Source organism: Erinaceus europaeus, chromosome 15 (assembly GCF_950295315.1).
Source record: "Erinaceus europaeus chromosome 15, mEriEur2.1, whole genome shotgun sequence".
NCBI lineage: Eukaryota > Metazoa > Chordata > Mammalia > Eulipotyphla > Erinaceidae > Erinaceus > Erinaceus europaeus.
This window is the reverse complement of record NC_080176.1, coordinates 6,844,246-6,987,473: the sequence shown is the minus strand read 5'-3', so window position 1 is coordinate 6,987,473 and position 143,228 is coordinate 6,844,246. Positions and strand designations below refer to the sequence as shown.

At 49.9% G+C, this 143,228-nt stretch overlaps 2 protein-coding genes across 6 annotated transcripts in view; both read right to left on the bottom strand.

Moving 5' to 3' along the window:
• GSG1L (GSG1 like) overlaps positions 1–46,851 on the bottom strand; it is a 106,486-nt gene extending 59,635 nt beyond the window's left edge. Inside the window, exons 1-2 of one of the 3 annotated variants that reach the window (XM_060172745.1) lie at positions 46,530–46,613; positions 29,566–29,624 (exon numbers count right to left, since the gene is read on the bottom strand). Coding sequence is in view for 1 of the 3 variants with exons in the window: in XM_060172743.1 (XP_060028726.1) it covers positions 46,530–46,842 (313 nt within the window). In the remaining 2 variants the exon portion in view is untranslated. Of the gene's footprint in view, positions 1–10,232; positions 10,279–29,565; positions 29,625–46,529 lie in introns of those variants that run through there. The other 2 variants (XM_060172743.1, XM_060172744.1) reach the window with 2 other exon arrangements.
• Positions 46,852–61,278: 14,427 nt separating this feature from the next.
• Positions 61,279–142,314, bottom strand: XPO6 (exportin 6). Of its 3 annotated transcripts, none has more exons than XM_060172737.1 (24): positions 141,736–142,314; positions 121,344–121,434; positions 117,697–117,809; positions 116,430–116,627; positions 112,472–112,631; positions 109,944–110,021; positions 105,192–105,645; positions 101,759–101,885; positions 100,412–100,521; positions 93,210–93,318; positions 91,011–91,103; positions 89,848–89,917; positions 85,056–85,215; positions 83,469–83,561; positions 80,031–80,175; positions 76,988–77,134; positions 75,653–75,842; positions 70,285–70,440; positions 69,439–69,553; positions 69,098–69,269; positions 66,172–66,333; positions 63,671–63,769; positions 63,340–63,567; positions 61,279–61,794 (listed from the first exon to the last, which is right to left on the bottom strand). In XM_060172737.1, the coding sequence occupies exons 1-24, from the start codon at positions 141,736–141,738 to the stop codon at positions 61,693–61,695; spliced, it is 3,375 nt and encodes a 1,124-aa protein (XP_060028720.1). In that variant the 5' UTR covers positions 141,739–142,314; the 3' UTR covers positions 61,279–61,692. The 3 variants fall into 3 exon arrangements, with proteins under 3 accessions (XP_060028720.1, XP_060028718.1, XP_060028719.1); XM_060172735.1 differs by having other exon boundaries at positions 63,340–63,570; positions 141,736–142,313; XM_060172736.1 differs by having other exon boundaries at positions 63,340–63,570; positions 91,011–91,100; positions 141,736–142,313.
• Positions 142,315–143,228: the final 914 nt, after the last annotated feature.

Genomic DNA, 143,228 nt, shown 5'->3' with positions numbered 1-143,228 from the left:
CCCCACCTGCAGGGGAGTCGCTTCACAGGTGGTGAAGCAGATCTGCAGGTGTCTATCTTTCTCTCCCCCCTCTGTCTTCCCCACCCTCTCCGTTTCTCTCTGTCCTATCCAACAACGAACAATATCAACAATGGCAATAATAATGACCACAACGAGGCTACAACAAGGGCAACAAAAGGGGGAAAAATGGCCTCCAGGAGCGGTGGATTCATGGTGCAGGCACCGAGCCCAGCAATAACCCTGGAGGAAAAAAAATTATTTTCAATTTCCATACTTGTGATTGGACTGCTCTACACCTCCCTGGTTCAGCTATGGTGGGTAGCAGTTTTCTAAAACATTTATTCATTTCTTATAGATTAATATATTGACATATAGTTATTCCTGGTAGTCTCTTGTGGTGCTTTATATTTCTATAATGTCTGATGTCATTTCTCCCCTCCCTTATTTCTGATTCTGTTTATTAGAGTCTTCTCTCCTCTTTTCTCTGTCAGTCTAACTAGACTTTTATCACCATTGTTGATCATTTTGGAGAACCACCTCTCAGTTTCACTGACTTTTCGGATGGTCTTTCTGGTTTCTGCTTCACTTTTGCTTTGATTTTTTTTTAAATTTATTTATTTTCCCTTTTGTTGCCCTTGTTTTTTTATTGTTGTTGTAGTTATTATTGTTGCTGTTATTGATGTTGTCGTTGTTGGATAGGACAGAGAGAAATGGAGAGAGGAGGGGAAGACAGAGAGGGGGAGAGAAAGATAGACACCTGCAGACCTGTTTCACTGCCTGTGAAGTGATTCCCCTGCAGGTGGGGAGCCAGGGGCTCGAACCAGGATCCTGACGCCGGTCCTTGTGCTTTGTGCCACGTGTGCTTAGCCTGCTGCGCTACCGCCTGACTCCCTTTTGCTTTGATTTTTATTACTTCCTTTCTTCTAACTTTTGTTTAGTCTTCCTTTTTCTCTTTTTCTGCTAGGACTTCAGTTGGGCTTCATGCCTTCTTTCTTTCTCTAGATAGAGAAGGACAGAGAGATGAGAGACCCCACAGCACCGCTGCCCCTCCTTGCGAAGCGTCGTCCCCTGTGCAGATACTCACTGCCACTTGGGTGGCTGGGGGCTCAAACCCGAGTCCTCACACATGGCACTGTGTGCACTCTGCCAAGTAAGCTACCTCCCAGTTGGTCCCTGTTTATTCTTTATCCAGTTACTTTAGATATGAAGTTTAATTGTTTGAGACTTTTCTCATTTCTTGATGTCGGCCTGTACCGTTATTAACCTCGGCTAAGCACCACTTTTACGGCTTCCCATAGGGTCTCATATCGTGGTATCTCCATTTTCACTTGTCTTCAAGTATTTCTTAATTTCTGCTTTAATATCATCCTTGATCCGATGGTTATTGAAAAGTATACTTCTCAATCTCCGTGCGGTTGAGGTTTCCCCCAGTTCTCTTCTTGCAGCTTATTTCAAGGTCTAGAGCGCTATGACTGGGAAAATACTTGGTATGGTTTCAATCTTCACAAGTTATTGACAATTGTTTTGCATTCTGCCAGATGGTCTATCCTTGAGACCATTCCACATGCACTTGAGAAAAAAAAAAATGGAGATTCTGCTATTTAGGGTGGAATGTTCTGAAGATGCTATAAAAGCCCGTCTGGTCTAGTTCATCATTTAAGACTATTTTCTCCTTACGTGTTCTCTGGCTGGCCTTTCTGGCTGGTCACAAGTGGGTGTTAGAGTCCCCTGCAATTGCTGTCGGGATCACTCCTTAGTGTATTAATTGTTGCACTGTGCATTTGGGTGTATACATTCACCGTGGTCTAGTTTCTCGTTGTACTGAGCCCTTACAATGCTGGGCCCTATACCCTGTAACGTATTAACCTGAAAATCTCTTTTATCTGCTATAAGGATGACAGTATCTGTCTTTTTTGGTTTTTTTTTTTTCAAAGGATGACAGTATCTGTCTTTTTTTGGTTTTTTTTTTTCAATACATTTTATTTTAATAATGGAGACATGGAAAGAGAGAGTGAGCAGGAGACAGAGAGGCCCCAGGGCACTGCTCACTTCTAATGATGGTTCTGGGAACTGGACCCAGGAACTCAACACCTCAGGCAGGAGAGTCTTTTCTGCAGAACCACTATGCCATGTCCCCAGCCCAACCGTCTCTGTCTCTGTAAGGTTTCCCCTTGACTGTAAGAGTGTTTTCCAGCCTTTTACTTCCGGTCTCTGTTTTATCTCTGGAGTTGAGTGACCAGTAGGCAACAGGAAATCAGCTATTTTTATTCATTTGGCTGCTCTATACCTTTTCATTGAAGAATCTAGACCATTAGAATTTAGGGTTTATTGAAATATAAGTCTCTGTTGCTGTTTTATTGCTTGGCTGGGGTTGTGTACTTTGTGTTTGTTCTTAAGTTTTTCTCTTATTCTCTTCACTTGTGCTGGGGTTGTCCTTTCCAATGTCTCAAGCATTTCTCCCACCCCCAATAAAAGGGAAGGAAGGAAGGAAGGAAGGAAGGAAGGAAGGAAGGAAGGAAGGAAGGAAGGAAGAAGGAAGGAAGGAGTCACACAGAGTACAGAGGCTGCAGCATCACAGAAAGTTGTGAGCAGTGCTCCCACAAACAATGGTGAACCGGTGCAGGCAGGGGGTCTCAGATCCCTCAAAGAGGGAAGGGGTGAGCAGAAAGGGGGTGTCTCCTCTCTCCAGAGATAAAACAGGGGCTGCAAGGGCAGGGCCAGGCTACCACATGCAGATTCTCAGCTGCCACGAGGCTTGGAATCCCAAGCTCAGTGGTGCCTGGCAGGCCCAGGCCTGCCCTCCTGCTGCCAACCACTTCCCCACTTCTTGTCCCGTCTGAACCACTCTCAGCCCTCGGTGACCACCCAGTTCACCATGAAGCTTGCCAACTGCCTGCCCACCAAGAGGTGACACCCAGGGCCCAGGACACAGTCACACTCTGCCAGGAGCACTCCTACCCCATCAGTAGCTGCTGTTCCCATCTCCACAAGAGTGCAGAGGCACCAGGAGGTCCCCATCACAACAGCTGCCTGCGTCCCACAGAAAAGACTAAGGTTCAAACCCGCCGCCGCCCCTCACCCTGAGGCCAGGACAGTGCCTTTCCAAAGTCTTGCTCTATCACCGATGTGTTCAGGACGGTCCCCAGCCGGGCCAGCTGGTCTACACATCTCCGGAATCACATTTCTAAGAGTTTCTTTCCGGGAAGCCTGTCTTGCTCTCAAGCAGTGACCCACACAGGGCGCCCCTGTCCACCCCCCGCCCAGTCACTCCACACCATCCCCCCATGGCCAGCACCATGAGGTCATCCTGAAACCAAGCCCAGGAGTATCTACGGGGCCGGGGGGAGGGCACCCTTGCTCAGAGAGGAACGATGGGGCCCCTCAGGCAGTGCTCTGGGGCTGCCAATGGGGACAGACACATAAGCCAAGACCCTGGCCTGTCCTCATGGCTGGCCCCTCTGACTCTGGGGCCCCTCCCCAAGGGCAGAGGGGGGATAGGTGCCCACAGAAGCTGCCGAAACATGCCAGCAGAAGCTGCCCGAGAGGCAGCAGCCTGTCAGTGTATCCGAGAGTGGCCCTGGTCCAGGGCCCAGAGACAGAGCTTCCAGGAATCTGTCCCAGACACCCTCCCATCTCCCGCAGGCCTGCTCTTGGGTGGAGGGACCCCGGGGAGGCAGGTGCACCCGGGTCATGGGGAACAGACAGGGTGGCTCCCTGGCAGAGAGCAGGTGCTCTGACCTTACGCGTTGCCAAGTTCAAAGCCCAGCTCTTCCATCTGCTGACTTGAGGGCGGGGCGGGGGGGGGGTCAGGGATGCTGGATTGGCTGGGTCGTTGCTTTGTTGTTTCATGAGGGGTGGTGGCTGAGTGTCCTGGGGTTGCTGGGCGACTAGACACCAGCGAGAATCAAAAGTGATGTTTCCAGTCAGAGCTCCATCAGGTGACACCTGTGAAGGGGCTGGCCTCACAGGTTGACACCCCACCCCACCCCCACCCCCACCCTCATGGGGCTGCTCTTCTGGCAGAGGGAGGTGTAGGGGGCCTGAGCCCAGACCCCTTCTCCATGTGCTCCCAGTGGGCAGAAATGCGGCTCTGCCTCCCAGGTCTGTGCAAAGGGCTGGGGGCTCAGCTCTGACAGTGACAGCCCTTCCAGGCTCCTTCCCCTCCCCAAGTTAGAAATGCTCCCCCACCAAGGGGAGCCTGGAAGGCTTCCAGGGCTTGTGCACTGTCACGTGTGCACTCCAAAACCACTGCTTTCGGGGGGGGGGGACAGATGCCCTCCTAAAACACCCCACCTGTGGCAGGGACACCGGCAGCCACCACGATGCTCAGCCCAGGGTCCCCAGAGAGCTGGCTCAGAGATGCAGAGCCCTAGGTGCCCAAAGTCTGAGCAGGTGCCGTGTGTCTTCTCCAGGGACTATGCTCTCAGCGTCAGGGAGCAGCGTCCCGTTTCCCTGCAAACATGGCCGGCGAACGGCCAGGCAGGAGCTCACACACAGGGCTGCCCACACTCAAGGAAGCAGGTGGCCTGGGACAGAGTCAGTAGAGCCAGCGAGAAGCTACTCTTGCTCCAGGCTGGTGGCGGCGCCTTGGCAAGTGTTTCCTTGGAATTCTCCGGAGGCCTCTGCCAGTTCAACTGACAGGGCAGCAGATGGCACACACTTATCTGCTGATGATATTTTGATTTATTTATCTCATGCAGATGGTGCCGTGCCTTGATTTCTGGCAGGAGTCCCGACTGTGGGTCAGTTTTCTGAGAACCGTTTCTCTGAGTGGATGGCAGACCAGGGGATGATGCCCTGCCTGGCACGGGGAATGTGCCATCATGGCCCTGGACTGGGTGCTGTGGGCGCAGGAGAGGGAAGCTCATTGGGTGGGAGGCCTGCATGGCAACTGAGAACCCCAGCGCCGTGGTCTCGCCCCCTCTGTCTCTCTGACTGAATGCGAAGCACCACCTGCAGTGGTGAGACTGGCATGTGTGAGGCTCTGTGTCCTCCTGAACTATCATCATCACAAGGGGCCGGGCAGTGGTGCGCCCGGTAGAGCACACACGTCCCCATGCTCAAGGACCTGGGTACGAGCCCCTGATCCCCACCTGAAGGGGGCACATCATAAGTGGTGAAGCAGTGCTGCGTGTGGCTCTCAGTCTCTCTCCCACACCCTCCTCTCTCAATTTCTCTGTGTCCTATCAAATAATTTTTTTTAAAAAAGGAGGAAAAAAAGAAGCCACAGTAGTACCAGCAGCAAGCCCCAGCAACAAGTCTGGTGGCACTCAATAAATAAATAACTAAAAATCATCCCAGTAAAGCCAGGAAAGGGTGGCTCTAAAAGGCGTTGTAGCTGGAAGAGCCTAGATACTTCCTTACCATCAGCCCCGTCTCGGGCCTGGCTGCTGGCCGGGCCTGTAAAGCGCACACACCACGATGAGCAAGGCTCTAGGTTCAAGCCCCCAGCCACCATGTGGGTCGCCTGCCTGAGAGCAGTGGAGCAGTGCTGTGGCATCTCTCCCTCTCCACCTCTCGCCCTCCTTCTCTCTCTTACCCTCTGTCTAGAGAAAAGGTTTCCAGGAGTGGTGGTGGGGTCATGCCGGGCTCACCCAGTGAGACCATTGTGGGGGGAAACGGACAGCGCACCCATTTTGCCCTGCACGTGACCCAGGCTCGAGGCAGCCCCCTGTCACACTGTGGGGAGAGTTGGTGCTGTGGTGTCTTTCCCTCTCTCACTTGTCTCTTTCTCTGTTTTTCTATCAAAGGGGGGGGGGTGGGAAGCAGTGAAACTCCAGTAACCAAAAACTTAAAAAATTAAAGGACCAGCATGATGGGATAACAAGTCGTGCGTTCAAGTCCCAGCCCCGTGTCTTAGAAGCTCTGTGAGTCTTGGGCTGGATTCTCTCCCCAGCTCGGGCCACAGAAGAGAGCTATGCCATAGGGCCCGCCTGTCCTCGGTGTCACACACACACACACACACACACACACACACACACACACACACACACACACACAGGACCGAGCTATCCCCAGAGCCATCCACTGACGTTGCGTTTCTTTGTCCCTGCAGCTGGAGCCAAGACATGGATGTGACCATACAGGGAGACAGCTGGTGTGTGACAGGAACTCAGCAAGTGTTCACAATTACTATCGTCAACTTTTCAAGGGAGCCTGATAAGTAAAGGAGAGTGCGATATATATATTTTTTAACGATGGCCCATATGCTGCGTGAGGTTAAAGCAAAGGCAAGCCGTTTCTCCCCATAGCTCGGCCTCCTTCTGTCTTCTCTGATGGCCCCAGGGGCTTGTGGTGAGTGATTTGATCTCACTCCCAGAAAGCATGCTCTCAAGGTGAAGTGGTTCTGGCTAGGGGCCAGAGCCCGCCACCCAGGCCCAAGGAGGGGTCGCCGGTCACGTGTGCACTCTGCCAGTTGTGCCACTGCCCAGCCCCCCAAAACCACTGCTTTTTTTGGGGGGGACAGATGCCCTCCTAAAAGGCCCCACCTGTGGCAGGAACACCAGCAGCCACCAAGATGCTCAGCCCAGGGTCCCCAGAGAGCTGGCTCAGAGATGCAGAGCCCTAGGTGCCCAAAGTCTGGGCAGGTGCCGTGTATCTTCGCCAGGGCCGGTGCTCTCAGCGTCAGGGAGCAGAGAGGAGGCGTCCTTCCCAGGGTGTTGAGACCCAAGGCCTCTGCCTCTGGACCAGAAGGAGGTGTGTGAGGACCCGGTGCATACAGAACATGGCCATAGCTGACACACCTCCAACCCCTCCCCAAAGTCACAAAGGTGACTTCCCCACCCAGGGCCAAATGAGTGGCCCAGGAAAAGGGAGATTAGAACCCCTGTCTCACACATACTCACATGAGTGGGCCCCTCTGGTCTTGGGTGGCATTGCTAAGCTGGTGAAAAATAAAATAAAATAAAAAGCCTCTTCCCCCGCCCACTGCCTCAGCCTCTACCCTGGTCTCCCTGCCTCCCCACCTCCTCACCTCAGCCCTGGGCTTTGACAGAGCTCAGAACTAAATTCTGCTCAGGAACCCCACCTCATTCATCACGCCTTCAAGCCCTTATCAGGAAATGCATAATCTCTGGGATCTCACAACTTCACCTCTTGAAAATCATCTTACAGACAGACTCCACATGTGAGAAAACAAACACACACACACACCAAGTCAGGGCTGAGTGATGGCGTACCCAGTAGAGCACACATGTTACAATGTGCAAGGACCTGGGTTCGAGCCTCCAGTCCCCACTTGTAGGGAGGAAGCTTCATGAGTGGTGAAGCAGTGTTGCAAGTGTCTCTCTGTCTCTCTTCCTATCTATTTCTCTGTTTCTATCCAATAAATAAATTTGTTTGTAAAAAAAAAAAAGTCAGCATAACTCAAAGCAGCTTTACTCTAATAGTGAAGGACTAGAAATAATGAAATTTCCATGGATTAAGTAAGAAATATGCACTCGATCTGTGGAGAATTCATACCCAATCAAACAAGCAAGACAGCTCCCTCTTCCTCTCTCGGAATATGAACACAGAATATTAATATTCATTAGTATTAACATAGACTGTCACCCCTGCATGAAAATGGGGTGCAAAGCTAAAGCTGCAGACTCCCCACTCGCACAGAATCAATCTAAGCAAGTCTACCTGCTCCTTCATCTGTGAGTCTGGTCTCCTGACATCTTCTATGTGACACTGTTCATTCTTTACTGCTGCCATGACAAATGACCACAAACTTAACGGCTTAGATGCTATCCCAGAATTCCATCTTTTTAATTAACTGATGTATTTCTTTCACAAGAGAGACCGGATCACCTTTCACGGGGTATGTGGTGATGTGAATGGAAACTAGGGTCTCGGTTTGCAAGGCAGGTACCTACACACACACACACACACACACACACACACACACACACACACACACACACCCTTGTGATACGTCCTAATTTATTATTCTACAAGCCAGAATTCCAACATGGATCCCCTAAGAGGCTTGAAGGAAGACGGCACTTCCTGCCTTCAACTCCTCAAGGCCACCTCTTGTGCATCTTCCTCTGTCTGCAAAGTCAGCCAGACATGGCGCCCTCTCCAGTAATTACTGGAGTACCCCACTTTTCAAAAAAAAAAAAAAGACATCTATTTATTTCATGAGATACCGAGAGAGAGAGACAGAGGGGGGGGAGAGAGGGAGAGAGAGAGTGAGAGGATACCCAACAGGACCACACAGTTCTGGTTTATTTGAATCCTAGTCACTAGACCACCAGGGAACACTTGTTCTGGAATAGTTGGTGGCAGAAATGAAACCTGGGCTGGGACCTCATGCTTGCAAGTCCTGTGCTCTACCACTGAGATCTCTTCCCGTCTGCTTCTCCGTGTTGTTTGCTGCTGTTGTTGTCACCTGGGGCCTCAGCACTCCAAGCTGACTTTTTCAGATAGAAAGACATGGAGAGGGGGTCACGTGGCGGTGCACTGGGTTAAGCTCACATAAGACTAAGTGCAACGACCCACACCGGATCCCGGTTCGAGTCCCCGGCTCTCCACCTGCAAGGGGATCACTTCACGAGTGGTGAAGCCGGTCTGCAGGTGTCTATCTTTCTCTCCCCCTCTGTCTTCCCCTCCTCTCTCCATTTCTCTCTGTCCTATTCAATAAATGGAAAATATGGCCACCAGGAGCAGTGTATTCGCAGTGCTAGCACTGAGCCCCAGTGATAACCCTGGAGGTAAAAGAAGAAAGAAAGAAATGGAGACAAAGGAAAAGAGATCACTGCGCCAAAGACCCCTCCAGTGTGACGGTGGCTGAGCTCAAACCTGGGTCGCGTCACTACACAGCAGGTGTGCTGTCCAGGTGAGCTATCTTGTGGGTCCCTGTCCCTCACTTTCTAGGACCCATGATCATACATAGTTTTTAGAGACAGAGAGACTGAGGCAGAGAAAGGGAGTGAAAGCAGCTACAGCACCAAAGCTTCCTTCAGTGTGGTGGGGGGTGGGCTTGAACACAGGTCAAACACATAGGAAAGCAGTGCACTAGCCAAGTCAACTATTTCACCAGCCCTACAAATGCATTTTTATTATTAATAATTTGCAGGGGGGAAGGGAATAGAGGCACAGAGAAACTGAGAGGTGAGGGAGAGATGGAGAGACAGAGAAACAGATATCCACAGAACTGCTTCGCCACCCTGTAGGTGGGGACAGGGGGCTTGAACCTGGGTCCTTGTGTACTGCTATATGGTGCACCACTGCCCGGCCCCAAGACTCATGATTATATTGGACCCACCTGGAAAATTTAGGATCAGCCAGAGCTGAGCAGTGCTCTGGTTAAATAATAATAATAATATAAATTAAATTAAATTAAAAAGAAAATTCAGGATAAACCCATGTTCTCAATTGATTTGTATCTGGAAGAAGTCCCTTTTGCCAATTAAGGCAGTGGATACACACACACACACACACACACACACACACACACACACACCAGGTTGAGGGGATTGTGACATGGACACCAGAGGGGTGAGGGACTATTGACCGACTCCATCTCGGTCAAAATGGGCCTCTGGGAGTCGGGTGGTAGCAGGTTAAGCGCACGTGGTGCAAAGCGCAAGGACCAGTGTAAGGATCCGGGTTCGAGTCCCCGGCTCCCCACCTGCAGGGGAGTCGCTTCACAGGCGGTGAAGCAGGTCTGCAGGTGTCTGTCTTTCTCTCCCCCTCTCTGTCTTCCCCTCCTCTCTCCATTTCTCTCTGTCCTATCCAACAACGATGACATCATCAACAACAACAATAACTACAACAATAAAACAACAAGGGCAACAAAAGGGAATAAATCAATAAAAATAAATAGTAATCAAATAAAATCAAGATGGGCCTCTGCCACCACAGCACCTGTCCCATCTCATCAAACACCAGAGCTCGCCCTGCTGAAGCACTCCCTCCACCTGAAACGCCTCTCTCCCCTGCCTGATGCCTCCTCAAGAGCTTCCAGGCCCACCTCAAAAGCTTCCTCGACCACGAAGTCCTCCTCCCTGCCTCCCCCTAAACAGTGACAACAGCCCGCGCTCTGCGAAGTCGCCCTCGGTGCGACACCGTCCGCTTGGCCATCTGGATTCTTCCTGTCGGCACGTGAGCGGGGTGAGTGGCTGACTCCTTCCTCCCCGACCGCGGCGTGCGCCCTAGCGTGTGTGACCCCAAACACCATGCACGTGCCGGTTGTTCGGGAGCTCGGTCGATAGTTTGCCAAGTCAATACATTACGACGCCTACCTCATCTTGATGCCACACGCTCCAGACGCCAGAAGCTCTGCCTCCCTCCTCGGATTTCTCCCAGTAATTCTCAAAGAAAGACGGTGCTTTGCTTAGTCCATGTGCCGCTACCTTCGCTCTGGGCCTGGAGACCAGCCGCGGGTACAGGTGCAGACCCCCCCCCACCGCACCCCCGCAGCCGCCATGTGTCACACGCTACTTCCCAGCTGCCCCTCCGGTCCCGGCGTTTACACAGGCATGGGGTGGGGGGGCCCAGGCCCCTGCCAGGCGCCCACAGAATCACAAAATCACAGACCACAAAGTATGGCGGCGCCCACCTGTCCGGGAGGGGCCGACGAGACCTCCACTCGCATCCTATTGGCTGCCGCAGCCACGTGACCGAGCGCATCGCAAAGGAAGCCGGGAAAAACAGAGGATTGTGGGTACAGCGAAGCATGGCGGCTGCGTCGTGACTACAGTCTTCCTCTTCTCGCGGTTGAAAAAAAGAAAAATGAGGGTTTGACTGGAGATCCAAACGCAGAGTCTTGTGGTGTGAGAGGAAACCAGTTCAGCTCTGGCGTGCTCGCTCGCTCTCGCTCAGCTGTGTGGACTCAGCCTTCCCCCTCTCGCTCCTGAATCCACACCATCTCATGTCACCCTGGGAAGCGACAGTCCCCACCATGGCGAATCCAGCTGCAGGCACCCGGGTGCTGGCTGAGGGGTCTCTCACCGCTACTTGCTAAGCCCTGCCAGCCTCACTGTTTATTCAAAAGCCTCCAAATGATAACACGAGACATATGCTTGATTTTCCCCTCCAGACTCTTGCGAGAGGGGAAACTTTTTTTTTAATTTTTTTAAGCACGCATCAGATGAAGCTTGAACAAAACCAATAACTCTTTCGGGACGAGCAGCTCCCTAAGCTTCCCACGGACGCTCGCCAAGTGTCATTTCTGGGGTTTACTCGGCAGTTGTTTACTGTCTGGAAAGAAATATTGGCCTTTCCTATAGGCGCTTCTCTCTTCTTCTCTGTAGCCTTCCCACCTCTGTCCTTGTAGCTTAAAATCGTGAGCAAAGGATAGCCTCCCCCCTCGGTTGCTTTGCCCAGCTTCGATCCCAGACCCAGCATCCTCCCTCCAAACCCATCACTCTGGCCCTGCTACTTCTGTCTTCCTGCATCAGCACCTTCACCTCGAGGCTGAGACAACCGCAATTACAAGTCAATTCCCAATTATTCAGGCTGATTATTCAGGGAGCAAATCGTTCATTCGGGCTTCTTGCTTCCCCCTCTCCGTGGGCCTGGCACTTCTCATTAGCACCTCCTGCAGCAGGCAGGAAAAGAAAAGAAAGTTTGCAAGCTCCCATCCGTCAGGACTGCTTGCTGGCCCGTCATCTCCCTTTAGTGGGGAGGCGGCTGCCAAGCTGGACTCATCTGCTCACGATGCCTCCTCTCCCCCAGATAATTCGAGGTCCACAATCATTTTTCCAGACAGGAGAGGGAAGTCTGCAATATCCCAGATCTTCCCTCCCAGAGCAGACCCCCAGCGGCCTGTGACGTGTGCACCCTTGACAGATACATGTGTGCTTGTGTGAGTCTGTGTGCACGAGACACCGGTGTTGTCAGCACCAGCATGCAGCTTGCTGGAAGAGGCTGTCTCTTTACAGCAGGAAATGTGTCTGATGGAAAATAGAACAGCCTCATGTAGAAATAGTCTCCTTAGCCAGATAACCCCAGAAGGTTTTGTTTTGTTTTGTTTCTAGACAGAAGGTCCTTCCTAGTCTTGGGCAATCAGAACCATGGTCCCCTTCCTGCTTCCTGGAAGACTGTTAGAAAAATGGGGACTCTCTTGGACTCACAAAAAGCATGCCTAGGACCCAGGCCTATGAGAGCAGACACTGACCTGGGAGACAGTGCTCCTCAGTCCCAACATATGAGTCCTCTCTGCTGCACTTACTGCCTCTGCACAGCCCAGTTTCCACTTGGAAACATAGGGGTTGTGATCCCCTAGGGCCAAGTAGCCAACAGGGCCCTCACAGGAAGAATGAGACAGGTCCTGGAACTCTCCAGCAAGCCCAGGCTGAGCTCTAGGGAATCCAGTTCTCTCTCTCGTATTACATGTTTGAAAAACAAATCTTCATTAAGCAACAATGCATCAGGCACTGTTCGGAGTGCTGAGGATCCAGTGGTGAACAAGACAGAAAGTTTTCATTCCAGCAGGGGAGACAAGCAGTAAACAAGTAAACCCACAGCGGTGTGTGCTCTAAACAAAACAGGGTGCTGTGATGGCATAATGTGTGGGCTGGGTCTCTCTGTTTGGGCAAGCAGGGCCTGTCAGCTCTGCTGAGAGAACATTCCAGCAGCAGCCAGAAGGCAGCCATGTGGATGCAGGTGGAGAGCTCCAGAGAGAAGCTGCTCCCTCCCCAGTACAAAGGCCCTGGGGCAAGAATGCACTTGGCTGAAGAAGCAGCCAAAAGGCTAGAAACTCTGGAGGGAGCTCAGGAGGGGGAAGAGGAGTGTGCAGGGTCATGCTTACTTGGTTGGAGCAAGCTGAGCTGCGAGGCTGGGGCTCCAGGAAGTCACTGGAGGGACCCAAGTAGAAGAGCACAGTCATCTGATTTGCATTTTAAAAGCTCTAGCTGGAGGCTGTGTGATTGCAAAGGAGAACCCACTCACAGTTTAAGCCTAGAAGCTTGTGAGTATAGGAAACTGGGCTATCTCGCTGAACCCAGACAGCAGAGAAAGGGAGCTTCATTCTGGCTGTCTTAGTTTTAGGGTCCTTCTCTCAAGCCCTCCTAAGTCTGCTTCAGGCTCTCTTCAGCCTGCTTCAAGTCAAGCTGTCTGCCCCTTGCTCTGTAGTCATATTCTACAGAGCCTGACTTAATGCTCAGAGTCCTCAGATTTCCCAGGAGAGGGAAGCTGACTGGTTCAGCTCAGGTCAGGTGTCCAACCCAGTAACCAATCAGCACATCCAGGGAATGGTCATCTACAGAGGGAAATATGGCTGCCAGCAATGGCCACAGTTATGACTGAGGAAATTCCCAGAGGAAGAGCAGGCTGCACAGACGACCCCCCCAAAGTGCCCACTGCTCACTATGCCCCATGATCTCCACTGATTCCCTCCATCCTTATCCCCCATCTCAGTCCCCCAACACTACGGGAGATTCTGACTGGACAGGCCCCAAAGTTACTTGGAACTTAGGATATGGGGAGCATTCACTGGGAACACCAGAAGCAGGGGCAACAAAAAGGATAGGCCAGATCCTAAAGACTGCGACTGGGGTATTGTGAACAGAAGGCTGCTCTAACGGCCCTGAAACCAGGAAAATAAGACAACATGGAAGCGGACGGCCACTTGGCCAGAAGCGTCTGTGCACACAACAGGCTCAAGAAGTAAGGAGACAGCCCACGGGGACAGACATGATAGAGGGCAGGGATTGGGCTTTGGAGCTTGGGGGCCTCCTCAGAAGCCCACGTTCCTTAATGTCCGTCAGTCAGCACCCCAGCACTGCCACCTCAGGGGCCCACACAGAGCCTGTGACAACACCCTGGGGACTTGGGGCATGTATGGGCCTCCACTCCTGTCGGCAGTGCAATCAGAGGGGGTGCTGGGAGAGGGAAAGAGAGGACTCCTCTCTCAGTCAGCAAGGCCAGAAGGAGGCGAGGTGGGAAAGAAGAAGGGTGGGCTAAGACGGGGGGGCAAGAGTGAGTGAGAGATCAGGACCGGTAAAGGCAGGGGCAGAGACTGGGAACGAGAGATGGCCACAGAAACAAGGTGAAAAGCACTTTGAGAGCCCAAGAGGGAGAAGTACCAGGCGCCCCCTCAACTAATAGAAAGAACTTGAAGCACAAGGACTGGTATAAGGATCCCGATTCCAGCCTCGGCTCCCCACCTGCAGGGGAGTCGCTTCACAGGCAGTGAAGCAGGTCTGCAGATGTCTGTCTTTCTCTCCCCCTCACTGTCTTCCCCTCCTCTCTCCATTTCTCTCTGTCCTATCCAACAACGAACGACATCAACAACAACAATAATAGCCACAACAAGGTTACAACAACAAGGGCAACAAAAGGGGAAGAAGAAAAATAAAGAGCTCGAACTAACTAACTGGGTGACTCAAACGCCAGAGCCGTGGGTATCACTCATGGTTCTGGAGGCTGGGACTCCAAGGTCACAATGTGAGTGAGCATTGGGGACTCCTTATGCTGAGACAGTGAAGCTGTGTCATTTGGGGGCCACTATGTGTGATGTGTTCTAACAGTGGAAGAGAAGCAAGACTTCCTACAGGCACCCAGCAGAGGGACATCTGGTCAACCCAATTCTGCTGCTGGAGACCAAAGGGCATCAGGCCTCCCCTAATGATGGGACCAGACACACTGCTCTTTGGAATTATCCCAGCTTCTGAAAATAGAGAGCAAAAGACAAGGGGCACCATGCCCGGGACTGGCCAGTCCTGACCTAACTCGAGGGGGATACCCTCTGGCCGGTGTCCCCTCCTGCTCAGGACCTCTGAGAGTTCTGCCAAGTCCACCCTCCTCCCCACCTTGGCAGCCTGTGCCCAGAGTTCCCCTACAGCTACTCCAAACTACTCACAGCTCCTGAGCTCCAAGGTTGCCACCTCTCCCAAGCAGCCATCCACACCCAGGACTGAGTCAGTCCCACCCCCATGCCCTCCCACCACCCTGAAGCTCGCTCGCTGCTGCCAGTTATAGCACACTTGGCACGTGGTGTGTTCACTGCGCCAGGCTGCCTGTGCTGGGGTTCTGCGGGCGGACAGATTCCGTCAGGCCCCACCCTTGCTTGCTTGCTGTGTTATCTCAGGCCAGTTACTCAACCTCTCTGGGCCCCAATGTCCTCCCCTGTGAGCTGCTGATCAGTGTTCACAGCAGATGATGAGCCAGGCAGGACTGAGTCCTGAGCAAACACACACCTGCCAGCAGGGCACCTGCACGGCTGCCAGGAATGGTGTGAAGTAAACCAGAAAGGCCAGGAGGGAGGGTCTCAGCAGGCAGGGTACATTCCTGGCATGTGGGGGGGAGGAGCACTGGATTCAATCCCCAGTACTGAATATGAATGACAGAGCAGTGCTCTGGTCTCCGTCTATCTCTGTCTCTCTCTCACTCACTCTTTCTGCCTCTCTGTCTCTGTTTCTCTCATACACACATTGGATCCATTTTTTTAGTGACTCCAGGGGACCAGGAACTGGCTTGCCCTGTCTGGAGCACACACTTCACCAGGCTCCAAGGCTTGAGTCCACGGCCATCTTGGGAACACCTGCAGAAGGGAAGCTTTATAAGAGGCAGTGCTGTGGGTGCTTCTCTCTCCCTCTCCCTCTCCCTCTCTTTGCTGTTTTAATAAACAATACCAATAATAATAACAATGAAAAGAGTCCAACATGCAAGCACAAAGTCCCAGCAAAAACCCTGGTGGCAGCAACAACACAAATTACTTCAATACATAAAGCTTAAAAAGGAAAAGAGAAGATGTGATGGATCTGGGGGACCCACCTAGTCTCGGGGGAGAGGGAATGACCAGTCCCAGCTTCCTTGAGGAGGTGACTTACGTGGAGAGAGAAGTGGCAGCATGTGGCTTCAGGGAGGGCTGGCGTTTCCAGAAGAAAGAGCAGCACCAGGCTGAGAGCAGGGGCCCCAGGGAGGGCGTGGGCCTTGCCCGGCATGCAGCTCAAGTTCAGACCCTGGCACCACATGGCAGTTGCTATGGTACAGGGGAAACTCTGGTGCCACGGTGTCTGTCTGTCTACCATCTATTTAACCTGTCATGTAGCTTCTAACTAGTATCTATCACCTATCTGTCTTTTAAGCCTTTCTTCTGGGCAGGGGGGAGACAGTTATAATGGTTCTGTGAAAGATTTTTCTTCCTGAGGCTCTAAAGTCCCAGGTTTAATTCTCAGCACCACCATAAGCCAGAGCTGTGGAGTGCTCTGGTTAAAAATATAATAATAAGGGAGTCGGGCAGTAGCGCAGTGGATTAAGCGCAAGGATTGACATAAGGATCCCGGCTCGAGTCCCCGGCTCCCCACCTGCAGGGGAGTTGCTTTACAGGTGGTGAAGCAGGTCTGCAGGTGTCTTTCTGTCTCTGTCTCTCAGTTTCTCTCTGTGATATCAAATAAAACAGAAAGGAAAAAAATTGGGAAAAATGGCCGACAGGAGTAGTAGATTCATAGTGCTGGCACCAAGCCCTAGTGATAACCCTGTGGCAATAAAAATAAAGTTCATAATAATAATACATAAAACACTGTTCATGCCACTCTTCTAAAAATAATTAATCTACCTTGTGCAGCTATTTGCCTTCTAAATCCATATTCTAAAGCTATCATCTGTCTTCTAAATCTATCCACTTATCTTTTAAATCTATATTCTAAATCTATCACCTATCCATCTTTTTTTTTTTGCCTCCAGGGTTATTGCTGGGGCTCAGTTCCTGCACTATGAATCCACTACTCCTGGAGGCTATTTTTCCCTTTTGCTGTCCTTGTTGTTTATTGTTGTTATTATTATTGTTGTTGTCATTATTGTTGGATAGGACAGAGAGAAATGGAGGAGGGGAAGACAGAGAAGGGGAGAGAAAGACAGACACCTGCAGACCTGCTTCACTACTCCTGAAGTGACCCCCCTGCAGGTAGGGAGCTGGGGGCTCAAACCGGGATCCTTACGCTGGTCCTTGTGCTTCGTGCCATGTGCACTTAACCTGCTGCACTACCACCCGGCCCCCACCTATCCGTCTTCTAAGGCAGCCTCTCTATCATAAATAAGTAAGTAAATAAATAAATAAATAAATAAATAAATAAAATAACCTGGGAATGGTGAAATCACACATGTGAGACTCTGGCTGAAGACACACACACAGGAACACGAACATACAAAGGCTTTGAGGCAGGAAGAGAAGCCCCCTTTCTCAGGACCCCAGAGGGCCTTAGGCCACGATGTCCTAGGACATAATGGCCGTGTCCTTGGCCCCAGAGTAGGACTCAGCACGTGGGCCCTGTCAGCAGAGACCTGTCCCCACCTTCCCCTCAGTGACTAACTCCACCACCACGCACTGACTGGGCATCTGCCAAGCCGTGTCCATATGCCAGGCGCTGCGTGGGAAAGGAGGGAGGTGCACAGTCCTGGATCCTGCTCTCACAGCCTCTCCACCCTGCCCCCTCCCCCTGGGGACCAGGCAACACCCTACATGCACCCCACATGCCAGGTTTGCCATGGAGGCTAGCTGGCATCCACACTCGTTCCAACTCCCCCTTGCCCTAACAGTTGATATATGAAGACAAAACAACGGGATAAGGAGGACAGAGAGAGATGAGAGCCTGCACGACAGCTCATCTGGGTAGTGCACCTGCTTTGGGAACGGCCCCCAGTAGAAGCCAGAGCCCTCCAGAACCTGCATGGGGGGGGGGGCTGCGTGTGCCCGTTTTATTAGGATGCTTCCAGACATTGCCGGTGCTCTGCCTCACTCCTCAGCCGACTGCCCTAACTCTGTCTTTCTCACCAGCTTTGTTCTTGTTGCTGCCCGAACTGTGCACGCGACGGGTCTCTATAAAGGTGGCTGCGGACACGCCTGGAACTTTCCTCACCCACTGCACTGCTCCACAGCAGAGAAAGTAAGTGCTGCTGAGGGGACTGAACCTGGGACTGGGGAGCCTTGGGTATGGAAGTCTCTTTGCATAATCGTTACACTGTCTCCCCCACCTCTTCTTGGCCTTAGGAAAGTGGTAGTGTTTGCCTCCTGGTGCCGTGTGGAGGGTTAAATGAGACATGGCCGCCAAGTGCAGTTGTTCATGTTGTGCACAAAACCACTCACCCAAGACCAGGAGCCGGGCCCCAGTCCCCAGGAGCCTCCCCACCCAGGACACACCTTGAACAGCAGGTGCTTAATGAATAGGCCTGCTGCCATCTTGGCCCTGCGGTTGCCCATCTGAGGGCTCAGCCCACCCTGGGCCCAGACTGTGACAATCACTGCTTCCCAGACCCAAGAGGAGGTCCCACACGACGTTGTGTGAGGACTGAGCAGAAGGAGCCATGGTTCCCAGCGATCATGTGGGGACCCCCACTCCCCGCCCACTTCCACCTGCAAGAACAGATGAGATAGGAGCTTTGCACATAGTCAGACTGGAATTCCTGCATGATTTACAACATTTGCTCCAAGAAGTGGCAGCCGTGGGGACAGGCACCCCACTTTCCAAGCTTGCTTCCCTGTTTGTGCACCCCACAAACAACCTCTGGCTGTGCCTGTGCTGTTTGTTTTCCCTGCCTGAAATGCTCTCTCCTTTTTCATTCTCTCCCATAAACCTGGTCCCATCTCAACAGCCACCTTCTTCAGGAAGCCTTCCTTGGTTTCCCAGACTCCATGGTCCCCTGTCCCAGACTGGAAAGGGCTGGCTGTATTTTAATCACTCCTACCACTGGCTTTCTGGAGGTCAGAAAGAGAAAAAAAAAAAAAAAAAAAGATGGGCAAATGAAATAGAGGCTGAAGTTTTGCCTAGGACCTCAAGAAAGGAGTGGGGACCCCCTCCCAACCCTTTCATAATTAGGGGGTTCGAGGTCTAAAGTCAGGAAGCAGTGTGTCAGGACAGGTGAGGGCTGACAGGAGGGCACGATGCATCTGTCATTCTGACGGCCCTGGGGATGGCACCGGGCATCAAATGTGACCACAGCCGAGAGAGAGAAAAGCCAGGGTCGGCGCTGCAGGAAGCTAATGAGCTGGTGAGGCCGTGGGCACCACAAAGGGAGGAATCTCGAGGGCTCTCCAGTCTCGCCAGCTGGCCCGCACTGCCTCCCGCACTTCTCTGCCGGCTCAGTTTTAAAGAAGCCACCCAGACAGACGCACGCTCAGCCCAGGGCCACCCTCCCCCCACCCCTCCCATGTGCAGCCAAGCCCAGTGCTCAGGAAGGAGCTAGGGCCGGGGGCCGGGGCTGGGCCAGCACCCCAGAATGCCCACTGCTCCCTGCCAACCAGGCAGCACAGGCTCCAGGCTCAATACCACACGGCAGTACCCACAGCAGTACCAAGGGGTCCATGGATGATGGAGTGGGGCTTTGGTCTCTCTCTCTCTCTCTCTCTCTCTCAGTGCAGACTAGGTGGCAAGGGATATTTCACCTAGTATGGCACATGCCTTGCCACACACATGGCCTGGGTCTGAACCCTTGAACCTTGGCACCACAAGGAAGTACCACAGTGTTAGAGAAAGCTCTGGTATTATGGGAGTACAGTTTCTCTCTCTCTGTGTGTGTGTGTGTGTGTGTGTGTGTGTGTGTGTGTGTGTGTGTAGTTGAAAGAAACAAAGAAACAAAGAAACAAAGAAAGAGAGAAATAAAGAAAGAAGGAAAAAGTGAACATTTTTGCCTGGAACAGTGAAATCACACATGCTCTAGGCCCTGGCACTATAAAAATAAATAAGTTAAAATATAAAGAGCAGGTCTAGGCGTAACTCAGTGATATCACACATGTATAAGGTGCTGAATTTCCTCCCCAAGCACTGCAGCAGAGACAGAGGGAAGTGCCAGGAAGACAGCATAATGGCTCTGCAAAAGGCTTTCATGCTAGAGGCACTGTAGATCCCAGGTTCAAACCCCAGCACCATCGGCCAGTGCTGAGCAGTGCTCTGGTTAAAATAAAAAGGAGAAAGAGGAGGAGGGAAAGAGAGATGGTCAGGGAAATATCACCATGGGAGCACACAGAATTTGCACACTCGTGGTCTGGGAGGTGGTGCAGTAGATAAAGCATTGGATTCTCAAGCATGAGGTCCTGAGTTCAATCCCCAGCAGCACATGTACCAGGTTGATGTCTGGTTCTTTCTCTCTCCTCCTATCTTTCTCATTAATAAATAAATCTTTTTTTAAAAAAAAAAAGAATTTGCATGCTCAAAGTCCCAGGTTCGAGCCTTAGCACCGCTAAGAGCCGGGGGGGGGGGGGGAGGGAGGAAAGAGAAATTAGGAGGAGAATCCCTCTGAAATGTCATTTCTTTGACTCTGACCTGAGTTTGCCCTTCACTGGCGTTGGGAGCTACCACCCCTCATCACGTGGCCTCAATGGAACTCAAAGCAGGAGGCAGATAGCAGGGGGAGGCTGTGACAGGATGTATGGGGCAGACTCCAATGCAAAAGCGTCCTGAAACCTCAGTAGCTTCAAACACCAAACCCCTTCTGAGGCTGTGGGGACCAAATGCTGAGCCCTCATTCCGGGCACATGAGGGCCAGTCTTGGCTGCCTGGGGACCAGGCCAAAAGAGAGGCAGCCACAAGTCCGTTCTGTTTGTGGTTTTGAAATTCTGTCCACAGTCATAATAAGAATCCTATGAATGAGAGATAGCGATCCTTGTGTGCCCGAGAATTTAAATCCCAGGCAGTTTTGCTTCAGAGCCCAAGCTTTTAACTCACCAAGAAATAAAACGATTCCTTTTTTTTTTTTTTTTTATTTTATTTATTTATTCCCTTTTGTTGCCCTTGTTGTTTTATTGTGGTAGTTATTATTGTTGTTGTCGTTGTTGTATAGGAAAGAGAGAAATGGAGAGAGGAGGGGAAGACAGAGAGGAGGAGAGAAAGACAGACACCTGCAGATCTGCTTCACCGCCTGTGAAGCAACTCCCCTGCAGGTGGGGAGCCGGGGTTCGAACCGGGATCCTTATGCTGGTCCTTGTGCTTTGCGCCACCTGCGCTTAACCCGCTGCGCTACAGCCCGACTCCCCCCTTTTTTTTTTTTTAACGCACCTCCTGTCTTCCTATTAGTACCAGGGAGAAAGTTTCAGCTAAGCGCTTATTTGCCCAATGCATGTGCACAGACAGAGCCAGCCCCGGGCTCAGAGCCAACCACACCACCCTGAGGGAATCTGACAAGCCCTGGGTTAGCCTCTGCGCTCCAGACCCCAGGCAGGAGCAGGCATTCCCTCTCTCTGGAGGGGCTGTGGCAGAAAGACTGCAATTGAAAGAGGGCTTGGGGACCAGCAGCCTTCAGTGGCACCTCAGATGAAACCAGTGGAAAGACAGACTGGAGCTGCAGGAGGCACCTGACCTCAGAGCCTAGGAGCAGGAGCCCAAGGCCTGAGTCTGAGTAGCTTCCCCGTCACACCCAGGGCGACAGTCCTGGCCAGTTCCCTGCACTCTCTGGGCCTCAGTTTCCTCACCTGAGAATGAGGGCTTGCAATGACCCTCTGGAGTGGTCCTAGGAGCAAGCACTGTGGCCAGAACTGAACATGAAAGGATGCCATACTGAGTCTGGAGTGTCTAAGCAAGTGTTAAATGCAGGCATCATCAACACAAAGCAGACAGCCAGGCACAAAGCGAGGCAGGTTACTTGGGCATTTCTAAGCCCCATGTGGGTCTGTGGCTGTCTCCTCTCACTGCCTGCTGCCTGCTTCTTCAAGGCCAGGGCCTTCGGTCTATCTGGAGAGCCCACCGGTGCCTGACAGCAGAGGCACCTGAAAATATTTGTGCTGTGGGTGGGTGGGTGGGTCAGGAGTGGTGGGTGCACGGATGGCTAGGTGTGTGGATGGATGGATGTATGGCTGGTGATGGATAAACAGATTGTGGACGGATGAATGGTGGTGGTGGTGGAATGATGGATGGATTAAGGATTCATGGTTGATAGATACACAGCAAACGGATGAAAGGCGGGCAGATGAGTGGGTGACAGTGGGTTCACGGGTGATGAATTGATGGGTGGTGGATTAATGGCTGATGGGTGTGTAACGGCCGCACCTAAATGTGGGTCAGAATCTTACTCGGGCTCCAGGTCCACAACTACTGCAAAGCTCTCAAACAACGAGGACTGCCAGAGCCGAGCAGTGTTCTGGCAGCAAACAAAAACAAAAGAATAAAAGCATGTCTTGGAAAAAAGTAAACAAAACATGTCCTGGGAATTCTTGAGCTTTGCTGAGAATTCTAGCCCCACTGGAAAGGAAAGTGACCAGAGCCCAGGTGGTGGCATACCTGGTAGCGCACACTTGTTACTGTGCACCGGGTTCGAGCCCCTGGTCCCCACCTGCTGGACAGGTGGGGGGCGGGGGAGCTTCACAAACAGTGGAGCAGGGCTGCAGGTGTCTCCTTGTCTCTCTCCCTTTATATTTCCTCCTCCTCCTCAGTTTCCGACTCTACCCAATAAATTGAAAAGGGAGGAAGGTGAAAAGAACCCAGAAGTGAAACAAATTGGGACTGATATGCAAAGGCAGCTGGGAGTCATTGCAGCAAGATCAGCTGGGGCCGGGCTCTTGGGCATTCGGGGATCCAGGGGAGAGAAGAGCCTGCCCTACCTCTTGACCAGAAGGTTCCTCTCCAGTGAGCAGCCCTGATGTTTAGGGCAGAAGTAACTGGAGGCATGTGGACGTGGTGGAATTTTTTTCTCCCCCCTTAATTCAGGTATCTGTCAGACTTTGATTCTCCTTGGAGACAAGGAAGGCTCCTGGAGCCAGCGAGAAAAGTCCTTGGAATCCAAACACAAACAACCACACAGTGTCTTCTGCAAAGTCACTGCCGGCCAGGTCTGCCTGGGAAAATTAGAAGATTACAGACTCAGTCGCAGCAATGAATGTTAACGCCAGGAGCTGGTGGGCCAGGGCCAGAGGGCTGGAGCCTCATGCTCTCCGGGTGATGTCACAGCTCTGGTCCCTCTGGGATAGTTGACATCTTCCCTCCACCACCACCCCCACCCTCGCCCCTTCCTCCCAGTCCCACAGCCTCCTGTCTGTTCGGTGTTGCCTCTTGATTCTCACAAGGTCACAGGCTTAATAAGGCCAGGTGGGCACTCCAGAGCTCTCCTCTCACGTTAAATCACCAGACAAGAACGAAAGCCCCTGCAGCCGACGTCCCCATCTTGGGAAGGGACAGAGTCATTTATTCAGGACAGGAATCGATGAGCTGTCCTCAGTGCACCTCCCCCACCCCACATCCAGTTCATCAGTAAGACTGACTTCTGAATCCATTCACCTCTCTTTAACAGCCCCCCAGGCCAGGCCAGGCCAGGCCAGGCCACCAGAACCAATCACTCCTTCATTCTCTCAGAACTGTCTCTTTACCATTCACAGTGCTCTTCTGTTAAAACCAAATCCTCCTGCCTGAGAAGGCCCTGACGGAGCCCCTCGGAGTGTTTGAAATCAAGTCCAGGGGCTGTGCGGTGATGCACCGGTGCAGTTCCCACGGCCCCATGTGCAGGGAGCTAGGTTCAAACGCCCATCCCCACTTGCGGGGGGTGGGGAGCCTCATGAGGAGGCAGAAGAGGAGAAAGAAAAGGGAAGAAGATGGGGCCAAGTCGTGGCACACCTGGTTGAGCGCACATGTTACAGTGTGCAAAGACCCAGGTTCGAGCCCCCAGTCCCCACCTGCAGGGGGAAAGCTTCACAAGTGGTCAAGCAGGGCTGCAGGTGTGTCTCTGTGTCTCTCAACCTCTCTGTCCCTCCCTTCCATCTTGATTTCAGATTGTCTGTAACCAATAAAAAAAGAAAAAATTAAAAAAAAAAAAAGAAAAGGGAAGGTGACAAGAAACACATGGAAAGGAGAGATAAACACTTGGGAAATTGCCATAAAAAACTAATTTCCGAGCCCCAGACTCCAACACCTGCAGGGGAGTTGCTTCACAGGTGGTGAAGCAGGTCTGCAGGTGTCTGTCTTTCTCTCGAGACCCTCTTTGTCTCCCCTCCTCTCTCATTTTTCTCTGTCTTATCCAACAACAACAGCAATGACAACAATAATAATAATTGCCAACAACTAGGGTAACAACAAGGGCAACAAAATGGGAAAAATGGCCTCCAGGAACAGTGGATTCGAGGTGCAGACACCGAGCCCCAGCAATAACCCTGGAAGCAAAAAAAAAAAAAAAAACTAATTTCACCAATACCGACAACAAAGCCATTCTATTCTAGAAGAGAAATCATTAGTTTTCAACTCTCAGAAACCAAAATATGAGCTGGACAGCCAGCACACCAGCATAGCTCAGGAAGGAGTGCTCTGTGAACAGGAAGGAGTAGTATGAAGCCCTCAATAAGGATCATTACTAAGACTGCGAAGCAGCGCGGTGTTTCTGGCAGTAATTAACAGGAAGCGGATGATCCAGGAGCCTGTTCGGAGGGGGAACTGCGCAGCAGAAGGTGGAAAAGTACCAGAGGGAGAAGCTTGACTGCGTTGCCTTCTCTACCATGGGAGGCAGCAGACTGTCAGAGCCCAGCACATCCCAGCACGGAGGGCCCGAGGCTCATGGGGTGCCCACACAGAACAGGGCTGGAGGAGGGCAACAAGGGCAGCTGAGAGGCCTCCAGGAGGACCCTGGGAGATGCCAGTGGGGGGATACCAGTGGGGGGAGCTGGGGTTCACTCAGGGCTGGCTGGCTCTTCCAGTGCACTAGAACTCAGCCTGCCCCTACCTCACCCTCAGCCAGGCAGCCCCCAGAGTCTCCTAAGGGGAGGGCAGAATCACCCCACCATGAGCCTCCCCAATGGGGCAGATGACTCCTCCGGCTGCACAGTGAGAGTAGGCCTCACATGGGGGGAGGGGGTCCCCCAACACTATCAGCCATAGTGTGTGTTCAGGATACGAGTGTTCTATGGCTTCTGATGGTACCTCGCTAGTTAAAAATAAAATGGGTAGGGCCAGGCAGTAGTGCACCGGTTAAGCACACATAGTGCGAAGCGCAAGGTCTAGCACAAAGATCTCGGTTCGAGTCCCGGCTCTGCACCTGCAGCGAGGGGCAGGGGGTCGCTTTATAAGCGGTGAAGCAGGTCTGCAGGTGTCTATCTTTCTCTCCCCCTCTCTGTCTTCCCCACCCTCTCAATTTCTCTTTGTTCTATCCAGCAACAACAGCAGCAACAATAATAATAACAGCAACAATAACAACAATGGAAAAAAGATGGCTGCCAGGTCAGTGGATAACCCTGGAGGCAAAAGAAAAAAAAAGGGTGAGGAGCCTGCTCGAGTGGGGACCCCAGACACTGGCTCCCTGGCAGCAGCACTGTCAGCTCAACACCTCACAGAACCTGGACTCCCTAGGCAGAGCCTCCATGGGCCATATCTGAGTCATAAGATGCGTGACACCAAGAGCATGGCCGTATCTCTAATTGGGCTCTGTGCATTTTCAGACCAGTTCAGATAACATCTTGTTCTGGGCTGGGTAGACAGCAGAATGGTTATGTAAGAAGGCGTTCATGCCTGAGGCTACAATGTCCAGGTTCAATCCCCAGCACCATCAGCCAGAGTTGAGCAGTGTTCTGGTATAATGATGATGATGATGATAATAATAATAATAATAATAAATACATTTCTTCAACATCTTATTCAATCTTTTCCAGTCAGCTCCAGAATTCAAGAGTTCCTCATCCAGCCCTTCACTTACAAATGAGAAGTCCGGGGAGTCGGGTGGTAGTGCAGCGGGTTAAGCGTACATGGCGCGAAGCACAAGGACCGGCTTAAGGATTCTGGTTCGAGCCCCCCAGCTCCCCACCTGCAGGGGAGTCGCTTCACAAGTGGTGAAGCAGGTCTGCAGGTGTCTATCTTTCTCTCCCCCTCTCTGTCTTCCCCTCCTCTCTCCATTTCTCTCTGTCCTATCCAACAACAACTACAGCAATAAAGCAACAAGGGCAACAAAAGGGAATAAATAAATAAATAAATAAATAAATAAATAAATAAATACAAGTGAGAAGTCCAAGCTCCCTCTGCCCAGGGGAAAAGCAAGCCACATGTTGTCATGGGTTGTTGGTGTGTGTGTGTGTGTGTGTGTGTGTGTGTGTGTGTGTGTGTGTGTGTATGTATGAGAATTGAGGTGGAGGGTGTGACCAGACCACACTCCCTCAGGAAAGAAAACGTTCATGTGCGTGAGGCAAATTCTGGTCAGCAAGCTCAGTCCTGTGACCATACGCTGAGCATCTGGGTGGGCTCCTGTGCTTGGAATTAGCCTGAGAGTGAGGCTGGAGTGGGTGGTTTAGAGGAATTTAAAATTAAAAGCAGGTTAGAAAAAAAAAGTGATTCTGCCTCCATATCCACCCACGTCCCAACTCCCCCACCCCCCCCATCACCTGTGGGTACCAAGGACTAGGGTGACAGCATCTCTAGGTGGGTGCCCTGAAGAATCTACGTGGCCAGGACAGACGCCCACCCCCCACGCAGGCACAGGTGCCCAGACCCACATCCAGAGACACAGGGCAGCTGGTGGGAAAATGTCCCATCCTGTCATCTGTCACTCTTAGGGGACAGTCTTCCACATCATCAGCAGGGGTCCTCAATACGCACGGGTGACCAGCTGAGAACTGAACACTGATCGGTCACCCTCCCTATCCTGTCTCAGGGCTCCCCACACTCCCCTTTTCCCCACCAGGACTTCTAAAACCCCCTCTCCCAAAGAAAATGCCCCCATATACAACCTCATGTCCTCCCTTCCAGAGTCAGTTTCCTCAAAACTCCAAACAGTGTGGCCTGGTCTGGACTTCCTGAACTTCTTCCTATTTTATTTTATTTTATTTTATTTTATTTTATTATTTTATTTACCATCAGAGTTTTTTCTAGGGCTCAGTGCCTGTATCACGAATCCACTGCTCATGGTGGCCATTTTTTATTCTTTTGACAGGACATAGAGAAATTCAAAGGGGAGAGGGAGACAAAGAGGGAGAAAGAGAGAAAGAGAGAGAGAAAGAAAGGGAGGGAAGTATGGATGGAGGAAGGAAGAAAAAAGACACCTGTAGCACTGCATCAGCATTTGTGAAGCTTACCCCCTACAGGTGGGGACTAGGGGCTTGAACCAGGTCCTTGCACACGATAACAAGTGCCCTCAACCAGGTATGCCACCCCCCACCCCCTGAACTTCCTTTTTGTGAAGTTCTCTCCAGCACTGCCTCCCTCTGGCAATGCCTCTGGGGGACTGGAGGACAAATCAGGGTCTTTTTCCCTTCCAGCAGTCTGTGAAACAACTCCCAGGGGCCCCAGACTTTTCCATTCTTAATCTCCCCCTGGCTTAAAATGCTTCTCTCCACACAGTAACACCCCTGCCTCACCGCTGACTGCACTTCCCTACTGCACACAAGAGTCTATTCTCCCTGGGAGACTGGGCACCCCACAAGGGCAAAAGTTCCCTTTGCATCTTCCTTAATTCTTAGACAACCCCCACAAGCCAATAATGATGGATACTTCACAGCTTCAGTTTCCCTACAGATGAGGACATCATTGATGTCCTCTTGATAGAGGCCACCCAGAACTGAACCCAAATGCCTTTGGTGGGGGGGGGGCTCTGCTGTTGCAGAGAACAGAGGTACCATGACCCCTTCCTTTCACACCGTCTAGAATGTTTCTGCAGATGGAACCCAAGGTCACGTTTTGAGTCTTGACGGCCACTGACTGATTCAAAGTGGCACAGTACTAGCCGGAATGACCATTATAATGCTAACAGCAAAATCCACGGGCGTCTGTTCCTAGGTGTAAGGCTCTGGTCTCGTATCAAAGTCAGTTAACCAGGCCCTTGCCAAGTCTCTCACCACAGTGGGCCCCAAGCTTCCAGCCTGGCAGAGTTCACTTACTTTTAACAGATATGTGGCTAGGACTGGCACCTCCCTCAAAACATGTGTAAGCATTCGTACATTCATTTACTAGTCTTTTTTTTTTTTTTTTTGCCTCCAGGGTTATCACTGGGGCTTGGTGCCAGCACTACAAATCCACAGCTCCTGGTGGCCATTTTTTCCATTTTGTTGAATAGAACAGAGTGAAACTGAGAGAGGAGGGGAAGACAGAGAGGGAGAGAGAACGATAGACACCTGCAGACCTGCTTCTCCGCTTGTGAAGCATCCCCGCTGCAGGTGGGAAGTAGGGGCTCGAACCCGGATCCTCGCATGGGTCCTTGCGCATCGTACTATGTGTGCTCCGTACTAGGTACGTCACCACCCAGCCCTCCCATATTCATTTACAAGTTATGACAACAACCGTGCAAGGGCTACTCTGACAGTTGGCAGAGTCTCCCCCACTGGAGGTGGTGTCTGGGCAGGGAAATGATATCTCTTCCCTTTTTGCAGGCTGGGAAGCAGAGGCTCTGAGAGTTGGGGGTGATTTGTCCATAGTCAGACCTTTAGGAAAGTGTAGTGGCAGGATTTGAACCTACAACCCTGGCATACAGACTCCACAATACAGACATTCATCTCTAAGCCCCCTCCACGCACACACGAGCAAACTCTCCTATTCCCCTCAGAAGTATGTGAGATTCACAGAGGGGTTCAGCACTACACACACACACACACACACACACACACACACACACACACACACACACGCCTCTTCCCTTCTGCCCAAGCCAGAAGGAGTCGATCGGGGTAGAGGGAAGAGGGGCTGTGTGTATGGCATGTGTGCAGGAGCTCAAGTCGGCTGGGTGGAAGGAAAGGAAAGTCTGTCGCCATGGTTACGCAGAACCTGAACAAAACATCACACACAGCTCTGTAGCCTTGAGTGTCTCCGGCTCTGTTCTGTGGCCACAGCCGCCTGGGAAGGCCGCCTGCCCGCCCGCCCGCCTGCCAGCCTCCCCGCCCTCCCAGAGCCTTCCTCTTCCCCTGTTCCCATTATTAAAACTGGCACTTGATAGCGGCTAAATGTTTTCTAATTATTTACCGGTTCACCTTCACAGCACCCCGTGAGATAATGATCCTGCTGTGCATTTCAGTAAGGTTCTGCCCGCCTCCAAAAACTCAAATTGAGTTCCCCAGATTATCTCATTGATCTTCCCACTTAAGGCTCTAGCAGATCCGCAGAAAGCAGCCAGGGGCATCTGTATACACCAGTGAGGATGTGGGGCCCAGAGGGGCAGGCAGCTGCCTGGGACTTTACTGCAGGTCAGGGTGTGACAGACACCTGCACCTGGTGTGCTCAGTCCCCCAGAACACGGAGGGGAAAGGTTTCATCTGACCGCCCGTTCTGGCTGTTGGTAATGGCTACAGGCCAGCTGTGTGAAGCAGGATTCTGAGGCTGCCTCTGATGGCAAAGTGTGCAACCAGCCACAAGACCCTGGCTTCGAACCCTGGCACCACCTGGGAGCACTGAAGTATCAGGGCGGAGTCCCATGCATGGTGGAGCAGTGCTGTGGTGTCTCTCTTTCTCTAGTTCTATGTATTTAAACAAAGAGACTGAAAAGGTCGGCCCTGAAGCAGTAGGGCTGCTTCTGTGCACGGCCCTGGGCCTCCATTAAAAGAGAAACAAGTCACGTGGTCAACTGAGGTCATGGCCATGGTCAACTGAGGTCATGGCCACGGGGGTGCGCGGGGTGGGGTGGCAGTGCAGACACCCGTGTTCCTATTCCTGGTGCCAGTCAGGGGGTCCCCACTGCATTCAGATTCTCAACCAGGAGTGCCCCCCCACCCCCCCAGTCAGGGGACACTTGACCTGGGGCCATCTAGACTGTCACCTGGATTGTCCTCACTGGGGTGGTGCAGCTGGAGTTCAGTCTGTAGAGATCATGGATGCCTAAAAAAACAATACAACGGGGAGTCGGGCGGTGGCGTAGCGGGTTAAGCGCACCTGGTGCAAAGCGCAAGGACCAGCATAAGGATCCCGGTTCCAGCCCCTGGCTCCCCACCTGCAGAGGAGTCGCTGAACAAGCAGTGAAGCAGGTCAGCAGGTGTCTATCTTTCTCTCCTTGTCTGTCTGTCTTCCCCTCCTCTCTCCATTTCTCTCTGTCCTATCCAAGAATGATGACATCAACAACAATAATAATAACTACCATAACAATGGAAACAACAAGGGCAACAAAAAGGTAATAAATAAATAAAAACAAAAAACAATAATGTACAGGACAGCCCCCACAAAAAACAAACAAACAAAAGAACATCTGGTACAAAATGCCCACAGTGCCAAGGCTGAGAACCCCTACACAGAGAACGTTCTCTCACACATACACTGTCACACACACAGTCTCACACTTATAAGCACTCACATGTACATACACACATATTCACACTTACACATACATCCACGCAGACACAACACAAACACTCTCACACAAACCCGTCTGGATATCTTGTCCTCAGCCCTCGGAAGATCAGAAATCAACGTGAGAATCTAATCTTGAATGTGCCACACAGTAAAATTCCTGATACACACAAAACCCCTCCCTCCTCATTTTTGTCCGTCTCAGTCAGTGACAACACCCACCAACTTCTCAGGCCAAGAGTCCGGGGTCCCCCTTGATTCCCCTCCTTCCCCAGCTACATCATCAAGTCTTACTTCCCAGACCCGATACACTTCCCCCATGCCCACCACCACTGTCAGTTTGCCACCTCACAGGGACCACAACACCCAGCACGGCCCAGCCAAACTTTCCTTTCTCTCCCCTGCTCCTCAGCACCTTAGAACTGCCCCACCACTCCCCACTTCTGAGCCTCACAGAAAGCTTCCTCTTTGAGACAGTCGCATAGAGGCTCAGCTGCCCCACCCCACCCCAATAAAAGCCTAATCTGAGGCATATAATACACACTCAAAAAGTTTATTATCAGTAAGCAAACAGAATGTCAAGGAGACACGCTTTTCCAGCAGCCTGGGAAAGGGACCTTTGAGCTGGGCTCAGCTCCTTCCATGAGATGTGGTCAGCCCCACAGCCCCCCAGAATCAGAACCTTCCATCCTCCGGACTCCAAGGCAGGTGAGGAGACATGCAAGTAGCTCCTGGGGGTCCTTCCAACACCCCAGGGAGGGCAGAGCCTATCGGCTGCCAGTTTGGATCTAACCACAATCTCAACTCACTTATCCTTGGCTCTCTTATCCCACTCTCCCTCCTCTCAGTCAGTGCTTCTTCTCACAGAGTGGGCCAGGCTTCCAGGTTAAACCTCACTGGTAGCCAACAGCTGTCCTCTAAAACATGCCAGCCCAGGAGGGAATCTCCCTGAGTCAGCTCTTCCTGGGAGGCTGGTGACACCACAGGGTCTGGAAGAGGCAGCCCCCACCCTCTGCAGCACAGAGCCTCTTTGTGAGACCTGGCCCCCCTCCCCGTCTCCCCCCCTCACCTAACTGCCATCTGTCTGGTGTCTGTGATTCCTGGTGAGGAACTCTGTGGAAGATCAAAAGCATGTTGCGGAATGAGATCAAGTCAAACTGGGCAAAGATGAGGAGAAAGACAGGAGTATGAGTTGTGCTCCAGGGGACAGCAGAGTCCACACCCAGCACTGCTCTAAGGAGCTAGAGGGGGAGCGAGAGACAACACACCTGGAAGAGTGCACACCCTGCTGGTGTGAGGCCCTGGCTTTGAGCCTCAGCACCACATGGGAGCAGCAGAAATGCCACCAGGAGAGGTTATCTCTCCTCTCTCTAAGAAATTAAGAATAGAAAATGGGGGGGGGGGTGGCTGGTGGTGACTCACCTGCAAGGACCCAGCAGGGGAGAAGTTTCACAAGCAGTGAAGCAGGGCTACAGATGTCTCTGTCTCTTTCCCTCTCTACCTCCCCCTCCCCTCTCAATTTTTCTCTGTCCTATCAAATAAAGAAGAAAAAAGAAAAGACTAAGGGGGCAGTGGATTCATAGTTCCTGCACCAAGTCCCAGTGTTCTAATGCTGGTGGCAATAAAAATAGAAAGGAAGGAAAGAAGGGAGAGAAAGGGTGAAAGGAAGGAAGGGAGGGAGGCAGGGAGGGAGGAAGGGAGAAAATTGGGCCTGGAAGATAGCTCAGGCCTATCTTGTGTAAGCATGGCTCTGGGCTCACCCATCAGGGCTGCCCCCCAAGTAAAGAAATGAACAAACTAGAGGGCATCTGCCCAGCCTGGAGGTGATTCCTTTTTTCATAGTCAAGCCAGCAAGTGTTGAGAGAGGCAGATTTTAACTCGAGCGAGCAGAGGCACAAAATGTAAAGAAATCCTGGGGATTGAGGAGGGACTCTGAAATCGATTTAGAAATTGATAGAAATGCCAGCCACTGGGGCCAGGCGGTGGCGCACCTGGCTAAGCGCACACATTACAGTGCTAAAGGGCTTTGGTTCAAGCTCCTGGTCCCCACCTGCAGGGGGAGAATGGCACAAGTGCTGAGGCAGGGCTCCAGGTGTCTCTCTGTCTTTTTCCCTATCTCCCCTGCTCCTAAAGTTCTCTGTCTCTAGCCAATAATAAATGAAAGATTTTGTAAAAGGAAGAAAAAAGAAACCCAAATCTAAAAAAAAAAAAAAAAAAAAGCCAACTATTAAAACAGTGTCCTGTGAGTGAGGTGGGTCAAACAGCAGCCAGGCATGGAGAGTGCTAAGCCTTCCCTGCCCAGGGGTGGGGAAACCATCAATGTGGGATTTTGGGGGACAATTTTAAGCTAACAAGAGGAACGTGTTGTGTCCTCAAGATAGACGATAAACACGCGTCTTTGGAATGTGCCTCTTACAGGAAGGACAGACTGACTTGGGGAAAACACTGGCTTGTGCCCTTAGAACCCAGGCTCCAAGCCAGGGATGGAACCTTCACAGAGGGGAACCCCCCCCCCCCAGCCCACTCAAGGCCAAGTGGAATCAAGGGAGAGAACGGGGACAACTTAGGAACCAAAGCCACGAGTGCAGAGTCAAAATGCACATCTGAAAGCAGCCAAGAGCCAACTCCACCGTCCCGAAAATTGAATCAACAATGCAGAATGTTTGCGACATGAAGCTGAACAACTTAAATCACCGCCAAGGAGGGGACGTGCTGCTATCAACCAGGGACATAAGGAGGCAGCAGACTTGGGCCTGAGAAGCATCTTCCTTCCTGAAACTGCAGCCATGGCTCTACTTGTCTCACCCACAGGAGTCCAAACTGACTCAGGCTGGAGTGCAGGGAGAGAGGGAAGAGGGGCAGAGCCTGTGGGACCTAGGCTAGTGACTTCTCACCTTCCTTCTGTGTGTGTGTGTGTGTGTCTGTGTGTGTGTGTCTGTGTGTGTGTGTGTGTTTCTTGTTTCCCTCCAGAGTTATCGCTGCTCCTGGTGGCCAGTTTTTCCATTTTTATTAGATAGGACAGAGAGAAATTGAGAGAAGAGGGGGAGATGGAGGAGGAGAGAGAAAGACAGATACCTGCAGACCTGCTTTCGCTGCTTGTGAAGCATGCCCCCTGCAGGTGGGGATCTGGGGGCTCCAACCAGGATCCTTGCACTTCGTACTGTGTGGGTTTAGCCAGGTGTGCCACTGCCTGGCCACCTCTTCTCACTTTCTCTAAGGGAGAAAAGTAGAAGGGACTTGGGCTCAGCATCCTGACTTGTGAACACCTGCAAAGGGCTCTCCCCCCTCACCTACCTCCTAGATCAGAGAGACAGAGAGATGGCTTCCCTAATCACAGCTCCTGGAGAGAACACACAGCAGCTTCCACCAAGGGCTTCAGAATCAGAGAGGAGGCAAGGAGCCTTGAGATGTCCTTGGCGTGGAACTGACATAAAGTTGACATGAAATTGACAGATTGCTGGCTCTCTGGGTGCAAAGGTCAGAGAAAAAGAAAAGAAAAAGAGAAAAACCTCCCAGGATGCCCACACCTTTATGAGTCTTGCCTCCAAAAGCCCCACCAGGTCCTCACAGTGACTATAAGGAAGAAAAAAAAAAAAAAGAAAGAAAAAAAAAAGACCACCCTCAGGGACTGTTCAGGAAGGCAGAGGTGGAAAAGGAACCAACTTGGATTTCGCCAGAGCAGTGTGAGTGTAACAAGGACTGGTCCCCAGGGGGTACTAGTTAGCCAGAACCTGGCCTGCTGGCTGGAACAGAGTCCATTAGAGGGGAGGCACAGCCCCTCCGCCAGGACCAGGATTGGAAGTGGGGGCCCCAGGATTGAAAGAACCCCCCTTAACTATTAAGAGTGGGAGTGTGGTGAGATGGGGGAGTGACCCCATATTTGCTAGCACCCAGCACTGAGAAAGTAAAGTCTGAAATCAGTTTCTCTCTCTCTCTCTCTCTTTTTTTTTTTGCCTCCAGGTTTATGGCTGGTACTCAGTGCCACACTATGAATCCACTGCTCCTGGCGACTATTTTTTCTACAATTTTTTTATAGGATAGGACAGAGAGAAATTAAGAGAGGAAGGAAGATAGAGAGGGAGAGAGACATCTGCAGACCTGCTTCGCCGCTTGTGAAGTGACCCCCTTATAGGTGGGGAGCTGGGTCTCGAACCCGGATCCTTGTGCTTAGTACTTAACCAGGTGTGCCACTGCCGGACCCTTATTTCTTTTTCCATTTGGTAACATCCCCTCACCCTTTGCCTGAATTCTGCTCTGATTCTTTCTTCCCCCATTATCCTAACAAGGAAGCTCATTCTTGGACCAAATGACATTTTTTTCTTAATTGGTTGGGTGCCTCTTACAATCCACTTAGGAAGACTTGACTGTTCCACCCTTCCATTCACCCAGGATCTTCTTCTCTAGGAATATCATCTTTTTTTTTTTTTTCCTCCAGGGTTATTGCTGGGGCTCAGTGCTAGCACTATGAATCCACTGCTCCTGGAGGCTATTTTTCCCATTTTGTTGCCATTGTTGTGGTTGTTATTGTTGTTATAGCTGTTGTTGTTGTTGGAAAGAACAAAGAGAAATCGAGAGAGAGGAGGGAAAGACAGGAGAAGAGAAGACAGACACCTGCAGACCTGCTTTACCACTTGTGAGGCGACCCCTCCTGCAGGTGGGGAGCAGGGGCTCGAACTGGGATCCTTACCCCAGTCCTTGCACTTTGCGCCATGTGCGCTTGACCTGCTGCACTACCGCCTAGCCCCCGGAATATCATCTCTTTATGGAATTGTCTTCTGTCCTCAGTGCCCAAGCTTTTCACTGTCCTAGATATATAGAGATCTGTATTCTCCAAAGGTCACAGATAGCTATTCTTGGATAAAGTGGGTAAACCAGCACTGAGAAGTAGCTGAGGAGAAAGCCCCCCCCCACCCGCAAAGCCCCATCCTGTCGGGGCTCCCCCACCCCCAGCCCAGTGCCCACTCCATCCCCCGCCACCCTCTCTCTCTCCCAGGCCCTCACTCCAGGCCTCCACTCAGTTCTCTGTGCTATCTCCTCTGTGCCAGAGGCCATAGCCTCTCTCACAGTCCCAGTCTCACTCATCAAATTGGGGGGGGGGGCGTGTTTGCGGCCTTGTGTCTTGCACAGTCACATATCCATCCCACCCCCCCCCCAAAGCAACCTTTGTGGAAATAAGACGGGGGGGGGGGGATTAACCGAGGGAGTTGGAATCAGCACCACCGTAGCCAATTAAGTGAGGTGGCAACGACTATTAGAGAAATGAGTTAAGAAGCTGAAATCCAGAGTGACTGGCCTGCTCGTTTGGCCCATAAGATGCCCTGTGTGCATGTGGTTACTACAGACATGAAAGGCCAGCTGGTAAAACAAAAAACAAAAAAAACAAAACAGAATTAGCACCAGTATGTTAATTTCTGAAAGCACTAGCAAAGGAAAGAGAAACAAAGCCTAAAGCATCTCGCGAGAAATTACAAATGTCCACAGAGAAAAGGAAAGAACTGCAAACCTTCCACAGAAAGAGGGAAGTCAATTTCAGTGTGTTTATGATGGAAATCAGTGTTAGAGGGGCTGGGTATCGGTACAGCTGGTTGAGTGCACATGTTACCATATGCAAGGACCAGGGTTCAAGCCCTCAGTCTCCACCTGCAGGAGAGAAGCTTCATAAGCAGTGAAACAGGGCTGTAGGTGTGCCTCTCTTTCTCTTTCCCTCTCTAACTCGTCCTCCCCCTCTCAGTTTCTCTCTGTCTTATCAAATAAAAAAAGAATTTTAGAAAAGAAAGAAATGTTATTGGCTGAGACCTGCATGTTGGACCAACAGAATCCAGCTCCACTGCCCCTTCTAGGTATTTGTTCGCAGAAAGGCACTGGGAAGGTTAATCAAATGACTGGGCCACGGCGCATCAGGAACAGACACAAAGAGAAGCAGAGCTGGCAATAGGAAAACAGAAAAAAAAATAAAACTCAGAGCAGAAAGCATTCACCAGGGGGAAAACAGTCATTTTATCTTGACAAAAGATAAAATCCACAATTCCGCAATGAAAATATAACTGTCACAAATTTTGCTTGTGATGAATAACACAGAATCAGGCTTTAGAAAAGCAAAAAAAAAAAAAAAAAGAAAGAAAGAAAAAGAAAAAAGAAAAAAACAGCTCTCAGAACACAAGTCAAAGTGGAAAGAATTCTCTTGAACAGAAAGACTTTGACCAACCTCTTCCAGTTTGGGAGAAACCCAGAAAGCAATGGTAAGAAATAACAAGACATCCTAGAGTAATACATCCAAGAAGCAGCTTTACCCTACGTGCAGGGACTGTATCTGCCTTTCTGAAGAAAATATTTACAAAGAAGAGGAAGAGGAAGAGGCGGAGGAGGAGGAGAGAAGGAGAAGGCAGGGAGGAGGTAGAAATTCACAGACAGCCTCTATCATCCAGTAAAACTAAAAAGATAATAACACAATTTAAGCAAATTAGACAAGGCACTGGGAATTTTTTTTCCGGCACTCTACTGAACTATTCTTGGATCCATGCAGAAACAAAACCAAAATTTCAGGACCAAGAGACACGAAACAGTAACATCAGAATTTTTACGACCTGTTTGGAAAAACATTGCTGTGCTTTGAAAGTCATCTGACTGGACCCAACTGGTGCTCAAAGATAGACTCTAGCACTAAAGGCATCCTGCATCCTTTTTTTTCTCTTTTACTACATTGGAAACAAAGTTTTTAACTCAAATGTTTCAAATGCTAATAAGACAAGGCTCAAAAACTAAGTCAAAGGAAGACTGCACTAGGGAAAGATAGAAACAGGCTGGGGGTATGGATCCACCTGCCAACATCCATGTCCAGCAGAGAAGCAATTACAGAAGCCCAAACTCCCACCTTCTATACCCCAAAAAGAATTCTAGTCCATACTCCCAAAGGTGTAAATGATAGGGGAGGATGACCAGAGCGCTCTGAACCCCAGTTCCACCAGGACCCAAAGCGTCTGCTACCAGGAATCTTGTTTTTATGCCATCACTGAAAGGGAAGTGAATCTAGAAAACACCAGAGGAAGCCAGGCACTGTTTCTCTTATCTGAGAGAGAAGAGGGGAAAAATGAAAGGACACTCAGGAGTAGTAGGAGTGTAGGAGTGTAGGAGTGACTCAGAAAGGAAGAGAAGGTAGGACCATAGGAAAAAATGGGCAAGTGTGTGTGTGTGTGCGTGTGCGTGCAGATAGTGACAAATATAAAGCCAATCGAAAACTGTGACCTTGGGAGAACGACCACAGTTTCCAATGGAAGGAATAGAGACACAGAACTCTGGTGGTGGGAATGGCGTGGGATCATGCCCTGAGTATCTTATAGTCTTGTAAATCAATATTAAGCCACTAATAAAAAAATTATAAAAAAATAAGAAAGAAGATGCAGTTGTCTTAGCAAATATAAACTAAGTTGATAAAGACAATATGAGGGATATTTTAAATGAGGGGACAAAACTGACAAACCTTATTGTGCTATGAAAGAAAATAGAAGAAAGGAAGAAATTTTTATAAATATTCCTCATAGGTAATACACACAATAAACTTTAAAAAAAAAAAAAACAGGTTAAACTGGGTGGTGGAAGAGAGAGAGCTTGGGTGGGGGGGGTGTCAGTTTTCAGGAGGAGGCCCAGAGATGATATCACCCTAAAAGGACAGGCTATTTATTAAGTGGGAAAGTTCTACCATGAGTAATGCAATGCAAAGGCCCTGGGGCAGAAGAAACCAGGGAGTGTTCAGTGGGGTGGGTGGTTGGGATGTGTTTTTAGGGCGAGCCAGGGAGCCAGGGGATAACTCACCTGGTGGAGTATGTGCCTTCCCTTGTGTGAGGCTCTGGGCTTAGGGGAAGAGAGAGGAGGAGGCAGGGAGAAGGGAGAAAAAGGAGAGGAGAGACAGGGGAGGAGAAAGCAGGAAGGTCAGGAGGGTGAGGGGGAAGAGGAGGAGAGGGAGTAGAGGAGAAGGGAGGAGAAGGGAGAAGGAGGAAGGAAGAGAGAGCAGGGGAGGAGGAGAGGGCTTTCCCCAGCTGCCCTCTGCAAGGGCGGGGGGGGGGGGGGGGGGGGGCAGGCCTCCTCCCCAGGATTCTGTGGCCTGTTGGGAACAGCAGAGGAAGGGCCATATGTGCCTTCCCACCTCCGGCTATTTCAGGCTCTGCTGCTCCAGCCCCCAAAACTCATTCTGTGTGTGTGTGTGTGTGTGTGTGTGTGTGTGTGTGTGTCCCTGTCTCTGCATCTCTCTCTCCCTGTCTGTCACTCCGTTCCCTACCTGCCTCTTCACTCCTCTCACACTCCCTGCCTGGAAGATGTGGCCAGGTCCCCACAGCCCCTCTGCATCGAGCTGGTTCACCGAGAGCAGCACACACCTTACCATGCTCAGAGACTGGGGTTCGAGTCCCAAGGACACCACATGGGACAGCCTGTACGCAGGAAGCTTCATGAGCGGTAGAGCACTGCTGTGGTGTCTCTCTGCTAGGAGCTCCTCTCTGTCTCCCGCTCTCTCTTTTCACACTTGGTAATGGGTGTGCTGGATACCATTAATTGGGTCACTTGTCAAGTTTTAACAATCGGGGCCGGGTGGTGGCACACCTGGTTGAGCGCACATGTTACAATGAGCAGAGACCCGGGTCGAGTCCCCATTCCCCACCTGCAGGGGGAAGCTTGACGAGGGGTGAAGCAGGGCTGCGGGGGTCTCTCGGTCTCTCTCTCTCTCCCTCTCCATCTCCCCCTTCCTTCTCGATTTCTGGCTATCTCTATCCAATAAATAAATAAATAAATAAATAAATAATTTTTTTGAAGTTTTAACAATCAATATACTTCCTTGGGTTGAGGAGGCAGGTCTTAGAGCATGTCTGAGGCCCTAAAACTCAGGTTTGATCCCTGGCCCTGCCATAAGTCAGAGCTGAGCTGTGCTCTGCTCTCAGTCTCATATTCATTCCCTCTCCAATAAAAAATTAATAAAATGGGGGGACCAGATGGTGGCACACCTGGTTCAATGCATGTATTGCTATGCTCAAGGACCCAAGTTCAAGTCCCCAGTCCCCACCTATAGCAGCAAAGCTTCACAAATGATGAATCAGAGCTGCAGTTCTCTCCTTCTTTCCCCCTCTCCCCTCAATTTTCCTCTCTGTTCTATCAAAATAAATAAAATTTTAAAAATTAAAAAATCAAATAAATAATAAATAAATAAATGCTTTTCCAAGAGAGCAATTTCACATCACACTCTAGAATTTTCGGCAGGCTCTAGCTCTAATCACACCTTCACATGTATGAGGCCCTGGCTTCAAGTTCAGACATTCCCAACAAAAAAGGACTGACGGGAGTCAGGTGGTAGCACAGCGGGTTAAGCCCAGGTGGCACAAAGCACAAGGACCGGCGTCAGGATCCCGGTTCAAGCCCCTGGCTCCCCACCTGCAGGGGGGTCGCTTCACAGGCGGAGAAGCAGGTCTGCAGGTGTCTCTCTTTCTCTCCCCCTCTCTGTCTTCCCCTCCTCTCTCCATTTCTCTCTGTCCTATCCAACAACAACAACATCAACAACAATAACTACAACAACAATAAAAAACAACAAGGGCAACGAAAGGGAAAATATATTTTTAAAAAATGACTGACAAGTAAATACTCAGAAGGTTCACATTTCCTTTTACTTCTTTCTTCTTTTCTTTCTTTTGGTTGTTGTTGCCACCTCTTTTTTTTTTAGGTAGAAGGTGAGAGATGGAGAGAGATAAAGAGGGAGAGAGATGAAGAGAGACATCACAGCACTGCTCCACCATTAAAGAAGTTTCCCCGGCAGGGGTTCCCCATGCGGTGACCAGGGGTTTGAACCTGGGTCCTCAAGCTTGGCAAAATGTGTGCTCAGCCTGGACTGTGGGCAGCAGCGTTCTGCTAATATACCCCCTATTCCTCCAAATACACCCCCTTATTCCTGCTTGACCTGAATCCTCTGAGCCACTTAGGACCAGCACTGGCCTCATCACCCAGCTGAACCTCTTGTGGGGGTGGGCAGAGAGGAAGGGGAGAAGGGAAGAGAGAAAGCCCAGGGATTTTGGGGGGGTTGCCCTATCCATGGGGGCATCTGCCAGGGGGCGAGCTGTGAGTGCAGAGTGAGAAACGCAGGGTTGTCTGCTTGCTTTAACCTCAGCCCAGAAAACCGAGGCTCAGAGAGGGCAAGTGCCCATCCAAAACCACACTTCAGGTGCCAAGGGGGCTGCAGCCTGTGCTGTCGACTCTCAGAGTCAGAGCCAGAGCCCTCAGGTGCTCTCAGCATAAAGCCCTGCTAATAGTGTCCCAGTCCCTCCCAGAGATCTAGCAGCCTCCTCCAGGAAGTCCTCAGGCTTGTAGCATGGTATAAGGAAGCAAGAGGAAGAATTTTTCTATAGAAACTAAAGGGAGGTACCAGATGGTGGCACACGTGGTTAAGTGCATGTGTTACAAGGTGCTATGACCTGGGTTTGAGGCCCTAGTCCCCACCAGCAGAGGGAAAGCTTTGCAAGTGGTGAAGCAGGGCTGCAGGTGTCTCTCTGTCTCTCTCTTTATCATCCCCTCCCCTCTTGATTTCTGGCTGTTTCTATGCATTAAATAAAAGATAATTTTAAAAATTAAAAAGAGAGAGAAGTGGGGGTAGATAGTATAGTGGTTATGCAAAGAGACTCTCATGCCTGAGGCTCCAAAATCCCAGGTTAAATCCCCCGCACCACCATAAGCCAGAGCCGAGCAGTGCTCTAGTGAAAAAAAAAAAAGAAAGAAAGAAAAGAAAGAAAGAAGGAAAGAGAGAAAGAAAGAAAGAGAGAAAGAAAGAAAGGAAGATAGAAAGGAACTGTGAGGGTGCAAAATATAGGGGATAGGAGATGTCACTGCCTCCTGACCAGACCGTTCTTCTTCTAGCGTTTGCCCTTCTTCCGTAGCCAGTTAATGGCTTTGAAAGTGACTGGGATCCATGTGGATTCAGTCGGCTAGGAAGGATCGTCAGTTGCCCCAATGAATGGGGACTCACGGGATGCACCTCGGGAAGGTCGATCCAATCCATCCCTGACCTTTGAGAACCAGAAACAAAGGACAAAAGCCACACCGACAAGCACAAATGCCCCACAGTGTCAGCTGAGCACCTCAGGGTGTGAATGCTGCAGGTTCACTCGGCCCTGGGTCCCCAGGAACTGGCATAACACTTAAAACCTATGACACTGAGGACATCCCGAGCCTCAAAAGCCACACAGGAAAAGGGTGGGGGTGGGGGCGGGGGGAGGGGGCGTGTTATCTTGAATTAGGTTTCCAGAGACAGCTCAGCACTGACTTAAGGAAGTTTCCAGGAAGCCAGAAACAGCTCTTCTCCCAACTGTGAGAAAGCTCTCCAGGAAGAGCAAGGGCCAGTGCAAAGGCCTCAGGGCAGAGTGTATGAGGCACCCCACCCCATCTCGAGCAACAGAGGGAGGACAGCAGCTTTGACCTTAGGTGAGAGGACTCTGGACAGAGGGAGCAGACCTGAGGGTCACTCTTTGTGGAGGTAGAAGGACAGTTGCAGAAGCAGGGGACAAATGTCCTCAGGGGAGGGGGAAGTGGCCTCCAGGGCTACAGCATGGAGGGGACCAGCTGTCACACATCAGCAGAGGTCCAGAATCTTTGAAACTGTTCACTGACTCCTCGAACCCAGGATAGGGGGCTCACTGCTCTAATCCCTTGTTCCTCAGAACTGAGGCTGTTGCTAAAACTACCCTGAAATGGAAGAAAGGAAAGAAGACAGGGAGGGAGTGGGGGGAAGAAAGGGCAGGGGTGCAGTGCAGTACCAGTGTACCAGACTTGCATGCCTGAGGCCCCAGGTTCAATCCCTGACACCAGAGCTGAACCCTCCTAGGCTTCCCCACCACCACCCTAGAAGCTTCCCTGTGCTTCTCCAAGGTGGACAGGCGGCAAAGAGGCTGGTCCTGGGGGTCTCGGGGAGAGGGGAGGGAGGGCTCGAACGAGCTCGTGCCGGTTGTTGGGTTCTTTCTCCTCTTTGAGTGAAGAATAAATTTTTAAAAATGGTCTCAGCACCCAGAAGGAAGGTTGTCATGGCAACAAAAGTTTGAGGCCAGGTACTTCCTGGCACCCTTTCAGGACCGGGTGGTGGATGGGGCAGGAGCTGGGCAGTGTGGGACTAGAGGGGGCAACCAGCCAAGCTGGCTCCTGGCTCCCTAATTTCTCACCAGCACTGACAGGCTGATAACTGTTTTCCAAGCTCCCAGGGAAGAAAATTGTGATTTTTCTGGGAAGGATGATTTCTAGCCAACAGTGATGGAGAAAAAAGAGAAAATGAGAAGGGGGCACTATTTTACCCAACACATTAACTCAACCATCCAGGTTTCCATAGCAGACTCGGGGTGAGGGTATCACTTTGAGCCCCCCAGATCACCCCGCATTCCAGTCTCCAACTGCAACCACTCTTTTTTTATCATTTCACCCTGATTCCTTTCTGCCCCCTGAAGTCAACTGCACACCCTCCGCAACCCCTCAGGGAAGCTGTGAGATAAATAAATAAATAAATAAATAAATAGCCATCTGTGAACCTCAGATTCCTCATCTGGAAAGAGAGGACACCAGAAACCCCCACCTCCAGGCTACTGTCCAGGATTTCACAAAAGCCAGCAAGTGAAAAGTTTGAACACTGTCTGTCTGGTGCACGGTGAAGGTTCAAACCATGGAAACTAGCCTTGTTTTCCAGTGGTGTTCAATGAATGATTTTTCAATATTTACTCTATTTATGAGAGACCAGAATATTGCTCAACTCTGGCACACAAGGAGGAGGGGATGAGCCCCAGGGAATTGAACCCCGGGCCCTCAGGTATAAAAGACTTGCACTCTGGTGTGCTGAGCTAGGTTCCCAGGCGCTAACTTTGTGTTTCATGCTCAGGCTTGGCATCCTGTGAGGAGCATCTTGGGCAAGACCAAGAGATCTGGGTGGTGACCTTGAGGGCAAAGTCAACTGGTGTGACGCTCCTTCAGGGGACAGCAAGGGCAGGGCCTCTCTGCTGCCTGGGAGGCACTGACGGAAGTTTTTGCCACCAGGGTTATTGCTGGGACTCGGTGCCTGCTCCACTCCACCGCTCCCGGCAGCTAATTCCTCCTTTCCTTTCCTTCCTCCTCCTCCTTCCCCCCCAACTCCAACTCCGATTCCTCCTTCTCCTCTACCTTCACCTCCTCCCTCTTCTTCCATAGAGGTGAGAGAAAGACAGAGAGAAGGAGAGACACCTGCAGCCCTACTCTACAGCTCAAGAAGCTTTCCCTCTGCAGGTGGGGACCAGGGGTTTGAACCCAGGTCCTCATGCAAGGTGATGTGTGAGGGAGTCTGTGGGACAGGTTAGGGCTTGGCTGAGTAGAGCCCGTGAGTGTTTGCCAAGACACCTTTTGAGGTGCAGTGTCTTCAGTTCTGTCCCTGAGTAAAAGGTCGGGGCCAGAGTACACCCCAGAAGTGAGTCTTCTGGGGTGAAGCGAGTCGGGGCGACCCTTGGTTCAATACCCTAAGACAGTGAAGAGCAGCCAGGAACATTGTGAGAGCATTCCCAGAACTCAAAGGGGTGCAGCACCCCCAGAACACCTCTTGGCACCCTCCCAAGACTTCACCTAGCATCTCTCTTGCACAGACTTGCTGAAGGCCTACAATGCGGGCCACTACCCAAAAGCTGGGCATGGTGACATCCTGCGGACACAGGAGACAGTAAGCCAGCGACAATGGCAGACTGTGCCAGATGTGACTGGTAGTGAGAGTGAACAGCAGAGACCCACCCCAGTGGGGTGCAGAGGACAGGGTGAGGGGGTGGAGCAGAGGAGCTGCCCAGTGCAGGGGACATTGGTGAGGGAGCAGCCCTCTGGGCTAACTGGTCGACTCCAACTTACAGCAAGTCAGACAAGAGCTCATTGGGGCAAAAGAGCAGAGTCTCCCTATTTCTGCGCAGCAGCTCCACTCCACTCCTGAGGGGAGCCTGGCACCCCGGAGCCGGAGCCGCCCTAACCTTGGCAAAGGGTCACTGCGCCCAAGGGGGCCCCACGCCTAGACTCGGGGTGTCATTATCTAGGAAATAGGGGGTGGCGCAGACCAGCCACCGCATCTGTCAGGACCCCTCTGAACTTGGTGGGAGCCTCACCGCCAGCCAGCCTGGGGGCCCTCAAGGGGGAGGGCCCCCTCAGGAAGCAGTCTGTTCTTTCTCATACCCCCCCCCCATTCTGATGGGAGCCTTCCAGAGTTGTCCCACTGCCCCACCTGCCTCTGGGGTGTGGAAGGACCAGGACAGGCCACTCCCCATTGGTTCCGACTTTCTGGCACAACTAGGGGCGCTTCAGCACAGGTCGAGGAAGGGGGGTGACCCCTTCTGCAAAGGCACAGATGGTAGCCACTGGCCCTGCACACACACACACACACACACATTCACTCACACATATTCACTCACACAGGCTTAACACACTCACACACACACATCCACACACATTCACTTTCTCATACACTCACACACACATTCAAACACACACACAGTCTCAAACATAGACACAGGTCACACACTACACACACACACACACAGTCTCACACACACTTACACACAGTCTCACACACTCATCCATCACACAGTCACACACACACACACACACACACAGTCTCAAACATAAGACACAGGTCACACACTACACACACTTACACACAGTCTCACACACTCGTCCCTCACACAGTCACATACTACACACACTTACACAGTCTCACATACTCATCCCTCACACAGTCACACACACACTTACACACAGTCACACACACTCATCCCCTCACACAGTCACACACACACACAGTCTCACACACTCATTCCTCACACAGTTACACACACACTTACACACAGTCACACACACACTTACACACAGTCTCACACACTCATCCCTCACACAGTCACACACACACAGTTTCACACACTCATCCCCTCACACAGTCACACACACACACACAGTCTCACACACTCATTCCTCACACAGTTACACACACACTTACACACAGTCACACACACACTTACACACAGTCTCACACACTCATCCCTCACACAGTCACACACACACTTACACACAGTCTCACACACTCATTCCCTCACACAGTCACACACACAGCACACAGCACACAAAGACACTCAGGCACACGCATTCTCAGGCACACACACACCTTCATTCACACACACACAGTCTCACACACATCTCTTACACACACTCACACAAATGAACACACAAACACTCTCAGTCACACACACACACATACAGTCCCACATGCACAAACATGCAGTCTCACATGCACAGTAGCATACACTGTCACACATATACACACATTCACACACAGACACTCAGTCTCACGCACAAACTCTCTCATACACATACACACACAGTCACACACAGTCTCATACACAGACACAATCACTCTCAGTCACATACACATTCAGTCACATACACACAGTCTCAGAGACACAAACATTCATACACATTCACAGTCACACAGTTTCACACACAGACACACTCATATACACAGTCACACACTAACTCTCACACTGTCTCACACACACACACACACACACACTCAGCCACACTCACAGCCACACAGTCTCACACAGAGACACACTCATACACACACTCAGTCACACACTAAGTCTCACACACTATCACAGTCACATACACAGTCTCACACACACTCATACACACTCACAGTCACACAGTCTCACACAGAGACACTCATACACACACTCAGTCACACACTAAGTCTCACACTATCACACACACACAGCCACATATACAGTCTCACACACAGCACATGCACATACACACTCAGTCTTACAGAGACACACACATTCATACACACAGTCACACAATTAGTCTCACACACTCAGACACACATACACACTCAGTCACATACACAGTCTCACACACAGACACACACTCAGACACACTCACAGTCACAGTTTCACACACAGAACACTCAGACACACACACACACACTCAGACACACACACTCACACACTCAGACACACACTCAGACACACACTCAGACACACTCAGACACACACTCAGACACACACTCAAACACACACACACACACACACACACACACACACACACACACACACACACACACACACACACACACACACACACACACACACGGGATGCAGACAGGAGGAGGTGCCCAGAATCCCTGCAAAGAAGGGGGGCGGGCTGGCAGCGGCAGCGGCGGCGAATAAGAGTTGGGGGCTGGGGGGCGCGCCTCCAGGGCGGGAGCGGCGGGCGCGGGGCGGGGACCGGGCTGCGGGAGCCCCCGGCGTCCAGTCCCAAGCGCCCCCCAGGCCGGCGGGACAACCGCGGGGCGGCCGCGGGGGGCGCTCTCCCCCTCCCGTCCCATCCCGTCCCCTCCCTGCCTCCCTCCCTCCCTCCCGGCGCGGCGCGGCCCTCGCTCACCCGGGCGGCCGAGCAGCTCCTCGCACGAGAACCAGATGCCGGCGTGGAAGCGGCGCAGCAGGAAGCGCTCGTCGCCCGCCTCCCAGCTGTAGCGCGCGGGGCCCGGCGGCCCGGGGGCGGCGGGGGCGGCCGAGCCGTTGGCCGAGGCGTTGGCGCCCGCGGGAGGGCAGCCTGCGGGGCCGCAGCCCGGCCTGGCCACCCGCTGCGTGCCCTGGCACCAGTGCGTGGTGAGGAAGGCGGTGGTGGCGAAGAGCAGCGCCAGCAGGTTCAGGGCCACGGCCAGGAGCGCCCGGCCGCGCCGGCTCGTCTTCATGCCGCCCGGGGCCGCCCCGCAACTTCCCGGCGCCGCTCAGCGGCCGCTGCCCGCCGCGCCCCGGGGCCCGGGTGCCTGCGAGGGGCGGGGGGCGGGCGGGTGCATGGCCCCGGCAGGGCGCGGGGCGCGGGGCGCGGGGCGCGGGGACCTGGGAGCGGGGAGCCGGGAGCGGGGAGCCGGGAGCGGGGAGGCGGGAGCCGGGAGCGGGGAGCGGGGAGCCGGGAGCGGGGAGGCGGGAACCGGGAGCGGGGAGCCGGGAGCGGGGAGCCGGGAGCGGGGAGCGGGGAGCCGGGAGCGGGGAGCGGGAGCCGGGAGCGGGGAGCCGGGAGCCGGGGAGCCGGGAGCGGGAAGCGGGGAGCCGGGAGCGGGGAGCCGGGAGCGGGGAGCCGGGAGCGGGGAGCCGGGAGCGGGGAGCGGGGAGCGGGGAGGCGGGAGCGGGACACGGGGCGCAGGCAGCTGGGAGCGGGGCGCAGGGAGCAGGGAGCAAGGAACGGGGTGCCAGGAGCCAGGAGCTGTCGCGGGGAACGAGGAGCGGGTTGCGGGAGCAGCAGCGGGAGCGGCTCCTGCACCCCGAGCGCGAGCGCGAGTGGCGCCCGGAGAGGCTCCTGGCAGCGGCGCAGGACGCGCGCCCTCCGCGGGGAGACACCTGCAGGCGGCCCGCGACACTGAGCCGCGCTCGCCCGCCCGCCCGCCCGCGCGCACGGGGAGAGGGGGCGCCCCTAGCCGGGCGCGGGCGGGGCACCCAAAAGCAGGGCCGCCCCGGAAAGAGCCCCGGCGCCACCGGAGCCCGGGTCCGAGAGCACCGCCAGGCTGGGTGCACTGGGACAGACAGACAGCCAAGGGCGTGCGGAGGGAGGGTGAGAAGAAGGGAGTTTAGGAGGGGCCGCAAGCAGCCCGCCAGGAAGGGGCAGCCAACCCCAGGCTCGGGGAGGCCGTGCCAGCTGCAAGTGAGGGCGCAGCATTCCGGGGCGCAGCATTCCGGGGGGGGGGGGGTTCCAGGAGGGACAGTGACCTGCAGGACGATGCGCGCGCGCGCACACACACACATACACACGATGAGGAGGGAGTTACAGGAGAGTGCCACCCCCTCAAGGGCCCAGAGACAGAGTTGGCTGGCCACAGCCAGAGATCCAGCTCCTGGCAAAGGCACCCCACGCTGAGCTGGCACCCCACCAAGAATGATGGCCAAGGAGTATGAAAGGCACATGCTCTTTTGGGGGGCGATCCAAGGGGACTCAGTCTATACAAACCCATAAGGAACCCCAGCCCCCCTCATCCCCGGTCACATGTGGAATTACAGGAAAGGTGACCCGAAAGTGTACCACTCAGGAGTGCTGCAGCCTACCTCACCCCCAGCAGTGAGACCTGAGAGGCCCCATGTCAGCACAAAGCTGTTGCAAACAGCAGAGGTCCCCCCCCCCCAGGCCCCTGAATCGTTAAGGTTGGGCTGAGGACAGAGTGGTCAGGGATATTTTTCCAGCTTTGGAGCCCGTTGAGTCCTGTACCTGTGTAAGGCCATGGCTCCCAGCAGGTGCTCCATAGATGCTGGCCACCACTGTTCGGGTGAGACGAACCAGGATCAGGTGTCCAAACTAGGCCAAACATTCCCAAGAGCCCTTACACAGATTGGGGATGACTCCACTGGGGGTGCCCCCTCACCCCCACTTCCCTCCCTGAGATGATCCTGTTCTGTGAGTCTCTGAGTCCCTCCCCACCCACCCTGCATGCTTGCACAGCACGGGGGGGGGGGGGAGGCAATTAATGGCGTCTGATTGCAGGAGCTCATTTGAATTCTGCCCAAACGGCTCCAGCAGGCCCCAGCCTTCGGGCTGGCGGGATCCAAGGTTACAAGGTGACCGGAACTGGGGCCCATGTCCCTGGTCCAACCACCCTGGGAAGGGGATCCCCAGGCAGCCGTGGTGGCTGACATGGTGCAGGCAATGGCTGGCAGAGGAGATTGATTGATTGCAGCCAAACCATGACAAGGAACCCAGGGACCCTTGTGAGCAGGCATGTAGCATCCAGCGGGGGGGTGGGGGGGTGGGGGTGTCTAGAAGTGTGTGGGCACCAAAAGCCAAGGCCACCCCCACCCCCACCCCCAGGGCTCCCCTCTTTCGGGAAGCACAAAGAACAGAACAGAGGGCAAAAAAAAAAAAAAAGAAATCGTCTAAGACACTCTTCCATTCCCAGAGAGACTGTTAGCTGCGGGGCTCTGGGAGAGAACATGAGTGTCAAGGAGTAGCTACCATGTACAGGGACCTGGGTTCAAGTCCCTGGTCCTCACCTGCAAGGGGGAAGCTTCATGCGTGGTGGAGCAGTGCTGCAGGTGTCTTTCCCCTTCTTGCTGTCTCTCTCTGCCTCTCACCCTCTATCCAAAATAAAGAAACAAGCAGCCACTGGGAGCAGTGGAATCGTGCAATCACCCAGCACCAGTGATAAAACTCCTGGTGGCAAATAAAAAAGAAGGGGGGTGCAGAGGGAGGTGTGAGTTTTAAGGTGTCCAGGTGTTAAAGCCGAGGAGCAAAATAAAAGGGAGGGGGTGACAGACATGAGAAAGGTTGTGATTTCAAGTCATCAGGGCTTCAAGGGCACCTCAAAGTGACGGTGGCATTAGAACAAAGACTCAAAGAAGGTAGGAGGAAGCCAAAGGCTGGAGGAAGAGGGAACTGCCCTGCAAAGGCACTGGGGCAGCGGGAGAGCTGAGAGAGCACTGTGATGGAGAAGAGAAAGGGCACAGATTGGGGGCATGTGCAGGGTGTGACAGGACCGGCGCATAGGGTCCCGTTAAAGTGACGCAGTAGGATTTTTGCTAGAAAAAAACTAAGCTGAGCAAGAACAGAGCCCAAGGTCAGGGTTGAGTTGAGATTTGATCAAGGAGGGAGGTTTCCTTGTGGTAGAATGTGTCGAGGTTAGGAATTTGGGTCCTGAGGGGTCAGGAGGTGGCACACCCAGTTGAGCACACATGTTACCATGTGCAGGGACCTGGGTTCAAGCCCCTGCTTCCCACCTGGAGGGGTGAGGCTTCATGAGCAGTAAAGTAGGGCTGCAGATGTCTCTCTTCCTCTCTCCCTCTCTATCTTTCTCAATTTCTCATTGTCCTAGCAAATAAGTAAATAAGTAAATTTAAAAAGAAAGAAATGAAGGTCCCAACCAGCATAATGGTTATGCAAAGAGACTCTCATGCCTGAGGTTCTAAAGTCCCAGGTTCAGTCTCTTGCACCACCATAAGCTAGAGCTAAGCCGTGCTTTGGTAAAAAAAAAAAAAAAAAAAAAGTCCCTATTCCCTCCTCCTCTGAGGTCCGTGTCACAGGCCGAGGTCTAGGGAGTCTCTGCTGTCCCCCTACCCCACTGGCTGCATGTTGGGGTCTGCGCCCTCCACCAACACCACACCACAGGCTGAGGACCCCCCCCCCCAAGGCCACCCCCAGGTAGCCTGCTGGCCAAGCTTGGCCTGTTGGCACATTTTGTTTACCCAGGACCTGAGCTATTCTCCTCAGGATGCTTAATTTTCATTAATAACCATGAGATTCCCCATTAAAAAAAAAATCGAAACTTCCAGCTTCTCTTGCAAGGTCACAAATGCCAACTGCCATGGGCCTGCAAGCTTTGCTGGGTCCCTGGCAAAGGTTCTTGTTCTGAGGAGACGAGGGACCACTGTTGCTCTGGGTCTTTTTATCTTCAGGGAGGCCTGTCTGGGGCTCCTGAGGACACCGCAGTTTGAGAACTGGAGTGAAGACACAGTGAGCTTCATGATCAAGCCAGGGTCTACTTGGAGGTGGGGCTGTGGGGGCACAGGGGACCCAGCACACTATCTAGACATGCAGACGGACATTGTGCACTGTTTCACGTGCAAATTCACCAAAATAATTTTTTTTTTTGCCTCCAGGGTTGTTGCTGGGGCTCAGTGCCTGCACCATGAGTCCACTGCTCCTGGAGGCCATTTCCCCTTCTTTTGTTGCCCTTGTTGTTGTAGCCTTGTTGTGGTTATTATTGTTACTGTTGATGTCAGTCGTTGTTGGACAGAACAGAGAGAAATGGAGAGAGGAGGGAAGACAGAGGGGGAGAGAAGCGACTCCCCTGCAGGTGGGGAGCCGGGGGCTTGAACGGGGGTCCTTATGCCTGTCCTTGCGCTTTGTACCACATGTGCTTAACCCGCTGTGCTACCACCCGACCCACTCCAAAATAAAAAGTTAAAAATAGTGGTCCAGGAGATGGTGCAGTGGATAAAGCATTGGACTCTCAAGTGTGAGATCCTGAGTTCCATCCCTGGCAGCACATGTACCAGAGTGATGTCTGGCTCTTTCTCTCCTCCTATCTTTCTCATGAAGAAATAAATAAAATATTTTTTAAAAACTTAAAAATTCTGCTATTCGGAGGCATTTAGCTGTTGACTTCTGTAGGTTCACAGTTTACAGGGAGTCTCCTGAGTTTCCTGTAGGCCTCCTAAATCCACTCCCTCCCCCCAATTCCTAATCTCTGGGGGCCCACCCCTCCTTTAATGAGAGTCCGGGATTAGCCAACTTCCAATTAGCAGGAAGCAGTGCAGTCATGCCCGCATCCCCGCGGAGATGCCCTGGGGGCTCAGGGGCATCAGGGTGCAGGTGCCTTACATATGCTTCCCAGGCTGCTGTCTCCAGACCAGCACCCCCAAACCAGGAGGGACCCAAAAGCCGGAGTCCCAGGGACAGGCCCTAGAGAGGGAAGCAACTCCATCTAGACTGAGCCAGTCTTTCTGTGCCCAGCGTTTGGTGGACAAGACTGGCCAACAGGAGAGCCAGACCTCACGCCATTTGAGCTGGGTGGTGTCGGCAGCTGTGAGCAGGTGCTGTGACTTGAGACTGGAGCGTCCAGATTTGAACCCTGACTCTGCCACCTCTGGGCCACAGCTATCCCTTGCCGATAAGAGCTGAGCACCCTCACAACGGGAGAAGTTTCCCTCCAGTATCTTCCACCCCCATCGCTCTCCACCCTCTGGGGTCAGCTGCCTCCAGATAAGGAAACTGAAGCAGCTCCCTGCCCAGGGGGTGAGAGTGGGATAATCCTTGTCAGTAATGGGAGCCAGCAGTGGCTATGGAACACGAGTCTAACACTCTCAGGGCTGTGTAGCTGGAGGTCCCCAGGGTTCCTGGGAGGCTCCTGTCGTGGCTGTGCCAGGCACGAGGTCACCAGAAGGAACCCCAAACTTTTCACCTGCTGTGTTCACAGAGAACAAGACCCAGCACACAGCACTCTGGGAAAGCCACTCAATAGTTCTGCTAGAACCACAGTGTGTGGAAGCCAGGCAACTTGGCCTCTCTCTGACTTCAGGGCAGGGGGAGCGGGCCAGGCCTGGGGTCAACGAGTGGAGACACCAGAGCTTTGGCACCAGCAGTTTCAAACCCTCTGGGGTGACAGGTCAGGCATAGTCTTGCTGGGCTGAATGCTTGTGAGTTGTGAGGAGAAAGTTATTGTGAACATCAGCTCAGAGGAGATAGAAACTTGTGGAATTCTGCTGCTGTCACCTGGAAAAGCTTGGGAAGAGGCAGGGCACAGGTCCCAGTCCAGGGCCCCACAGGGCCCCACTCATCGTGGCTTTGCGTGAATCACATCCAGACTGACACCCTGGGGGCTCTAAACCAGTTCAACTCTGGTCCTGAGGAGAGACTAGGAGGAAGATGAGAGGAACAGGTTTTTAAAGTGTCTCTGGGCTGTTTTAGTTTTCCAAGCTGCTGTTTGCTTCTATCTGCTGCCCTCTAGAGGCTGAGAGAGGGACTTCAGGCTGCGCTTTCCTGGCAGAGGGAGGAAAACCCCCATTTCAACCTATAGCACAGACCTGGGAGAGGGGCTGGGACCCCACCAAGTGACAAGAGCAGAGGTCTCCTACTAAGTATAAACATCTGTAAATTACATGATTGAGGGGCTGGGCTGTGGTGCACCTGGTAGAATGCACATGGTACTATGTACAAGGACTCAGGTTCAAGGCCCCAGTTCCCACCTGGGGTGGGGGTGGGGGTAGCAGGCAGCTCCTCGAGTGGTGAAGCAAATATCAGTATATTGGTCCAGTAGAAGGATTCACCTGTTTTGCCATGTGAGCGACCCAGGTATGAGCCTGGTCCCTGCCACGCTGGAGGAAACTTTGCTGCTGCTCTTTCTCAGTCTCTCTCTTCTCTCTCTTTCTCTCTCCAGTATATATTCTGTCCATATATTAAAGTCTAGAGTGGTGACAGCAAGTAAATATCCACATATCTAAATATATTCTCTTAAGGTATTAATACCAACGCTCATATTTTAGACCCACTTAAAAAACAGGGAACTGTGGTCCGGGAGGTGGCGCAGTGGTAAAGCTCTGGACTTGCAAGCATGAGGTCCCGAGTTTGATCCCCGGCACACATGTGCCAGAGTGATGTCTGGTTCTTTCTCTCTCCTCCTATCTTTCTCATAAATAAAATCTTTGACCATTTTGGTGAAGTGTAACTAATAAAGGTCTTCCATGGTCCTGGAGGTGGCACAGTAGATAAAGCACAGGACTTTATCCACCTTATCAAGCATGATGTCTGGCCCTCTCTCTCATTACTAAATAAATGCATCTGTAGGGACCAGGCGGTGGCGCACCTGGTTAAGCGCACACATTACAGCGCTCAAGGACCTGGATTCAGGCCCCAGTTCCCCACCTGCAGGGGGAAAGCTTCATGAGTGGTGAAGCAGGACTGCAGGTGTCTCTGTCTCTCTCACTATCTCCTCCTCCCCTCTCAATTCCTCTCGGTCTCTATCCAATAATAAACAAATAAATAAAATGCATCTGTACAAAATAGATTCCTCTTCTTGGGTGCCCACCAACAAAACAGAAGACTGGTTGGTTTTATTTTTTTTATTTTTATTTTTTTAACTAGAGCAATGTTCAGCTCTGGCTTATGGTGGTGCAAGGGATTGAACCTGAAACTTTATGGCCTCAGGCATGACAGTCTGTTTGTATAACCATTATGCTATCTACCCTCTGTGGTATTTGTGTATTTTTGGCAGGTAGCTACAAAACACCTTAAAGTTGTCTTCTAGAAGGTTCTGAAGCTGGTTGGAATTTTCTGCATTGAAGTGTTCAGATTTGGAGGGTTGGAAGAGAAACTTACTTTCACTGATTTCTGGCAACCCAAGTTTCTGCCAGTGGAAACATTTCCAAACACCTGCTTTCGAGACACCCTTTCCAACACACAAGAATCTTCTCTAAGCTGGTTTAGTCTCGCACATTAAAAATCATCTTTGCCCTGAGAAAGCAGAGCTGCTCCTGGCTGTGGGTTGGATGGGGCCCTCAACGCTTGGGGCCCTCGCACTGGGAGAGGACAGAGCCGCTCCTCTCGGTGGCTTTGAGGCAGGAGAGTGAGGTTCAGTGGCTTGTGTGGCCTTTTTGCCTGGGCTGCTTCTTCTGGCTCTGCTGCTTCCCCAAGATGGTTGGGAACATGGAGTCCGAGATGAATGGGTGAGGCAGACTCCGTCCTTGGCCCCAATCCCTATCCTTCTGGACCTATGAAGTAGCCTCTGCTATGGTGTGGCAATGCTGTGGGGAGGGTCTGATTCCCTGCCTCTTGCCTTTGAACTTGGCCATGAGATCTAGTTGACTAGTTGTGAAAGATTAAGTGTGGCGGGCTCAGTTTCCAGACTAGGATCCCAGTGGCCTTGAATGTCCCCACTCGGACTTGTGTGATCAACATAAGCACACACCTGAGCCGGGCTGCTGGCTGAGGGAGGAGGACCCTGGCTAGCAAGTCTCCTGACTCCCAGGAATGTGACAGAATCACTGTCCCCGAGAAAGTTTGACAGACTGACGATCCCACTTCCAGGACGGCTGCTCAGCAGGTCTGTATGGGCAGCAGGCAGAAAGCATCAGGGCTCCACCATGTTGATCCCCCTGGGCACTGCCTGTGTGGCCTCCCAACATGGTGGTCAACTTCCCCAGGTGAGAGCTAACTCAGCATCCCACACACTATTGTGCCCATAGAGTCAATGGATTATACCCATGACCTTCTAATTTTGCTTTGCTTTCTGAACCTGGGATTGTGGAGCCTCAGGCATGAGAGTCTCTTTGCATAACCATTATACTATCTGCCCCTCTTCTAATTTTGTAAATCAATATTTAATCACTAATATATATATATTTTAGAGTCAATGGATCGAGCCCTGGGGAGACAGCATAATAGTTCTGCAAGATTTTCATGCCTGAGGCTGCAAGTTCCCAGATTTAGACCTTGCACCATCGAGACATATATATATATCAATATCAATGGACTACATAGGTCAGTGCCACCCACCGTGCAAACGTGTTCAGTGGTGGGAGGGAATAGCACAAAGCAGAAGCCATGGGGAGCTTTTTTTTTTTTTTTTTTTTGCCACCAGGGTTATTGCTGGGGCTCGATGCCAGTATTATGAATCCACTGCTCCCAGAGGCCATTTCTTTTTTCTTTTTTTTTTTCTTTCTATTTTATTTGATAGGACAGAGAGAAGTTGAGAAGGGAGGAGGAGACAGAGATGGAGAGACACCTGCAGACCTGCTTCACTGCTTGTGACATGTGTGAGTGTGTGCGTGTGTGTGTGCCTGCTGGTGGGGACCTGAGGGCTCAAGCAGGGTCCTTATGCACAGTAATGTGTGTGCTTAACCAGAGATAACACTACCACTCATTCCCAGGAGTCTTTTTTTTTTTTTTTTAACTACAGGAAACACTGCTCAGCTCTGGTTTGCAGTGGTACTGGGGATCGAACTGGGACTCCAGAACTTCAGGCAGGAAAGTCTGCAGGACTTATGCCAGGATGGGGTATTGGAGAGGCTGCCTATTTCTATGACTAGGCCATCGAAATATACATACATATAGCAATATTCTTTGCCACCTAGGAATCTCCTTCATTCCTGTTTTTAAGACCTTTCCTCCTAATTAGAAAGACTGTGTATTATAGAACATTTTATTTTGTATTGCTTACCAGAGCACTGCTCAGCTCTGGTTTATGGTGAAACAGATTGAACCTGGGACTATGGAGCCTCAGGCATTAAAGTCTCTTTGCACAACCATTATGCTCTCTATCCCCACTCTATTATAGAAAATTTAGAGAGGGGGCTGGGTGGTGGTGCACCTGGTTAAGCACACACATTACAGTGCACAAGGATCTAGGTTCAAGTCCCGGGTCCCCACCTACAGGGGGAAGCTTCACAAGTGGTGAAGCAGGGCTACAGGTGTCTCTCTGTCTCCCTCCCTCCCTATCTTTCCCTTCCCTCTCAATTTCTGGCTGTCGCTATCCAATAAACAAATAAAAATAATAAAAAAAATTAAAAAAAGAAAATTTAGAGAACACACATACACAAAGTTTGAAGAATGTTTAAGTCGCCTGTAATTCTACAGTTATTTCCCATGACACTGGGGAGAGCCCTGGGTGAGGGCTCCTGGCTCCTGGCACTGTCCATGGGCTGTAGTCTGATGGCTTGACCAGGGCTGCAACTCTGCCCCCCCCCCCCCCCCGCATGACTATCATGTCAGAGGTGGAGCTGCCTTCTGTCCTGGACCCAAACACGGAGTCACTATCACACATTCCGTTGGTCAGAACACCTGGCTCGGACCTCCTGCATCCTGACAAGGGGGACGACTCACCACAGGCTGGGAAGTCTGCAGCCTGTCAGCCACACGTGATGAGGACATACTGGAGCGGGGACTCTGGGGTCACCTGGCTCTCAGCAAGCAGTGCCCCTGAAGTCAGCTCTGCACCCAAGACAGGAACATTGGGGGGGGGGCACCCTGAGCTAATCTCTGAGATCAGGGTGGGAGGGGCTGGGATTACATGGCTCCCTTGCTAGATTGAGCCGTGAAACTTTTATAAAGGGATATCGTTTGTCAACGCCAAGAAAACAAGGCAATTGTGGGCAGGCTCATCAAGAGCAAATCCTTCTCGGCTGTCAGCTGTCAGCGGACAGGGGCTGATGGCATCATAGGAGGGTGAGGGACCGTCCCAGAAGGGGATGGGGCGGGGAGGACCGGGCCAGTCCTCTGGGTGCCTGCAAAGTGCTCTCCCAGGCCTTCCTCCAAACAGGCCACCACGCCTTTGTAAATGTAGTGACAGCATGGCCAGCCACCAACCAGAGGCGCACACGGGCATCTGTCCCTCCAGGAACCAGCTATCACCTTCCTGTCCCTCTGGTTCAAGGTCAGGGACCCAGACCTTCCACTTAATATGTGCAAAGCTCCTCACAAGACAAACTTTTTTTTTCCCCTCCAGGATTATCGCTGGGGTTCGAATCCACTGTTCCTGTGGCCATTTTTTTTCTTTCATTTTTTCCTTTCATTGTTGCTGCTGCTGCTGTTGGATGGGATGGAGATAAATTGAGAGGGGAGGGGAACACAAAGAGGGGGAGAGAAAGACACCTGCAGACCTGCTTCACCACTTGCAAAGTGACCCCCCCCATATGGAGAGCCAGGGGCTTGAACTGGGATACATGAGATTTGTACTATGTGCACCTAATCCACTGCGTTACTGCCCCACCCCCTCAAGACAAACTTTTAAAAGCTGAGCCAAGATTTCGTTTCAGTTCACTTTTTGTCATGGGGTTATGGCTGGTGTACAATGACTCCACCAATCCTGGTGGCTTTTTAAATTATTTTTTTCTTCCTTCCTTTCCTTTGTTTGTTTATTTATTTTTGTCTCCAGGGTTATTGCTGGGGCTGGGGCTCGGTGCCTGCACTACAAATCCACTGCTTCCTGGAGGGCATTTTTTTTTCTTTTATTGTCCTTATCATTGTTGTTATTATTATTGTCATTGCTGTCATTGTTGGATAAAACAGAGAGAAATAGAGAGGGCAGGAAGACAGAGGGAGAGAGAAAGATAGACACCTGCAGACCTGCTTCTCTGCTTGTGAAGTGACCCCTCTGTAGGCGGGGTGCCGGGGGCTCGAACTGGGATCCTCACGCTGGTCCTCGCACTTTGTGCCATGTGCACTTAACCCGCTGCACTACTGTCCAGCCCCCTCTTCCTTTCTTTTTATTACAGAGAGAAATAGGGGGAAAGGGAAACCTGGAGCAATGTTCCACCTTCGGTGAAGCTTTCCTTCTGCAGGTGGGGAGGGGGCTTGAACCCAGGTCCTTGTTCACAGTCTATAACGTGGAGGCACTATGGCACTGGGAGGTTTGCTGCTGGGGCATTTCTTCCTCCTCTGTCTCACTGGGGGGAAAAATCATCCCAGAGCAGTGAAACTGCACATGTGCGAGGCCCCCAGTGACAGAAAAGACAAAAAAAATTCCACACAAGCAGTTGGACTCTCCGGCTTTTCAGGACCGTTGAAGAGTCTCTGGCGCTGGGCCCGCACTTCAACCTCTGAGATTCTACTGCTGTGTCCTGGGGCCGAGGAGGCTAAAGCACTGGACTCTCAAGCATGGAGTCCCCACACTGACCCCCAGTGTTGCAGGTGAGGTGATGTTCTGGTTCTCTCCCCCCTTTTTTTATTAGCAATTCAATATTGATTTACAAAATTACATGTCAACATTACGTGTCCACACCGTTGTTCCCACCACCAGAGCTCTGCATCCCAAGTCCCTCCATTGCAAACCACCACTGTTCTCCCCAGGTTGCAGACATAGGTTAACTGTCATCTCTACACTCTCTCCCCTCTCCATTTGGGGAAGTGGACTGAGGCAGAGGACACACTGTGACCCCAGGATCTCCACACTGCTGAGGCCTAGGCAGGGAGGGAGCTTCTCAGAGCAGCAGCCTGAAGCAGGTCGCCATGTTCTCCAGCAGCAGGAGGCGCTCGGGAGGGGGTCTGGCTGGTCAGTCACAGCAGCCTACAGCCTGCAGTCACGGCTCCAGAGGGGGATGGACAGCCAGGGCCCCAACATTGTAGAGTGGGCGCCTGAGCTTGGCAGGGGGCGGGGGGGAGTGAGGGGCGGCTCTCTAAGACCCCTTCCACACCAGGCTGAGCCCGGAAGCGCTGGGGGCAGGGTGATGCTGTGGGTGATTCTCAATTATTACTCAAAACTCCTATCAAAAGCACCCAGGTGCAGCTCTCAATACCGTGGGGGGCATGCGGGGGGGACGCCCCCACCTCCCCAGCAGCTGGGTTCAGCTCCGGCTGATGGAGCAAACAAATTAAAATCAGCCAGATTGGCAGAAGGAGCCAGATTTAATTACCTGTGCCTGGAGAATTGGCAGGGCTGAGGGCTTCTCTTCTGAGCTAGGGGGTGGGCCGGGGAGCAGAGGAGAGAGGAGGGGACCCACGTGACCAAGAGGAGAGAATCTCATGGGACCAAGCCTTTTCTCAGTGGCCATGGAGATGACTTAAGGGGTGGACCACAGGCCCGATGCCCAGCACCGTATATGCAGAGTGGAGGGGGGCTCTGGCCTCTTGTCTTACAGCAAGCAAAACGAACCACTTAAGACAGAGGTCTGTCCTACCTTAATAATTCTTTAAGTTATCTGGGGTGGGGGTGGGGGTGGGAGACCAGGTGGTGGCATACCCAGCTAAGCACACCCATTACCAAGCACAAGAACCAGGGTTCAAGGCCCCGGTCGGTCCTCCCCTCCAGGTGGGGAGGAAGTGACGCAGTGCTACAGGTGTCTCTCCTCTGCTTCCCCTTTCCCTCTCAACTTCTTGTCTCTATCAAAAATAATGGGGAAAAAATGGCTGCTGAGGTTGATGGATTCGAGAACAAGGGGTGGGGAGACGAGAGACAGAGAGAGAGAGAAAGAGAGAGAGGAGAAACATCAGAGCATCCCTCTGATGCATGGGCTGTAAGGGGCTGACCTCCCAAACTCGCGCTTGAGAGTCCAAAGCGTTATCCACCGCACCATCTCCTGGCGATTTTTAGAAGCAGCCGGTTTCCGTCGCCAGCTTTTCAGAGTCCAGGACCGGAATGAGGAAGCTGTGTCCACCCACTACGCACCTCTGCGGAGCATAGCCATGAGGCACTGTTCCCATGGGAAGCACCTGCACAGGAGGCCCCTTCCTTCCTTGTTTCAGTCTGAATGAATGAGTGACGCGTGTGCCATGGGGTCATGCAGGGCTGAGGCCTGTGTCGGGGAGATGGGCACCATTTTTGGACTTGCTGTCAACTCAGGCCACTAATGTATTTGAGCCGCAGCCGCTGGCCCCTCCCAGGCAGGCTCGGGGACAGGGCTCCCTTCTCTAGGGTGGGAGTCAGGCCCCCCCAAGTAGTCTCAGCCAGGGCTGCAGGGTTCTGTCTCTCTGGGGTTCTGGAGCGACAATGGCCTCATGTCCTGACCTTCCAGCTGGAAGCCGTGGCTATGGCCCCCAGGTCACATGACAGCTACCTGGCCTAGAGGTGGGGCCAAAGACAGCAGGTCTCTAGGAAAAAGCTGACCTGATAGACTTCATCTGACTCCTGTGCCTTCAGCAGACGGCAGTAACAGCCCAGAAGGGAAATGGGACATGGGCATAAACCCTTTGCCATGATCTTTCCCCAGTGGAGGCCAGCCCAAAGGTGACAGCCCAAAGCCTTTTCTGAGCCCAGCTCCCTCAGAAGCACACAGGTTCTGGCTCTGCTCATTCAGCTTCACCCCAGCTTTTGACGGCCTGCCCCATGCCACCCTCCAGCCCCATGCCAGCACCCAGGGACACCGTGAACAAGAGGAATGGGAACAGAGTTCTCTCTGACCTCCCGCCCAGGGGACCTGAGCTCAGCTTGCACACATCCAGGGACAGGGGGCTCACCACAGACACACAGCGGGAAGAGCCAGTTAGTCTCGGTCCAAACAGCCTCTGTCTTGACCCACCTTAACCACCTGCACTGCCCCACCTCCCCCAGTCCTCCCTGTGCTGGCACGCAGAGCTAGAAGCAGCAGGGGAACTGGCACTTACAGCTGGGGTGACTGGGTGTTAAGTCCTCTGGGGTCACGCTCACCAACTCTAAAAGGGACTGGCTGCCCCACCCCACCAACCCTGAGTGACCCTGAGGAGCGGAAGCCATCAGCCCCAACAACCACCCTCCCCAGTTCTCCCAACAAACCAATGGCTATCTTCCCCTCCACAGCACCCCACTCCACTTTCGGGGACCCCCTTCCTGCTGGTGTGGCACTGTGGCTTAAGACTCTGAACCTGTGTCCAGGGGATTTGGGGCCAAGTGACTTTGGCCTGGGAATGGCTGGGCAAGGCCCCTGACAGGCCACCAGACCCTCCCACCCCTCTCGGCTTCTGTGGCCCCCAGTCTGGGCTCTCTTGACGGTCTGTCGGTCTGGAAGCTATACTCCTTCAAGGACGGGTCCTGGTTGCCAGCTCGGGAGGGGCTGGCTCTCTGGGAGATGCTGGGGTGTGGACACCACACCAACTCCCCCCCACCCCCAGTGTGAGAGTTGGGGAGCCTGGGCTGTCTTACAGAGGTGGGGGGCTGTGGCAGAGCCCCGCCAGCGGCCCCATCCCCTCCTCACCTGGGTGCTGGCGGTGAGGGGAGTCGAGTGAAAGCAGGTCCCCAGCCAGCTTTTCTATAACAACAACATAAGCGTTTATTTTTCATTAAGCTTCTGAAGTCTCTTAGTATCACAATGGAATGATGAGAAAAAAAAGAACAAGAGCCGCCGAGGCCCACAGGTCCCTGGCGGAGCCTCTGCTCTGAGGCGAGTGGGTACAGGGGCCCAGAGGCGGCCGGTACTGGGCCGCGGCTCCCGCAGGAGGGGGTGGAATGGTGAGAAGGTGGCACTGTCACAAGCTGTCCTTGGCGTTTCTGCCTCGTGGCTGACACCCGCTGTGTCTGCGGGGACCGTCCTCGCCGGCTTCCGGCGCTCGGCCCCCACCCCGAGCTGCTGGGGGGCAGCGGGCAAGGATCCTGGGAGAGGCCGGCTTGGCGGGAGGCGTCCGTGGCGGAGGCGAGGCTTGCGGTGCACAGGGGAGCGGCCTAGAGCTTGACGGTGCCGGGCGGCAGGCTGTCGTTGCAGAGCCTGTAGTAGCGCAGGTCGTTGACCAGCCTGTGCACGTTCTGGGTGAAGGAGGGCAGGTCCTGCAAGGCAGGGGCACAGCTCCAATCCAGCCCACCCGAGCACCTGCGGCAGGGGGGCGCCTGCAGGTCTCAGAGCTGGGGCTCTGTGTCCCCGAGCGCCAGCCCGACTCGGTAATCCTCACCACACAGGAGGGAGAAGCCCAGAGAGATGAAGTGCCAAGTTACATGGCTCAGAGGGAGGCGGGGACTGCTGAAGCCAGAGCAGTACGGTGGGTCCACCCCCACCTGGCCGCTGACACCAGGCTGCCCTTCTGAAGCCACGGGGCCAGGCTCCGAAAGGCTAGGTCAGCCAGCCCCTGCTCCAGGCTCTCAGAGCACTCACAGGCCCCCAGCTGCAGACAATGCGTGCAGGCCCAAGTCTACTTCCGGACATGACTGTTTCCACATTCTGTAGCTGCCAGCCTCTCTGAGCGTGGTCACTGTGGAAGGGTTGCTGACAGGCCCTCGCTTCAGGAGGCCGCTGGAGGGACTGAGCCAGCCCCAGCCGTGTGTGCAAAGCGTCCTGCTCAGGAGGGCCACAGCAGGCACGGCTGCGCCTCTCAGCAAGACTCCCTGGAGCGGGGCCTGGGGCCTGGGGCCCGAGGCAGCCAGCCGGCTTCACACAGTGAGCAAATGAAGGAATGAAGACACTGCTTCATTTATTTCCTCCTCCAGAAAGGAATGCCTTTCTAACTCAGTGGCACCCAAATGCCAAATCCAGATTTCCTGGTGCGTGAGTGGGTGGGGAACAGGACCACCGCTCACCCCCAGAAACTGGCTGAGGACGCCAGCAGACACGTTACGGTCAGTCTCCAGAAAAAGAAAAAATACATCCAAGTGGCTGAGGTGAACTACAAGAAACCAAGGAGAGGACAAGACAGATGCCAGGAGCAGAGATTCTGGGACGAAGGGGACAGGGCCCGGCACCCTGACCCAGCAAGACAAGGGAGAGGAACCGCCAGAAACCCCAGTACCCTCAATACCCAGGGAGTCCGGTCCCCAGGGCTCTGCACAGCAGGTGGCCGGCTGGCATCAGGGAGACCTCTTGAGCCCGGGGCCAGGTGAGCAGCGGATTTCAGCCATGGTGGCTGGTGACTCAGGAGAAAGCAGGCAGCTGGTCAGCATGAGCTCTGTTCAAGGCCCAGGGGCCTCGAGGCTGGCCGGGGACATGTGACTGCAGTCTCTCCCAGACGGGGGAGATCCTGTGCCCACCTGCCCACCCACTTGGCCTCTCTCCTCACTACTCAGGAGTTGGGCAGTAGCGCAGTGGGTTAAGTGCACGTGGTGCAAAGCGCAAGGACTGGTGTAAGGATCCCGGTTCGAGCCCCCGGCTCCCCACCTTCACAGGTGGTGAAGCAGGTCTGCAGGTGTCTGTCTTTCTCTCCCCCTCTGTCTTCCCCATCTCTCTCCATTTCTCTCTGTCTTATCCAACAACGACAACTTCAATAACTACAATAACAACTACAACAACAACAAAAAAACAAGGGCAACAAAAGGGAAAATAAGTTAAAAAAAAAAAAAAAGAAAACAAATTTTTTAAAAAGAAGCCTTCTCCTCACTCCTCACCCGATCCATCTTGAAATTCCTCCCCAGCACGTTCTTCTGGTTGGCATCCACGCCATCGCAGCTGGTCAGGAATTCGGGCAGGAAGGCGGCAAAGAAGCCGTCGAAGTCCACCGAGGCCATGTTGTAGACGGCGATGCCGATCTCCTCCTGCAGCAGGTCGTGGGACTTGTGCACCAGCACCTGCAGCAGCACGTTGACGAACTGGAACAGCATGGCGCTACGGAAGATCTTCTGGGAGAGCGAGATGGAGTAAGTGGGGCCAGGGGCCAAGCCGAGGCCTACTGTCAGCCCCACAGCCACGGCCAGTCACAGCCTGCAGGCCTCTGCTTACCTTGTGGTACAGCTTCTGCTTGGTGTTCAGAGTCTCCAAGTAGAAGAGATTTTGTTTAAATAGGTGGATGTCAGGCTGGAGAAAGGACTGTCCAAATGCCTGAGGAATGAGAGTGCAGTTTAGAAAAGCTGCACGTAGACACCCTCAGAGCAGGTCCCTCTGCAGTATCTATACTACGCCAAAAGAACTCTTGGGTGGCTCCAGCCTTGCAGAGGGCACGAGCAAGGGTCATCTACAGGCTGGCCCTCCCGACTGAGGGCTCCCCTGCCCTCCCTGCAGGTGTACTGCCTGCTCAGGGTACACCCTGCAGTTTTGCCCATAGGCCCTCCTAGACGCTATTGTGGGGCAGATCTCTGAAGCAAGATGCCAACAACTCCAGTCAGGTATCTCAGCTGCTGCAGCAGACATGACCACAGGGAACTGTGAGGCTCCCCCAGGCTCCGCCTCCCCTGGCTCTCGGGTCTTAAGCACACAAACCCTTATAGACACCTGTACAGTTAGCTGGTTTCTCTGCCTTGGGGTTAAGCAAGAGAATAAGATTCAATAGCTTTGTAATGCCTGAACTGTAAAAGTTCCCACTATAAGGGCAGAAAGACATCCCCATCCCCTACTCCCCCATCCCATCCCCCCCAAAAAAAAGGGAAGAAAAACCCCAGGGCTCTGGTCCTTCACAAAATGACCCAGGCTGGCCAATGTAGAGCCTGGGCATGTGGGAAAACTTCCAGAATGCGCTGCTGACACGGCATTTAGTCAGTCATTGGCGCCTAAGTTTCGAGAAGGAAGCCTTGTGACCCCAGCTGCAGTCACAGATCTCTGTGATGACCAATGGTGTTCAAGCAGTAAACACTGGGCTTATCAAAGCATGACTCGGCAAATCCACCCTATGGCGGCCCACCCATGTGGCATCCTAATGACAATGCAGAGTCATCTAAGTGTCATGACACCTCTGTCTCCCCACAAAACTCCCCCCACAGCACCTCTGCAATCAGGCAGCCCCCTCTCTAGACAACACTGCTCACTCCCTTCGCTCCAGGTCTGCCTGCTGCAGGACAGAGCCCTTTGGACCAGGCTTGCTCCCGCATGACACTGCCTGGACGGCATCCGTCTGACCTGTGTAATCAACTGCTGAGCAGCAGGCCCGGGCACATGTGCACAGCTCACCCAGCTGCCAGGCAACAGACACCCGGACTGTTCCCAGTTTGGGGGATGAAAAATCAAGAGAGCCGGGCAATGATGCCTCTGGTAGAGCACACAGCGCAGTGCACAGGGACCTTGGTTCAAGCCCCCAGTCCCTACCGTCGGGGTGGGGGCAGTTTCACATGCAGGTCACTCTCTCCCCTTCTCTCTAAAGCTCGATATCCAAAACCAGTGAATACATAACTATTTCAAACAAGCAGCACTACAAGCACTGCTTTCTAAGTGTTTACGAGCAGGAGAGCTCCGGTCATGGAGTAACTGACTAGGTGTTTAACTTCATAAACCACTTCATGCCAAGCAGCTGTTCCCAGGTGGCTCTGACCCTTCCTGAGTCCCAGTGCAGGCACCAGTCCATGAAAGACATCTTCACAGAGAGACTGGGGTTTAGGAAGGGCTGGGAGAAGTCAAAGTCCTCCCGGCAGAAGAGCAGCTGTGGGGAGACCAGGTCACGGGGCCTGTGCCTTCCTGGAGGGGGCACCACATGGGGAGAGTGTGCTGAGGAGTCAAGGTAAGTGGGGAGACTCCCTCGGGGGTCCCTGAGAGATAGATGGTGCCGGGAAAGCAGAAATAAGCTGTCACTTCAAGCTGGTATTAGATGAAGGCCCCGGGGCTGGGGACGACGTGCTGAGCAGCTCCTGGGCCTCAGGAGTCACGTGCTCCCGCTGTCCCATTTCCCTTGACGAAACTGCTCTTACGTCCACCTGAGAAAGGACAACTCTGATTCCAGGCCCTGGCAGGTTAAATTCATCAGAGGCGCCCCTGGGGTGCGGCTGCCCCTCCGGCAGGGTCCTCAGCTGTTGTTTGCTAACGGGAGGGAAGTTCCCTGCCAGCTGGGGGCTGGCGCGCCGCCCGAGACAGGTGTTCCGAGGGCGGCAGCTGGGAGTTAGCTGTTCACCTATCGCCTCAAGCACGAAGTCTACGTAGCAGAAGCCACACCGAGTGAGTGCAGAGCATGGAGCAGCAGGTCAAGCTGCCTGGCTGGGGGAGGCACCCGTGTCGACAACACAGCTGGTCTGAAAGGGGGCACTCCAGGGCAGTGCTCCTCCCAGAGTGGGAGGAGCTGGGATGCTGACCACTAACTACCCCCAACCCACCCCAAAGACTCTGAAGCCCCCACACTCGGAGGGCCGCGAGCAGCTGAGGGCCCGGACAGGGGTCCAGAGCTGTGTGTGCGGGCAGACCGCGTAGACGATCACTGAACCTGGGACCGGGGCGGCCGCAGCCACCCTGCTGAGTGGCAACGTCACAGGCACAGCTGAGCACAGGCCCGACGCTGCGGTGGCCATGCTGGAGGAAGGGGGTACCTGCATGATGGCACTGAACTGCGGCTCGTTCTCCATCTGCTCCTCGGCCACACCCCTCTGGACACTGGCCAGGACGCTGGACTTGAAGAAGTACCTCCAGTTATGATGGAGCGTCCGGAACAGGAGCTCAAACAGCTCAGCCTTCACGTCAGGGGAGGGCCGCTGTGGAGACACACGCTGACGTGAGACCACCTCTGCCCCGGGCAGTGAGAGGCCCAGAGAGCCCAGTGGCATCAAGCAGTCCCTCTCTTGCCCCACCAACAGCTCCCCCTCAGGCCAGCAGTGAAACAGGGAGCACTGGGGCAGAGGTCGAGACTGACACCCTGGGCCGGTGCCAAGTGGGCCTTTGTCTCCTGAGGCACTCGGCCCTGTGAGCTACAAACAACAGCCACCGAACGGAAGAATAGTCAGAAACAGGGAGCTTCCGGGAGTCGGGCAGTAGCGCAGCAGGTTAAGCGCAGGTGGCGTGAAGCGTAAGGACCGGTGTAAGGATCCCGATCTAAGCCCCCGACTCCCCACCTGCAGGGGAGGTGCTTCACAAGCGGTGAAACAGGTCTGCAGGTGTCTCTCTTTCAAAATCTCCCAGTCTGTCTTCCCTTCCTCTCTCCATTTCTCTGTCCTATCCAACGACGACATCAATAACAACAATAGAACAAGGGGGAGTCGGGCTGTAACGCAGGTGGCACAAAGCACAAGGACCGGCATAAGGATCCTGGTTCGAACCCCGGCTCCCCACCTGCAGGGGAGTCGCTTCACAGGCGGTGAAGCAGGTCTGCAGGTGTCTTTCTCTCCTCCTCTCTGTCTTCCCCTCCCTCTCCCATTTCTCTCTGTCCTATCCAACAACGACAACAACAATAATAACTACAACAATAAAACAACAAGGGCAACAAAAGGGAATAAATAAATAAAATTTAAAAAATTGTTTTAAAAAAAAAACAATAGAACAAGGGCAACAAAAGGGAATAAATATTAAAAAAAAATTCAAAAAAACTAAAAAAGAAACGGGGTGCTTTCTCTTCAGCAAGCAGCTGGTTTGCCCTGCCGCTGCTCTTTCCAGGGATAAGAAAGCTGCTGTGCCTGTTAACCTGTTCATCTTATGCGCCTTCTGGGGCTAAAGACAAACCGTGAAAGTGGTTCTGCCCTCGAGAGGAAAGAAGTCTAAAGAGCGCTTAGAAGCCACAGAAAGAAACATTAGAAGATGTTTTCTGGGAGAGGGAGTGGGGAGGGAGGCAGAGAGAACGGAAAAGAAGGCTGAGCAGTAATTTCCACTCTAACCCCAAATCTCTAAGTCAGAGAGCAAGCCAGGTCACGTCATTCCAGATGACACTGTAGAGACCAAAATAATATGGCCCAGTAAGATTTTATCCAGCCAGGAGTAAAATGGAACCGAGACCAGAGGGCCAAGGCGCCCACAGCAGGAACTCCTACAGGGCCCGGTGTCTTACATGATACAAAGGCAAGAAGGCGCATCGGAGGTTTGGAGTTGAGTAGCTGAAGTGATCACCGCCTACGACATGGTGTCACATAAATGCAAGTTAGGCCTGTACTTACTCTGAATCTTCGCATGTGGAGTATCTGCTTCCTAAGAGGGACAAAGAGCTTTCCTGTTAGGATGGAAGCTCTGAGTGGTTCTAAGAACTTATCTCCTTGAGATCACAGATGTTCCTTTGTTATTGCCACGAGCACTACTGTTGGGGCTCAGTGCCTACACAATGAATCCATAGCTCCTGGTGGCCATCTTTCCCCTTCTCTCTCCCCCTCTCTTTTCACAGACAGAGAGAAACGGAGAGGGAAGGGGTAAACACAGAGATACCTGCAGCACTGCTTCATTGTTTGTGAAGCTTTCCTTGAGTGTGTTAACGACATCTATGATCTACTGAGTGTTTGCTGCCTGACCCTGAGATCATGGATGCTTTCTTGTTATTATTATTATTATTATTATTATTATATTTATTTTCCCTCTTGTTGCTTGTTTTTTTTATTGTTGTTGTAACTGATGTCACTGTTGGATAGGACAGAGAGAAATTAAGAGAGGAGCGGAAGACAGAGGGGGAAGACAGAAAGACAGACACCTGCAGACCTGCTTCACCACCTGTGAAGTGACTCCCCCTGCAGGAGAGAAGCCGGGGGCTTGAACCAGGATCCTTACACCGGTCCTTGCACTTTGTGCCACCTGCGCTTAACCTGCTGCACTACCACCCGACTCCCAATCATGGATGTTCTTAATAGCAAAGTAACTTGTTAAAATGTCTGTTGTCGAAACCTATATATCCACCTCAAGTTATAACCCATTTCTGTGTGTGTGTGTTGGGCGGGGGAGAGGGGGAGCTTTCAAGGCAATAACAATGAACCCACTATGCTCACACACTAGGGTACTCAGAATTAATTCCACCTACAGAATATAAAAAGACTGGGGCTTGGGATAGGGAGAGGTATGGCTGGGGTTCAGTCCAGGCTGACTCTTCATACAGAAAGTCAGAGAGACAACAACAAGGCACTAAAGCTTCCTTCAGTGCAGTGGAGGTTGGGTTTGGCCTTGGCTTGTGGCCATGACAAAGCAGGCACGTCACCCAAGTGAGCTGTCTTGCCAGCCCTAGAACCCGTGAGTCTTAAGCACAGTGCAGTGGCCCAGCGCAGAGCACAGGAATTCAAGCCTGGGACGGGACTCTCAAGCATGCGGTCCCAAGTTCTATCTCTGACATCATGTGTACCAGTGATACTCTGGCTCTCTCCCTCTGTTCCCTCCTGTCTCTCTTGAGTCAGTCAATCAATCCTTTATTAAAATTCCAGCGCATAAGGAATGGGCTGTAGGTTCGTGTATGACTTATTGTATGGAACTCTGGATTCACATTCTTCCACTCAAGAAACACACACAGTGCATTGTCCTTCCTCCCTGAGCCCCCATCTTCACCCTGGGTCTCCATACCTCGGCAATGATGGGGTACACCTGCTCCATGCACAGGGAGATGATGCTGGGGAGGAGGGGCTTGAACACCTGGCCCGGCTCCTGGACCACCACCTGCAGGATCTTGAGGAACTTCTCCACAACCCGGCAGCCAGTGCTGCCCTCATGCAGGATGCTCTCAGCCAGCTGCTCTCTGCAGGAGAGGGGAACGGTGGCATAGCCAGAGAAATGATTCTCAGGGGCCTCACTAAAACCAGCGCTGCGGTGGGTGGCAGGGAGGCACTGAGGCCCAGCTTTGGGGCCAGGTCCTGCCCACTTCCCAGCTGGTTTCAGGAGAGCCTGGGCGGAAGGCCCATGATTACCTGGTAAACATATTGAGGAAAGTCTGGATGATCTGTTCAGTGAAAGGCACACCCATCTGGACTCTAAGGCCTCGAAACAGAGTGAGGAAGAAGCTCAGCATCTCATCAGTCACGTCTGAGGAAAGGGACAAAGCACATGGTCAGGGCAGGCACCGGGACAGATGGCGGCCGTCAGCTTCACGGGCCGCCTTTTGCAATCTGCACTGGCGTCTCTTTCAGGCTTCCAACTGGAAGAAATTTCCCCAAAACCATCAGAGGCAATGATAGGAAGTGGAAAATGATTAAGGACATGCTGAGAAAAATCACTCTGCTGCAGTGAATTTCTGCCTGGCAGCTTGCTGGAAGAAATGAAGGTCACCTGAAGCCGCCCTCAGTCCCGCCCCCCAGCCACATCCAGCTTCCACTGCTACGGGCCGCTCTGTGCCCGCACCGTGACCCTGGTCTAGCAAATGGCTTAAAGGCAGGAAACACACAGTGTGGCTCCGCGTCCAGATCTCAACGGCCCCCTTCTTAGCTTTCTCTGGCCCTCACTGCTCATAAGAGGCGGCATCTCTGACGGAGGAGCACTGAGAGTAACGCTCTCTAGAGAGACGCCAGCTCTTTCTGAGAGCTGCTGTGCCTGTCGTCAATGGCACAGAGTGGGGTCACTGACAGACTTGCCTTGCCAACTAAGTCACTGGGAAGTAGGCTGGGAGAGGGACAGGACTTAGCGAGGATCTAGGCCAGGGGCACCACAGAATTCAGTACACAGGACACAGGTGTGGCCCAGACTCCCCTGCTCCACCTCTACGCCTCAGTGTGCACACCCTGACAGCACCCCTGGCAGGAAGCCCACACGCCTCCTACCTGACTGGTGGATAAAGGTTGGGAAGAGGGCCAGGGAAACCTGCACGGACTCCTGCAGTGACTGGTAGCAGATCTGGCGGGACTTAGTGGACTCCCCAGAGATGTTCTCCACGATGTCTTCCAAGACACTAAGTGTCTGGTGGATGATCACTTTAGCTGCAAAGCAACATGAGATTACATTACTTGTGTTAATCAAGACTCTAAGGTGTTGAGGAAAATGACGAGGAAATAGGGTCAAGGTGACGGCAGTTTAACACAAGCAAACCACATGCTCGCCACACTGTGCACAGCCATGTTCTCTGGCCTGTGACGTTTGCTCTCAGAGACACCTTGATATGACCCCAGCTGCCCACGGGATGGCCACACACCTGGGCCAGGTCTCTACTGGGGCAGCCAAGGCTGCTGAGGATCTGAATTAACCCTAGCCAAGTGCATGACACCTCAGCAGGTCGTTCCCCAGCACCAGGCACAGAGCTGCTGTCAGCTCCCCCACACAGGCCCAGCAACATGAACGCTGGCTGAACACTAGGGCAGAACTAAAGTGAGGCTGTGAACCAACCTGCCATCAACTGTGTTCTCTGAGCACCCTGAGCCTGGACCCCTGGCTCTGTGACCCAGACTCTCAGGGGGTGTGGTGCAGAAAGAACTCAACCTTCAGAGACACACAGACGCAAGCTTGACTCCTGACTCTAGATTCAACGTCTTGGCTTCCTCATTTGGAAACGTGGGGAGGTAACTTCCGCTCACTGGACAGAGAGACGGCAAAGCTCTCACACAGCAGGCCTGGGCCACTACAGGCTGCTGACTAACGGCGACATTGGAAAGCAAAAGACAGAAGAAACACACACACTCCTGGGTCAAGCATGGGGACTTCTGTCAGCCAGGAAACTGCACGGGGCAGACGTTTCCCTGAGGACCCACAGGGCACCGGGAAAGCCAACAGAGTCAGGAATGGGGAGATGGCTCAGCTGGCAGACACCGAATTAGGTGTCAGAGATTCCTGGTTGAATCCTCCAGCACCGCACGTACCAGAATACGCTCAGGCTTCTTTCTCTCTAGCTTGTGCAAAAGTCTCTCTCAAATGTAGTAAATAAATCTTTCAAAAAAATGAAAAAAATAAAAGACCAAAAGCTGACCTCTGACATGTAAAGAAAACTGAAGAACCCAAATTTAATCACAACAGTAAACAGTGATGTGTATGTTTTTGTGAAATATGTGAAAAGCTGCAAGTACCATTTCATATATAAGAAGAAGATGGGTAGGGAAAATGTGGTGTTTCCAAAAGAGGGCACAAGAAATCATTAAAAACAAGATTTGGGGGGCGGGTGGTGGAGCACTTGGTTGAACGCACATGGTACAGTGCACAAGGACCCAGGTTCAAGCCCTTGGTCCCCACCTGCAAAGGGGAAGCTTCACGAGTAGTGAAGTATGCTGCAGGTATCCCTCTCTCTCTCTGTCTTACCCCCTTCCCTCTCAATTTCTGGCTGTCTCTACTCAATAAGTAAAGATAACAACAACAACAAAAAAAATGTTTTTAAGAACAAAGGGGCGGTGTGATGAAGAGTGCCAAGCCTAGAGTCATTCAAGGCCAAGAGTGACCCCTGGCCCCACCACTTAACCTGCAATTCAGGAGGGGGAGGGACTCTGCATCAGGCAGCACAGAAGCAGGAGATGGCCACGGGACAAACAAGCCTCTGCCTACTCATGCTCAATGCTGGCAGGCAGGACATGATGTGGGGGTACTACAGAGGAGGGTTTGGATCAGAGAGACTGAAGAGCTGTGACCCTCAATACAACACAGAGTTCCTGCCTGTATCCCGGACCCTTAAAAAGAAGACAGAAATTTTGGTGACGACTGGGGAAGAGGAGCGTGCAGCCTGTGCTAAGATGTTACACAGCTGACTGAGTGTGTGGTGTGTTGGCTATATAGAGTGTCTTGACCTAAAGATGAAACTCACGAGATTCAGTGCCAGTGTCAGCAATTTGCTTCAAAAGATTCAACTAAAAAGAAAAAGACGTGTGGGGAGAGGGGGCAGACAACATGGTTAAATGCTGACACTTGGTGACTCCCAGCAACACAGAAACACTCATATTCTTCCAACTACTCTGTAGGCTCGATTTTTTTTTTTTTTTAAAGTACAAGGCTGGGCTAAGAAAAACCTTCCAGGCTTCATTTCATCAATCATTGAATGAAGATAATTGGATACACCTCACAGAAGGCAGGAAGATATCAGTAAAGGGGTTCAGCAACGACCTCCAGCACATAGGGGCAGGAAAGTCACGGCCAAGGGTGTGTGAGGGCCATGCTGGGCAGGGGCTGTGAGCAGCACTGTGGCAGCCACCGTGGGGGCCTGACACATCAGCAGCCTGCAGCCTGGAGAGACTAGAAAGAGGAGGCCTTCCCCAACTCCACTCAACTAAGCTGGACAAGCAGAAGACATCTCAACACAGAGTAAGAGATAGCCCCTTTTTCTGCATGCAGACAATGAACTTTTGGGGTTGTTGTTATCACATAGCATAAACTATAATAGGGAAAGGCCACTAAACTTATAAAGCATGATTCCACAATAAGCTGTGTGTCACCCCCCCCCCCCCCCCCCGGTAAACCATTTCAGGTTCTCAGACCTTACTGAGGATAATCAGCAGCACCTGACTCATCAGGCTGATGTGAGCATTAATAAATAACTAAATGTAAAGTATCTAGAATCAGAAATAAACACTAAACTCGGACGGCTAGTACTGGCCTAGCCATTTATATTTTTTCTTTTTGATAGAAAGACTGAGAGGAAAAGGAGACATCGAGAGGGAGAGAGAAACGGAGACGACTGCAGCACTGCTTCACCATTCATGAAAATTCCCTCTGAATGTGAGGACTGGGGGCTTGAACCAGGATCCTTGAACACTGTAATGTGTGCGCTCTGCCAGGTGTGCCACTGCCAGGCCCTAGCCAGATACTTTTAAAATGGCATAAGGCTGCCAATAGCATGCCCGGAGTATGTCAGTCATCCCTATGTCAGATGCAGTTACAAAATGTATCTTTTTATTTTTATTTATTTTCCCTTTTGTTGCCCTTATTGTCTTTTTATTGTTGTTAGATTGTTATTATTGATGTTGTTGTTAGATAGGACAGAGAGAAATGGAGAGAGGAGGGGAAGAGAGAGAAGGTGAAAGACAGACACCTGCAGACCTGCTTCACCGCCTGTGGAGCGACTCCCCTGCAGGTGGAGAGCCGGGGGCTCGAACCGGAATACTTATGCCAGTCCTTGCGCTTTGTGCCACATGTGCTTAACCCGATGTGCTACCGCTCAACTCCCACAAAATATATCTTTTTTTTTTTTTTAATTTTTTTTTATATATTTATTTTATTTATTCCCTTTTGTTGCCCTTGTTGTTTTATTGTTGTAGTTATTATTGTTGTTGTCGTTGTTGGATAGGACAGAGAGAAATGGAGAGAGGGAGGGGAAGACAGAGAGGAGGAGAGAAAGACAGACACCTGCAGACCTGCTTCACCGCCTGTGAAGCGACTCCCCTGCAGGTGGGGAGCCGGGGTTCGAACCGGGATCCTTATGCCGGTCCTTGTGCTTTGCGCCACCTGCGCTTAACCCGCTGCGCTACAGCCCGACTCCCCCACAAAATATATCTTAAGTGGGGTGAGATAGCATAATGGTTATTCAGAGAGACTTGCATGCCTGGGGCTCCAAAATCCCAGGTTCAATTCCCCACACCACCATAAGCCAGAGCTCTGGTTTAAAAAGAAAAAAAAAAAGTATCTTCCAGTAGGCAAAGGAAGACATGATAGTTCAAAATGGCTACTTTCTAAAACTCTGTGACTGATGAGATTTTAGTTTCTCTTTTTTTTTTTTTAAGATTTTTTTCAATGTGAGGGAAAGTAAGTGATCAGAGCACAGCTGCAGGGACCAAAGCCGCTGTGCTCTGCCTGCTGAGCCACTTCCCCAGCCGTAACTCTTTCCCCCTTTTTGTACTACTCTGCTACTTTATTTGTACAGTCTACATGTTTATGCTCCTGGTTGTGTTTTTTTTTTTTTTTAATTAAATGTTGACTATTACTTTTTCTGACATTTTACAAGGCTTTTTTTTTTTTTTTTTTTAAGGTTCCTAGGATTTCTTTTTCCCTCTAGGGTTATCGCTGAGGCTTGGTGCCTACACTTCAAAGCCACTGCTTCTGGTGACCATTTTTTTCTATATTTTATTGGATAGGACAGAGAGAAATTGAGAGGGGAGGAAGACAGAGAAAAAGAGGCTCTACCTGCAGACCTGCTTCACTGCATGTCAAGTGAGCGACTCCCTGCAGGTGGAGAGAGCCGGGGGCTCGAACTAGGATCCTTAGGCTGGTCCCTGGGTTTCATACATGTGTGCACCATACATGTGTGCACCCAGTGTACTACTGCCCATACATACAATGTACTTTTTTTATTGATTTAATTATGAATACAATACATTTTATTGGTGTTCTATAAATAACATCATATAATAGCGCCCCATTATTTTCTTAGTGTGAAAAGAATGTGTATTTTAAAAATAAGTTTGTAGCATTCGCTACTCTAGGGAGACCTTTCAGAGAAATCCAGTTTCTTGGGAGTTGGGCCGTAGTGCAGCGGACTGAGCGCATGTGGCACAAAGCGCAAGGACTGGTGTAAGGATCCTGGTTTAAGCCCCTGGCTCTCCACCTGCAGGGGAGTCGCTTCACAGGCAGTGAAGCAGGTCTGCAGGTGTCTGTCTTTCTCTCCCCCTCTGTCTTCCCCTCCTCTCTCCATTTCTCTCTGTCCTATACAACAACAACAACATCAATAACAATAATAATAACTACAACAATAAAACAAGGGCAACAGAAGGGAATATATATATATATATATATATATATATATATATATAAGAAATTCAATCTCTTGTACTTGAACTACTCAGTTCTTTTGATTCCTTTTCCCACCATCATTAATATAAAAATCAAACCTGAAGGGTCACTTGTGATATCAAAACTCTTTCAAAACCTTGAAAATGCCTGTATTTGGAGAGAGGTTAAAAAGTTTCAATTCTTAAATTCATTTTTTCCTCAGTGTGTGGAGCTAAGACTGCTTTGAGTGTTTGTAATCAATATTCACTACCGCTTCTTATCGACAGAAGGCACCACTGATGGGCCTTTCAAAGGACATCTTTCTCACTTTTGACATTTTAAAGGGCTGTGCGCATTCAGGAAATAGGTCGAGCTGATGTGTTCACTTTCTGACTCTCCCACGTGTGCCTACATGCGCTCAACTCCTGAGCCTCAGGCACCATTCACATCTAGCCCCAAAGGCAGAGCAAGGCCTGCCCCCATCTCCTCAGGCGGTCCCTGCTCGAGGCCACTTACTGTCATCCAGAGCCATCTTCCTCTGTGGGGTGACAGCGTCAGGCTTCAGGTTGCGGTAGTCCCGGGAAAGTGCGGAGATGAGGCTGGCGTGGTTGATGGAGCGCACAGGCCACTGCTGCTCACTCTCCGGGAGGTTTGGCCACGGGAGCAGCAGGATATTAGAGAGGGCTCGGCACACCAGCACCTGAGCCTGGTGGGACCCGGAAGGCGGCCGTCATGGGGGGAAGAGTGGGAGCCCTGGTTTTTGTTAGCCCCTCCCCACCCCCACAGGCACACACAGTGCCAGACCCCAGGGTTCCTTTCTCACACTGGCACCTGTGACTTCGGCCCAGCTCTAGTGCCAAGCCGGGAGGAGGAACAGCACCAGGGCCAGCCTCCCTCACCACCTCTGGCCTGCACCTCAACACCACACAGGGAGATTCACACAGCGGGCTTGGAAGGGAAGCTGGCCCCTGGCTGCTGACACCTGCTGAGCAGCTACTGCAACGTGCCCCGCGCACAGGCCGCAGCATACACCGACGCTCTTAACCAGCCCCCTCTGCTCTGCCCCTTGTCTTTAAACTTCTAGTCTGAGCCTCAGAGGAGAACCTTTAAAAGAGGATGGATGCCTAAAGTTCTGTAATACTAAGAAAACAAACCTCAAACAATAACAACAAATCCCGAATGTTTCAAATCAGTGCAAAAGGACTCCTGATACCAGTCAAGCTGTCAGCTCTCAAAGGAACACCACCTCTAGGCATGTGGGGGGAGTCTTCTAACATGGTGCCAGGCCACGAGCTGGAGGCCTCCCACCTGTGCAGTAGTGCGAGCAGCTTCCCTAACTGGTTTCCATTCTTATGCTTAAGAAGGATGCCACAGCTCCACTATCTGCGAAGCCCCCTGGGTGTCACCCAGAAGGCTCCTGTGTGAGGCTGAGGCTGGGGCTCAAGCAGGGCCTTACACACAGTCAGGCGGGCGCCATGCTGGTGAGCTGTCTCCTAGCCCCTGACAGGAACTGATGTGAGTCAGCACACTGACTGCTAGCCCTGGCAAGGCCCAATGTGAATGAGGGTCATGAGCTGAAGGGCCAATGAGGCACCTCACTGGGCACAGCAGGCATCTGCTCTGTTCAGGGCATGAAATGGGTCACGAGGGCACTTCATTGCTGTGGCATCTTCTTCCTCCGCTCCCTCCCTGCATGAAAAAGCCCTCCCTGAGTGCACAAGCCCTGGCAAGCCTTGGCAAGGCCTAGCAATGACTAGAAATATGTGTAGGCTCTGGAAGCTCTGAGTCCAGAAAAAAGGCCAGGCTTCCTGAGCCTGACTCTGGAGGACCCCGGAATGGCTGGGAGCTCACCTTATCCACAAGCCGCTGAGCAGAGGTGTCAGTGATTCTGTTGAACACTTTCTGCACAGCAGGGATGCTGATTAGAAAGACGGGGCGCACGGTGGTGGCCAGTGAGACCAGCAAGTGGCAGGCGGAGAGCAGCAGCTTGTCCTGGACCTGGGGGGGGGGGGAGGATATGTCAGCCATCACAAGCCCACGAGATGGGCACTAGGAGGCTGCACTGGGGCTGCCACAAGCTAAGGGCGTTTCTTGGTCGCCAGCTCAGGCTTCCCAGGCCCCAACTCAAAATCAGTCTTGCTGTGACTCCCAGCAGTAGGCATCCTCTTCACCGTGCCCAATGTGCCTGCCCTCCAGCACAGGCACCTCTGGGTCAGTCCTCAGCGCAACAGCCTCTCAGCAAACTCCTTGGCATGTCATTCCAACCACTTGGGATCGTTCCTCTCACTCCTATGGTTGCAAACAAGCCAAGACGGGCCTGTGCTTTCTGAACCCCACCATTCTAGCCAGGTTCTCCTACTTCCTTCCCCTCAGCACACCCAAGAAGCGCAGGTTCACCTGGTGGGCACGCAAAGTCAACTGGAGAAAGCATTATGGGACACACACCATCCCCCCAATTAAGAACACAGATTCCTTACAACTTAGCTTGCCCACTTCTGAGCATTTTCCTGAAGAACACAAAAACACTAACTCAGAGAGGAATCTGCACCATGATCATCACATTCTTTACAAGGGCCAAGAACTGGAGACAACCCAAATGCTCACCAACAGGTAATTAATTACATGAGATATACAGTGGACTACTATACAACTATAAAAATGTGGCACACTGCCATTTGTAACAAGCACTTATATCATAATATAAATATATGTGTGTGTGTGTGTGTGTATATATATATGATGGAGAAGCACCAACACCATATGATTTCACTCATGTGTGATACATAAATTAACAAAACAAATAAGCCAAATATAATGAAAATTAACTTGTAGACTCTAAGAGCAAATTTGTAGCGCCTGAAGGGAAGGAGAAGGGTAGTTGAGGGAGGAAGGATAAAGGTGCTGTTTGCTGAAGGATGGAATTAGACTTTCAGTGGCCAACATTCTATACACAAGGATGCACACCTGACAACTATATAATGTAATAGTCTAATGTTATTTCAAGGGGGGAAAATTAGGGCCAGAGGTAAGGAAGCTAGCATAACGATCACACAAATAACTTTCATGTCTGAAGCTCTGAGGTCCCAGGCTCAATTTCAGACACAAACATAAGTCAGAGCTGACTAGTGTTAAGATTGAAAACACAAGAACAAAAACAGGGGGCTGGGCTGTAGTGTGGCAGGTTAAGTGCACATGGCACGGAGTGCGCGGACTGGTGTAAGGATCCTGGTTCGAGCCCCCATCTTCCTTCCTGTGGGGCGGGGGGGGGGGGGTCACTTCACAGGTGGTGAAGTGGGTCTGCAGGTATCTTTTTCTCCCCCTATTTCTCTCTGTCCTATCTAACAACAGCAGTAACAACAATGACAACCACAGTAAGGACAACAAAATGGGAAAAATGGCCTCCAGAAGCGGTGGATTTGCAGTGCTGGGACTAAGCTTAAGTGATAACCCTAGAGGGGGAAAAAAAAAATCCTAGGACCAGGAAGGTGGCTCAACTACAGAGATCAGGCCTTGCGCACACAAGGCCATGAGTATAGCGTCTAACAGCAAAGGCAACAAAACGGCTTGACCTAGCTCTTTTATCGGGAATGGGGGTGGGGGGTGGAGTTGAGTACCATTAAGACTTTTAGACAGGTCTTAACACTGGCTAAACTGTAGTGAAGAGATGGGGGGGGGGGGCTTGTAGAGTTTCTCAAGAAACTGCTTAGAAGGATAAGGTGGCACACTCACACGTCCAAGGACTCAGAATGAGCATAAACAGTTATGTTTTTCCACATGGAAGTAACTTCAAAATCCAACACTAGGTGAATTTGGAAGCATGGCCCACTGGATACTGTACTATTACCAATGTGACAAGTATACAGAAAACAACGTATTGTTAACAGAGGTAGATAACACTATGCATGACTGAAATCGCCAAGAGAATGAATACACAGAAAAGAGTAGCAGGTGTGTGCTCTACTAACATAAACTGCTCATCTCTTGTGGACACAGCTTAGCAGTCTTTCAAATGTTACATGCATCACTTTCAACGCAGCATGTCTACTTCTAGAAACTCATCCAACCAGTGTGTCCATGCAAGGGCTTAGCTCCCACCAACAGCACAATCATGATAAATCCCCAGTAAAGATGAACACCACTGGGCAATCTGAAAGACTCAAGTCGCTCTTCACATGTGAAAGTCTGCAAGGTGGAGAAAAGAAACTCTGGCTCCAGTCAGCTATCAACTTTTACTATCATGTGTAAATAGAGGGGGGAAAAAAAGTCTGAAAAAGAAAAAAGGCCAAAGGGTAGACAACAAATGACTGACAAGTTCTGTCCTGGCAAAGAAGATGCTTTGGGGGAGTCGGGCGGTGGCGCAGAGGGTTAAGCGCAGGTGGCGCAAAGCGCAAGGACCGGAGTAAGGATCCCTGGCTCCCCACTTGAAGGGGAGTCGCTTCACAGGCGGTGAAGCAGGTCTGCAGGTATCTGTCTTTCTCTCCCCCTCTGTCTTCCCCTCCTCTCTCATTTCTCTCTGTCCTATCCAACAACAACAACAATAACAATAAACAACAAGGGCAACAAAAGGAAAAATAAAATAAAATAAAATAAAACAAGAAGATGCTTTGGAGGAATGAAGTGAAGAAGAGCACCGTGCCTGTCTCTGTGCACGCCGCTGTTTTAGCTTTTCACAATGATTGTGCATTCATGTGGGAATTAACAGGACTAAAACATAAAATAAAATAAAAGTTGGTATTTGAATTTACAAGGGCTGTAACTAAATGACACATGGCTCCAACACAGTGGTGAAGAGCTAAGAGCCTGGTGTTCTGTAGTGTTTTCATGTTGTAATACATGGACATGAGGTCAGAGTCAGAGAGTTAGAGAAAAGGTGTGGCATCCGCCATTTCGAGACCTTGGTGCTGATTAGAGGCGTGACTGCGTCCATGGTAGTGGAGATGAGCGTGACAAACTGCTGCGTGTTCTGCCGGTGAGCTTCGCTGCAGTACTGTGCGAGCCAGTGAGAGTAAGCCTGCAGAGCAGCCAGGGACTGCGCATGCCTGCAACAAGCAGAGGAGAGGCGGTGTTAAAGGCCAGGCTGAGAATACAAGTGGTGCTCTCTACCCCACTGGAAGTACAACAGTTCTCTCCACTGTGCCACCGATTCTGGGAAGCCTGCCTCAGCATGGAAAGCATTTGCTTGCTCATGCAGGACCCAGAAACTCATCTGAAGTTGCCACCACTACCTAGACCACAGAGGCACTTTGTAAATGCCTATCAAATCCTAGTGGATCTGTGACACACAAGCTCGTGTGTGTGTGTGTGTGTGTGCGCGCGCGCGCGCGCGCGCGCGTCAGTCAGGGACAGGGAGACAGCTCACCTAGTAGAGCACATGCCTAACCAGCACATAGCTCTGAGTTCTGGGTTCAAGGTGCAGCAGGAGAGCACCAGGGATAGTGGGCCATACTGTGGGCTCTCTTTTCTCTTGTGCTTCTCTCCTTCTCTCTCTAAGAATGAAAAACTGCCCTGGGGAGCTGGCTCACCAGGTGTAGCAGGTATATGTGAAGCCCCAGGTTCATTCCCTGACACCACATTAGAAAAAGGGAGGGGGAGGGCCGGTACCTGGTTAAGCGCACACACTACAGTGCACAAGGACCCAGGTTCAAGCCCCTGGTCCCCACCTGCAGAGGGAAGCTTCAAAAACAGTGAAGCGGTGCTGCAAGTGTCTCTCTCCCTCTCTATTTCTGTCTCCATCCAATAATAATAATAATAATAATAGAGTATTGACTTTGGAAATTGTATATTTCCCACCCGTGTTTGCAGACCAGGGTAGAGACAAGTACCTTGTGGTGTACTTTTAAAGATAAGCTTCATGGGATAATCTCCAAGTCAAACTTTCATCCCACTTACGTTTCATCTGAGTTTGGGATAACTCTAGAATTATCTGGCTTATCTGGCTTCCATCAATTTTGTACTGTATCATACATGCAAAAAACCATGCAGTTAAAAAGAGAATTCATGATCCAAAGACAAGAAATGCTATGTGTCAGGTACTCGCCTAACAGCTTACAGCCAGCAGACCCTCTAACAGACCAAGTGACAGCTTTTATTCTTTAGTAGAGTATCTTGGAGTGAGAGGCTTTAAGACTGTGAGAGTGCACTATAGGCCAACACCCATCGTTGTTAACACCCTCGCGCATCCGGCACCAATCACTAATCAACCGGTAGCTACAAGTTAGTGGTAACTGCGGCTCTGCTCTTCCTTTTGTGTTCGTTAGCTAGTATCCCTTCATTTAAAGAGAAAGAACTCTTTCTTTCCCAGCTTACAAACCTTTTGCTCTACCGCTGATCTAGTTCCCCAGTCACTGCCCATTATTTTCCACCATTATACATTTACGGACTCTTCAGTGGTATAGTTCATGACTTCTTGATGATTAAACCACTGAGGCTGACCAGAGAGTAGCCCTTCAAGTGAGCCCTCAGATCCAATCTCTCAGTCCCTGATACTCCTTAGGACTTCCTCACTGCATCAGTAAGACCACCAGGCTCCAGACTCAGCTCCGCTTCCACTGACTGAAGAAGTTTGCTTTCAAAGCCACAGCCTAGAAACACGGGGCAGCACTGCTTCACTGCTTCTTGGGAGGGGCTGTTTCTGGGACAGGACAGGCAGAGGTAGACACCACTGAATGTTGCACCTGTACAGTGAATCTGCCTCAAGAAGCCCCAGATCCAAGGCTACGGAGAGGACACACTCCTACCCATGAAGCGTTACCCTCAATTTAACATGGGGGGGGGGGGTTAGATTTTTTTTTAACATTTCCTTTATTTTTTAAAAAAAGGAAAGTCAAGTTTCTCCAGACGGTCAGCCTCTCCCTTTCTTCTCCAACAAGGCACACAATTATGCAGCCTGCAGAAAACAAATGTAGCAGAACCCATGACTAGGAAGACCTGGGAGCAAGACATATATACACAAGAAAGGCAGCCAGCCCTATGGCAACTGGAAATATTAAAACATGGAAAACATATACGTGTTAAAATGTTAACTCTTACTGCATTCATGAAAGTTGATGACCTCACTCCTAAGAAATACATGCTAATAGGTTTATTTGTAAAGTGATAGTCCATCTACAAATTTTCAAAATAGTGGACAAAAAGTGTGTGTGTGTGTGTGTGTACACTCAGAGAAAGGGCAAGAAATAAAGCATGGCCAAAAACAGATACAGGAGTCGGGCAGTAACACAATGAGTTAAGCACACGTGGCACGAAGCACAAGGACCGGCTTAAGCCCCCAGCTCCCCACCTGTAGGTCTGCAGGTGTCTGTCTCTCTCTCCTCTGTCTTCCCCTCCTATCTCTATTTCTCTCTGTCCTATCCAACAATGACGACATCAATAACAGCAATAAGAACTACAACAATAAAACAAGGGCAACAAAAAGGGAATAAATTTTAAAAAAGATAAGATACATATATATACACAGACACATATATAATCAATCTACCTTAAGAGTATAAGCATATTGATCCTAATCAAAAAGAAGTTAGGTATGAAAAAAGTACATATATGTTGAGATAAAATCCAGTGACTAGTTGTTTTGTATTTTATATTTAGAATATATTGGTGATTTCACTCTGTATTTTAGTTCTGAGCACCAAAACTTGGAAGCTGTCACTGTCTGCCTTCAGAGTTTGAGAATATCAAGCTATCTTTCCCCTCCATTATGGCTTCACGCCTGCAGGAATCCACTGCTCCTAGCGGAGGTTTTTTGTTTGTTGGCTATTTTGGTCCTTCTTTTTGTCTAGCTAAGAGACAGAAAAGTAGAGATCAAGAGAAAAGGACAGACCCCACAGCACCCCTCCACTGCTGCATGAGGTGACGGGGAGCTCTAACCCAGTCCTTGTGCATGGCAGAGTGTGCTCCGTCATCAGCTGCCTCCCAGCCCCCAATCTACCACATTTCTAGCATCCCTTACGGCTAAAGGGAAGAGCTCTCAAATGCTTGAAGCTGTGTGCCAGGGCCCACTTCAGACCCCACACAGCCTCCTGGCCTCCTCTGCTGCTTGCACCTCCCTGACCGTGTCACCTGTCAGCTCGCCTGTGTCTGCTCTGCGCCACTCTTCCTCCTGAAGTGACTGTTCCAGAGACCCGCCGCTCCCACTCTCCTCTGCCTAAGTCATTACTCCAACTACTCCTGCTCCAGACATAATTAACTTTTTCTTTTTAGGTTCGGAGCTGGAAACTTTTCTGCTCTTCAGGGCAGCCAGTGCTACCTCTTCTTGTGTTTTTATAAAACTATGTGGGACTGGAGGACAAGCTGCTTCCTGAGGCTGCACGACCATCACCCCCCTTCTACTCACACATCAATGAGGTCCGGCTTCAGCACCGACGGCACCGCAGTTTCAATGTTGTACAACTTTATCTGGGATCCGTACAGCGTGACTTTGACCAACCTGTGAGCAGAGAGGTAAGGGAGGAAAAACAGCCAGCTCAAAACACAAAACAACATAGTACCAACAAGACATCAAGGACAAACATTTCTTAAGGCAAGGAAAAAAAATCAAGATCAGGGCTTCAATCTTATCCCAAAGAAATACTGGAAGATGCAGGTAAGAATACACACACACAAAGTTATTTAGCATTAATTACACTATCAAAAACTTGAAAACAAATGTCCACTGCAGAGAGTAAACACAACACTGACACATGTAACGTGTACATGTAACAATGAAAACGTGAAGTATCTGAAAATAAAAAAGCTGTAACAAGTATGTATGCAAAAAATAACTACATTTGTTCCCAAAACATTCATCTATGAACAGACAGAACAAAGACTGAAAGAATTTTTGCCAAACTACCCTTATTGTTTACCACTTTCTTTGGGGATAGAATGGAGTGGGTGAGTTACAGGTTTTTTTTTTTTCTATGTTTCTATATTTTCAAATTGTCTATAATGAATATATAAAGTTTTTATAAATGAGAATTTTAAAAGCACTTAAAGTAGACTTGCTTAGTTTTTACTGTAATTAACATCAGAAGTAACTGTTTGGGGCCAGAGAGATAAATTGAGGTGTTTCTAAGTATAAGCACAATTTCTTCCGAACTGAGCTGCTGAGCCCACCGTGCCCAAGGGTTCACGGCATACAGACACACATTAAATATACGGACAGACAACTCTACTCAGAAATGGAAATGGCCTTTTCCCTTAGAGACAGACATTCCACTCTGAGTAAAGGGAAGATCTGCTTAATTCAGTTTCGTTACAGAAAACTCTTATCATGCAGGGAAGCCAGCTTAGGGGCTTCAGGCTCAGTTTCCCCTCAGTGTGTGTCCCCAGTGGCGCTATGGAAGCATTAGGAGTCTCCGCTTTGAGGGGTCCACATGCACCCAGTTTTAATGGAATCAACTTGCCAACTATCTGGAGTGAGCTAACCTCCCACTTAGGTTTCAAGCCCATGACGCGCTAGGTGTATGGAGTGTGATGGGGAGAAGCGGTCCTCAGCAGCTGCAGACGTGAACGCCACAGGGACTGCAGGGAAGGCTGGGAGGCAGAAACAAACAGCAGCACGTCCACCTCTGGTACAAGGTTGCCCACCTGGACAATGCATCGCCCCTCACTAACAGGGCTCCCCTAACGTCTCCTCGTACTATGGGTACAGACAGGGAAGACTTGCTCACACACGAGCTCCTCAGTGAAACAGGAGCATGAATCTGCTGGCTGAATGCCTGCCACCAGCTAGGCACTGCACTAGATGTCTTATCACACTGAACCCTCACGAGAACTGCCAGGACAGCATATCTGCACCATGTTACAGAGCAGGGAGCTGCGTTCAGAGAGGCTGAGTGGACAGGCCAGTCTCCGTGCACCAGGTGCCGGAGCACAAGGTATCTGGAGGAGCCCTATTCCCTACAGAAGAAGGTGCGTGAGGTAACTAACGCAGGCCTACCTCTCCACGACAGTGAGGGCGTCATTGAAGCGGGAGGCGAACACATCCCCGATGAAGTACTCAGCCAGGCGGCCTGCAGCCTGCAGCAGGGAACTCAGGTCTCTCAGGGAACAGTGCAACCTCCGGCAGTCATTCTCCGCCGTGATGTTCAGCCTGTGTCCTAGAAGGCAACACCGCAGACCATCTTTCACAGGAAGGCCGGAACTTGTCACTGCTATAGCTAACAGCTCAGCCAGGCAAGGGAAGCTTAGAAAAGCACTTGTGGAGACACAGCAAAGTATAGGCTTTGCCCCAACCAAGCAGGGAAACCAAGAAAGGCCTTCACCTGAAGTCACACCTATGTCACTGCCGGGGCCAGAGGGAAGCAGACAGTCCAGGTGTGGGCTAAGCACTGGACACCACAGCTTGACTAGGGAAGACACCGATTCCATCAATGTTATAGACAAGGACACAACCCAGGGAGGTGTGTGACAGGCCACATTGCTAAGGCAGAGTGGGTGTCCTAAGCTGAGGGGATGGGACTCCAAACTTGCGTGTGTTCTGCAGAAGGAAGTCTCTGTGGGCTGACAGGCAGGACTCAGTCCTTGTCAAAAAGGCACACAAAGGATGAGGGCTGAGAAGACATTTCCTGCCTCTTGTTGCCGCCTCTGTCCCTCCATGACCTCTTTGGCTTGCTTGCTTTCTCCTTCTCTCCTTCTTCCTTCCTTCCTTTCTCTCTTTCTTCCTTCCTTTCAACTAACTCAAGTGCTCTATTAAACTATGTTCCCAACTTTATTCCCAGGTTTCCTTAGCTTAATTACAGGCAAAGGTTTAACTGTGAGGACCAGGAAGAAGACTCAGCAACAGAGCACACAATGTGTGTGTCTGACAGAGCGGGGTCCTGGTCTCTCCCTTATAAAGAAATAATGAACAAATGAGTAAGTTAACTTTGCATAAGAGAAGCTAAAAAGAACTTGTGTTCCTTCAATCTACAGGGAATTTGAGCTTAAAATTATTAAAGATCTAAACTTTACCAGATCCATGAACAAAGTTTTTAAAACAATAAAAGCAGCTCATAGCCCTGCAAAACAGCTGTTCGAGCCTGGTCCCCACCACACTGAAGGGAACTTCGGTGTTGTGGTTTCTTTCCTTCTCTCTCCCTCTCCCTTTCGGCCTCTATCTGAAAGTCAGCCCAGAACAGTAAGGCTCTTGAGACAATGCCAAAAAACATAAACAAAAGAACAGAAAAACCATCCCCAGTATCTTCAGGTTGTATCTTTTCCTGAAGTGGGTCGATGCAGTTTGCTGATTCTTGGAAGCCTCCTGGAAACGTGCCAGAAGCTCTGGAGCTTCATCATCACCCTCTCCGAGAAGCAAGTGGGCCTTTCCGCCCACAGACTGGCAGGGCTCAGTCTCCTTCCACCTCTCAGACCATCAGTCCTGAGCGGCCTGGGATGCCTATCGGCTCACTGTCTCAGTGGAGCCTGTGATGGTGAGCACGCTCCTGACCGGGGAGACTGCTCCTGGCTTTGCAAGTGTGTATGCCTCTTCAATGCCTGAGAGCTTCCTTACCCAGAAAACTGATGCTTCTGAAGCTCTTCCAGCTACCACCATCTTTCTGTGAGCAGCTGCTTTCCTATGGATGTGTAGCACCTGCTGTTGGGCCAGTTCCCTCTGGCTCAGGATCGCTTCTTTCATTTAGATGGACCAGAAATGGGGTCACTGGGGGACTAGGACTAGCACTCTGAGGGACTCGGGCAAGCCAGTGAGACTACGTGAACACACACAGGGACACAAGAGGGCAGCAAGCCAGCCAGCCAGGAGCCTTTCTAATTCTCAGCTTCCTTAAGCTCTTAAAATGGAAAGCAGGGGGAAAAAAAACTGTCTAATTCACTCCTGCAAGCCCTACATACCAAACCATTATTCAATACTACAATCATCATGATGAAAAACGGTAATTTTCTAAGGCATGAAATGTCCTTACTTTGAAATGCTTTTCAAACCACTCTCCCTGCATGAGTTCAGGTCTCCTCTGTTAGAAGGTGAAAGCTCCCAAACTGATTCTCTGTCACTGACCCTCTTTCCAGATGCCAGAAGGGCCTTTCTAGTAGTCAAATCTAAGCACACAGCTTGTCTGCAGCAAGATGCTGACCCTTCCTGGGATTTTTCTAGCTAGAGGTGAGACCCCAAACTCCCAGCAGCAGCTCTGGGTTTCTCATGATACGCTCTCCGGCCTTCAAAGTTCACACAACTAGAAAGTGAACAGGGATGAAGACAGCAGAAGCAATGCCCCAGTGAGGGAAGGACTTTGTGGGTCACGTGTAGACACGAATGCAGTACAAGGGAGACAACAAGAAAGATTTGAGCAGGGAGGGCAAAGGGGGAACTCCTCGGGGCCAGGGAGGCATGCGGCAACAAAGGTGGCTAAGCAGACAAGCTTGCCAAGGGCTTTTTCTAGTGAGGAAGCAGGTGCTGGAAGACCGGTAGCAGGAGAGGACAGCAAAGTACCCGATCTTCCAGATTCGGAGCTCAGACACATTCAAAGAGGAGGCCCCGGTTCGGCGGAGGGACAACACTGCAGGTTTCACTGGTGGCCAAAATTATAAATGATCCCAGCACCAGAAGGCAAGAATCATACTGAAATCCTGTCTTCACAGGCTCCAGAGGAGAGCCAAGGTTGGCTCCAAGGTCAATGTAAGCGAGAGTGGCCCATCACCTCGGGGACAAAACCATGTGGTTTGTGCGAAGCGGCAGAAAGACTGACTAATGCAGTGCGGAAGTTATCTGGGGGTAAACAGCCGCGGAAACCAGGGAACAAAGTGAACCCTGACTTTCCAGTTTCTCATACCCTTTGCATTAAAAACTTGGCTTCTGGTTCTCTCCAAGGGATGGAGGAGTGTTCTGTCAAGGATTAAAAGGCTAGTTTTAAAGTGGAAAGTAAGTTTTTCTCTGGCCTGAAAACTCTGCCATCGGAGTACCAACCAAGGGTCAGTGCTAGGGACGAGATTCCCAAATGATCGGGGAAAGTCAAGCTAAGTAGGAGGTGCCAGTGAGTGGGCTCCAATGGGCGTAGGTACGTAATACCGCATCTAGGGAGAAAGAAATCAGACTATCATTCCCAGGTGAGAAGGTCTGAGTTATTAGTCATTCTTGGAAGACTAAGAATAGCGACCAGGGAGAAAGTCCAACAGGAAGAGCACAGGATGTACACGCTTGGGGTCCGAGTGCAATCCCCAGCATCGCATATGCCAAAGCAAAATAGATTTTTTAAAAAACCAGCCCCAGTTACCTCCCTCAGGCACTTGCCTTGTTTATTCTAATAAACTTTAGCCTTTTCTATTACAGGGGAAAATCAGCCCCAGTTCCTATGGCACTGGGGGAGGCTTCGGTGCTGTGGTATCTTCCCTCCCCCTGTGCAAACACTGTAAAAAAAAAAAAGCCCCTCAAGGATCAATTTTTGGAGAGCAGACAAGAGCAGGCACATTCAGGGCAGCATGGTCATGCACAAGGGGTCAATTTTTGGAGGATGGGATGGGGAACATGCTTGATTTTTCATTCGTTGTCTTTTTTTTTTTCCCCCACATCAAGAAGAATGTCTTTAGGGTCCTTAGTAGCACCACAGCATGCTTTGCCCCGAGAAGAAACTCTGGAAGTATCTGTAGCATTCGTAGGCTGGCAAAGGAGCTTCCAGTAGTGCTGACAGCACGTTTTCCAGGTGTGTTTGCTTCTATTGCTCTGCGTTGTTCTTGCCCTATCTATAAAACTAGGCCTGGGCTGGGGACATGCCAAATCCCACCAACGTCCTGGGGCCCAGTGGATTATTTAGCAGTAAATACAGTCATGGAAACAAGTCGTCAGGGGCCACCTCTTTTTGAGGCTGAACTCAGAAAGAGCCTCCCAGGAAGGCTCCGCCATGAACAAACAGCTCTGCCAGGAGACAGTGTGCACCCTGGGCAGCTCCGGGACAGGCTGAGACAACAGACCCAGGCAGAGGGGCTGCAGGCCAGCTAGGCCCCGCTCCTGGAAGGAGAAGACGGTGAGGAAAACCTGTGGAGCACAGCCACAGAGGCAGGGTGTGTGTGTGTGGGGGGGAGGGTGTTCTATATGTAAGCACATCACTAAGTTTCTGGTTGTTTTCAGTTAGTAAAATGCATATGATCAATGACGATTTTATTTGGTACTGGGCAGTACCAAAAAACTGCGAGACTACTAACATCTCTGACAACTCGTTCTATAAAGTGGGTTGGCCAGACTAAAGCCTCTCTAAGCATTGAGAGTCAGAGCCTGTGACCACCCGTCTACCACAGGCAAGAATGCCATCACCGGCTGCCGGGGTGCCCCAAACATGATTCTGCTTGTTCTGGGTCTGCTCCTAAAACCTCTGAGCTTCTAGAAACCAGGTAAGAATCATGCCAGAGTCCAAGGCCAAGTCACAGCCAAGTCCAAGGCCACTTTTGCCACCTCCACCACCCCTAAACAATAGTATTCTTGATAGTTTAAAGGCCACAAGGAAATGTTCTAGTTGCTAGGTTTTCGGTTAAGTCCTAGCTCATTCTCTAAATTACCTTTGCTCTTCCTCCCTCCCTCGCCTTCTGACATAGATTCCTTGGGATACACTGTCAGTCTCTTCTTGTACCTCCCCCCCCAGCTCCTTTTTAGTGCGATCTTTCAAATTACCTGGGTTAGAAGTGAAAAGAGATGGAGCAGCCAGGCAGTGGGAGTAGAGAAACTGTGTTTTTTGCAGCAGAGCAGGAAATAATTAAAGGTCAATCCAATTTTTAATGTTGGAATGAGAAAATAAAACCCAGTTTACCTGACCCTGAAGTAACTATAAACTGTTGTAACCCCAGATAGACTTCTAAATTGTCCTGGAGAACTGGGAACTGAAAAGAAACAGAAAGTTAAAAAATAAATAAATGAATTCGAATTATACAACATCTTAACAGTAAAGCATTATTAATCTCCATGGACAGAAAGGGCTGGAGAAATGGCTTTTGTCTGGGACCCCTTCGTGTGCAGCTAAAAAGAGATGGATCCCTTTCCATACCCACCCCCCCATTTCCACAGTTGAAACCACCAATTAATATTTGGTCTAAGAAGGAAAATAACCAGTAGCAGTATGGTGGTTAAGAAAAAAAGGGGGGGGGGAACAACAGATAACGGATGCCAGGTATGATGAATTTGTTCCTCAGAGAGGATGTCAAGTGCCCATGTAACCTGCCTAGGCCTTCTAGGGCTCCAAGTCACAGTCCTTCGATCCAAGGGTGATCCTGTCCCTGAGAAATAGCAGGCGCATCTTTAAATAAAGTGCACAGCAAAGTCAAAAAGTGGACCAATTATTTGGAAGCCACTTTCCCCAGCTTATTTAGCAGACAGGGCCTTCTGACCAGCATGGCGTCTTTTCTTTCTGAAGCTGTTAACTTGTCATTAAGATCAAAAGACTTCAGGGTCACTGAGAAAGGCCAATAGCGAAATAAAGAGAACACAAGGAACAGATGGGTTGGGTAATGCAAAAGTGACCCCAATACATTATATTGCCCTTGAAATAGAGAGGGGCTTAGCGAAACTTCCTCAAGCAAGGGCCAGTTAGTGAATGAATCAGTCCTTGTGAATAAAAATTCTAGCAGACGAATGCGGTCGGTATAGGTAGAAAGTGCTAGGAACTTGTCAGGAGTGACCTTGAAGACCAGCTTCTTATCAATGTAACTGGTGTAAATAAATTATCTATTTTGCATGGTCAGTTTCAAGCTACTGAAGAAGTCAGCAGGGAAATACATATGACAGCCAAAAGTTTACAAAAGAAAACCAAAGCAAAAGTTGGTTTCAAGTATTTTGGGAGAGTACTGCCACTTACTAAAAGTAAGCGACAGTTCCCTGAATTATTACTCTTAAGTGGTGTATATGACAATGCTAGTAAGCAAGTATGCCACATTACTCATGCTACGTGTGCAGAGATAAAATACGGCGGTGAGTTACCAGTGTTGAGAAGGCGTGCGTGGGAAGGAGCTCCATCACTTTGGCCACCACCTCCAAGCTCTGGCGTAAGTACCGCTGCCACTCTGTCTGCTGCTGTGGGGAGACAGAGCGGGGTCAGTCCTCCCAGGCCGGCAGAGTCCCGCCACCTGGCTAACAAGCTGCCCTCAACCTCAAGTCCATTCTCAGACACAATACTGTAAAGAAGCTGAAAGCAAAGGCACCAAATATCTGGTACTCGCCATGGCAGGACTCGAAAGCAAAGGCACCAAATATCTGGTACTCGCCATGGCGGGACTCGAACCTGGCTGTGCTCAAGGCAAGGCAGGCACCCTAACTGAGCGAATATGTAAGTCCTATGGTTGAATTTCATTAAAAAACAAAAACAACCAAAAAAAAAAAAGTAAATGATCCAGACTGAAAGATCTATTCCCTCCCACTCACCCTCACACAGAAGTCACAGGAAGACAGAAGTAAAGAGAGAGACACTTGTGAAAGGTTTATGTCCACTTAGCATCACTGCAGCTAGAGTGCCTCACTCCCTTCCTTCCAAGAAAGTGCAACACTATGTCCCTGTAAGTGTGACTGATAGTCAGCAGGGCTCGAAGACATGCAGCATCTCCTGCAGGTCTGAGTAGAAATGAAAATTCTGAGACGTCTAATCCAGAGCTCCAGAGTCAAAATGTTTAATAATAATTATACACACACAAGCTTAAATGTTTAACAAGCTGTCCTAGTGGTTCCGATACTCATGCTAAAGAAGGCCTCGCCTAAGTCACACAGCTCATAAGGAAAGCTCAATTTACTAAGCATCTGCTCTGCACCAGGCACCAGGCCAGTCCTTTTCCACATGTGTTAGTCTTAAACAGCTGTCAACATGAAGACATAACACCGCCCTGGGGAGATGAAGGAGTTAAGATGCAGAGAATTCCAAAGCGCAGGCCTGTTATCTCCTACAGGACCAAGGCTGCAGAGAGGTCTAAATTCAGACCACATGGCTCCAAGTACAGGGCTCTTTCCAGCCCAAACATAGCTGGCTACCTGAATCAAGGTCTGGATCATGTCACTACCAATGACTTTGAGAATCACAAAATTTTTAAATGCATGGTAAGCCAAGATAAAGGGATTCTGAAATAGTGTCTTCAAAGACATTTTCCTTATTAGCCAGTGTGGATAAATTCAAGGATGAATGTAAGAAGTATCAGTAGACTCTGGCCTCATCATTTAAGTATCTCTCTATTCCCATCAACACCCAGCTAGAGTCTGCGTTGGAGCGGGAGCTGAGGTGTCAGCACAAGGCAGGAGAGACAGCTCTTACTAAAACCACTCTTCCCAATAAACTACTTTTCATGATAGATATGGTCTATTAGACTTTAGTCCACATAGGTTTTTTGAAAAACAGCTGCAGTGACCTGGGAGGTGAGGCAACAGGTGGAGCATTGATCTTGCAACATGAGGGTCCCAGTTTAATCCCCAACACTGCATGTACGGAAGTAGTACTCTGGCTCTCTTTTTCTCATAAATGAATAAAAATCATTAAAAAAAAAAAAACTTTAAGAGTACCTGGGGGGAATTTTTTTAGCTCAACAAATACAAACAGACCAATAGGATATTAATTTCAAATGTGCAACTCAAGCCATAAGCCACAAGCTTAAAAATGGTTGGGGGGGCGGGGAGCAGGCAGTCTCGCAGTGGGTTAAGCGCATGTGGCATGAAGCACAAGGACTGGTGTAAGGATCCTGGTTTGAGCCCCTGGCTCCCCACCTGTTTCCCCTCCTCTTTCCATTTCCCTCTGTCCTATCCAACAATGACAGTAATAACAAAACAATAATAACAACGATAAACAAGGGACAAGGGCAACAAAAGGGGAAAACATAGCCTCTAGGAGTGGTGGATTTACTATGCAGGCACTGAGACCCAACGATAACCCTGAAGGCAAAATAAATAAATAAATAAATAAATAAATAAATAAATAAATAAATGTCTCCCAAACTGTGTGTCTGTGGCAGAGCACAGGACTTACATGTCTGAGGCTCACAGTTCAATTCCTAGCACTACAGGGCCAGAGTGATGCTCTGGCTTCTCTCTTCCTCACATGAAGCCTCGTCTCATATGAAACAGTCTGCAGAGCAGGTGGCACATCTCCCAGCTGATGGGGACCACAGGGCAGTGACTGACTCTCAGTGAGGGTACGCTGCTTACGTCATCATCCAGAGTCTCGTCGTCCAGCTCCTCCAACTGGGCCTGGTTGTATCTGAACTGGATTCGATTCAGCACTTCTGTGAGCAAGAGGACCAGGGCATCTTCGTACCTGTGTGGAAGGGAGAGATCCAGCAGCCAATGAAAGCAGGCCTTTTTCTGAGGACTTTGAAAAGCTCCTCTGTGCGATGAAGGGACTGTGCCCATCTGTGGCGAGTCACCCCCTCTGAGAATCATGTAAACCACACTTCCTGGAGCGGCAAGGAGCAGGCAGGTGGGGTGGGAGCTACTTATAACCATGCCATCCTTCCACGAGGTCCTTCTGTGTCTCTGGGGACGATTCTATCTCCAGGTCTAGTCTGTCCGCCAAGAGAGTGGCTACCCTGGTTTGCATGGACTCTTTCTCGCCTCCTGCCTTCAACCTGTTTGTATCTCTATCATTCAAGTGAGTCCTAAAGATCTCACTCAGTTGCGTCGTGCTTTTCCACCCATCCTGTTGATCTTTTGCTTTTTCACCAGAAAGTTTAACCCTTTACATTGAATGTGATCACAGGTAAAGGGAGAAATTCTGCTATCTGACTACTTGTTTCCTTTACACCCCATCTTCTGTTACGCAATACCTACACTTCTGCCTTCTTTTATGTTAGATTATTTTCTTAATTCACTTGTCCTTTCTACCATTTTAATTCACTTGTCATTTCATTTTTAAAAAATTTTTAATATGTATTTATTTTCCCTTTTGTTGCCATTGTTGTTTATCATTGTTGTTATTGCTGTTGTCATTGTTGGATAGGACAGAGAGAAATGGAGAGAGGAGGGGAAGACAGAGAGGGGGAGAGAAAGACAGACACCTGCAGACCTACTTCACTGCCTGTGAAGCGACTCCCCTACAGGTGGGGAGCCGGGGGGCTCAAACCGGGATCCTTATGCCGGTCTTTGCGCTTTGCACCACGTGCACTTAACCCGCTACGCTACCGCCCGACTCCCTGACTTGTCATTTCTAACTACTTATTTCTTATTTACTTTCTCAGTAGCTGCCCTGGAGGTTTCAGGCACTACATACAACTATCAATTAGCTCAATAACTTAATCCTTTTAGTAACTATGAGAAGTGGCACTATGTCAGTCTTTTTCTGCTGAGGAAACCATAAGTTAACAAATTAAGTAAGCTGCCCAGTCACAATGCCATCTGACTTGAACCCAGGGCTCAACATCCCATGTGTCCTCTCTACACACAGCACATAATTCAAGTTCTAGCCTGCTTCACCCACTCTCTAAGACCAAATCTCTAGCTAATTTTAGTACAATAAGCCCCAAGGAGGGAGTTGAAACACTTGAAACCCTAGGCTAGGCTACCTTCCACCTGTGACAGAACCTAATTCAGAAGACACCAAGTTACATATGCAGTAGTTGCTGTCACAACGAAGTACCAAGTTTCAAGAAGAAATTGTCCTGTCTGAACGCTGGCTGGGCCTGAGATGTTTGTCCTGCACTTCAGGGACTGTTCCCACTCAGAAGGCAACCCTTGCCCCCAGGCTGGTCCTCTGGCTCCCAGCACCAGCCTCCTCCCCAGACTCTGCCATGCCAGGTAGAGGGCAGGCACAGCATGTTTCTCCTTGCAGCAAGGGCACCAGAAGGAACATGAGGGACATGAGGCGTGAGGGACAGAAGGACCCTGATGCTCTCCCTGTGAGGAGAGCTGACCCCCAAGGTTCACTCAGCAGTAGTGACTGGTTAAGTGAGGTTGTAAACCCGGGCCTTATCCACAGGACCTGTGTCCTTACATGAGAGAAAAAAAGAAAGTGCAAGTGTGTGTTCACATGTGTATGTGCACCTGCATACACACACCCATTCCCTGGACACGCACACACACACACACACTCACACACACACGTTATGTGAAGGCACAGAAGGCAGCAACTGAAAGCCACAAAGACACAAAGACAGTCTCACCAAAAAACCAATCTGCCAAGCCCTACCTAATCTGTGCCTTTTATCTCCAAAAGTGAGACATTTTGTTATGGCAACTCAGAAGATAAATGATAAGGAGAAATAAGCAACAAACCGAGAGCAGGACAATAGCGGTGAGTGTCTGGATGAAGATAAGATTCCTTCCGTCAAGATCTTGACTGAATGGAAGCACAGGGAAACCCACAGTACGACTCAGATAGCTCACTTTTCTCAGTCACTGGCAGATCACACAGAATAAAGACGAATACAGATTACTATGAAGCAAGCTCCTGGGACGTTCAGCAGGCATTCTTCCAACAACAGAAGGCACATTCTCCAAGTGTAATAGAAGCAATTACCAAGACTAGGTTGCAAAACAAATGCTTCCATCCACAAGGCAACACGGTGGATAGAGTTGCTGGACTCTCACACGTGAGGCCCCGAGCTCAATCTCTGGCAGCACATGTACCAGAGTGATAGCTAGTTCCCTTTCTCTCTCATTAATAGATAAGATCTTTTAAAGAGTCAAACCATAACGAATCAAAAGAATTAAATCATGTGAACAGTGATAATAGTCCAGAGGAAACCTAAAAGATATGTGGGAAAGCTGCCAATATTTGAAAATTGAAAGAGGACTGTCTCAAAAAATATTTAAAGCTGAATAAAAAGGTAAATCCAAAATATTAAAATGTAATGCCCCAAAGCATTAAATGTTTCAACACAGTGGAGAGACACCTGCAGACTTCACAAGTTCTAAGAGTCAAATAAAATTAAACATCTGGGGCAACTGCACGGCAGGTACTCCATAGATGAAGAAAATACAAATACGAACATGAAGAAATACACTTTATTTAATTTCTTTTTTTTTAAAAAAGTTATTTATTCCTTTATCACCCTAGTTTTATCGTTATAGTAATTTGTGCTGTCAATGATGCCGTTGTTGTTAGATGGGACAGAGAAAAATGGAGAGAGGCAGGGAAGACAGAGAGAGGGAGAGAAAGACAGACACCTGCAGACTTGCTTCACCGCCTGTGAAGTGACTCCCCTGCAGGTGGGGAGTTGGGGCCTCAAACCGGGATCCTTAGGCCTTGCACTTTGTGCCACCTGCACTTAACCTGATGCGCTACCACCTGACTCTCAGAAACACACTTTTAAGTTAGATAACTCTGAGCTCCAAAGCACAGTCCTCAAGAGCTTTCTCAACACAGCAAAGTAAGTAGTTTCCTCACTGGGGATGTCAAAACCATCAACTCATCTTAGCTTGAACTAGAAGGCTACTAGAGTCCTGATACAAATATTGGGTTGTCAGAAAAGTCATGACAGTTGTGTTTTTCTATGCAAAAATGCATCATGACTTTTCCAACAACCCAACAGTTAACACGTCTTATGAACTGTGCCTGCACCACGTGTCACAGTAGTGCTTCCTTGCTCTCAAGCAGAATAACCCACTCAAAAAGGGGGGTGGGGGGAACCTGTTCTCACGCTCACCCACATTTGCTTACAGTCCAGCCTTATGCCACCCGGATCCCCAAGCTGGTCTGTGGCCAACTCTCACCAGGATTCTCATGACAAAGGGGTTCACAGGACATGACTCAATAACTTTGGGCTGCCTGGCTCAATTCAGGCTTCCTCATCTTCCTGTGAAAATAGGCCTCTATAAAGGTGCCCCCCCCCCCCCCACATACTGGCAAGCACACAGAGAAGTGAGGAAGGGAAAGGGAGAGAGAAGTGAGGGAGGGAAAGGGAGAGAAAGCCAGTGTTTAGTAAGTATTTACTGTCAATCAAGGTACTTAACACATTCCATTTTCTTAACGACCTGCACCATGGTAGATGGTGTACACACACATACAAACCCCAAAGCACAAATAGAGAAAAGGAAACTAAAGTCCGGTTCTATCCTCACCACTACCTCAAAGTGATAAACCAGACAACAACCCTCCGGCAGCAATTTTGATCAGGCAGGTGTGTCACAGAATGTTTATGCCATTGGCACTGACACTCAAATTCTGTGAAGTCCCTACTGGGCCTGATCACCAAACTCCGGAATGCTCTCACTGGGCAAGGAGCAAGCAGAACTCCAGCTTCCAAACATCTAGGACCACAACTAGAGCCATGGCCGCCTGCACTTCTCAGTTTGCAGCTGACGATGCCACCACTTCGCTGTGATGAATGATGCAAACCCTTTAAACCACAAGGGACAGGAACCGAGTGCTGGCCCTGCTACTTAACCACACCCACGTTCCCTAGTTGAGGCACCAAGAAAACATCTTGATTACTTCCTGCAAGATCAGTTACTTCTGAAATTCTACCTCAGACCACAAATGTGAAGCCCAATGCACCCCAACTTCTTTCGACTGTGCTTCAGCATTTGAAAACATTTCATCATATCTGTGCAGGCCCCCAGCTCAAGTGAACGCGGGAATTAGTAGGAGCCAGGGCTCTTCTGGGAGCTGCCTCTGTGACACAGCTTATCTCCAGTCTACTATGTTAGGCTTTCTTACAACCTACAGTGGTAGCTGGCAAACCTTAAAAACTTTCATCTAGAACCTTCTTTTTTTTAATATTTATCTTCCCTTTTGTTACTCTTGTTTTTTTATTGTTGTTATAGTTACTATTGTTGCTGATGTCATCACTGTTGGATAGGACAGAAAGAAATAGAGTGAAGAAGGGAAGACAGAGGGGGAGAGAAAGATAGACACCTGCAGACCTGCTTCACCGCCTGTGAAGCGACTCCCCTGCAGGTGGGAAGTCGGGGGCTCGGATCGGGATCCTTACACCAGTCCTTACACTTCGTGCCATGTGCACTTAACCTGCTGTGCTACCGCCCGACTCCCCATCTAGAACCTTCTAAGGATAAAAATGTATAAACATACAGTGTGAATGGGACAGGGAAATATATATGATGAAGTTCAACTTTTCTTTGCAGTCTATACTCAATGGACCACTTATCCAACCTTTGCTGTAGATCGCTACTCCAACCTCTAGGGGGCGTCTGGTAAACAAGTAGTTCCCCATACCAATGATTTCCACCAACTCAAACAAGTAAAACACAGACCAGCTTAGAAGGCCTGGAGGAAAAGGGTTATTTATTTTGACTTAACATTTAACTGGTTTACAATGTTAATTTGTTTCTCCAAAGGCATAAAAGTATTGAAAGCATTCATTTTTTTCAAAAAATTAAAATTTCTTTTCTTTTTTTTAACTAGTGCAACTGTTCAGCTCTGGCTTCTAGTGGTGCGATAGACTGAACCTGGGACTTTGGAGCCAGAGGCATAAGTCTCGTTTTGCATAACCATCATGCTATCTCTCACCTGCCCTACAGAGTTGCGATGAGAAGTGTCTCTCCAGTGTTTACCACTAGGTTAGCCAGAACCAGGCCAGCGTGGAAGCGAATGGATCACGCACGGCAGGCGTGTCAGAACGTGCTCAAGGCCTTCCAGCTGTGCCTCTGAACTCCACGGTCGCTACCAAGTCAGTGGCAGCGCCATCTTCTGTTCATCAGTAATGCTGTTGCTGTGGTACTAATGGGTACTTTACATAATGCACGATTTCCCTGAATCCTAATGCTCATGCCAGAAGGGTGCTAGCAGGCCGTTTTGAAGAGGAAATGCAAACATAGCTGGACTAAAAGTAACTCTGTTACCAGGAAGCAAAAAAGGAGTTTAAACTCTGCACCACTGCTCCTTCCGCTGGCACAACCATCCGCATAAATGCACATTTAATCCAAATAATCTTCGTGGACATTATTTCCACACCCCAAGGATAGTTCACTGTGCTTTGAAAACCATCTTCATATAAATCGTTTCCTCAGTTTAGTCTTCCAACAAACCTAAAAGGTGTCAAGGTCTATCTATCACTTAACCAGAGCAAAATCAGACATAGTCCCAGAACCACAGAAAGGATACCTTCAAGAAACTCATTTTGACAGAGGACCTAGTGGGGGTTGTATTGTTATATGGAAAACTGGGAAATGGTATGCATGTACAAACTATTATATTTACTGTCGAATGTAAAACATTAATTCCCCAATAAAGAAATAAAAAAAAAAAACAATTGTTTTAACTTGGCCAATCCAGCAAAAAGAGGATCTGCGATTATGTAATAAGGTTTCTGCTACATGCACAGGGGACTGGGAACCACACTTGACCTGACACCACAACAACTTGGACAGTATTGTGTAATCACAAAAACAATGTTCTAGAACAAAAGTGCAAATGTTTAAACTTGGAATGCAAATATTCTATTTAGAAGCTAAAAAAAAACAAACATAAAACCTCAGGGGAAAAAATGGGGGGCTGCTTTGGAGACTCAGTCTAGCTTTCTCCCAGGCTGGCACTCTCCCCACTTCTGATTAACACCTGGGGACACAAATGAGAGGGAGCACGTGCGCACGCGACACACACACAACAGTCACTATCTCTATCACTGGCTGCTGATATTACTTACCGAGTGTTTTAATGTGCTAACACATGTCCTCATTTCATGTCTGAAATGAAACTATGACCACACTGTCCAAGATAAATGAACTTAAGAAGCCTACAAAGTGGGGGGGGGGGGGGGAGAATTTGCCCCATTTTCTGCTTTAAAAAAAAGGAGTAAGAATAATATGGATTCCAAGCCCCTGTGAAGCAATGTTGTAGGTGTCTCTCTCTCCCCACAACCCCTTCCCTCTCAATTTCTATCTCTATCAAAATAAATAAATATTTTGAAAAGTTAGTAATACATAGCAATTTTTCTTTTTAAAAATATTTTATAAATATTTATATATTTATTTATTTTCCCTTTTGTTGCCCTTGTTTTTTTTAATTGTAGTTGTAGCTATTATTGTTGTTGTTATTAACGTTGTCGTTGTTGGCTAGGACAGAGAGCAATGGAGAGAGGAGGGGAAGGCAGAGGGAGGGGGGAGAGAAAGACAGACACCTGCAGACCTGCTTCACTGCCTGTGAAGTGACTCCCCTGCAGGTGGGGAGCAGGGGGCTCGAACCAGGATCCTTATGCTGGTCCTTGCACTTGGCGTCACATGCGCTTAACCTGCTACATTATCGCTCCGCCTGACTCCCAGCAATCTTTTTAATCAGAAAAAAATATTTTAAGACAAGACAGTTAAAAGAAGAAAAGAAGGAAATACTGTTACTACATGAACAGTTCGTTTGACTCATTTCACCGACGAGGTCTGTCTTGCCACAGCTGCCCTTTTCAGTCACCAGAAAACTGGCGAAAAGTCTACTGCTAGTTAACAGAGTTCCTGGGGTTTACCTGCTGAGAACTGCTTCCTTGTCTCCCAGACGGCTTTTAATTTTACTTGTTAAATAATCCAAAAAGAGTGTCCAGATATCCAAACAGGAGAAGTAGCCTTCATGAGTCGGCTATGGCACAAAAAGAAAAATCAAGAGTGTGAAATTACTTAATGCGTCTACTCCTCAGAAGCACACCCAGCAGAAGGGTCAGCCCGTAAATCGACAGGGTGCCTGCAGTCAGTCTTGGTGACTCAACTACTGAATGTAACATGACAAGGGCACCATGCACCACACCAGGAAGGAGATACTATACCAGACAAATTACACACAGTAAGTCAAGCTAACACCTATCTTGCTGCAGTAGACTGGTAAGGCGGGCACTGCCAAGGTCACCTGAATCGATTTGTGGGAGGAAGAAGCTAAGATTCCAAGAGACGACATGTATTCAGGGGGTATGGGACAGGAGCAGGTCCCTTACCTCCCAGCCAATGCTCTTTCCTCTGCATACCATAACAAAACCCAAATAACCTCCAACACATCACACTGTTGCACAGAGCTCAAGCACGTTAAGACAGCAACATCCCTGGTCCTCCCATCTTATGGACCGAAAATGGACTTGCTAAATCTACCTCTTGGGTGTTATATGCAAAAGGAGATGTCAACAAGCTGACAGCAACCTCTGATCATGTCTCAATAGAGAAGAGAGTGTCTTTACCTGTTGTGACTGCTTCTCTGAACTACATGCTGAGGAGAAGGACTAAAGACAAATCTCACAGACACAACACTGAATGACAGAATTGATGCATGGGAAATTTCTTGTGATACGTAAGTATATAAATAAAAAGTATCAAGTCACAAGAATGGAAATTCAGTGAAGTCAAGGACTTTGTGAGTGTCATAGCCCTAGTTCCTAAAATAAAATTAGGGGCTCAAGAATTATTTGTTGAACATGGGAAAAGTTGGTCACCACCAAACTTAACCCTTGAGAGCTTACCTATATCCTTGTGGGAAGCTTTAGTGATAGTTACAGGAAAAAAACACGAGAGGCTCTAATTTCAGACTTTTTCTATATTTTGCTTCTCCAACATAATAGTGAACCAAACTCTGGGAGTTCAAATACTGGCTTTACCACTTGTGACTGTATGATCCCAAGGAAGTTCCTCTGTGCCCTGTCTACTCAGTTGTCAAATGGAGATGATGATGAAGAGAATAAGAACTCTCTCCTGCAGCTGTCTGTAGACTAAATGTGCTAGTCTCCAAATAGTATATGTCACATCCATGACCGGCACTAAAAGAGGCCTTTTCTCAGGAAAATAAAGTAATCTGGGTGTGTGTGGGGGGTTGGGGGTGGTGTTTGATGCTTTACCTGATGAAATGTGTACTTGAACAAAAGTGTCAAAAACTCCACCACAGGGAACTGAGAGTAGGACTCGATTCTTCTCAGGTGAACACTCACAAAGAGCCGGAGGAAGTCAGTAAACTTCTCGATGTAGCTAAATGAGACAAGGAGACAAAAGGCGACGATAAGAAACCCCACCAGCTCCTCAAATTCTATCCAAATTTCTTTCAATACAGAAGTAGGCAGATTTACAAGATATTTTCAGTTAAAAATATAAAGGCCTGCAAATTACCTACAGGACAGGCAACCCTTCATTCCATTACCACCTGAAACATAGCAGAAAAGCAACTTTAATCCTCAGACACTATCTAGGCAGCATCTTAGAAGCTACAGTCAACAGATTTCCTAACTCATCAGTATCAAAACCCAATGAGTGAAAGGAACTGGTGGTAAACAGGAGCCAGGCAGGTTGCGTGTGTCCTTTCAGTATGGTTAAGTCTGCAGGGCTGGTTTTCTTTGCTGGGAGCCCACTGAAACTACAAAAAAAAAAAAAAAAAAAAAAAAAAAACCACCAGACAAAACAAAATGAGGTGAAACAAAAGGCCTGGCATCCGGGGGAGAGTGGTTCAGACTTTTAGCCTAGTGTTGGTTCCTTCTCTGGCCCTCTGGCTCCTGGTGCCTACTAAGCGTAGAACATCCCAATCAATCCCAAAAGGGACTTTCACATCTAAGCAAGGAAGGCTGTTACATCTGGATAGGCCTGGGACAATTTAATCTGATGTTTCATTTGACAGGAGGCCCAGAGAGGTAAAGCGACTGGCCCAAGGCCACTCAGCCAGCTCCTGGCAGAGCAGGACTACCATCCACTCCCAGTCCAGTGCTCGCTCTTTTCACAATGAGTCCCCAATTCATTTGCATTCAAAGTCATTTCACAGGAGAGTGTGGCTCAAAGCTGCAAGGATAAGACATGTTGTTATTAAGTACACGGCACATCATCACTCTCACAGTTCAGAAACTGTCATTTTAAGCCCCTAAATACCAAAAGGTGATTAGAAAATGAGATGGGCATATCTCTTCAGACAGACTTTTTAAAATGTAAAGAGGCACAGTGGGCCTTAGCCAAAAATTAAACAATGGCAAAAAGCAACTGTGAAATTCCTCACTGCAAGAAGCCATTTTTAAGGCAAAGATACGTGAAATAATAAATGAGCAGATGACTACCCAGGAGAGCAGGACCAACCCCTCAGTAAGATGTCCTGGGGAGTCCTGGCACCTAGACCCCGAGGGCAGTCTTCTGTAAGCTTACTTACAGCTTCTAAAAGAATTTCCTTGACCCAGGTTTGAGCCCAGTCCCCACTACACTGGAGGAAGCTTTGGTGGTATCTTTCTTTCCCTCTCTTTCTCTCTCCATCTCTGTTTGAGAAAGTAGACTCAGAGAAATGAATCGCTGGTGAAGTAGCAGTAGTAATAATCATAACAATTCACTTGAAAAGGAAAATGGCTCTGTGAATCATGGGGACAAATAGTTGAAAAACAGTGATGCACTAAAGCCAATTGGGTTTACAGATGAGAAAAGACAGAGACTGTTGTCTGACGCCCTCAATCACTAACGCTCAAGAGCGGAACGCCCGTCTTCATTCATGTACTGTCACATGGATGTTTGCAGCTGTCAGTCAGTTTACTGTACTTAATCCCCTCCGCCCACAGAGAATAAAGATAAGTCATGGGCAAAATGTCACACAATCTCGATTTTATTTTCATCTCCAACCCAATTAAAAAAAATTACAAACAAGGCTGTTCAGTAGCTAAAACTACAGATTTAATGTCACCTCATTTTCTGGCCCTTGCCCACCTTCTGGTACAGGTGCTAATGAGCAGTAGAAAGTTAGAACAAAGGCAGCAGAGGAGAAGAGAAGCCAAGGGCCTGGTTAAGAAGCTCCTAAAGAACTGAGAGTGGACTTAGCTGTTTAGAATTAGTGGTGAGGGGCCCAAGAGCCAGGAAGCAAGCACACAGGATTGTTTTGGTCACCTTTCTGCTTCCGGGCACCTCTCAGCTTTCACAGGGCAAGAGGAAGCACAGGATTAAAATATAAAACCGAGAGCACAAAATTACATGTAAAACCAGTACATAGATAATCCATGATGACATTTCTATACCACCAGTGGAGGCCATAACAAACATCACACACCACAAGGAAAAGTCACAATAACTAGATATAATGGTTGGTACAGCGAGGAAGGTGTTGTTGTTTTTTTTTTTAAAACACATGTAAGCACAATGTTTCTTAACCAAAGCTAAAAAGGATATAAAACCGAGTTTGAATGCTGATGCCTTTGAATTCAACAGAAAGCTATTAATAGATAATGAAAAATAAAATCCACATATTACTATATGAGAATTTAAGTTCTTCTCTGATAACAACAAAAAAAAAATTCATACAAAAGCTTATTCACAAACAACCCATCCAAAATAATCTTATGTACCAACTTATATATATATATATATATATATATATATATATATATATATATATAACTTTGGAAATACTTTAATAAAATTGCTCAATTTAAAAGGCACTGAAATCAATACCTGATGTTATATTCTGTTACTTAGTCTAAGAAAAAGGGAGCAGCTTAACTTTGCATAGCTTAAAACCAAAAGCAAGTCAAGGACAATTGATTAACACACGAAGCACCTTTGCTGCCCGGCAATCTATAAATATTGACTAATCTAGCACAACTGATCTGCCTGGGCGTTTCCGTATAGTCAACATGATGTTCTTAGTGAATATTCCTAGCGTTCTCTTGTCTTTACTCTCTTTACACGGAGTGGGCCACAGTGGAAATTTTGGGAGGAGCGTCATCATCTGCAGGGGATCAAGACTGTCTCAGAGTACTGTGCTGGGTCCGCGCTTAGAACACTGAAAGACTAGGTCATTACCAACTCTAGTCAAGAGAAACGAGGAGGAGGCACGGTGCCATGGCTGAGCGTGCCCCTGTGGAGAAGGCACAGTCAACAACGTTCCTACAGTCTGCAGTGTCAGCTTGGGAGAAGGCGGGTGGGGGAGACTGACAAGCAGCACCAGCCGGGAAAGGGTGACTGTTAACACCTGTACCTCCGCAACTCCGCTCCCGTTCCTGGCTATGAGCAGCACTTCAGCTCCCGCACCACCTCAGACCTGCAGGCAGAGAGTGAGGGGAGGGCCGGCGGGGTGGGGGGAGAAAGACAGCAAACCTACACAGTCCGTAAGTGCTTCATAAACTCAACTCCTTTCCCTTCGCCACCCGAGCCCTTCCAGCTACTCTTACACTTACTGGTCCACACCTACCTTTTTGGTCCTCACCAGGAGCCCCCAATTCTGAAACCAAGAGGATTACAGACTCTATGCAGCACGACATGACACGCGGCCAAGGCCCCTCTCAAGGCGCAGCCGAGCGGCCCCACACCCGGTTGCATTACCTCTCATCGAGTTCTTCTAGCCTGCTCTTCACGGTGTGGGCATTGTTATCCTTGGTGATTTTCTGCAGGAGGTAGAAAGTCTGCTGGAACATCCGCAGCAAATACTCCTCAAACTCCATAGGCACACAGTTCTTGGACATGAGTTCATTGATGCAGGACATGGCCAGGACACCGAGCCGGCCACGTTCCTGGCCCAAAACACAGTTCGGACTGCTGCCGTTCACTGAGGCCATCTTTCGGGCCCGGATGTCACAGCCGAAGCGTGCAAAGTGGAAGATGGTGGTGAGGAGGGACGGGGTGATGCTGGCAGACAGAGGGATCCAACTGAAAAGATGAGCCAGGCACTCCAAGGCCAGGGAGCAGATATACTCACTCTCCACGTCAAGGATGGGGATTGGCTGGTTTAAAAGTTTGGCTGAACTAGGACTCTGCAACAGGTTACTCAGTAAGTCACCTGGAAGTAGAAGGCGTGTTTTAGGATACACAGCACAAACCCCTTACTAGCCGAAGTAAGCAACTCTCCTTCCAAAAAGGCCAAGTCCAAGCATGCCTATAGAGTAAGCAATTCACAGTTTGGGCCAAGGATCAAGACTCTTTCCAGGGTGCAGAATTCAAAAGTGTTTTTAAAAAGAGTACAGAGATAATATTCTCTTGTTTCACAGGTACGCCATAAAAATTGCCCAAGGGGACAAAAACAATTTTTCATGAAGCCGCACATTAAAAGAGATTTGCAAAGTAAAATAATGCCACTTTGCTCTGTGAATTATTTACTTGGGAAAAATAAAACCATTTGTCAGTGCTGTCGTGTATCTGTCTGGCTCTCTACCACTCCTGTTTCTTCCTCTTTTGATAAAAAGGCAGGAAAGTGGGCCTGGGACATTGCTCTGTGGTATCACACATGTACAGAGGCCTGGGTTCACTCCCAGTGCCACTTTAGTATAAAATAAAATAAATCACAAAGATGGAACAGGATTATACAAAGATAAAAACTGTTTAGGTGTGGTCCGGGAGGTGACGCAATGGATAGGGCACTGGACTCTCAAGGATGAGGTCCTGAGTTCAATCCCTGGCAGCACAAGTACCAGAGTGATATCTGGTTCTTTCTCTCTCTGCCTATCTTTCTCATTAATAAATAAACAAAATCTTTAAAAAAAATAAAAATAAACTGTTTAGGTGGACAAAATGTACGATTCCCCCTCTCAAAACAAGAAACTTTTAGTGCTGTTTCTCAATGAAAATCACTTTACTCAACTTTAAACGTTTTAGGGTATTTTAGATTCCAGAAGTATCAATAGCTGCATCTCATTTCTACTTTTCTGCAAAGATTCCAGCCATTTATTAGGGAGTGGGGTAGCAGGGGAGGAGAAGACCCAATGTCTCCACCTGGTTAGAACTGGCCCAGCTTTCTGCCGAAAAGGCCACCCCGCCCCCGCCCCGAAAATGCATTTTAATTAAAGTGCAAGGGACAACCACAAAAGGAGGGGAAGAGAGAGAGCTTGCTTCTTTCTGGAGCAGTCCCAGACAGAGCTCTTTGCGGAAGAGGATATTTTGTCTGCAAAGCCCATATACTTCATCTCCCCTGTGAGCGGGTGCTGGCTGTTGGAGCACTCAGACGTGGTGGCACTGGGCCGTCCTGCAAAGATTGCCTCAGCTCTGCTTTTTGACTGGAGTTTCTATTTTTCTATTCAGTCTTCTGTTCACTGCTGGTGCTTGGGGCTGAGTGGTTCCTGGGTGTCCTGTGCACTGCCGACGTCCGGCGGCATCCCTGCAGCACCCACCCTTTCAGTTACCGTAACCAAGAGCCCAACGCTGCCCACTGTCCCTCCAGCACAGCATCGCCCCAGCCGAGAACCAGAGCTCTACTGGGGCCTCGACTCACCATATGCAGAGCTACTCTGTTCATGGAACTTGGAAGGAAAACATGAGATCACACAGGTGACACCCCCCCCCCCCGTCCTTCCACAAGGAATATACGGAAAGATTTATAAGTGTACAAAGACAAGTGATTTGAAAAGAGCTTGGAGGAAACAGGAAGGTGTGGGTTAGTCTCCATCAACTCGGGCTCTACTAGAGCCTGCATCCTGGAAGTTTCCGATACTGGTGGATGTAGAGAGCTATATTTGAACTAAGGATCTTGTGGACAGAAAAAATACGGCCGCTTTATTTTTGCTACAGAACAAATATAGTACTTTCATTCTGTTCACTTTTTCTTTCCCATTAGTTCAAGCAAAGAGAAGTGAAGACAAGCTGAGAATAACAAAGGAGAAGGGCTGAGCCAGGGCTGCCAGGGGCTCCAAGTGGCAGGGCCAGTGGTGGAGGTGTGTCCTGGGCAGAGTGGCAGAGCCGGGACTCTAAGGTGGTGAGGTGATCAGGCTAGCAAACTTGGGCCAGAGTGCGCCTGGACTTGAACTGTGTTCCACCAGGAACCTAGACCCTGGCTTGTAGTGGCGAGAAAGCCACCCTCTGCTTCACAGAGCTCTGGAGAATAGGTAGCAATTATCCTTCCACCCTTTTTGTATACAACCAGACTATTCAAGAGTCGGCCCTGCAGAAATAAGTCCCTGGACTTTATTCTCTGAGAGGGATCGGACAGACAAAAAAGGATGAAATGAAAATGTCAGAGGAAGAAGCCACAGGCCCACAGGCTCCGGCTCGCTCAGTAGTGCATTTTAGGAGTCAATCACTTTACTCACCAGACCCTACACTTTCTCAAAAAGAGCTTCCTCTAGGAAACTGAGCTCATCGTCCAAAAAGCTAAAGTTCTCTGGAGGTTTTACTCTTTTAACTTGGTGTCTTAAGCACATAGAGGCTTCGAGTAAAAGTGTCACACTACCAGCTGACTGACTCACTGGCAATGTCCAAATAACAGAGCAAAACATGAGGACTTCATTCGCAATTGTAGCAGAAAGAAAGTACCTCGCAACAAGTAAACACTCAACTCTCTCCGAAGGGGAAGTTGACAGCTACAGCTAGCCTAACCCCATCAGCTCATAAGGCAAACTCATGAAGTGTACGACGTATTACTAGGTTTTGTTTAAATGAAAATGCCAAGTCAGTTCAGATTTATTTCGCCTAACGCCCGTCAGAAACACAAGCCGGGCAACACAAGAGAGGCAGGCACATACACTTGGTTTCTGTTACACAGTATTTCCCAGCCTGGCCTCCAGAAAAAAGAAGTCTGCCCAAGTCTCACCTGAGTTAGTTAGCTCTGGCATGCACCTCCAATGGAGTGCAGCTTTTGGTTGTGGAAATGGTTTCAGAAAGCACCTCAGTGCCACTGGTATAAACTGCTAATGCTAAGGAAGCTGGGGGGGCTAAGTTAGTCTTCAACTGTACTGGAAGACTACTACAGGAAACGGAACTCTATAGGGAGAGTTCAATGTGCACACCGACACAGTCAAATCTGCATCATTTCATTATTTTAATTATTCCAATATTACAAAGACAAATCTGGTAAGCCTGCTCAAAAATCTGAGGATGAAAGTTTGCTGCCTCAGTTTTGCTACCAAGGTTTGTTACAAAAAAAAAATATATATATATATATATATATATATATCCTTCTCTCTCTCTCCCCTCTCCTCCTCCTCCTCCTTCTTCTTTTCTCTCTCTCTCTCTCTTCCCTCCACTCTCTGGAAGAAAGGGAGGGAGAAAGGAAGGCAAAGAAAGAAGAAAAAGACTGAAAATTCCATGGCAGAAGCTATGGAAGTGGCCCAGGGGGTAGAGCAGACTGTCTGCATGCATGAGGTCCTGGGTTCGATCACTAGCACCGTATATGATGAAGTCCATGCTCAGGCCAAATTACCTGTCTCTCTTCACACACACAAATAAATAAAGCTTTCTTTAAAAAAAAAAAAAGCTTAGAAAAAGAAGAGGAAGGAGAAGGTGTGGAAATAGTTCTCATCAGCCACGCCACCTTGTCTGAGAGGAAGAAAGATGTGCCAATTCATAGGCTGTATTCTACTTGACAAACACTGGTGATCACTTAGTGTAAATACAAGGATTTAGAAACTAAAAGTTCTTGGTCAGACACAACTTCCTCTTTCTATTCATCCTTACAAAGCATCCACTTTTAGGCGAGCTGCATTCTCCCTTTTGAGATGCAGTTGTAGGCAGCGACTAGCCCCTAGCATCATACCGCTGCTCCGCACTGCTGCTGGGAAGTAAGAGCCGACCACTGCACACTAGTCCCAGTCTGCCCAAAGCAACAGGACTTTACCCTGAGCCCACCGGGGAAGGAAGCCCTCTGCATCTCCATGCCCCACCCCCTCCTTCAAGTGGACAGCCCTCTCCTGCAACCCTGCAGAACTCCAGAGAAGACTGTCAAACACACTAGTTCACACCAACCTCAGCCTGGGCAGGAGGCAGATGACGGTGATGGCAAAAAATCAGAGGTGCCATCTTCTTAACAGATGTGCTGCTCACAGTATTTGAGAGTACAGGTACTTACGAGGAACTGAGAGAGCTCACTGCTCAGAAGAAGAAGAAAAAAAGAGAAAGAACAGCCAAAAATAGATTAAGAAGAACCAGCATCTGTGCCTTGTACCGACAAGTGATTGCTACCTTACTCAGACACCCAAGTGCAAGATGAGAGAAAGAACATAGTAGTTATGCAAACAGATGCTCATGCCTGAGGCTCTGAGGTCTTAGGTTCAATCTCCAACACTATCAAAAGCTAGAGCTGAGCAGGGCTCTGCTAAAAAATAAGTAAATAGAGACAGACAGAGGAAGGCAGAGTGCACTAGGCAGCCATACCACTTTCTCCTGAGGTTGGGGACGGTGGCGGCGTGGCAGCAGTGACGCTGTGCTTGTCCCAGACGGTCTCCAAGATACCTACCAAGAAAGGGAAAAAAATTAAGTTTAGGAGAAAAATCCAGTTGAGCCATAAAAATTAGACCTAGACAAGTGATGTTCTGCTATCCTCGATCAAACACCAGTACTTACACCTCCCTCTCTGTACCACTCACTGGGTGTCACCTACACATCCCAAATTAACTCAAACCATATGACCCCAGAGTCCACCTCAGCCTTCAGGCCGCCCCACAAAGGCTCCTTCATGCTGGAGTGTGTGGCCGCTGTCAGTCTCTCACCTGCTCTCTTCCCCCCAGTCCCGATGTGCCCTGGCAGCAAGCTGCTTGTCTGTTCTTTCAGAATCCCCTCCACAAAGTCTTCTTGCACGCTCAGTTCAGCTTTGCTCAGCTCAGCACAAGACTCACCTCTACTATAACCTTTTGTGTTGTGGTTTTCATGTCTGCTTGTTTGAACCCACCACTGTCGGCAAATTCCCTTTTCCTTTTTAGTTCAGAGGGAAAGGGAAATAGAGGAGGGAGGGAGAGAGAGGTGAGAGACCACAGCACCTCTCCTCCACTGCTTGTGAAACTCCACCTCTTGCACGGAGATCCCATGTAGTTACAAAGACTTGAACCCAGGTCCTCATGCACGAGAAAGTGTGCAAACTGTCAGACGGGCTACACGTGGACCCACTACAAGCCTCACCACAGGTTTGTTGTTGGTTAACTGTCTGCTGTTTTCCTCTACCCAAGTACATGCTGCCGTATACTTCTGCCGTGTTGTGTTCCTCTCTGTGTGTTCTTACATAAGGTGACCATATAGGCTGCTGAAAATATTTTGTTCTCAGTTTCTTTGTTACAACCTGAACTCTTGAAGATATAATGCTAAGTGGGAAGGGGGAAGGTCAAGGAAATCAAGCCAACGTATGAGGTCAAGCAAGTCCAGAACAGGGACTGAGGAGATAGCATCATGGTTATGCAAATGGCTTTCGTAAACCAGAGTAGTACTCTGTCTGGCCTTCCTCTCACTAAAATAAACAAAATATGTAAAATCAATCATAAGTACAGAACAGGAAAAGCCATACAGATCAATGGTTGGCAGGGGAGATGTGTCAAGTGCTCTAGAATGAAATAATGATGACAGTTACACAGCCTGTGAGTATATTAAAAAAACAGTTGAGCTGTCACACTTGAAAACGGCAGCTCTGTTATGGTGGCCAGGATGAAACCTAAACCGCACCTTCAATAACAAGTAAATCGCCTCTCTCTTTCTCTCTCTCTCTGGCCTCCAGGGTTATCACTAGGGCTCACTACCTGCACTACGAATCCACTGCTCCTGGCAGTGATTTTTCTCCCATTGTTGTTGTTGCTGTTATTGTTGTTAGACAGGACAGAGAGAAATCAAGCGAGGAGGGGAAGACAGAGAGGAAGAGAGAAAGACACCTGCAGACCTGCTTCACCAGTTGTGAAGTGACCCCCTTGCAGGTGCTCGAACCGGGATCCTTGTGCTAGTCCTTGTGCTCTGCACTATGTGCGCTTAACCCAGCCCGTTTTTTGTTGTTTTTTTTTCCTAACCAGAAGACTGCTTAGCTCTGGCTTATGGGTACAGGGAATTGAACTTGGGACTCGGGAGCCTCAGGCACGATAGTCTCTTTGCATAGCCATTATGCTATCTACCCCCACCTGGTAAATCTATCTCAATTCTTCAAAAACAGAATATCCACATAGCACCACCAGAAATGGCTCCTAACTAGAGACATTTGACGGGAAGCTGGAAGGTCTCAAAATGCACTTTCAGGAAATAACTGCTCTGGGGGTTTGGGAGGGGGGGCGACGACTGAGGGCTGGGGTACAGAAACAGACTGCCTCTGGATCAAGTATTCTTATAACCAATGTTAGTGCATGCCAAGCACTAAACTGAATGTAGAAGAAAGAGGTTCCTGGATACCCAAGAAAGAAGGTAGAAGTACGGACAGAGATATCTTTCCCCAGAGCATCTTCCATACTGAGTCCAGGTGCTGGACGTTGTGCCAGGCCCGCAGCAGGGTGGTTCCCTGAGCAGCACAAGGCCCCTACCTCACCACTCATGCCCCACTCTCCCCTCCCTTCTGTCCCTCTTGGCGCTCTGTTCTTTACTCTCCCACTATCATAAGGCTCTAGTACACAGAGAAGTGAACACGACAACCAACCACAACCTGGGCACACGGGACAGAATATGGTATGATCTCACCTCTTCCTATGCCTGCAACTTTTCCTGCTCTGAAATTCAGGTTACTTGAAATAAACTGCTTGCTGCCCACCATACTGAGCCTGTGCAATCAGCATTTCACTCATATTCCTATGGCTCGGCCTGTCCCACGCCAACCGCTGCCATGACAAGAGGTAATCCGTGTGAGTCTCAAGGGAAAGCGAGCTGCAAACACCTGCTGAGGCCCGTGGGCGTCCAGCGCGCTCTGCCCGGAAAGCTGGCTCTTGCCCTGCGCCCCGCCTCACCTGTCAGCAGCCCGAGCACCGTCTGCACCTGCTCCAGCAGCAGCTTCCGCAGCTCCTCCTTCCGTGCTACACTGAGGTCCTCGCGGGGACAAGCCAGCTCTTCTGAAGTTGTCTTCAGCATGATCAGCCCGAGGGGGGTGGTCCCAGGGGACTGGATCAACTGCAGGGGACAAGTGGTGAGTTCTGCATAGAGCCGAAGGCAAACTAAGGGCCAGTGAGGACACAAAACCTGGGAAGTGCCTGTGGGTGTGTTTAACCTTAGGAGCACAACCACTGCTCTAGAAAAACCAGAGTACACGTCTGTACTTTTTAGCCATTTAAAATATATTCTCATCTTGTTTTAAAAGCAAAACAATCTTAGAGGTCTGAACTTGAAAGCAGTGCTTTTGTATACTTCACATGACAACTTCTGTAACATGTTCAGTTTCCAACAGAGTCATGATTACCTTAACCGGGTTAAGAGATCAGTGTCTGGAAAGATGCAGACTACTACGTGACAACTTTCTAACATCCAGATGTGAATGCTGCTTGTCATCACTAAGCTTTGCATACTTCATCAGAGCTGCTCAAAGTTTAAACATGTGGCAGGGCAAAAAGTGCATTCACGTCCTTACACCACGCCTATGGCTCTGACTTTGCAAATAAGCACACGGCAAACTGAGTCACTTTTCCTATCACGTAGGACACCCACTCTGACACTGAGAAGCTGCCTTATGAAAGAGACGGAGGCAAAGGAGGGTGCTCTACTTGTAGCTTTTGAATCACTTTCACAGAACTCTAAAACTCTACACTAACCTTAATTTCTAGAAGTGGCAAAAATAAGTGAATTGTCACTGAAATTCCCTGTTCTATGCTAAAATCAAATGTGTGGCTACTTGCTTTCATGGTAATTTGCTTTAAATATAGCTCATTCCCTGGTAAGAGTCACCCAGACGGAGCGTGCAATCTCCCTTCAAGAAATATGGGGCACTTTCTTTTTCTCTGAAAATACCTTCCAGTTGCGGATCAAGGAGAAGTCTGTTCCCAAAGAGGCAGAAGTGTACTAAGTCATGGAGCATACGATAACTTCAACTGCCCCCAGGGGCCACACTGTGAAATCTTAGCAATGAATCTTAGCATCATCAGTGCTGTCTAGTATGTCAGTTCTCTTAAATGCTACGATTCACCACAACTGTTCTCTTCAGCTTCTGTAAGTTCTAAAGCCAGGTTAAATTCAGGGTATGTAGGAAGGGAGCAAGAAACCCTTCAGTAAAAGTTCTTCACATAGTAAAATAAAACAGACTCTGCATAAGCACCCCTAGAATTTCAATGATTCAAGACTTTCCCCTTTACCCACCTTCTTTCCTTTCTTTCTTTCTCTCTCTCTCTCTTTCTTTTTTCCCCCCAAAGTTTTGTTCTTACATTCCCAGCTAGGAATGATGTATAATAACAAAAATATTCCACCTGGCTATCTTCCTGGAGATATGGAATGCTTTTATGTTCCCCAGAAATTGAAAAAAAAAAAAATCTTACAATCTCACCATTTGGGAGAAGGGGGGATAGACAAGAAGTGAGCTAAAATTTAATAAAAGGAAAATTATTCTTTCTTGAAAGCACAGTCTTGTAAAACATGATATTCCTATTCACTAGCTCTGTCCAGAAAGCCTGTCATTACGCTATTTCCCCTATCGCTTTCACATATATAATTCAAACTGCTGCAAACGATTCTAACAGAGAATCTGCACCATCGGGTTCAGATTCTTAGTGTGAGCTTCTGAAAAGGTTCAACAATTTTACTGCATCACCCAATCAGAGAAGAAATGGGAATTACATCCTACGCCAGCTGCCCCTTAATCACTTGGCCAAAGTACAATGGGATGGCAGGTCCAACTCAGTAGATCTCAGAAGAGATGCCAGAAAGCTGGGGTGTGTGTTGCAGGGTACATAAAAAGGGGTGGAGGCAGGAAGGTGATTTTGACTTCACCTCAATTTCTTCCTCTGGTGGCTTAGAAAGAGAATAACCAACATAGAGAATTGCAGGGGGTTTTCTGGAGGCCTGAATCGACTCCTCTCTGCCTCTTATGGTAGCTGTCAAACCACCACACAAACTGCAGAGATGGCCCAGTCAACTGTCACAGAACTTCAAAAATAGTCCAAGGTGGTCCGGGAGGTGGCGCAGTGCCTAAGGCACTGGACTCTCAAACATGAGGTCCTGAGTTCAATCCCCAGTAGCACATGTACCAGAGTAATGTCTGGTGTTCTCTCTCTCCTCTTTCTCATTAATAAATGATTAAAATATTTAAAATAATAATAAAAAAAAAAAACAGTCCAATGAGGTGGCAAGGTGACGAGAACACTGACTTAAAGCCTCGAGGTCCAAGTTCAGTCCCTGGCCTGCCACATGCCGGAGTGATGGTCTGATACTGTTAGTAAGTAAATAAATCTCAAACTATGCACTCTTGGCTGCAAGGAGGAAATATATATCCTCTTAAGAATGTTTAATGAAAAGACTGTTATGGTGAAGCTTACTCCAGAACCAGTTTAGTCTTATTTACCAAAACCTGAAGAAAAGGTCTGTTTTATTACCCACAGAAATGTCAGCAGTTGGGTACAATCTAACATGGTCTTCATGCTGCAGGCTGGCTCCCACTACTAAGAAACAGAGACTAAGGAGCCGGGTTGTAGCACAGCGGGTTAAGCACAGCAAAGCACAAGGACCCCGGTTCGAGCCCCGGCTCCCCACCTGCAGGGGAGTCGCTTCACAAGCAGTGAAGCAGGTCTGCAGGTGTCTGTCTGTCCCCCTCTGTCTTCCCTCTTCTCCCTCTTCTCTCTGTCCTATCCAACAACAACGACAACAATAATAACTACAACAATAAAACAAGGGCAACAAAAGGGAATAAATAAATATTTTAAAAAAAGAGAGAGAAACTAATACAGGTAGAAAGCATCTTAAAGACCTTTTTGTTTAACCCTCTCATTTCGCAAAGGAAACAGCCTCCTCTACGAGGCGAGGTTGCTAAAGTCACTGTGATGAGGATGAGCACAGGCCCAAGCCCACTGCTGCCAGTCCACTGCTATGTCCACTTCAGGGAACTTATGAAGGCTGAAGGAGGTCAGAGTCACCTTGGAAAGGGAGGGAAGGGTGAAAGGTGGTGACGAAGAGAAGGCTTGCCAGCCTTCCCCATCACTACAAGCACTTCACCTGGAAACACTCTTCTGAATCCTCACTAGCGGACAGGAAGTGTCTGCTCTTCAAAGGAAGCAGTGGCCAGGTAAAAAGGCCAACAGTGTGGTCAAGACACGACTCCTCCCCTCAGCCCCATGGGTGAGACTCCAGTGCCATCACTGGGCTCCAATACTCCTTCCCCGAATGCAGTTACCACACTGCCGGGCAGTCAGTGTTTCCACAGCTATCTCCCCACTACATTACAGCTACTGAAGGCCTGTCTCATCCTTGCACTGTACAGACCTACCAGGCTTTCAAATATTTGCTGAACAAGATTTCACAAGAGGTTAACAAAGTTATTGGGTTCCCCCCACCTCCTCTGCTGCACAAGGGTACAACATGCCTCAAGAATACAAAGCTGGGAGTCGGGTGGTAGCACAGCAGGTTAAGCGTAGGCGGCGCAAAGTGCAAGGACCGGTGTCCGAGCCCCCGGCTCCCCACCTGCAGGGGAGTCACTTCACAGGTGGTGAAGCAGGTCCGCAAGTATCTATCTTTCTCTCCCCCTGTCTTCCCCTCCTCCCTCCATTTCTCTGTCCTATCCAACAATAACAACAATAAAACAAGGGCAACAAAAGGGAATAATTAAAAAAAAATTTTTTTAAAGAAAGAATACAAAGTTAGTAATTTATTCTACAAAGACCTCACTACTGCACCTCCCAAAATGCTGGTCTTAACACTCCTCTTCAAGAAAGGAACTAATCACTCTACATATAAACTATCTGGAAAACAGGGCTTCCTGAGGTATAGCCTTACCTGCAAAATGTTAGTAAAAAAGTCATGGTAGAACATAGGCCAATCCTGACGGCCAATGTCAACGATGACTTTGCAGAGCTTGTTCCGGATAAAGTAAGGGAAGGTCTTGTGGTGAGCTAGCAGGAGCTTAGGCAGGCAGCCTCGGATTTCCATCTTGTCCTGAGATGGGACCCCAAGCCACATTTTATTGATCAGATTCTGGAAAACAAATACATTAGCCTTTAAGTTAATAATCTATATACAAAAATAGCTGGTTTTCATTCAGTGGTTACCTGCTATCACCTCAAACAAACAAGCAAAACCTGCTTTTAGTGGTGTGCGAGGTAAAGCTCTGGACTCTGCTGCATGAGGTCCTTAGTTTGATTCCTGGCACTGCACGGCCTACGGTGATGCTTTGGTTCTTTTACTTTCTCTTTCTCTCACGCTAATAATACAATTTAAAAAACAATAGTAAAACCTGCTTTCAAACAAAGGTTTGGAGTAATTGGCAGTAAGAATTATAAAAAGAACCAGGAGCTAGCTCACCGGGCAGTGTGTGCCTTACCGTGCAGAAGGCCCTGGGCTCAAGTCCCAGTCCTGCGCGGAGCAGCAATGGCGGCAGCAGCGGGAGCTCCACAGGCAGTGGAGCGACACCACAGTGTCTCTCCCTCCCTCCAGCAGACCCCCTCCTCAAAAAAGAATGCCAAACTCTGCCTAGAGGCCACTCACCAATGGTGTTATAAGCCCTAGGTGATTCCCTGTATGACTCCCCCTACTCCAGTCCCCACCAAATATGAGGGGGGGGATTTAAAGGTAAGCGGGAGGGCGTATACAATGGCATGTGCATTATAATTAGTTTTTTAAGATGTGCAAAGACAGAGACTGGAAGAGGGCTGACAGAGAGAATTGGTAATCTACAATTGTAATGCTAATGTGTGAGTATCATCCTTCCTCCCAAACTTTTTTTCATCTTTATCTTTTAAATAATCACATGTATGCTTTTGTTCACTAATCCTTTTTTAAATAAAAAATTTAAAAATAAAATAATAATAATAATAATAATCACATGTAAATAATGTTGCCACCAGTAACCTTCCTACCTAACCTCATCTTTTCTGGGGTTAAAGATAGGAAGGTACCCCCATGTTTCCAGCCACTTTGATGAAGAGTATGTGAGGGGTCACCCAGCTGAGACCCCACTGTCTCCCACCTGCACAAAGTCCATGCCAAAGGCATGGCAACATGACAACAGAATGCTCTTCAGAACAGCAGAAAGTTAGCGACTTACCTCAAAAACCGTTAAACTGTACATCATCACATAGTCGTTCCTTGTGCTGGAGAGAAAATACAGGCAAAACCTCCAGGCTCCTATTTGCTGGGCAAAGTTATTAAGAAGTTCCTCTGAAAAGGTTAAGAAGCAACAAGGAAAAACAAGAGACTATGAAAACACATGACAGTAATACGAAGATAGACTGTCTTTTTAAAACTTGTTTCCATATAATAAGCGGTGTCAAAACCAACTACAAAATCCAGCTGATTCTTCAAGAAAGAAGACACAGGCCAAACAATTTTTTTGACAAAAGGTGACCACGAACATGATGTCTTTACTAGAAATGAGTAAATGTCTTGCTGTGGGCACTGTTTTAGGCTGAGAATCTTTTATCATTAAAGTTCTTTCTTAATCTAATCAGTGGGCAGGCACTTCTAAGACAGTCACTTCACCTGACTGGTGATAGGTAGCTAGTAACTCGTTTCCTCTGAAATATGAAGTATGTGTGTCTTTCACCCATCACACGCATGCACATGCACACACACAGAATGAAGGCTAGAGAATCAGGATAAGATTGAGAAAATATTACAGAAAATAGGACAAGATGCAAGCTAATTCAAAAAGGCTAGTTCTCACTGAGCTGGCTACCATCAGCACCCAGCAAAGGCTGGTAATGGGAGCAAACAGCGAGGGACTATGGGAGCAACCACGGTCACCAGAGTGGGGAGAAATATTCATTCTCTCTCTCCTCGGGCTGCTGGAGGCACCAGTGTCCACAGTCTGTTACCTTGCTTCTGGACATACTGTCCCCTAGCCACCTTGACCCACTTGCAATGCCACAAAATATAGCATAAAAAGAGGAAAAGGCTGTGGGTATGGGTCGACCTGTCAATGCCCACGTCAAGCAGAGGAGCAATTACAGAAGCCAGACCTCCCATCTTCTGTACCCCGTGAAGCTCTTTGGTCCATACTCCCAGAGGGATAAAGAATAGGGAACCTTCCTATGAAGAGGAGGGGACCCGAAACTCTGGTGGTGAGAACTGTAACCTTCTTATCCCACAATCTAGTTTATCATTATTAAATCACTAATAAAAATACAAAGGCAACAAGCCAAGAGTTGTGCTGGCAAGTCTCCAGAAATGCAGGAAGCAGGGCAACCTGTTCTAAGAGCTGCTCAAGCCCTCACCACATCTTCAGTCAGGGCCCTGGCAAACGCAGTGGGGCAGCCCCCTTACAAACCCAAGGGAGGAAGCTGAGGACTTGTCACACACAAAGTAAAGCTGCCAGAAATCCCTGCGACAAAGTCAGGCTACAAAGACTATGCTCCGGCTGGGAGTGGGAGTCTCGGATCTCTGCTCCCAGCATCCACTGTACAAGCTGCTAACAGCGTGATCGTGTCTACACACCTTGGGTGGGGGTGGGGGGGTTCTATAACGAAAGCAGTCTCACGCTCTCCCAGCTAGCTAGGAGATAAACTTTCCATTTATCCTAAACCAATAAAAGAGAAGCCAGAAGTGGCTCCAGCCCACACACTCAGATAAAGACTAGGAACAAAGAGCCTCGAACTGAGGCACACCCACTATGCAGAAGCAAACCCCCGGATTCCCCCAGCTTGCTATTTAATTAGACACTTGTAGTTAAAGCTGTTTTCAAATCTGATTAGAACAGGAACATGTTCAGAAAGGCTCCACTGTTAATTCAAAAATGCTGAAGATGGGCAAATATTTGTTTTGCAAACCAAAACTAAGAGAAAAAAAAAGCCAAAAGTACGTAGGAGACTTGAGAGGAATTAGTGCTGGGCTACAGGAGCCTGATCACTGGATGGAAAGGCTCTTCTATCTTCTTGGGTTAAAAGGAAAAAAAAAAAAAGGCATGGTTATTTCTACTTACAAAGCATAAAACTGGCAAGGGAGCTCACACTCTGGGGACAGTTGACTAACAGGGAAACAGAGAAGCCAGCGAAGAAAGAAGAGCAGCTCTCCAAAACCGGCTGGGCTCAACCTCTCTCACCTAACTTATGCTTAAAATGCTTTGTTCTGGGAGTCAGTAAGTAGCGCAGCAGGTTAAGCACTTGCAGCGCGACACGCAAGGATGGGCCTAAGGATCCCGGTTCGAGGCCCCAGCTCCCCACCTGCAGGGGAGTCACTTCATAAGCAGTGAAGCAGGTCTGCAGGTGTCTGTCTTTCTCTCCCCCTCTTTGTCTTCCCCTCCTCTCTCCATTTCTCTCTGTCCTATCTAACAACAACGACATCAATAACAACAATAATAACTTCAACAATAAAAGAACAAGGGCAATGAAAAGGAAAATAAATGAATAAGTTAAAAAAATTAAAAATAAAATGCTTTGTTCTCCACTGTGGCAGCTCCCCAAGCTCTAAGTATCTCTATTCTCCACAGTGTCCTTCCCCCAGGGAAGAAAGGCATGGACAGGGCAGGCCCAAAAGAAACCACCAAATATAAAAGTAAGACTATCTGGAAGATAGCTCACCCAGTAGACTGTGTGTGCTCCACCATGAGCAAGGCCCTTGGTTTGAGCCCCAGCACCACATGGGAATACTATGGCACCAGGGGAAGCTCCATGGGTGGCAGCAGTGCTATGGCATCTCTATCTGTCTCTTTTCTTCACTCTAAAATTAAAAGAATTTTGGACGGGGGGGGGGGGGAATAGGGATCAAGGAGCAACATAATCATACATGCTTGAGATTCCAGTACACAAAGAAAAGGAAAAGAGAAGAGATAAGAAATTAGTATCTTCCAGAAGCTGATGTGATACGAGCAGAAGCAAGGGGAAGTCGCTGCAGCCAAAGATCCACCTGCCACCAGGAAACCCAAATGCCAGTCAGCTCCGACATTTGTAGCCAACAAAACTTAGGGGCTCTAAAGTGGGGCAGAGAAATGGGGCCCCCAACATCTTGAGGCACAGAGAGAAGGAGGGCAAACAGTAGATGAAAGGTCAGTGCAGACTTCCAAGAGACCAGCCTTCGGGTTTGGGCAGAAGCACCAGTTTCTGTTGAGAGGAGGAAGAGGACAACCCTGGGGCCGGGGCGTTACATGTCCCGGGCAGAGGTCTGGCGCGGCAGCACGCTGTCTAGTGCACAGTGTGCTTTCATGAACACTGCTGATGTGGCGGGATCTAAAAGCCAAAAGGAGGTCCTGGAAGACACTGTGTCTCCCAGTGTGACTGTCCTCACTGTGACCTACAGCCTCACTTGTCAAAACCTACAGCGGCACCAAGGAGGAGGAGGAGGACGAGGAGGAGGAGGAGGAGGAGGAGGAGGAATGAAGCGGGGGGGGGGGGGGGGGGGGGGGTAAAAGCAGCTCCGGACTCTGGGTGCTGGCTGAGGCTCCGCTCAGTTGTCTACACACCCAAACCAGGCTTGTTAGGACACTTGTGTGAGTTCCATTTAATGAACAGCCATGGGCTTCATTTATTATAAAGTTTAAGTTAAGAACAAAGTGGGGGGGGGCGGCGTCTACAAAAGGAAAGAAAGTCCATCACTGGATTAGAGTGGGCGCCAAGGTCTATAGTCCTTGCAGAGGATGTTCAGACCTCAGGTTTGAGAAGGGGCACACAGGCTTGACCAGTCAAGGCCACTGACTCCTTCCTGCTCTGAGGCCTCTTCGCTATAAACAGCTCTTTATAACACAACTGTTCACTTACTTACCTATCTCTCGTTTTCTTTCATTGGTTGTACAATCGTGGAAAAACTCTGTCATCAGACTTTCCAGTGCCCTGAGGGAGGCTTCTTCAGATGCCTGACAAAGAAGGGGGGGGGGGGCAGTCAGTAAGCTCTATGTTCATTCTGCTCTTCCTGGTTCCTTCCAGGGCCTGTCCAACGACAGTCCTTTACTTCCTCAAAATACCTCAGTCTACCAGTCTTTAAGTGCATTCCAGAAGCAGAACAACTGAAGGGAAATCCCCAGCTGGCTCAAAACACCAAGTTTTAGTGTACCCTACCCTATGGATTCCCCCTACTGTGCAACTGGTTCTCAATTCCTTACAGTGAGGGCAAAGGGGGAAAAAATTCAAAGTTGAATTCTGGAAGCATGTGGACAGTACATTAGCAGTCCCTGGTCCTGCCTCAGTCCTGTCTGCCACACGAGCTCTGCCCCAGCTCTGAATATTCTAACCAGAGTAGCTGAGACAAGGATTCTTGTTGACAGCCTGAGCAGGGACTCAAAGTTAGCCAGCACCCCCCAGCCCAGGCCCCTGGTCGAGAGGATCAGATGCAGCAGAGCTGCTTAAGATGCGCCGAGCAGAAGGGGCCCCGGCGCCCAACACTCATTCTCTCCTCCTCAATAAGAAGCCCAGTCCCCCCAAGCCCACTTTCTCCCCTTCTCTTCAGCGGGGACCCTGGGGAAATCAACATACTTCATACAGGCCATCTGCAAACTGCAGAGAAGTGAACATTCTCAGACCACTGCTGACTCATGGCTGGTGCTCACCCACCCAGAGGTGCAAGTCAACCGCAGGCCTGACTTCTGAACCATCCACTAGTCCCTTTCTTCCTTCTCTTCTCTTCCCCTTATCTTCTCCACTGCCCCCAGGGAGAGGACCGTAAAGAATATACTTGGGGGGAGGGGGGTCAGGTGGTAGCACAGCTGGTTAAGCACAGGTGGCACAAAGCGCAAGGACCGGTGTAAGGATCCTGGTCAGAGCCCCTGGCTCCCCATCTGCAGGGCAGTCACTTCACAGGTGGTGAAGCAGGTCTGCAGGTGTCTGTCTTTCTCTCCTCCTCTCTGTCTTCCCCTCCTGTCTCCATTTCTCTCTGTCCTATAAAACAACGAACGACATCAACAATAACAATAATAACCACAACAAGGCTACAACAACAAGGGCAACAAAAAGGGGAAAAAATGGCCTCCAGGAGCAGTGGATTCATGGTGCAGGCACTGAGCCCCAGCAATAACCCTAAAGGCAAAAAAAAAAAAAAGAATATACTTGGGGTGGGGGGTGGGGGTGGTGCGCCAGGTTAAGCACACATAGGATGAAGCAAAAGGACCCGTGCAAGGATCCCGGTTCAAGCTCCTGGCTCCCAATTTCAATGGGGTCACTTCACAAGCAGTGAAGCAGTGCTACATGTGTCTTTCTCTCTCCCTCTCTATCTACCCCTCCCCTCTCAATTTCTCTCTATCCTATCCTATAAAGAAATAATATGAAAAATGGCCTCCAGGAGCAGTGGATTCGTAGTGCTGACACTGAGCCCCAAAGCCTGGAGGCAAAAAAAAAAAAAAAAAAAACCTTGGAACAAGCCCACAGGCAAATGTGCTGTGTGTCAAGGTATTGTGATCAGAGGCTTTTTCTTGCTTACCTGACAGGAGACAAAGGAACTTGGGCCACCTTGGTGGACAAACCAGTAGCCCTGGGGACGGGAAATTAACCAGAGACAGATCAGGCCTGCACACGCCCACCTATGGCTCAGCACTAGCACCGGCCCACCTGAGACACAGGCCACATTCTAGCACCGCCAGGCCGTCCTCACACCTGAGACACAGGCCACATTCTAGCACCGCCAGGCCGTCCTCACACCTGAGACACAGGCCACATTCTAGCACCGCCAGGCCGTCCTCACACCTGAGACACAGGCCACATTCTAGCACCGCCAGGCCGTCCTCACACCTGAGACACAGGCCACATTCTAGCACCGCCAGGCCGTCCTCACACCTGAGACACAGGCCACATTCTAGCACCGCCAGGCCGTCCTCACACTGCAGTGCAACCGAACTGTGACACGCTGAAGGAGCAAGGTTAGCACTTGTGGACTTGAGCTTCTTTCTCATATGCCATTTTATAACTATGATAGAAATTAGCCCTCTAACCATGCCAATCAACAGAAGGTCAACTGAAGAAATACCGTAGCATTGAAAGTTAAACTGTTTTAGTAAAAACTAGACAACTTGTTCCAATACAGAAACAACTGCAAAGTAAACAAAGGACCACACTCACTGTATTAGAGTTGCTTCAACCTGACTTTTAACACTCAAACGGACAGTTGCAGACACTGGATCTAGTCATTGCCCTTCCTCTTCTGGTGCAGCTGTCAGGAGTCTCTGTGGTCTGCAGCTACACAGCGGGTAAAGAGCAAACGAAGACTTCTGGGCTTCTAGGAAGCGCCACCAGTTTGCAGAGCTGCCAGGGTGGCACCAAAAAGCCTTACAGCTCCCCAGGAGTCACTTGGCTAATCTCACAGCAAATTAAACTCCTCGGGCAGGATGATGGATTAAACTTGGCATGGAATCTGCTCTTGGAGAACTGCGTATAGATCCAGAACGGACCGAGCTTCCACTCCAACAAAGAGTTAAAACCTGCAAAGCACAAAAGCTTTCAGCCGAGCCTGCGCCTGCGCTGACCTCATCGTCGACGGCACTGCTCCTGCACTGCTCCGATTCGGCGGCGTGAAACCCTGACGGCTGACTGACTCACCGAACAAGTCACAAGAAAACCCTTCAGGGAAGGAGGCACAGGACTTGGAATCTCCTCGGGCCCTTTCCCGTGTCCCTGGTGTCCACTACAAACCCCGGGTTGCCAGCTTTGGCTTTGTACCGTGTTCTAGGGTTATCCCTTCCCTGTCACTATTTCCAGGGGCCCTAATCCCCTGCTGCCTGGATTACTAGTTTCTTTTTACCTTGATTATCTCATGACTTAGATGAGCTCAGAAGCCATGGGGAACTAACTGTCTGGCAGGCACAGAGAAAGCTTTGGGATTTTCAAGAATGCAGAGCAGTCTGCCTGGAGAGGGAAAGCCTGCCTGAGTCACCGTTACTCACCCAGGACGCTGCAGCTTAGGTGAGCACACTGGCGGTCCCGCAGCAGGAGTCCCTCCCAGCCTGCCTTGGCTCCTGGGCCTGCCATCCAGCCGGTTTCCCTTCACTGAATCTTACTACGTGTGCAGGACGCACCCCCTTCTGGTCTCATCGTTTGCCTTTGTCTAGTAGTCAGTACTTCAAACTGCAGGATTCTTTATTCTTTTAAAGATTTACTTACTCCTGAGAGGGAGTGGGAGAGAGACCAGAGCATCCTTCTGGCACATGTTCGGCCAAGGATGGAACTCAGGGCCTCATGCTTCAGAGTCCAAGGCTTCATCCACTGGGCCACTTCCAGAACAATGTCTGTGCTTTCTCTAACAGCCAGCAGGGACTGGTGCTCACACTTAGTTTTTTCTGTTTGTTTGTTTGTTGTTGTTGTTGCCAGAGCATTGCTCAGCTCTGCCTTATGGTGGTGTGGGGGGTTGAACCTGGTAGCCTTAGGCATGAGAACCTGTTTGCATGAACTATTAAGCTATCTCTCCTGCCCGATGCTCAGATTTTTTACAGACTAAACTCAATAGAGTAAAAGGAACAAAAGGAGTGACCAGGTAGGTGGTGCAGTGGATAAAGCATTAGACTCTCAAGCATGAGGTCCCGAGTTCAATTCCCAGCAGCACATGTACCAGAGTAAAGTCTGGTTCTTTCTCTGTACTCCTATCTTTTTCATTATTAGATAAAAATAAAATTTTTTAAAAAAGAACAAAAAGAATGTTAGAATCACTTTTAGTAGGGAGTCGGGCAGTAGCACAGCGGGTTAAGCACATGTGGCGCAAAGCATAAGAACTGGCATAAGGATCCCGGTTAGAGCCCCCGGCTCTCCACCTGCAGGGGAGTTGCTCACAAGTGGTGAAGCAGGTCTGCAGGTGTCTCTCTTTCTCTCCTCCTCTCTGTCTCCCCTCCTCTCTTCATTTCTCTCTGTCCTATCCAACAACAGTAACTACAAGGGCAGTAAAAGGAAATAAATATTAAAACAAAAAAAGAATCACTTTTAGTTTCTTGGGGATACTGGTAATTCCTGCAAATTCAAGACATGATTCTACTGAAATCCCCTCCCTCAAAAGTTCTGATCAGGGAGTCGGGCTGTAGCACAGCGGGTTAAGCGCAGATGGCGCAAAGCACAGGACCGGCATAAGGATCCCAGTTCGAATCCTGGCTCCCCACCTGCAGGGGAGTCGCTTCACAGGCGGTGAAGCAGGTCTGCAGGTGTCTATCTTTCTCTCCGCCTCTCTGTCTTCCCCTCCTCTCTCCATTTCTCTCTGTCCTATCCAACAACGACAACAACAATAATAACTACAACAATAAAACAACAAGGGCAACAAAAGGGAATAAATAAATAAATATTAAAAAAAAGAAAAAAAAAGTTCTGATCAGAATGATCACTGCTCACAAGTCTTGTCAATGAAAACTAAAACATGAAAAATAGACTACTTACTTGCAGATCAAGGTTAAAAAGTATCAAACCAAACCTAGGTGTGATACAACAGCTGGCCTGTGCCAAAACTTTTGACCTCTTCTAGACTTTCTCCTGAAGCTAACAGTAGTATGTCTAAACTTTCTTCCCTTATCCACATCAACAAGCAAAGAAAGCAGGTAAAACAAAATCTCTCTGGCGTGCAGGCCTGCATGTATGAAGGCTAAGGTAACACTAAGCTTAAAATAACACAGCTGCATCCGAGTGGCATCTATCTAGTCCCTTAGCTCAGAAAGCTAAGAGGCCAGCAGACAAAGCCCCAGTCAAGAGAACATGCAAGACAATTCCTCCTGTTTTTCCTGTCACTCCTCTTTTGTTTCAACCTACAGATAATACTGTTCTTTTGGAAACAAACAAACTAGGGGCTGAGGGATAGCTCACCCAGCAGAGTAGTTTGCCATGCTTGAAGCCCTGGGTTCATACCCCAGCACCACACGGTAGTGCCAAGACACCAGGGGACGTTTCACAGATAGTGGAGCAGTGCTATACTGTCTGTCCCTCTCTCTAGTTCCTTCTGTTTGTCTCTCTATGTGAAAGAATAAAAAATAATGAACAAATCATCCCCGGAATGATGGAACTATGCATGTGCGAGGCCCCGGAGTCACTAAGAAAGAAACTAAATATAACATGATAAAGTAGGAATCTCATCTTATTTCCTTAAAAACGAAGTGGAAAAACCAGTTAAACCCTGACATCTAACAGACATTGAAGCCCAGGGCTCACCCTCCGCACCCCTGGGCTGGCTTTGAGGGTGGTAGAGGCTGGGCCACACAGGGAGGCATGGGAGGCTCAGATACACTGAACTAGCTCAGAAGGTCAAGCGCACAGCTCCAGGAGGTAAACATCTCCCTCTGAAGAGCAGCTCTCACACCTCGAGTGGGAAGGCGAGGCCAGAACTGACCACTCGGCACAGCCCCGTGAGCACGTGCCTGAGCCACTAGTGACATCAGGACACATCTGTCTTTGCGGGCTCCTCGTCTTGCCTACAGCTTACAACACTGGCTCTCTGGGAGTAAACGGAGACCTCACTTTGTGCAGTGCCATCAGACAGGACACTTAGTATTTGATTACAGCATATATGCTGGCTGCACTGAAACAGAACTGTGTCATTAAGGCACTTTTCCTGCTTTGGTCTACAATGACCCACCCAAAGTGCCCAAAGTCAGACTCTGTCTTTCCATAAACAAAAGGAATCTGTTTGGTGCTGAGAACCATGAATGAATGAGAAGGAGGACGGCCAGTGTCAGGGCCAGAAAGCCCCCAGATCTCACCCAGATCTCACCGGGGGTAGGATAAGGTAGGGAGCCGATTCTGTCCCCTTGGGGACCAATTAGAGGAAACATTATGGACAGAGGACAGCAGTTTTTATCAGAGAAAAACCTCCCCGTGCACGACTGGGCAACACATAAAAACAAGAGGCAGCAATGAGCTGCCAGCAGACAGATCAGGTGCCTTCACCAGCTCAGCAAACCTGAAGCGGACTAAAGAGTCTTGACAACCCAGTGCTTTGTATAGCTGGCTCTAAACTCGATGCCGTCCTGGAGGAGAAAGAGCGGGAGTGGGGTGGGGGGTGGGGGGGGGAGTCAGATGACAGAGCTGAGGAAAGCCCTACATCCATGCAGCATCTAGTAATTCTATAACTATGTGGTGGGAGAATATTCGGGCTAGGAAATACCCGTTCTAGGGGGCAACTTGCTCTCAAATAGCCCCCCCCCCACACACACACACACACACTCCAATAAATCCAAGGGCAGAATGTTAACAACAGGAGAGTTTGGGTAAGAATGGTCTTTAAAAGCAACACTCGTTCTTCTCAATCTGTCAGTTGAGAATCGCTCATCACACACGGTTTTGGGAAAAGGCAAGTCCATAATCTAAACATTATATGTTTTACATCTGCTGGTTGGGCAACAATCACATCCCACTAGGAGCTAAAATCCATGCAATTTATATGCTTATTTACATATATTCCAGCCAAAAAGGCTTTAATTAGACAGCCAAATAAGTAAATGATTTAAAAATAGTTATTTTACAAGAAACTGTCTCAAGTAAATGAGTAAGATAGCCAAGAATAGGCCCTCTCTTCCCAACGCCATCTGTTTCTCCTCCCAGGTACACAGCCCAGGAGGATGAATGCTTATGTCTGCACGCCTAGTTAATTCAACTCAAGACACTGAGCACAAGGCACGCTACCAAGATATCCTAAAACGGGATCACAGAACCTTAAGACAGAAATAAACAAACCCCAGAGAACATCAAGTTACAGAAACTCCAAGAATATCTTGCTCAAATCTTTGCCCACGAATATCTTGCCCAAATATCTCCACTAGCCATCAGTCAAGCCACCAAAGAGGCTCCCAGGGCCCTCTCGCAGCCACAGTTCCTCTAGCTCCAACAGACTATGCCAAGCGCTGAATGGATGGTGAGGGGGCTGGTCCTGCCCCATACAGATAAACCCCAGTGAGCAGCGTGACACTCACAGCTCACTACAGACACACTCTGCCAGCCTAAAATCCTACACGGCTCACTACAGACGCACACTGCCAGCCTAAAATCCTACACGGCTCACTACAGACACACACTGCCAGCCTAAAATCCTACACGGCTCACTACAGACACACACTGCCAGCCTAAAATTCTAACGCTAGAGCTCACGGGGTAGTAACTTCATTCCAGCTGCAATTACCACTGTTAATGTTCAAGTCTTATATAAAACCCACGCTGCCTTCACCAAGCAGAAGTGGCATGGAAGTAAGGTGGCAGGGTGGCAGGGAGGGAGGGAAAGGAAGCTATTTAAGGAGAGGGCCATAGCATCACTGGTACATGCTGTCCTGAGGATTAACTCAAGGCCTTGTGCTTGCAAGTCCTATGCTCTACTGCTCTTATCTTCTATGCCCATCAGAAGTGGCAAACGAAATAAGTTAGAATATTTGTGACCAAGGGCAGGGGAGGTTCCAGGTCAATGGCCGTCACCACGCCTGCTGGAGTAATGCTCTGGTTTTCCTACTCGCTCATGTAAACAAATCTTTTTAAGAAATGGCAAATCCTCAGTAAGTACAAAAAACAACATTTGTTTGACACTGGCAAAAATCTCAGACTATCTCCCAAATAGTCAGGATTTGAGGAGCAGCACGTTCTTTCTCTTCCGGGTTCTAGCCAGCTGCTCTACAGTCTTGAGAAGCAGGTCAAAGTGCAGATCAAAATCTGGGTCCTCTCATGGCCGGCAGAGCAGCAACGCTCTCCCCTGCGTCCTGCCCTGCCTCTGCGCACAGGCAGGAGACGGCACCGGCCACAACAGGAAGGCATGGCACAGAAGACACAGGTGAGAGTGGAAGCACAGAAGTGCTTGGGCTCTGTCCCCTCCCAGTGGGACCCAGGTGTTGGGCTCCCTCATGCGCCCATCAGGAGCCAAACCACTCCTGCAGATGGAAGGAATGAGAGGGCAGCTCTATGAGCTGAGCCATTTCCCCAGGTGCAATACCTTCTTTGGGTCTGTTCCATGTGTGATAGTCTCACCGAGAGACATGCCAGAGGACCACTATGGTCCATGCAGAGCTGGAGCATGAAGGAAGCAAGCGCCTCAGACATGCAAGCCTTGCACTCTACCAACTCAACTACACTTTAATCTTTAATTCATGACCAGTCGCAATACTTGAAGGCTTGCCAAGAATCATGATGAGCTGCCAAACTGAACTGACAGGTCCTACACAGTGCATGCAAGCAATGGTGCGCAGGTGGGCGTCTGCCAGAGGGCCTCTGACAGCGTTCCCTTCTACAGGAAGTGTGGTGGTGCTAACAAGCTTGTTAGCTGAGGTCTGCACTCAGTAGGAAGCGGCTCTTCCTGGTGTGTGTGTGTGTGTGTGTGTGTGTGTGTGTGTGTGTGTGTGTGTGTGTGTGTAGGGGTTGCCCTCCTCCAAGCGGCATAGATGCTACTAGCCACACAGGGGAAAACAGCAGGCTCTGGTGACAGCAAAGCAGGGCCAGCCAAGGCTCTGCTTTCACAAGTATACTTGCCAAGCCAAACTCAGATTTTTAAAAAGCTGTGACTCTCACAGCACGGAAAACTACACTGTACTACTGCCACCTTCCTCCGCCCTATGGAGACTTAGTGGGCTAGGAAAGCAGGGCTCGAGGGGTTTGTGGGGATCTCTGTTCTGGAGGGGGCTGTCAAAGGGAGCAGAAATGCATACCTAGCTCCCATCCAACTGACCCGCCAGGAACCTCGGCTTTGTCCTTCGGCATTGAAGGGGTGATTCTCTGTGCAGGCTTCCATCAGCTGCCAATCCCCATAGTAAGTGTGATAAGGAGGCCTACCGTTCTCAGCTGAGCCCAGCATGTCATCCTCATGCCAGGTGACAGCACTAGTCCAGGACTGCAAACACTAGTACACTGGTGCCCATCCCTGGTGCCAAGCAGGTGGCTCAGAACTCCTTAACCTGGGGCTGTGTGAAAAGGCACCATCAGACCAGCATAACTATGAAGGGCACAAACTTGGAGTCGGGGCTCATTCAACATCTGGCCTCTGGCTTCACACCTATATATATCTGCATGATCCTGAGCAGATTACGTAACTTCTTTGAGCTTCTAGATTCTTCACTTGCAGAAGGAACTTCTAACAGTACTTACCCTCTGCAGGTTAGCTGAGAAATTACTGGCATGATGCAGAGACATCTCTTGGCACCTTTAAGCACAAGTGAACACAACTATTCCATGACAATCTGAGGAGTGGAGCAGTGGATAAAGCCTTGGACTCTCAAGCACAAGGCCCAGAACTACCCTCTGCAGGTTAGCTGAGAAATTACTGGCATGATGCAGAGACATCTCTTGGCACCTTTAAGCACAAGTGAACACAACTATTCCATGACAATCTGAGGAGTGGAGCAGTGGATAAAGCCTTGGACTCTCAAGCACAAGGCCCAGAACTCAATACCTGGCATTGCATGTGCCGGTGATATTGGCTCATGCTGGATCTCTCCTCTCTCTCTCTCTCTCTCTCTCTCTCTACCCCCCTCCCTCCCTGTCTCTCTCTCTCTCCCTCTCTCCTCCCTCCCTCTCTCTCCTCCCTCCCTCCCCCTCCCTCCCTCTTTCTCTCCCCCTTCACTAATAAATAATCTTTAAAAAAATTATTTACTATTGGAGACAGAGAAAAATTGAGAGAGATAAGGGAGATAGAAAGGGAGAGAGACAGAGAAACACCCACAGCCCTGCTTCAGCACTCTTGAAGCTTTCCCCTCACAGGTGGGGACCAGGGGCTTGAACCTGGGTCCTTGCACACTATAATGTGTGCGCTTAACCAGGTGCACCATCAGCTGGTCCCCATTTATAAATAATCTTTAAAAAATAAAATTATTTCACTACCTATTTACTGGATGAGTCAAAATGCTTTTATAAAAGAAGGAAGCCAAATAAACAAAATCCCCACTTTTCAGTCAAGTAAATGTTCATAAAAATCCCCAGAATGGGGAGTGGGGCAGTAGCACAGCGGGTTAAGCGCAAGGGCCGGCTTAAGGATCCTGGTTCGAACCCCCGGCTCCTCACCTACAGGGAAGTCACCTCATAAGAGGTGAAGCAGGTCTGCAGGTGTCTATCTTTCTCTCCCCACCTCTGTATTCCCCTCCTCTCTCCATTTCTCTCTGTCCTATCCAACAACAATGACATCAACAACAATAGCTACAACAATAAATAAAATAAAGATAACAATAAAGAATGTGATTTGGTAAAAATGAGCATTATAAAAAAAAATCCCCAGAATGCCTTTCATTTTTATACAGGTCACCTACCACAATGCAAAGACTTTAAGAGGAAACTGCCATCATCAACTTCAGAGAGGGTGTGTCTGTACTTCTCCACCACACAGGACTCCCAATGACAATGTCAAACACAGAAGCAGGCCCCGCAGGATGCCCTGTTTATCACTGTGCCCTAAACCACTCTTGGGCTTCAGCAAAAATCCACACATTTCCTGGAGGTCGTCCTACATTCACTAGCTGCACCCACTAGCTTTAGATGGGCCATCTGCTGTTGCTGTAATTTTTGGGTAACACAGAGGAAAGTACCTTGCCTTCTCCCAGACCGTGGTGGCTAATAGCTTCTAGGACTCTCCACATAGTCCCAGCCAGGAGAAGTACAGGCTTTCACTCTGCTCACTCTGAGTTCTTCAGGTCCCATCCTCCCTCCCCTCCTGACAGCTACTGCGTGTCAGAAACGGGGCGCCGTAACCGGCTAAGTAACTGTGCCATGGATAGAGTGCTGCTTTTCAAACTGTAATGCAGGCATTTAATCAACCTTTACTTAATCTAACCCATTTTTTACTGGGAGGCGGTGCAGCAGCTAAAGTGTTACACGTAAAAGCATGAGGTCCTGAGTTCAGCCCTGGCATCACACATCATGTACCAGCGTGATGCTCTTGGGTCTTCTCGTACTTTTTTTTTGGACAGAGAGGCAAAGAAAGAAACCACAACACTGAAACTTCCTTCAATGTGGTGGGAGCCAGGCTCAAACTTGGGTCAAGCACATGGCAAAGCAGCACCCTATCCAAGTGAGCTATTCGGTTATCAAGAAAGTCATGAGGTTATTTTTCTGGTTTTCTATGCAAAATGTATCACTACTTTTCCCAACAACCCAGTCTTTCACTGGCTCTCACCAACAAGTAAAATGTTTAATTAAAAAAAGAAACCAACTTAAGAGTGTGAGGAAATATAAAGGTGTCATTCCTAACACATTAAATATAGAAAACACAAGATATATAAGGGATCTGTCCCTAGAAACAGGCAAAAATAAAATCCAATTCAGGGATAACTTTTCCCACAGCAAAACACACAGCCCACTAAAAAGCCATTTTAGGCCATTAAGCTTACAGCAATTTTTGTAAGACTACCTAATGCTGATGAGTGTGGAAATGTGAACTAGTAGAACATTCTGGGAAACATCTGACGATGGTAGCCTGGGAGGTCCTGAGTTCAATCCCCAGCAGCACATGTACCAGACTGATGTCTGGTTCTTCCTCTCTCTGCCTATTTTATACATGAACAAATAAATAAAATCTTAAAAAAAAAAAAAAGTCTGATGATATGCCTTAAAAAAATCCACACTAACTCTAAAGCTGTTCTAAAACATGAGGTTAGGTTTTTTTAAGCCTTGATACCCTTGAGCCGTTCTGGGAATCTAGCCTAAGACAATTTTCTGAAATACAGAAAAAGCTTTTTGCAAAAACATTAGCCACGGATTATTTACAATGGCAAAACATGGCATAATGTAACTGCCCGAGAATCCATGCAATCAATGCAATATTATCAGCCACCATCAATATTTGTAAGTATTTAATGACTGAAAAACCACTTATGCTATAATGTTGAGTGGAAAAGGCAGGGGGAAAAACTGCCTTTACAGTGTGATCTCAACCACTTTTGAAAAAGAAACAGACAAACCAAAACATTATTAAAGGCTGACTCAGTTAGTGGGGATTCACTATCTTCTCTCTATATATAGCTATCAAACACTTAACAGAACTCAAAACATTTTAACTGTCAGGAAAATAAGCCATGTTAACAAGTGACAGATTCTGTAATAACATTATTATCTACTTTAATCACTAGACAATGCTGGAATGCAGAAAGTGCAGAAACTGAGCTCAATCACTGGCCACAAGTCTGGGAAGACTTAGCCAGCTACTGCCACTGTTGCTGCTTTTGGTGTGTGTATGGGGGGGGGGGGGAGGGATAGTGGAGCAACTTTGTTTTAACAAATCCCTGTCTAAGAAGAATGTTTAGGAAGCCACTTACTATTTCTGTGACTCTACTACAACTACAGTTACCTCAATATAAGATGTTTCAATGCAGTTCCTAAGCAAATCCTTGATGGCAGCATTTATCATTTCCTAAGCACAGAAGGCAGAACAGAGATGAATACATTACCTGGGAAATAAGAAAGTACGTGGTTCTTTGCCTCGTGAATCAAGTGAAAGCATTTCCTGAAAATCTGTGCTGTTAAGAAGACTTATTCTTTACAAGCTGACCTAAATAATATCGGGTTTTTTGTTTGCTTTTCCGCTTTTCCATGTTTACCTGCTAAATCTGCCCCAAATCGCCCTTTGCTTCTTCACCTCACTTCCCAAATTCTATGCCTACTCACTTTCCACTTCTGCTTGGAAACTCAATCTACTTGTCACCTCCTTTGGAAAACCTTCCCTGATACAACCCAGCCATCCCCAACCCTGTCAGGCATGTTTTAAGTGCAGGAATAACCTTACGACATTCTATTTCCCGCACTGGCGCCAAGTGTATATCTCATTCAGGGACTTCCAGAAGTTAAAAATTTCTGAAACTTCTCTTCACCCTTTCCCATCCTGTTGCCAAATGAATCCCCAATTATTTGCAACACTATTGCAAGGGAGCCCCCAAATTCACCAATACTTTCTCCTGCTACTGACTTTCCATTTATGTAAACAACAAACAGTGGTCCAAGAGGTGGCCCAATGGGTAAAGTGTTGGACTCTCAAGCGTGAGGTCCTGAGTTCAATCCCTGGCAGCACATGTACCAGAGTGATGTCTGGCTGTTTCTCTCTGCTCCTATCTTTCTCATAAGTAAATAAATAAAATCTTAAAGAAAAAAAAGAAAAACAACAAACAAACCCCACAAATCACATACAATCTGGTGCACAGACCGGAACCCGACTTTCTGTGAGTGACCAGCAATGTGCACAACAGGTCAGCATTCCTCCAGTACTGAGAACAACTTTCTGTACCTAGAAGACAGATCCAAGAAACCAAACGGCAACATTCTAGTTTGACATAACTCACAGATCCTGACTAAGAATTCTAACTTCCTCCTGTATCTTCACTTTGCATCACCATTCTACCAGTCTGGTTTCTTTGGGGGACTATCTTTCATAAAATAATGAAGGTTCTCCAGCCAGAGGACCCCCAGGCTACACCGAAAAGCAAGGCCAAGCTTGGGCTGCTCGGTTCGGGTTTTTATCTTAGCCACTCTAAGCTGACTTTTTTTTTTTTTTTTTTTTTTAGCAGCAAGAGGCAAGAGAGGAAGAAACACCCAGTGCCCGATGCCAGCATGCTCCTATGTGGTGTGCCAGGGGGTCCCTCTCTAGATGAGCTATCTCGCCAGCAAGTTTCACCTTTTAAATAAAATTGTCTTGGGCCAGGGAGATAACAGCAGCTGAAGCAACAGACTCCATGTCTGAGGCTCAGAGGCCCCAGGTTCAATCCCTTGGCACCACCATCAGCTGGAGCTAAACAGGGCTATGGTCAAATAAAATTTTCCTGAAGGCTCTGAAGGTTACTAGCAAGTAATTAAAAAATATAAGGATTAGATAGCAAGGAGTTAAGGAGCATGGCAATCAAAACTATCGATTCAAAACCCTCACTTCACTCTGGAGGTATACAGGGGGAGTCTTTCTTCTCTCAAAATACTGTCTTCCATTTCTTCAAGGTTCTTCTCCGCAGGAAGCCTTCTTTACAGCTGCACTGAGAAAGCTCTTCTCTGTAAGTATGTCTGTCCACCAAACTTAGGAGTCAGGGGCCTGTCACCCCCACAGCGAAATGAACCAAAGGCTACATGCCGAACCTTCAGTAACTAAGGAAGAGGGGAAGGAGGAATTAGGGAGGGAGGAGGGACTGAAAAGGCTAAAGAAGTGATGTGACAGATAAGAAGGGCTAGGAGTCTGAAGTGTGAAGACAGCTCTAAACAGGGCAGGAAGGACAGGCCTTCAGAAAACATGCCGCTCCAGTGAGTGGAAGCAAACAGGGAAGCTCAGCCCAAGTGGCCCAGGCAGGTGACAGGTGGAAGAGCACACCTGTCCTGTTCCGAGGCCAGCAAGGAGGCTGGGAGAGGCAGCAGGAGACAGGTGAGAGGGTAACGGAGACAACAGCTGCCTTAGAGCACTGAGAATCCTGGAGGCCACAGGGATGAAATCAGCCTCTAAAGGGGCAGGGTGAGAAGCCAGGTAGACGGTTAGGGAGCAAACAGAATAATCAGAGAGAGAGAGAGAGAGATGCAGCTAGAAGAGGTGGCAGCCATAGAGGGAACCGAAGTGACTGTGGGCCAGCAGGACAGCTCACAGGAGCAGCACACTGCTTTGCCATTTGAATGGCCGAGCCTGGGCCCCACTGAACTGAAGGAAGCTTCCCTGCTGTGGTTTCTTTCCCTCTTTCTCTGACTCAGTCTGAAAAAAATCAGCCTGGAGTAGTAAAGTCTTGATGACAATGGGGGCGGGGGGGGGGGGGGGAGTGATCAAATCTTAGCTACATATCAAAGGTAGAAAGCAACCTGCCTTCCTGATACAGAGCAGATGTGGGGCCGAAAAGATGAAAGGCTTAGCTTTTAGCACAAGCGGACTGGAAGGGTGGACAGAGAAGAATGGGTGAAGAAGACCTGGGGGGAAAGATGAGGAGCTGAGCTTCACGTCTGAGTGTGGCAGGCAAGCTGGCGGAGAGAGGCGAGCAGAGGAGCAGAGAGGCCAGGTCGGGGGCTGGATGGGCTGGAGACCAGGCCCTCCTGACACTGCAGGTCAGTGAGGCTGAGACGAGGGGAAGCATCCCCCGCCCTGGAGGCCAGGTGCAGATGTAACTGAAGAGAGCAACCAGCACACACTACCACACTCAAAGACCAGGATCTAAGTCCCTGGTCCCCGTCTGCAGGGGGGGGTGTGCTTAGGAGCAGTGCTCCTGTCTCTCTCTCCTTCTCTACCTGTCTCTCACCCTCTATCAAAGTAAAAGGAAAGAAAAAAAGCAAATGGCCACTGGGAGTGGTGGAGCTTTTGCACTGGCAGCAAGTCTCAGTGATAACTCTGGTGGCCAAAAAAAAAAAAAAAAAAAGAAAAAGTGTACAACCTAACCAGAGTCACCGACAGATCAAGACTGAGAAATGCCCCGGTGAGCAACAGTGGCACCAGGAACCATACAAAGGAGCTCACGACAGAATGGAAGCTGTGGAATTAAGAGAGCAGAAAAGCCCACCCTGCTGAGGTCCTGTTGCAAAGAAGAATAAAGAAATGGAGTGGGAAGAGTCACGCCTGAGCCTCTGAGGTCTCAAGTTCAAGCCGTGACACTACCATAAGCCAGAGCTGAGCAGTGCTGGGGAAGGAAGCAACAAGGGAGGGCAGACACAGGAGAGGAGGAAGGAAAGAAGGAAGCAAGGGAGGAAAGAAAACAAATGAGGCAGGAGCTGGAGGATAGCTCACCCAGCAGGGCACGTGTAGTGCTGCATACGGAGCCCAGGTTTGAGCCCCAGCACCACCAGGAAGAACCATGACACCAGAGGAAGCACAGGAGCTGTAGTGTCTCTCCCTCCTTCTAAATAAAAAGAATTAAAAAATTAGAAAGTTGGGAGTCAGGTGGTAGCACAGCAAGTTAAGCGCACGTGGCATAAAGCACAAGGACCAGCATAAGGATCCCAGTTCGAGCCCCCGGCTCCTCACCTGCAGGGGAGTCGCTTCACAAGAGGTGAAGCAGGTCTGCAGGTGTCTATCTTTCTCTCCCTGTCTCTGTCTTCCCTTCCTCTCTCCTTTTCTCTCTGTCCTATCCAACAACAACGACATCAATAATAACTGCAACAATAAAAAGAAACAACAAGGGCAACAAAAGGGAATAAATAAATATTTTTTAAAAATTTTTAAATAAATAACTACAACAATAAAAAACAACAAGGACAACACAAAGGAATAAATGAATATTTTAAAATGTTTAGAAAGTTATTAAAAAGGTGGGGGAGGTAGCAGCTGGCAGACTACATAGGAGGACAGATGTCTGGGTGAGATGTAGGCATAGGAAGCAAGCTTTCATAGTGCTCACTTTCAATGTTTACTTAATAAGAGTTAGGGTTCGGGTTAGAGGGAGAGAGGGAGAGAGGAAGGGAGGGAGAGGCATCACAGTGAAAATGGAGCCTGGGCCCCAGGAAAACACAAGTCCTGAACCCTCCCCTTGATGGTTTGAAGCTCGCAGTAACTGTTACTTTAGTTTCCTAGACTGCCCCACATCCACTATTTCTGTGTGTTTTCTTTACTGATAATGATCTTGCCTTCATAACTATTGACAAGGAACTTTTATTTGGGAGACTGTGTCACCCCTGTCCAACTGTCTAAGTCCTCTATGGCGTCAAGACTCAAACACTCCTCCTGGAAACCCTCCGGACCCCTTCTCTCTCCCTCAGTACACTCCCTTGGTCAGTGCGTTCTTCCACTGGCGGTCTTACTAGTCACGCGTAGATATGAGAATATATGAGGGGGAAGAGGAAACATGACCCCTTTTGAAACAACAACTCTGTGCCAGAGCAGGGACCTGGGGTCAAATGCCAGTTACATCACCTGATAAACAGGTACCTGTTCATCTCCTGCCCCATTAGGACTCTTGTGGTTAACTGTTACTAACTAGCTAAAAGGAAATAGCTACCTTGTAACAGATACTTCCTGAATGTTACATCTGTGGCACTACACCATTTCATCTTTAATTAGAAGTGAAGTTTCAAGAAGCTGATCTCGGGGAGGGGTGATAACGTCACACGTTAGAGCACAGGACTTGCACAGGTGAGGCCCCGGGTTCGATCCCTGGCACCAAGAATAGCCAGAGTTGACTGGTGCCCTGGTGAAAAGCACATCTTTGAACAATGAAAAGAAGGTATTACAACAACTCAAATTAACGTGTCCCCATGTAAGGTCAGGAGGAGGTGGACAGGTCACAGTTCCTGGAGTGAGACACAGATCAAGCAATGGCTCCCATGCATTGTGGGAACAAGGGTTGCCAGCCTAGAGCCCTGGCCCTGGGACACCTGCATGCAGGTGAGGATGGTGTCACTGCTGCAGGGAGTCTCCTCTCAGTCACGTGGCAATACCCTACTAGCTTCCAGTTAAGTCTCAGTTACAAAAATCCTGATTTGAAACAGCCTAGAAAAAAAAAATGCACGTGGTCAAGAAATCAACTCTGGTAACTGCTCACGTGGCCTGGGAGGTGATACGGTGGGTGGGGTGCTGGATTCTGAATCACAAGGCCCTGTGTACAACTCTAGCATGTGTGTGCCGGCGTGGTACTCTGGCTTGCACCCCTCTTCACCCCCCCATACTCTCTAACTCTCATTAATAAGCAAATCCTTTTTAAAAAAATGTTTAATATTTATTTATTCCCTTTTGTTGCCCTTGCTGTTTTATTGTTGTACTTACTGATGTTGTCATTGGATAGGACAGAAATGGAGAGAGGAGGGGAAGACAGAGAAGGGGAGAGAAAGAGACATCTGCAAACCTGCTTCACCACCTATGAAGCGACTCAGCTGCAGGTGGGGAGGTGGGGGCTCGAACCGGGATCCTTAAGCCGGTCCTTGAGCTTTGTGCCACCTGCGCTTAAGCCCCTGCGCTACTGCCCGACTCCCAAAAAGCAAATCCTTTTTTTAGAGCTGAATTAACTGAGTACTTACTCAAAGGTGGTTATTTCACAATCCTCTCCTGATTGCCAATTAAAGTGGAACCTGAACACACGAGTGCTGAGCTGGTTCAGTGGGTGACCCCTGAAATTCTGCCCAGGGATCCCAAAGTAAAGCTGCCAGGCCCCAAAGGGAGGCCTGTGCCTGTGTGGCATGTACACAACAAGTTAAAGTTCAGTCAGTGTCTCGTGCACCTATGTTCACAGCAAGTCTCACAACAGCCACAAGGTGGAACCAACCCAAGTGTCCACCAGCAGATGACGATGATCAGGTGAGGGAGGAGGGAGGGCCAACACCTTTAAAAAGTTCTGACACATGTGACATGGGTGAAGCTAGAGGACCGCTGGGTAAAATAAGCTGGTCACCAAAAGACAATTAGCCACCAACCAGTCAGGTGTGGTATGCAGGGCGCAGTCAGGGTCCTGGGGACATCCCGGCCACTTGTCACAGAGAATGGGAGCTGTTGCTCCGTGGAGTTTCAGATTTGATGACGAAAGAAGTTGTGGGGGGAGGGTGAAGGTTGTGCAGCAATGTGAAAGCACCTGCTTATTGGACTGATTTCAGAGTAAAGGTGCTCTCCCAGATTGCACTGCTTTGCCATGTGTGCAACCTGGGTTCAAGTCTGGCACCCCTGCACTGGAGGAAACTGGCCCCTCAAGATAAAGAAGACTTAAATGGTGGGGGCCTGGAGATAGCTTAGCAGTGCCTTGCTGCCTCTCCCTCTCCTTCTAACTACACAGCATGAAACGGCTAAGTGGTCTGACACATGCTGGAGGCCCTGGGTTTATTCGCTGGCACACAGGGAATAATACACTAAAACGTTTGGAACATTACCTTCATTACGCAGAAAATATTCTCTCTCAGACCTCTTGGGTGAGTTAGGGTACTCCTATGTCCACATCTTGGAAGTGAGAAAATCTGAACTCAGAAGCCTAACTGATCTGTCACCATGCCACCTATACCTACCGTACCCACTCCCCATTATCCAAAGACCCAGTGATGCCCCCAACCACCTGCAGTCCAGAGACTGCTTCCTCCTCCACACACTCCCAGGAGTTAGTTCAGCTTCCAGTCAGGCACAGCGAGAGACCAACAATAACCAGTGACAAACAGTTACAGCCGTAATGGAAGCTATGTGAACATGAGTGCTCGCTCTCGCTCTCTTTCAAAATACCTCACTGCTTGTGTATCTTCGGACCACTGCTGACCACAGAACACTGAAACTGCCAATGCAAAGTGAGGCGCCCTGAGCTCCCCGGCACCGCCGGAACCCCACAAACACAAGCCCTAAGCCAGAGGCTCCTGGGACGCTTTTCCATTCCACTGGCCCGAACAGCTACATCACACAAGCTGTCACAAAGTGTCCTTTTATCTACCCAGCCCCTAAGCTGTCAGGGTAAAACAAGTAGCCTCGCAGTTGCTCAGACACAGGCGGAACCAGTCCCCCACCCCTTACTAAGAGGAGCAGCAGCAGACAGAGGACGTGGACCGGGGCAGGGAGGTGGTGCAGGGGCTGCAGTGCTGGGCTCTGGGGCCCGACGTCCCGAGTTCGATCCCCAGCAGCACCGAGTGCCCCAGTGACGCTGCAGTTCCCGCTCTCATGAATAAGATACATCTTTAAAGGAGTGTGGGGTGGTGGTGGGGATGGGGATGGGGATGGGGGTGGGCAACCTCCTCTGCTAGCGAGCTGGGTCTGCAGCAGCACACACACACGAGGCTCGAAAAAAAGACCCAACACTTGAAAGCTCAAGGCGAAGACACCGATCCTGAGACCCAAGTGGCTTCTCAAGAGGCGGCTTCCGTGCTGAAGACGGAAGAAGATGCTTCGTTTTCCAGGAACTAGCATGGGGTGGAGGGTGGGGGGTGGGGGGTGGGGGGTGGGGGGTGGGGGGTGGGAGGTGGGGTGAACAAACAAAACCCCCGAGCATATGCAGCCCAGGTAGGTGGGTGGGCGAGGGGCTAAGTGACCCCGCTGCCGAGCAGTGACACCGCTGGGTCAGCCCCCCCCCACACACACACACCCCGACAGCCGGCGCTGGGTGACATGGGTGACACGCCCGAGACCCCACTGGGCTCTGCTCTAAAAGGAGCTCTCCGGCCGGACGGCCCGGGTTCCAGTCCTGCCACTGCCCCAAGCGTGAGCTCTGTGCGGCCCGCCGCGCCTCGGTTTCCCCGCAGCTGCAGGAAGAAGGGCCCGGGGCGCTCACCCAGGAAGCCGGGGATGGGTGCCCTCAGGTGGGTGCTGCGGGGTAGGCGAGCTCCCCCGGCACCCCGGGGTGGGGGATGGGAGCGGCAGCCCCGCACCACGTGCCCCCGCCCTCTCCCCCGCGAGAGCGGGGCCCAGCGACCCCACTCACCATGCTGGCCGGGGGTGGGCGGCTCCGGCTGCGCTCACGTCTCGCTCGCTCGGCTCCCTTAGGTCATGGTCCCCGCGGGCCCGGCCAGCCCCCCGCCCGCCTCATCGGGGGCCCCCGGGGGCCGAGCATCCAGACCACCCGGCGCACCCCGGGGGAAAATCAAAGAGGAAAAAGAAAAAAGAAAAAGAGAGAGAAAAAAAAAAAAAAAGCAGGAAACGGGGCGCGCAGAGCAGCGGCTCGGGGTCCCCCGCCCGGGCCCGACCCCCGAAGGAGCGGCCCCGGGCCCAGGCAGGGGCTCCCCGGCCTCCCGCGTCCGCCCGCGGCGGCGGCGACCGGCACCGAGAGCGCGGGCGCCGAGAGGAAGGGGCCTGGGAGGCGCGGCCGTGCGGCCGGCTCACGGGAGAGCCCCGGGGCCCCGCGCTGTCCTCGCCGCCTCAGCCCTCACCGGCGGCCCCGCCGCCCCCCGCAGCATCCCTGCGCGCGCCCGCCCGCCCCGGAGCCGCCCGCTGCTCCCTTTGCCCGCCCGCCCGCCCGCGCCGCGCGGCCACCCGACCAACAGCTCCGACGCGCCGGAAGTGGCGAGCGCCCGGCGCGGCCCCACGACGCAGCTGCCCGGCTGCGGCGCTGGAACCGGACCAATCCGGAATCGAGCAACGGGAGGGGGGGTGCGCGGGGCGGGGCCGCACCTGACGGCTCCTCGCGGCCCCGCCCCCTGACGCCCCATCAGGCCCTTACGCAAGCGCAGTCTTCCCCACCGAGCCGGTGCCGCCATATTGGTAAAGGGCGCTCGGGCTGCCATCGTGGTAAAGACGAGGTTTCTCTTTCGTTTCCTCGGTTCATTCATTCTGCCTCGGACCTTCGTGGACCTCGCGCACCGGTAGCCGTGCTATGGCCCAGGCACTGCGGCGGGTGCAGGAAGGGATGGACATCGCACATTGGTTTGTGTGCTGGGCCTTCAAACCGGAAGCCCTCCCACGGGTCCCCGGCACCGTGTGTGTGTGTGTGTGTGTGTGTGTGTGTGTGTGTGTGTGTGTGTGTGTGTGTGTGTGTGTGTGTGTGTGTGTGTGTGTGTGTGTGTGTGTGTGTGTGTGTGTGTGTGTGTGTGTGTGTGTGTGTGTGTTGTGTGTGTGTGTGTGTGTGTGTGTGTCCTGCAGGTGTCTCTCTCTTCCACTCTATTTTCCCCTTCCCTCTCAATTTCTCTGTCTCTATCCAAAATAAATACTTTTAGGGGGAATTTTTTTTTTTTTTAGCTAGGACTTTGTTCAGCTCTGACTTATAGTGGTGCAGGAGATTGAACCTGGGACCTTGGAGCTTCAGGCATGAATCTCATTTCATAACCATTATGCTATTTCCCCCGCCCTAGAAATAAATATTTTTAGGTGGCGGGGCAGTGACGCACCGGGTTAAGCACACAGTGGAAAACACAAGGACCCACTCAAGGATCCTGGTTCGAGCCCCAGCCTCCCCACCTGAAAGGGAGTCGCTTCACAAGC

Coding starts and splice junctions, on each gene's coding strand:
- XPO6 (XM_060172735.1), bottom strand. Junction 116,628..117,696: donor ACAGTTTAACGGTTTTTGAG/GTAAGTCGCTAA, acceptor TTTGTTTTCCAG/AATCTGATCAATAAAATGTG. Junction 77,135..80,030: donor CGCCTCTAATCAGCACCAAG/GTCTCGAAATGG, acceptor CCCCCCCCCCAG/GTCCAGGACAAGCTGCTGCT.